Source organism: Emydura macquarii, unplaced genomic scaffold (genome assembly GCF_026122565.2).
Source record: "Emydura macquarii macquarii isolate MOO-44397 ecotype Brisbane River unplaced genomic scaffold, CSIRO-AGI_Emac_v2 contig_2473, whole genome shotgun sequence".
Taxonomy (NCBI): Eukaryota; Metazoa; Chordata; order Testudines; family Chelidae; genus Emydura; species Emydura macquarii.
In genome coordinates, this window is record NW_027132610.1 from 37,500,763 (window position 1) to 37,622,658 (window position 121,896).

The following is a 121,896-nucleotide window of genomic DNA, read 5'->3' on the forward strand; positions in this document are numbered from 1 at the left end:
CACAGACAAGCTTAATTCTGGCATTTCCTAACCGTTGAGTGCTTGACTTAATGTTCTTTTAACATAGATTTTTATGTTTGGTTTTATCTGTTTTACCAATGGGTAAACTGAGAAACTGAGATGTTAAGACAGCAAGGCCAAGTCAGGGTGGAAATAGAATGCAAGAGCACTGTTCTGACCCAGGCCATATTGCCCCTGCTGTGTTCTGTCTAATTTTCCTAATTCTGCATAAAAAGGTGCTACCAGCATTTGTTTGAGTAATCATTTCATGGGTTAAAAAGTGAGACCTTCCCAACCTACTATATTTTTTATTTCATACTGTTTTCAGTCTCTTTATGTGCAAGTATACTTGTCCATCTTAAATCTCATGTACGTATGCCCCATGACTTCTTCATAAAAGGTCTGCTGGAATGTTAAATAATATGTAAATTTTATGTTGTAATGAATTGGGTCCTAAGATCTTTAAAGGTCAGACACCTGATATAATACATCATGTTCTTTAATATCAACTACAAAATAACTGTAATAAATTTTGCCACCACCACATCCTCACACACTGTTACCCACAAGGAAGCACCAAAGGAAATGTGTCATTTGTCAAAACATGTAGGAAAACTGGCATGTGTACAAGTAATTTAAAAAGTATTGCTAAGGTTAGGCAGAGCTATGAAACTGAATATTACAAGGTTAACTTCTGAAAGAAGCAAAGCATTAACAATACACAATTTGAGAGAGAAAAACACCTACCTAGGGCCCATTGCCTTATACAATGCACAAACCTCCCCAAAAAATCCATAATGCTCTATCCTCCTTCAAATCCTTTCTTAAGGTTCACATCTAATGTGATGCTCATGAAACAATACTAGGTAATAATTGTTATTGATGAAGATTAAACAAAACAAAAAACTATTCTCAAAAACCGATTAATTTAGGTCCTGATTCTGAAAAGTGCTTAAACACATTTTTTAAATCCCAAAAGTTAAGCACATGTTTAAGTGCTGTGCTGAATTGGGACCTAAGATTGTAAGCTCTCTGGGAGCAGGGACTATCTTTTACTGTAGGTAAGTCTACAATGCAATCTCCTTGCAATGGCGAGTAGAGTACATACACTACATATCCCCCCTAGCATGGGTATGAGTAGCAGTGTAGACAGCGAGGCATTACTTAGGCAAGTTAAGTCATACCTGAACCCTGTGGGTATGCATTTAGGTATATACCCCACAAGGCCCTCTACTTGCCCAAGCAGTGTCTTCCCCAACTACACTGCTATTTTTAGCAATGTAGTGTCCCACTGCCTCCCTGTTGCTGGAGTCTTTCCTCACTGCAGAGAAAAATTCCAGCAGCAGGGAAAGGCTCTGGCAGAGAGGAGGCAGTGGGGAGCTCCCAGAGCCTTTTCCCGCTGCCTCCCCCTGCCAGGGCCTTTCACTGACACATGTAACTACATGCCATAGTGTGGATGCAGCCTGCTTTTCACTGTGGCATGTAGCTACACAGACCCTGCAGCATGGACATAGCCTGTGTGCCTTTAAAATGCCAGGATCAAAGCTGGTTGAGGTCTCTAGGTACTCCCCTAATGCAAATTATAACTGATAGTAATAATAGTGCACAAACAACACACTAAAAAAAGATGAACAATATATATCAAAATAATAATAATATGACCTCACTCCTATGAGATCCCAAGGGCACCCTGCTATACTGTTCAGCTTCTGCACTCTGTCAAACAGCATGCCAAAAGGAGGTATGACCTTGGTAAAAATAGATATGGCCAGCTGGCAAAGTCTTAAGTTCCTGTAATTTCTCTTTTCCCCACAAATTTTACACCTATAGAAGAAGGCCAGGTACAAGCAATGTATTAAATAAAGCAGATTCTGACTACTTCACCCTCTACACAGATTTGTCCCTACCAATATGGTCATAACAATACAGGGGCAGTGAGCAGGCAACAAGACATGTGAATGGGAGATTCAAAGGAACATACCTTGTATGAGTGATGAAAGATCAGAAGATGCCCTGATCTTCAGGGAGAAGGCGAAAGAGAACTCAGGAAAGGGGGACATAATGTAACTATGATGCAGGCTGTGTTTTAGAATGGCCAGCATTACTGGGTAAGTTGCTGACAAACGACTAAATGAAGCTGCAGAGTTGAGAGAATAAAGGGATTGCTGTGGTACTGCCACCAGCACAGCACCACACATTTCACCTGTCCTCTGTGACCAGTTACAATAACTCCTTGCAGCCTACAAACAGACCTGCCAGTCCATGCACAGATAATCTCCCATTGCACCTTCTCTCTCTTGGGGGAATGGAAATTTGATGTATTGGTTTATCCAAGGCCAGTAACCACAGAGGCTATCACATGTCCTACAATGCCTGAGTCTCCCCACACCATTCATTTGTTCATATTTTGCAGTAGTTTGATAAATATTTATGAGCTTGCTGCACATAAGCAAGGCATTTCTCTTGATGCTTGCACTCAGCATTGTGTGTGCTCCTTTGGGGGGGGGGAGAGGGGGGGGAACGACAAGGAATACACATAGCACCCTTCTGTCTCATGTGATTTGGAGTGTAAGTATTCTCTCTGTGCTATTTGGGAGGATAAGACCCTACCTAAACGAGGACAGGTGATAGAGGGTTTTCAGGAAGGGCTAGATTATGTCTTAAGGAATAGCCCTGAGAGACACCATGCCTCAAGTACAGCCCTCTGAGGCACAATTCCCTCCCCAATTTCACCAATACATTGGTGGGAATAGAGAATCACTGTTGGCCTGTATCAGAACCAAATTATAACACCTTCTGTACCAATCCATCTCCACCCATTCCCTACGCTGAGTATGCTTATTAACATATGCATAGGAAAGATCACAAACCCAGGAAGGGGTAGTCAAACATTTTGCAAGAACACAGAGCACCACAGAGACAGGACACAGAGCAGAGATCAGCAACACACCCACCACTAATGGTTGTTATGTTTCAAATAAAAATCTTTTGTATAAAACAGCATACACTTCATAAAGCAGCAGAACAACCCATTCTCTATTTACTTGCTCTGCGAGAGTAGCAGCAGGAAGGATATTTCCCATTCTCCCATTTTGTTCTTTTCCTTCCCAGGCCCCTCCTTCATTACTGCTGGGAACAGCCCCCGAAGAGCTGACCACCTGCTGAGAATAGGCAGCACACCGTCACTGGGATATGGTTTAGGAATTGCCCAATTCTCAGCTGATAAGATCCAGACGTTTCCGATTCCTTTGCACTGCCAGAGTGGCCCAAAAGGGCCAGAGAATCTTGTCCATGATTAACTACTTCCCACAAAGGTTATATATTCAGTTTTTCTGCTAGAAGAACACAGTCTGTAGGTTCAGGAATATAAAGAATAGATAGAAGAATGGGTTATGCAAAAATTGAGACCTGTCCCAGTTTTGTGGAGTTAAATTTTTTTAATTCAAAAACTTGACTTATTTTTATAGAAGTGTTAGCTAGCGCTAACATTATACTAACATTGGTGCAATGTTGTGATATTACTGGTATGGTTCTAAGAAAATGCAATTTTTGTTAATGTCAAATAAATATGATAGTTGCCCTTGTCCACCCAGCAATAAGAACAGAGAGGCCTGCATAGAATCAGCCTGAGAATCAAGGTGCTGCAACTAGATTTCACAGTCTGTATAATGGGGAAATTATACTTATCTCACAAAAATCTTGTGAAAATTAATTATTTTAATGTTTTCGCACCACTTTTCAGCAGATGAAATGTGCACAGTATTATTTTTATACATCTCTGCTATGACGTTGATTCTCCCCTTGACACAGGCACATGACTAAAATGTATTAAAAGAAGAAGAGTTTCCCCATTAGCGTAAAACAGATGTACAATATAGGGCTAGCATGTGAAGAATATAATTGTAATTTTGCCATTTCATAAAGAAGCATAATTCATAAACATTAATGACACAGGGAAATAACAGGCTTTCCTCCTGAGAAAGATTAGACCCTATACTGAATTGTATATTTGTCAGACACAATCACATTCAGTGTTTATTATCATGCCTGTTTAATGATTTTTAAAGTTGATTTAACTCCTCTTACAACAAATATGGAAACTTGGGATTTTAAGATACATGACACAAGGATAATATTTTAACCATTACATTTCTTACTACCTATTTCCTCTAATGTACCATATTTCACCATCTTTGAGAATGTGTACATATGACAAATATTTTCTCTTCTACAATAGTGACGTTTACCACAATGTGTGACACGTATTCGCCTAAAATATTTTTCAACATTTTAAATTAATTTTAATATAGGTTTATCAGTTCCTTGTTATGCTGCAGAACTTATATTAAATTCTGTGATCCATAAAACCTTTTTTTGAATGACACATAGTTTAGTTTTTCATTTAGAGGCTATAAAAGTGTTCACAAAAGTTATGTAGAAAAAAATGATTGAAAGTGCTAAAACACTGTACAGAATATAAAATCCTTTCATAGACTTTTTATGACACATGAAACATGAGTCTTAAAGGTTTAATGTTACTGACTTTTATACAAGGCTTTTTAATTCTTGATTCCAGTTATGGGTCTGCAAATGAACTGTGACATTAAAAAGAATCAGGCTGGAACTGCCTTAGCTCTTTTTCTAGATGAGTTTCTAGTGGCTATGAAAGGTTCACATAATTTGCCCCACATCTGGATAGCACTAACTTGCTTTAGTAGCACTGAAGTGTAAATCCTGGACTGCGTTAAAACTGCTTAACACATCACATCCTACTCAAACTCATCATTAAGGTTAGGTGGGTAGATACATTATTAAGAAGGATGACGAGTTACTTTATTTCCCTTTCACTTGATGTTCAGTAGTGTTCTGCAACAACTGGGCACATGTTTTAAGGGACTGAATACAGAACCACTACTGATACATGCTCCAGCTAAAGATTTGTTCAGAAAAGAGACAAACTAGTGGCTCTACTATTTGGACTGGAACAAGAAAGTTGATCTGCCCTTGGTACCAAATTGAAAATGGGGGTAGTTACACTAAGCTACAGCTGATGATTCCCCCAGTGTTGGTAATCCCTAGGCTGGAGTAAAGCAAGCGGGATGTGCTGGGCTGTCTGAATTCAATTTTACACCAGTTCTGGGGTTCCCTGCTGGTGGAACAGTCCCTACAGGACTTTACTGGACAGTTTTGGTGCATGTGAAAACATGGCATTTAGCTATAAAGCAGTTACACAATATTTTCTAAAGGGTTATATTGAAAAGTTATTTATTTAGTTTCATACTGTACAATAATAATAAGTAATAGAAATAATAAAATAGCCAGTTCTTTTCATTTTCAAAGCACTTGGCACACACTAATTATTCCTCATCACTCTGCTGAAGGATGTACCATATTAGTCCCATTGACAGCAGGTAAATGAGACACAGAAGGTCTGATTCTGATCTCACTTACATTGATTTCACACCCATATAGTTCTGCTAGCTTCAGTGGAGTTACACATATTTACACAGGTGTAAATGAGATCAGAATCAAGCCTAGGAGGTTTACAAGACCACGCTGCTACTTGGTAGTGAACCAGTGGGATTAGAATGCATGTGTTTCTGGCTTTCAGTCCATTGCTCAGACTACTACTCTGTGCCATCTCTCTCATTTTTTGATAAAGCAAGTAAAAAAAAGAGAGTGGGAGGAGATTCACAACAAAATCATTAAAGTGATTCCCCCCCATTTCTTGGTCAAAATTTCAAATTTTAAATGTTTTAATTTTTTTTTCATTCTACTGTTCAGGCCTGGACAGAAAATCACTATTCTAACAGTTCCAGAGGGGTAGCCGTGTTAGTCTGTTTTTAGCAAAATGGTGAGAGTCCTGTGGCACCTTAAAGACTAACAAATTATTTGGGAATAAGCTTTCGAGGGCAGAAATCCACTTTGTTGGATTCATGAAGTGGAAACTTCAGTTTGGTAGATATATATACACATGCAAGGATAGGTGAGTTATGTCACAGTGAGGAGGGCAAGTGTTAACGAGGTAAATTCAATCAGGGTGGATGAGGCCATTCACAACAGTTGATGAGAAGGTGTGAATGTCAAAAGAGGGAACATTAATTTTTGTAGTGGGCGAGCCACTCCCAGTCTCTATTCAGACCTAGTCTGATAGTGTCAAGAACTATCAGACTAGGACTATAAAACTATCAGGACTATAAGACTATCAGCCAAGAACTATAAGACTATCAGTCTTGACACTATCAAGTATCAAGGTTTACAGTATCATTACTGAAAAGGAAGTGGTTTCTACTGAGAAAATACTGTGCTATACACTAATTTAATGCTAATTGTATTGCATCAGCAATGGAACAGCATTACAGCATCACAGTTCCATGTTCAGTTCCCTTGCAACCTACATGTTATCAGCATCATACCTTCTTTTTGCTATTCGGTGGCTCCTATACAAGTTAGTCCATGTAATTTGTAAAATGACCAACATATGGCATGATGCACTGTGATTAGGCACCAATCAGTTCTTTGCATGATGGGATCACAAAACATTCTTCTGCATTCTGTAAATTCTGATCATCACTCTTATCACTTTGTATTTCTATCACATATCTATTATCTCTGAATCTATGAGCTCTTCACCGTTTTCAGTGCATCCCAGATCTCCAATCCCTTATGTGGGGAACTTCTCTATTCTCAATATTATTATAGTTATTTTAATCAACTGACCGATTCACGAACACACATTTACAGAAAACGTTGATAGTGCAGGACTGTGGAATAACAATACAGGTCACAAGGATTGTGTCTAGCAAATCCAGTGGATCATGTGGATTGAGTTGACAATGAAAGAAAAATCCTTTCTGTTTGTATTCTATATTGGTCCATCCCTTGACAACTCTGGTTTTTGAAAGTTTTCATATTATCCTGGCCTAGGAGATTTGCTGAGCTTACCACTATGTTTTGAGGGAGAAATACAATTTGTACGTCGTATCAGCAATAGTATATCATCTGATTCTGTCCCCTTAATAATTTTACTTTTTGAAGTTTTCCATCTTGCCCTGGTCTAAAGCATGTACTAAGGTTTGTGTTTGTGAGAAGAAACACAAGTATTACATTCTGAAAGAAAAAAATCTGTGGTGTGTCATGAAAAGTTGTCTTCTAGAAGGGCAATTTTTCTCTGTGCATCTCCATGTTCGTTTTTCAAAACCAGTGATTAAACTCAAATGCATTGATCCAGGTATTTCTGTTGCTGCTTTGCTCCACAGATTGATTACAAACGCCATGAAAACACTAAGGTGTTGTAAGTCTTCCAACAAGGAAACGGCACATTGCTTGTTCATGCCTCACATTTAGCAGAAGAGCATTTTGATTTCTCCTTTCTTCCCATCCACCTGCCATTCCCATTTCCAATGACAGGACTCCATGCTTTTTAAAAGTAGCATCTCATTTCTGAGGGCCTGCCAAAACAACCAATTCTCATTATAATTAGCAAAGTTCTCTTTATCAAAGGCCCACAAAACGTGACAAAAACAGAGTTCACAATAACTTGGATTCAACAAGGTCAGAATCTTTCTCTTTACCATCAATTCTTTTACAAAACCCTGGGCCAGATTTATTCTTGGTGTAATTCTTGCAACTCAACTCTTTCACTATTTCATTCAGGATGCACTGAGGTCAGCATACTACATGTCAGCCTATTCATGTTGTTGGGCAGTTCAGTTTCCCCATTTCAAGCTCTCCTATCCCCTTTGACCTCCATTTTGCCGTTCCCTCAGTTTATTCCCTGTGATGGAATGCACCCCTGTATTCACACCTCACATACCACTGTAATAATATTTGTACAACATACGCCTTGTGAGGTATCATTTGAAAACTAATAACTTACTGGTCAAAGATATCATGATGAAATGTGTATAGCAACATTATATGTAAAGTTATGAATTCCCCCTCAATAATGTTGGTAGCACATATTCAAACCCATGGAGCCCTGATTAGGCAGGACTGGTCAGGCAGGTCTTAAACAACGGAATGTGTGTTGACCTCAATTTACATATAGGTTGTGAACAGGGTCCTCAGAGCAAGAGGGGGAAGATAGGAGACAATAAAAATCTGCATTTCAGCAAACAGAGGTGAGAAGAAACAGCATGAAACCTCTTTCACCACCAGACACCATGTCGCCTTCTTTACTGTTTGAATGAACTTTAACTATTGGTATCCTCAAGAAAATGCATTTCAAAGGGTAACATAACTATAAAAGTGGTAGGCAAAACACCCCCAAGTTATCTCTCCCTACCTATCTCTTGCCTTTTCACCTAAGAAGACAAAAGAAACAGCTGTTGGACTTTGGGAACAGCTCCTGGCCTGAAAGTTTGATCAGCAATGTTACTGAAAACATCTGGTAAGGGACTTCACCTTGAACCAAGTCTAATTTGTTAAGTCGTAGTACTAGGAAGTATCTTATCTTTATTTCTCTTGTACCCATTTCTGACTTTAATGTTTTATACTTGTACTCACGTAAAACCTATTTCCTTGTAGTTAAATACACTTGTTTTATTCTTTAATCAAAACTAATCCCATGTTGTGTTTAAACTGAATTGTGTGGATAACTCCATTTAAGGTAGAAAACTGTTGTATATTGATCCACTTCGAGGATTCCCTTAGAGGATCCCCTTAATATATATCTGGACTGTCCAGGGGGCAGCAGAACAGTGCAGAACACATATTTTGGGATGAAAATCCGGGATTGGGAGTGTGTTGGGGTCACCCTGCAAGTAGTAACAACAGCTACTGTAAGCAAGAACATGGCTGGTGTTTGCTGCCAGGCTCCTGGGGTCATAGTTGGTGAACCAGAGCTGTGGCTATACACAGATACTCACGGTCTAACCTGGATACTGTCTGGCTGTTTGTGAAGAGCCCAGGTTTGGAGCTTCAGCAGCAAAGCATTGTAAGGCATCCCAGGTTGCAGGGCAAGTGGTGACATAACCCCTCACTGGTTTGCACCCCGGAATGTCATATCCCTCCTGCACACACACACATACCCCAAAAATCTCCCCTCTGAGCTCTTCACCCATGACCAGAGCAAAGCTCAGGTGATAACTGATCTATACTGTTGTGTGAGAGACGATTGCACAGGTGAAAAAATGGTACTTTCTCAAGCACATTGAGAAAGGGAAGGTTAAAAATTGAGTGTCTTAGACAGTGTCAGGTTTGAGGGAAAATATGGTTATTTACCCTATAGTAACTAGTTTTTCTGGACAGTGAAATCCCACTCCAGGTTTGCATGCATCCCATGCACATGAGACCAGATTTTTTTTAGCTAACAGTGTCTGGCAGAGATGCCCCTGTGCTGTGTGTGTTTCCTTGTGCTTCTGTACCAGGGTCGGCCCGACCCCTCCCTCGATTCCCTCGCACTTCAAATCCCATGGTATCTGGGCATTCTGAAAGTGGGGAAGGAGGGTGGGTTATGAGATTCACACTATCTACAATATCTTGAAAGACTATAGTTACTGTAGGATAAGTAACCGTATTTTCTTCTTCAAGAATGTGTTGGTGTGGATCCCATATTAATAGCGATATCCTCCATAGAAGTGGGAGAGGAGTCAGAGCCATATCAGTCAAATAATGACTGGAACACAGCCCTTCTGAATCTAGCATCTGCTGTGGCCGCTACATCAAGTACATAGTGCTTTATGAAGGTCATTGAGTTATTCCAGGCAGTTGCTGTACAGATCTCAGCAGTTGGTACAGTTTTGAAGCAGGCCATGGATGTTGTATGAGCCCCATTAGTGTGTGCCCTGACATATGTATGAAGGGTTTTACTAGCCAATTGGTAGCAGGTGGAGATACGCTAAGTGATCCACTTTTGACAATCATTAAGAAGACATTGCCTAACTTTGGGTCTACCCAGCAGAGCAATATAGAGCTGGGGAGAAAGTCTGAAAGGTTTTCTCCTGTTCATGTAATAAAGCAGTGTCCTGGAGACATCCAGAGAATGCAACTTCTCTCCCGAGGAGAAGTATGGTTTTGAGAAGAAGACCAGTAAGGCAATCAATTGGTTCAGATGAAACTCCAACACTTTCTTAGGAATAAACTTAGGATGGGGGTCTCATCACCACCACCACCATCATCACTATGCAAAGTGGCATACAGCAGTCCAGCCACCAGGGCTTGGATCTCACTCACTCTCCAAGCTGATCTCATGGCTCCCAGAAAAGCTGCCATGATAGAGAGATGGTACGAAGACCATTCTGAAAGGGGTTCTCTCATAGCGCAACCTTACTAGGACACCCCCATACGACATTGTATAGTACAGCAGCTGCTCATCGTCAGTTTCCCAGCAGATCTTCCATGACTCTGCCCACTCTCCCATGTCTTCTGGGTTGCAGAGACTTAACTAGAGGGTTAAGTCACTTACAGTTCTGCACCTTCTACAGCACTCAAATTCCAAAACAAGTCTGAAGCAACATAAACGTAAACTCTTCTCTTTCCTCTGAGAGATCTGCTGGGCACCAGTCTTCCCCAGTCCCGGGCTGTAGCCAGCCTTATCTCACACAATGGGAGCTTTACATCTGCTCTCTTTGCCTATTCCCCCACAACTAAGCAAAGCTCTTCTTTTTAAACCCCTCCCTGGAAGCCTGTCTCCTGCTCCACGTGTCTTAATTTGAGCTAATTGGGCCTTTGGTAGCCCATTAACCCCTTCCTGCCTTGCATGGAGGCTTGTATACCCCATTACAGGCTCAAATGGTGGTTCCAGGAGCTGTAACAGGACACAGTTGAGGTTCCATAGAGGAGCTGGGTCTCTAATTGAGGGAGGAGGGCCATGAATGTTACAGTCTTTTGAGGAACCTTGTCACTATGGGGCAGATCTAGCACTAGGCATAAGCAGACTAAGCAATTGCTTAGGGTCCCAAGCAGCTCAAGGGGCTGCCCTATTAATTGTTAATATGTTATGGGTGGAGGAGCAAAAATATTCCAGCTTAGGGTTCCCAATGGGCTAGTATTGGCACTGCCGAGGGGCTGTGAGAAGACTTGTTGTGCTTGAACTGGAGCATGATACGCAGAGATGGCAGCCAGGTGGCCTTCCAGGGAGCTGAATATGAGGCTTTTTTCCTTCAAGGATTATATGTTGTCTAGAACCCTTTGGTATTGGAGCTTCAACCGGGTCCATGTTGCCCTGGCCTACCAATATGGAAAATCTTTTCTATTTTGTGGCAAGGATTTTCCTGGTGGAGGCCTTTCTACTTTGAGTTAGGATTTTCCACACCTGTCTAGAGTACAGTCTATCAGTATTGCTCATCCAACCAGCATCAAAGTCATCAGGTGTAATGACTGGGGTCCAGATGCAGTATCTGGCCTTGATTCTGAGGCATTGTGTTGGGGAAGACAGAGAGACGGATGGGAGGATGAGTGGAAAAATGGCAGGAGGTCCAAAAGTCAAAACTGTCTCAACCAGTGTAGGGCTCTCAAAGTCACTATGTCTCTGGCTCATCTGAGCTTTGCTATTGTCCTAGGAATCAGCAGAACTGAGGGAAACATACAGGGGAGACCTCTTGACCATTGAAGGAGAAAGGCATCCAGCTGGGATCAAGCACTCATGCATCCTCAGAAATAGAAATCTATGCATTTGGCATTCCCCACTGATGCTAACAGGTCTATAGTCAGGTATCCCTATGTCTGGAAGATGGGGTGAAATATAGCATTTCAAAATGATCATTTATGTGTAGATGACGTGTTCCTGCTTAGAAAGTCTGCAGCACTGATGTTAATCCTTGGGATGTAAAGGGCCACTGGAGTCATCACATGTTGTTGGCACCATTCCCATAATTTGATAGCCTCCTGGCATAACTGAGACAAGCGTGTGCTACCCTTTTTGTTGATGTAGTGAATTGCTGATGTGTTGTCCATCATGATCTGCATTATTGAGTTCTTAAGAATGGGTTAGAAAGATATGCAAGCTGGCTTTATGGCTTTTAGCTCCAGGACATTCATATGGAGTTTTAAATCACCTGATGACCACATCCTTGCTGTAGGTGTTCCAGATGAGCATGCCAGCCACTTCCTGATGCATCCATCCCCAGTGTTCAGGATTAGGACAAAACTACAAAGGGTACCCTTTTCTGCACCTCTACAGGATTTGTCCATCAGGTGGCTTCCTATAGAACCTGGGAAGGTAATGCTACCCACTTGGTCATCTGGTATTTGGTTGGGGGGTAAACTGATCTCAGCCATTGTTGTAAAAGTCAGAGGTGAAATCTGGCAGGATGTATCATGTAAATACTCACTGAGTATGGAAAGAATAAGGAATACAAAGACTTTTACTGTGGTTTTCAATGGAGAATTAAAATATTCTTGCCCAGCACAGCAGTCTGTGAATCAAATAAATCTATAGTCCATAGGGATCTGAGGCTTTGGAGGAAAGCAATAGTATATGGAAGCTTACTGAAGGAAGAAGGAGAAAGAAATGCAGAAAACGGCATAAATGCAAGAAATTAACTAAATGACTAGATCACAAGTTTATGGAGACAAGGACTCAGGAATGTGGACATTTTCAGGATTTCCCTGGAACTCTTCTGTCCTGGGGTGGGAGAAGGCTTGACCTTCATAGAAGAGGCTGGCCTTGCAGATCGCTGAGATCTGTATGGATCTTGTGTGACCCAGCTAATGGCAACAGAGTTTCCACACTTTGACTTTATACTGTTGCTCACCTCCCTCCCAACATGGGTCCCCATGGACTATACAATTTTGACATACTGATGGTATTATTAAATATGATTGAAGAAATAGGAGTTTCCAGATAACATAGGGTAAGACTCCTGTTGACTTCAACAGACTTTGGAACAGGTCTATGGCACTGATCTACATTGCTTGCACCACCGAACTAAGTAAATGTTAAAGATTTTTTGTTATCCCCTGGTCCCAATATATATCTATATCTATAACATGTGAAACAACAGGGTTATTGTAATATCTGCACTGTACTGACTGAAAAAATATCTTTGGCACTGCTATTATACTAACAAACATAATTGGGGAATTGCCAGAGTCCCTATATTTAATTTTACTGCCTCGGCAAATGATCCTAATAGTCTAATGGCTAGATGCTGCTGTTGCTAATGCTATTCAATTGTCTATGTTTCAAAGTATATCAATGAGTCTTTTAAGTATCCACTAGAGCTGTGAGGTTTCAGATTACAGCTCTTAAACTATATGTGATCTCTAATGAAAAAAGGTGGGGGAAAAGAACTGATAAAGCTAGCTAAAGCAGTGGAGTCAGCAAAAATTATGCAGGTTATCTAACTTCACACTAAACAGGGTGAGCAAATAAATTAAATTTGGTCAGTAAATAACACACCTGGGAAGCTAAGTAACAATGCAAATAATAATCCATTTTCTTAATAATTAAGTCTTAGCTAAACCATCATTTGGTCACAATGATGATTTTTAATAGAACTATAAACATGATCATGGGATTTGTAAAGAAAATTGCCTTATAGCATTTTTATGAAAATTAATGCACATCCAATATTGATCCTGATTTGTGCATGTTAAACTGAGCCTCCTTGGGTAAAATACTCTTGAAGAAGTCAATAATATGCCATAATCTCATGTGACACTAATAAAATAACACAAATGACAATTCATTTTTGTTTACTTGTCTCCTCCTTAATGGATTGATAAATTTTGTTAAAAAAAAAGAAAACAAGAACTTGGTGCATAGTAGGCACATTTATAAAACAATTCTGATTGATTTTTTTGGTCGTTTTTTGAAGAAACAATCAATCTCTGGAATTCTTTCTTGAAATGTGTTTTAATAGCTGTTGATATATGTTGTGCATATCTCCAAGGGCTGAAATGCAGTGTTTGCATTTTCAGTAAAATCTGAAGGCCCAAATCCTGCAAACACCTACATGCATGCTTAGCTCTAAGCATGAGAGACGTCCCCTTGATTTCAGTGAAGCTCAGCTGATTTCTGGGGAACTAGTCTCACGCATAAAGTTAAGCACACATGTGTTTGCATGATCTGACCCCAAAGAAACTATAAAAGTATGCATAGCAATTCTGTTATAATGAGAGCTTAACTGTATGCAGTACTAACTCTGTTTACTTTAAAATGCCCAAAATTAGAAGGACTAAGGCTGTTCTCATTAATTCAGGTGACTACACTTTCTAAATGCTTGCAAGTAGGAAAGATGACAAAATAGTGAGAGAGATGTCACAGCAATACCAGGAGAACCTTACACATGCTGAGGAATAAACAACCTTCAGCCTATTTTTCTGCCGAAACCAATTTTGCATCTCATCAGTTATGAGAGTGAGATTTGAAAATAGTTTAGTTTGTCCACCCTTCGGCATGCAGATTGCAAGGACTAGTTTGAAGCAAGAAGACAGCAAGATACTCAAGACAGTGAAACGCTGCTGTAGTTCACTGTTTAAAATATTTTTGACTGTTCATTTCTTGGTGCCCACACCATAAATATCCCTAGCTCAGTTAGTGTCCTGATTGGTAACCAGGCTAAAGACTGACTGGGCAAAGAAACCAGACTGGGGGTGGGTCCCTGATATTGTTCAGACACATTGTTGGGTCAACATGGAGAAGGGTTACTAATGATATAGGGTTCTTTCTGGGCCTGATCCCAGAAATCCCACTGACATCAATAGGAGCAGACACTGCGAGTATCTATCTTTTAAACCGTAAGCTCGCTGAGAAATGGACTATATTCATTTTATGTCTTGCACTGAAGAAAGTACATGGTCAATACTTAACAAGTAATAAAGAAAATCAAGTAATAACCGTAACCAACAGACCACAAATTTCCAGTGTTGTCACCCTTAGATCCACCACCTTTCATGTATACTGAAATTTTTTTTTTTTAATTTGACAAAAATGTCTCATGAATTTGACAACTCCTGGCAGCACCAAACTCCTTACATCATCCAGGTACATCTTTTATTAGTTTTAAAACAGATGAAATTCTTAACCACTGAGGGTCAAATCCATCACTGGTGTTGCTCTGATGAAATCAATAGTTACCCCAGGAATGGATTTGGTCATATAGTTTTGGATAATTGTAGGTAAGCATTCACTGAAATACCTTTCTATCTTTTAGTATGACACAATTTAAGAAATCTGATCATTTGATTTAACTTTTTTACCTAATGAATTCTTTACATTTCTTTGTTGCCTTAAACATCTAAGCTCTTAATCTCAGGTTTCTACAAATTCCAGTCTGGATCAGAAGTGTTCATTAAAATGCCCACTGTCTATTTTATTATTTGTAGTTCTGACATCTTTCCACTGAAACAAAGGAGTAGATTGTCTGCTACAAGGGACACCTGGAAGGTGCATGAAGTACAAAGGCCAGGATTCAAAAGAGTCCTCAGTGTAGTCAACAAGCAATTACTTTTGCATGTGATAGGAGACTGTCAGCTTCAAACACAAGACATTCTTTGGGAAGATTAGGCCAAATTACATTTTATTACATTGGCCCGCCTGGATGGCCTGAACTTCATCTAGTTCTTATTCTAATGAAATTCAATCAAGGGTATTAATATATTGTTTATGACATGTTTGGAGTTCTTGTGTTATCAGCATGCATTCATGAGAAGGGCTTCAAACAGTATCAGATAACAGTGAGCGGGATGTTGGATGTTGTACAGCACAGGGGATTTTATCATCTTGTTGAACCAGTGGCAGTGATTAAATTAAACTGTCTGAACAAAGCTTTTGCATGTCAGACTGTTGAATGGTAAAATGAAAGAGTGACACACTTCAAAGATCAGAGAACACAAGAGCTGGGAAATCACAGTTATGTAACTCCTTATTTACTGTATTGAATAACCGAAACATTGGTCGCATGGACTGTTACCAACAAATAATCAGAACAAAATGTTTTAATCCATTACAGCTTTAATGAATTACTTTTGAATGCCAAACAACATGCTATGGCCTCAAGTTTTGTTTCCCTCATGCCTACATTAACTTTTCTCTTTGTGGGCATCACTCCGAACCTTATTTATTTTTCTGAATTTCCCCTAAGACAGATTTTGGAGACATCTCCAGAAAACATGGCCTGTGCCAATTTTCCTCACACATTAGTCTTCACATGTTTAAGATTTAAGGGCCTGATCCTTCAACTAGCACTAATGGAAGAAATACTCATGCAAGTCATCTCATGGACGTCAACAGAACTATATGCCTGAGTGAGGTCACTCCTATGAGTAAGGATCACACAGTATCCAGACCCAAACTCATGAAATTCAGAATATAGTATATTTACACTATACTTTAAATGCAAGATATGAAAGTTTTAATAGAAAAGTCTGATTCAATAATGTAGAGAGAAAGCCTTTATATGCGCCAACGTCCTGATGTGTCTGCTTGCTGAAAAGTTAGCAGAAATCTATTAATAACATTTGGTAAATTTTCTTTGAATAGGTAAGAGCTGCTACACTATAAAACTTGTCTGATAGTATAATGTACAGCTTGCTAATACTTCTGGTAGGAATCCAGATATTTTGCTAATACTTTCTGTAGGAATCCATGTATTTTCTTTCCACAGTATCTTAGATAAACAAAATATTGCTGCACTACAATCTACATAAAAATTGTTTTTCTCTTAAATTCAAAACAAACAGTCTATGCAGGAGTGCAATTTCTATAACAAGGCTTAGATGGATCTCAACTGAGGTTGGATTAAAGGCTAGACAATTTTATTTTATTCATGCCTTCAGTGTGTCAAATTTTAAGAAACATTGCTGTTTCAGAAGAGATTTCCTCTTCATCTCTGTTTGCATAGAACTCAGCAGAATAGGTCCTGATCCTGCCTGGGAACTTTGTACATTAGCATAACATAAATTATCATTATTATTATTTATAAAAATCCCTTATTTTATTCTGCATGCTTTTAAAAAAGCACTAACACATTGTCTTTTATGAATTAATTTCTTTTATTTATATTGCAAATTTAATTTGTTTTCATGTTAAAAAATCCTTATTTTTGATCAGCACTGTGACTTATCCTATCTTCTTCATAACTTGCAGTGTTTTACTTCATAATAATATTCTTTTTTATAGAGCAATAGTGCAATGACATCCATTAACATTCAAAATTATAGAATGCGTTCTAATTTAAATCAGCTTGAGATGGTACAGTAGTAGAAATGGAACCTGAGGGGGGAAACATTGAGAATAAACAGTGGATCAATCCACCTGAATACTCCACTGTGCATATTGTTTTATATAATTGGTGATATATGTATATCTACATGCTTGTGTTTCATTGTAATCTTATGAATAAATCAGAATTTGCTTTATAGGACACACAGCATAAAGCTTAGTTTTTCCAGTGCAATACTCTCTTTATACATTTAGTTCAAAAAGCCTAATTCTGTGATCCTACCTATGCATATGTCCATGTGGGTTTATATACAAAATATACAATAGGTTTTGACTTCATATTTATGTTAGTTGTCCCAGGAATTCTGTGACATGCTAGAGATGCAAGCACCTCACATTTTTCCATCTCTTTATGCTTTCATCACCAAAGGGCAGCATATATGGGACTTTTTTGAACCTGTACACCATGGAATGATGTACTTTGTTTAGAAAATGACATTTTTACATATTCCATGGAATACAGAAATTGCATAGGTTTGCTACATAAGAAGCAGATGTAATTTTCCCAGAATAAGGTGACTGTTTCACCGAAATGTATATTTTATTATTTTTCTAAGTTATTTCCTTCTTTCATTTTTAAATTAAATTTAAATTAAATTAATCAAAATAAATACAAAAATAACACATGCAGGATCCTAAAACAAATCTCCTCAAAAACAAACAAACAAACAAAACCTGCAATAGTAAAAATAATGCTGGCGGAAGTCAGGCAGCAGAGTGCAAGGTGTCCAGTTTGTTGCACTGAATGCAGCATGTATGAATACCTGCCTTATGGACAGGTGGCATAGGTGTGCATTTGGTGCAAGCAGCTCATGGCCCTCAGAGACCAACTGTGGGCTCTTGAGACCAAAGTGGATGAACTGGAGGAGCTAAGGGAGACTAAGAAGTACACAGACAAGCCTTTCCTGGATACAGTAGAGTGGTCCCACCCTCCGTCTGACACTGTCCATGCTGATGAGGCGAATGAAAGTCTTGGGGAAGGAGACCATCAAACTGAAGCAGAAAGAAATTATCCTACAGTTGGGACTCTCCTTCCAGATGATATCCTGGTACCTCTTGTATTGAGGATACCTCTCCAGGGGAGGGGACCCTTGTTATTAGGAAGAGACAGGTTACAGAAATGAGAGATTCAATTGTTAGAAATATAGCTAGTTGGAAGAACTGCCTAGTGAATTGCTTGCTGGGTGTGAAGGTTGTGAACCTCTTGAACCTCTCGAACCTCTCGAACTGGCTTATGCGCAGTGCTGGGGAGGAGCCAATATTCGTGGTACACTTAAGTACCAATGACATACGGAAAGGTAGGAGAGAGGACCTGGAGGCCAAATTTAGGCCATTAGGTAAGAGATTAAAGTCCAGGAACTCCATGGTAGCATTCTCTGAAATGCTTCCAGTTCCACACACAGGACCAAATACACAGGCAGAACTGCAGGGCTTCAGTGCATGGATGAGACTATGGTATTCAGTGGAGGGCTTTACATTTATTAGGAACTGGGGTATGGTGTGTCGAAGCAACAGCATCACCGCTGGCCAAGTGGAATGTTGCATCAGAGATCACTTGGTCTGGCAGAACAGTCAGTCAGTTCCTCTCATCCAAGTCCCGCTGGGGTGTGTGGGTCTTCCCCTTATTCCTAGCTGGGTCAGCTGGTCCTGGTGTCCAGGAGCTCTGAAACCCCCTCAGTTCTCAAGTCTCCTATGGAGTTGGTGAGGGAACCTGTAGGCTTTTCAGCCAGTTGGTCTGGTCATCCTTTCTCATGGTGCTGACTCTGGTGGCTTCTCAGCAGTTTGCTGGCTGGAGTTCTCTTCTCCAGCCTGTTGCTCGTCTGGCCACCGTCCCAACCCTGTGCTTCCCAGCTCATTAATTTTCCAGCTGCTGTGAGGATGCCAATCAGCATTGGCCAGCAGTGCCTTCATTCACCCCTTGGTTACTGGGCCAGCACAGTATATATACCCCATGATAGACCTTCCCCCGCCCTTCTTTGGAGAAGAAATCTGCATTCTTATTTTGGTGGCTGGAGCTGTGTTCTTCTGAGAAGGAGTATGGTTGTAGGCTGAATTGCCACCTCATTACTCTTGCATTAGTCTCTTTCATATGGTTCAGACAGTTTAGTGGGATGTGGTCAGTCACCAAAGTAAAGAGGTTGCCTAGTAGATCATATCTTAGTGTCTTGATAGACATTTCACCGCAAGATACTCCTTTTCAATTATTGTATATGCTTTATGCTTTCTTGCAGGAGAGTAATTTATGGAATAAACAGAATACGGGGTGTTCATTACTGTCATATTCTTGGGCTAGTACTGCACCTATGGTGACTTCAGAAATGTATGTCTGGTGTATGAAGGGCCTCTTGAAATCTGTGGTTTGTAGTACTGGTTGGCTTCACAGAACCTCTTTAACCTTTTGGAAGACCTCCTGACATTTGATAGTCCATCACACTTTTCAGGGGCCTGAGGCCCTACTTAGTTCAGTTAGGGATGCTGCCAGTGTTGTGAACATAGGCATAATTTTTTGTAATAGCTTGCTAGGCCCAAAAAGGATCAGACTTGTATTTTGGCCCTAGGGGTTGGATAATCCCTCAAAAAGCTTGTGCTTTGTCAAGTAGTGATTTGATCATCTCAACCCACAGCAGGTACTCCTGGGTCTTGTATATCCTTTTTCCCAATAATGCAGTTAGTGGGGTTTGATAGCAACCCAGCAGCCTTTAAGGAATGTAGTACCGCAATCACATTCTGTATGTGTATCTCCTAGTCCCAACAGAAAATCACCACGTCATCTAAATAAGCGGCCATGTAAACATTATGCAGACGCAAGGTCTTGTCTGTTAGGCATTGAAAGGTGGCCATCACACTATATAAACCAAAGAGCTTGGCTCTGAATTCAAAGTTCCCCCATGGTGTGGAGAAGACGGTCTTTTCCCACAATGCTCTTGTCTGAGGGGTTTGACAATAACCCTTGGTCAGATCTACAGTTGTTATATGCTACGCTTGTCCTAGATGCTCAAGGATGTTGTTGGAGAAAATAAACGGGATTCAATGGGAGACACCTAACCCTCCCACCAACAATTAAAAAGGTAAGTGTCTAGGTCCCCCTTCCTCATCTATCATCGGAGTAGTTAAGTGGATAAATACCAAAGACTCGAAATAAAGTGAAACAAGGGACAATTTATTTAAGGAATAAACAACAAACATGGGTCACTCGGGGATTTAACAAGGTGGAGCTGAACTCCAAGTCCTTTCCCAAATTAAAACCAAAACTACCCAGGCCCAAAGTCAAAATGATGTACTTATGGTCTTTTCTTCACCCTCCTAGGGCACTGTTCACGACTCCCAGGATGACGAGACTGGAGACCAGGATCTGATGATGACAACAGGAACCACTGCAGACAGGTAAGCTGGTCTTCTGTGTGGGGGCTCTCTGTGATGTTATCCTAGAGGCTCCTCTTCTTCTCTCCTTTGCTCCTGCACGCAACGTCACTCTGCTGCCTCTACGATGGACAGCCCCGAGCTGTCCGGCTCACTACAATTTATAGAGTCCTGTTGCCATGCAGATCACACTAATTCCCAACTTTTCTTTCCCACCTTTGCCCAAAAAGGGTGGAAACAACTGGGGAAGAAGATCTCCAAGATGGAGTCTTAGTTGTTCGTTCGCCTTTTCAAATGGCGATTATCTTAAACATTTTACTTAATTAACATAATGATCACCAACAGGGAATTTTTACCCACAAGTAATAAGGAACATAACATAAGGGTATTCTTAACCCAACAACATCATCTATTCAAGGCATTGGGTAGACATAAAACTTTGAGATTTTGTTTACTGTGTGAAAATCTATGCAAAACCTGACTGAGCCATCAGACTTAGGATCCAGGACTATCAGGCTACACCATACACTTTGAGACGCTACAATGACCCCTAGCTTCTGCATCTTCTCTAACTCCTCTTTGACTATTGCTTGCATCTTTTTTGGGAAGGATTGTACAGCCACCACCTTCCTTGGCTTAGTCGCAATAGAATTATAGAAGATTAGGGTTGGAAGGGACTTCAGGAGGTCATCTAGTCCAACCCCTTGCTCAAAGCAGGACCAACCCCAACTAAATCATCCCAGCCAGGGCTTTGTCAAGTCAGGTTTTGTCAAGGCACTTTGCTTGGCTGCCAACTAGTCATCGAGCTGTTGATCACTATCCGTTGAGCCCGATGATCTCGATGCGATCATGGAACATTCTTGAAGACATCCTTGAAGTCATGGAGTAGGCAGTTGGCTCGTCTCTTTTGTCCGGGACTCAACTGTTCCCCCAGCTGTACTTTCAAGTCAGCAACTGACAATCCTATCTGTAGTCCCAATTCTGGTTCTTTGGGGTATAGTGCTATTAGGAGTCCTTCTCTAGCTGTCCATGGTATTAATAAGTAAATGTGATAGATCTGGATTTCTTTTTTCTGATCCAGCTAATGGACTTCATAATTCACTGGTCCAACCCAGCAGATAATCTCATATGAGCCCTGCCATTTGGCCACCAGTTTTGACTCAGAACTTGGTAATAATACTAAGATGCAGTCGCCCGGCCCATACTCTTAGTCTGTCCCCCTTATTGTAGCTCTGCTCCTTGGTTACTTGAATCCTTTGTAGGTTCTGTTTAGTGAACTCTTGCAGAGCCTCCAGGCAATCCATTAACTATAGAACATGCTGCTCTGCGTTGAGCATCATGTTGGCCTGTTCTTCACAGCCCTCCTTCACTAATGCCCCTTGGTTACCATCTGTAGAGGCTTCTCATACCATTAAAAGAAGGGGGGAAATAATATCTTCCAGTGATGGAAGTCAATCTTGATGACACACTTAAGCATCTGTTTTAGGATCTGGTTGAAGTGTTCAACCAACTATCCATTTGAGTGAGGTGCATAAGTTCTTGATCCATAGTAAAAAGCACACTTCCTCCATCAGCTTGGAAATGAAATTTGTACCGTGGTCCGTCAGGATCTCTTTGAATAGTCCTACCCTCACAACTTTTTAACAACCCCATTACTATCATCGGAGCCATACTGGTTTGTAGGAGAAGCAGATTTGGAATAGCAGGTAGAGTAGTTAATGACAACCCATATGTATTGGTAGTACTCTTCTCTATGGGTCCCACAAGTCTACTCTTATCCACTTAAATGGGACTTCCGTCAGTGGAAGGGAAACCTTCCAGTGGGGCTGGTCATGCTCATTTAAAAACTACCAATTGCAAGTCAGGGCAGAAGGCACAATAATCTTTTACCTCTTTGTGAATTCCCAGCCAAAAGAAGCAAGGTAATAGATGGAAGATGGTTTTCTCCTTGCCTAGGTGGCCTGCTATTAGTCCTTCATAGGCTAGCTTGAGTAATTCCCATCTGAATACACAGGGCATAAGGAGTTGGGTATGTTATTCCTCCTCCAGGGTACCTTGTGTCTGATCATAGAGTAGATCTCCCTGCAGCTTGAAACACGGCAGGTGGGTGGCCAGTTCAGCCCTCACCACTTCCCCATCTATGAGAGCTATGCCTTCTTCATAGACCCTTGGAAGGAATCCTCTCTTTGCTGCTTGACACGCAAGTTAGATGATCCCAACAGCTTCCCCACATCTATCAGGTCCTGTTTGGGTTTGTAGCTGTTTGGATTTGGAGCACCTGTTCCAGTGGAGTCATCCAATTTGCCTAGACAACAACCCCAGACTCATTTATGTAAGTCCCAGCCCACAAGTCTGGCAGTTTGTTTCTCACCTCTGGTCCACCAGGCCTTCATCTGGAATAAAAAGAGGTCTCATCCTCAAAGGGAAAGAGGTTGCCTAGGGTCTTTTTGGCTTCTCTAGCTATCGCCATTCAACTTCTCAGCACGGTCTGTAGCAATGTCTTAAAGTGGGGCCAGTCCCATCCCAACAGAACTGGGTATGGCAGTTTATGTGCTAGGCCTACCATGAGGTGGCCTGTTTGTCCACTGCTGTGAGACAGATCTTAACATAGGGGTTGTCCCCCACACTCCTATGGAGGCACGTCAGGAACACCATGCCTTCCAAGTGGTCCTCTGCCTCCCTCAGCAGGTTTTCTCTCACTAAGGTCTATTTGCAACCCGAATCCACTATGGCTTGTACCTCTAGGTTGTCAATGTGCTCCGTGGTGGTCAATTCTGGCTGCCTGGCATTTGATCAAGACTGAGGAAGGTTATTCCGGCCCCCTAATTACTCTCCATGGTCAGGCAATCTTTTCTGATATGCCCTTCCTGTCCAAATTGGAAACAGACCACCTCTCTAGTGAAGCCTGTAATAGCAGGATATTCAGAGCTTCAGCCAGGCATGACCTCCAAGTTCTGAAATTCGGAGATTAGGATAGGGAGTAAACTAGGGTCAACCTTTGTCATGAGGTCTTATCTGTCTGGGGTGAGGCTGGCCTCTATCCTGTGGTCTCAGAAAAGCCATCCCCCTTTGGTCAGTCCTTGTCGACTTTGGAGAGGCAAGTTCTGTCCTCCCAGGCTGGGTTAGTGGAATGTCAGACCTGAAATAGTTTTCTGCTAGCCTCACCACTTCTTCCAGAGCCTCTGCTCAGTACCCATTCATGCCCAGAGGAATTGCTCAAGGACAATCAAGTCAGCTATCTGCCTGCTTGTCCTGGCCTCAGGCTTCATTCACAACCATCCGTTACCCTTGAGTCTCTGTGCAAGTGGGCTGCATGGATGGGCTATATCGGGGTGGCCAAACATACTGACCCCATCCCAAACCTCTCCTCCCTACTGGGCAGAATCCTCTGGCCCCACCACCCTGCCGCAGGGGAGAAGCTCCGAGCTCCCCATCCCAATCTGGTAGGTGGAGAACAGGGGAGGCATAGGGGGCTCCACGAGTCACACTTTAACTCTAAAAGAACTGTATGCGGCTCACAAGCCACAGTTTAGTCATCCCTGGGCTATATCATTGTTCCCTGAAACAGCAATGGGAAATCTCTTCACTTAATTGCATCCAGTCAAATATGGCCACCTTTACCTTTGGATAGTCACGGGCAGACTGTCAGTCAAGGGCCCTATAAGCAGCCTCTGCTTCTCTGGTCAAAATGGGCTATGGTCTCAAGATGGCCCTTGTCTCAGGATCCCAGGAGGCCCAGAGATGAGACATTCAGAGGTCTTCAGAAAGACCATGGGGTCATTGGCTAGTCCCATCTTGGACATTCCGAAATTGCCGGGCCAACACACCCAGTCTACCCTAGCTCCTGCCAGTAGGGGCAGGGCTCTCCCAGTGGGGTGACCTCAGCCAAGTGTCCAGCTGCTGTTGCTGGGTCGCTATCATGTACAACATTCGCTGGATCCACTGCTGAGCCAGAGGCTGGACCTCCTGCTGTTGCCACTTGGTGGCTGCTTGCATCTCATTCTGCCATTGTTGGACCTGTAACAACTGTAGTGTCAAAGCCTGCATCTGTCGTTGCGGCTCCTGTGCCATTGGTTGCTGGTCTAAGGCAGTAGTCTGCTGTTGGGCAAGCAACTGGAGTGCTTCCTGCATCTTATGCCTTATGGGGGGCTTGTGTAACTGTGCTGCAGTTGTGTGGAGGAGGGGCCCAGCGAGATCCCCACTTCTGGTACGACGTGTGGGCTGGTGTGTCAATGTGACAGCGCCCCTTCTGGACAAGCAGAGCATTGCACCAGAGTTCACTTGGTCTGCCAGAGCAGTCAGTCAGTTCCTCTCGCCTGATTCCCACTGGGGTGTGTGGGTCTTCCCCTTATTCCTGGCAGGGTCAGCTGGTCCTGGTCTCTGGAGGGTCTGAAAACCTCCTCAGTTCTTAAGTCTCTCAGGAGATTGGTAGGGGAACCTGCAGGCTTTTCAGTCTGTTAATCTGGTCATCCCTTCTCAGGATGCTGGCTCTGAGCAGCTTCTCAGTTTTCTTCTCCAGCCTCCATGCTCCTCTGGTAGCCAGCCCATCCCTCTGCTTCCCAGCTCTTTTATTCTCCCAGCTGCTGTGAGGCTTCCAATCAGCACTGGCCAGCAGTGCCGTCATTATTCCCTTGGTGCTGGGCTATGACAAGAATCTTTTGGGAAAGGAGGCGCCTGTACAGGAAGGACTGACTCCACCTAAACCAAAACAGAACCAGATTGCTGGCATGTAAAATTAAAAAGGTTGTAGAGGAGTTTTTATGCTAAGGCAGGGGTGAGCAACCTGCGGCACATGTGCCGACTTTGAGCAGCACACAGCGCCCTGGCCAGGGCTGAGCCACTCCCAGCCCCAAGCAGCACCACACGCCCCCTTTTCCACATGGGCCAAGTGGCGCCCTTGGCCAGGAGTGGCGCAGCCCCTGCAGGAACAGGCCCACAGACCGGGAACGGGGCAACAGACCTCCCGCCCCCCGCCACCACCACCACCACCGCCGCTGGGAATGGACTTGCAAACATCGCCCCCCCCCACTGCGGCTGAGGCACTGAGAGCGGGGTGCGGGGGGGGGGTGAGATTTGGCATGGCCCTTGCTAAAGGTTGCCGACCCTTGCGCTAAGGGTTAAGGTTAGAACAATGATAATCTATGAGACACAGTAAAACTAGGGTACAAAATATATAGGGATGACGAAGTAGGTCACATTGGTGAGAGAGTGGCACTGTCTGTACAAAAAAGCATAGAATTAAATATAGTAAAAATCTTAAATGAGTCAAATCGTACTATGGAATCTCTATGGATTGAAATTCCATGCTTGAATACTAAGAGTACAGCAGCAGGAATATACTACTGACCACCTGACCAGGATAGTGAAGGTGATTGTGAAATGGTCAGGGAGATTAGAGAGGCTACAAACATAGAAAACCCAATAAAAACGGGAGATTTCAATTATCTCCATATTGAGTGGGAACATGTCACCTCAAGATGAGATGCAGAGATAAAATTTCTAGACACCATGGATGACTTTTTCTTGGAGCAGCTAGTCCTGGAACCAACAAGGGGAGAGGCAATTATTGATTTAGTCCTAAGTGTCACACACCGAGCTGAAACGCTCAGAAATAGTGACCGAAATGTAATTAAATTTAGCATCCTTATATGGTGAAAATACCAAAAAACTCCACAACAGTGTTCCGACAGGTTGGTGATCCCCCAGAGTCAATAATGAGTCAGTTGGAAATAAATGAGTTTAAAAGGGAAACTACACAAAAATGAGGAGGCTAGTTAAATGGAAATTAAAAGGAACAATCAAAGAATGAACTGCCTCCAAGCTGCATGGAAACTTTAAAAACACCATAATAGATTGTCAAACTATATGCATACCAAAATTTTTTAAAAAGTAAGAGGACCATAAAAATGCCACCATGGTTAAACACAGTAAAAGAGGTGGTTAGAAACAAAACAACATCTTTTAAAAATTGGAAGTCAAATATTACTGAGGAAAATAAAAAGAAACAAACTCTGGCAAGTCAAGTATAAAAGTATAATTAGACAAGTCAAAAAAGAATCTGAAGAGCAACTAGCAAAAGACATAAAAAAACTAACCGCTAATTTTTTTTAAGTATGTCTGAAGCAGGAAGTCAGCCAGTCTGTGGGGCCAATGGACTATCAGGCTGCTAAAGGAGCACTCAAGGAAGACAAGGCTGTTGCAGAGAAGCTAAATGAATTCTTTGCATCAGTCTTCACTGCAGAGGATGTGAGGGAGATTCCCACACCTGCGCCATTCTTTTTACAAGACAAATCTGAGGAACTCTCCCAGACTGAGATGTCAATAGAAGACGTTTTTGAACAAATTGATAAATTAAACAGTAATAAGTCATCAGACCAGATGGTATTCACCCAGGAGTTCTGAAGGAACTCAAACATACATTGCAGAATTACTAACCGTGGTATGTAACCTATCACTTAAATCAGCCTCTGTACCAGATGACTGGTGGATAGCTAATGTAATGCCAATTTTTTTAAAAGGCTCCATAAGTGATCCTGGCAATTACAGACCAGTAAGCCTAACTTCAGTACCAGGCAAATTGCTTAAAACTATGGTAAAGAACAGAATTATCAGACACAGAGATCAATATGACATGTTGGGGAAGAGTCAACACAGCTTTGGAAAAGGGAAATAATGCCTCACCAATCTATTAGAATTCTTTGAGGGGTGTCATCAAACATGGGAACAATAACAGAATATAGTGTACTTGGACTTTCAGAAAGTCTTTGACAAGGTTCCTCACAAAGGGCTCTTAAGCAAAGTGAGCAGTCACTTTGACTATGTCAAAGTGTCTATGAGGGAAAGTCCTCTCATAAATCAGTAACTGGTTAAAAGATAGGAAACAAAGGGTAGGCATAAGTGGTCTATTTTCAAGGTGGGGAGAGGTAAATAGTGGGGATCCCTCAAGGATCTGTATTGGGACCAGTGCTGTTCAACATATTCATAAATTATCTGGGAAAAGGAGTAAATAGTGAGGTGGCAAATTTGCAGATGATACAAAATTATTCAAGATAGTTAAGTCCAATGCTGACTGAAAAAAGTTACAAAGGAATATCACAGGGTGACTGGGCAATAAAGTGGCAGTTGAAATTCAGTGTTGGTAACGCAAAGTAATGCACATTGGAAACATAATCCCAATAGAACATACAAAATGATGATATCTAAATTAGCTGTTACCACTCAAAAAAGAAATCTTGGAGTTATATGAATTGCTTTCTGAAATCATCTGCTCTATGTGCTGCAGCAGTCAAAAAAAGCTAATAAAATGTTAAGAACCATTAGGAAAGGGATAGATAATAAGATAGAAAATATAATAATGCCACTATGTAAATCCACGGTACGCCCACACCTTGAATACTGCATGCAGTTCTGGTCACCCCACCACAATATATATATATATATTAGAATTAGAAAAAGCACTGAAAAGGACAAAAATTCATTAGAGGTATGGAATAGCTTCCATATGAGGGAGAGATTAAAAGGACTGGGACTCTCATCTAAAAAAAAAGACTACTAAGTGGGGATATGACTGATGTCTATACAGTCATGAATGGTGTGGAGAAAGTGAAATAAGGAAATGTTATTTACCCCTTCACATAACACAAGAACCGGTAGTCACCCAATGAAATTAATAGGCAGCAGCTTTAAAACAAACATAAGGTAAAATTTCTTCATACAACACATAGTCAACCTGTGGAACCCATAGCCAAGGAATGTTGTGAAGGCCAAAAGTATAACTGGATTAAAAAAAGAATTAGATAAATTCAAGGAGGATAGGCCCATTGATAACTATTAGTCAAGATGGTCAGGGATACAATGCCCTATCCCCTCAATGTCCCTAAACCTCTGACTGCCAGAAGCTGGGACTGGACAACAGGGGATGGATCACTTGATAATTTGCCATGTTCTGTTCGTTCATTCTTTCTGAAGCATCTGGCACTGGCCACCGTGGGAAGATAAGACACTCGGCTAGATGGACCATTGGTCTGACCCCATAGGACCATTCTTATGTTCATATGTTAAACTGAAATACCTGATTTTCTAGTGAAAGGAGCACAAGACTCAGAGCAAGAAACTCTTAGCCTGAATTCCAGCTCTGTTGCTAGGTAGGGCCCACATCCTCCTCTTCTTATGCATACAGGTATTCATATAAGGCAAGCAGTATTTGGCCCTCATTGGATATTCAAATTACTTAACCTCTCTGTGCTGCAGTTTCTCCTATCTATAACATAGTGAGAAAAATACATGCATAGAGCCCTGCAAATCCATGGATATAAAGCCCCAGGGCCGTTACCAAATAGCTGAGCAGGGGCCAGCCCCAGGGCCTTGGAGCAGGTGATCAATGGCCAGCCCTGGGGTTGTCAAACAGCTGTTGGGGGGTTCCTAGGGCTGGCCACCCCAGAGCAGTTCAATGGCCCCTGGGACTCGCCGCTGATCAGTTGTTCAGCAGTGGCCCCTGGACTGGCCGATCAGCTGTTCAACAGGGTGGGACTGACCAGCTGATCAGCGGGGGGGATGGTTTCCAGACAGCTGATTGGTGGCCCTGCAGCTGCGGATGTGGATACACCTAAAAAAGGTAGAGTGGATTGCGGGTCAGATACGAATTTATTCTGCTGGATGTGGATCAGATGCGGATCCACATTTTTTAATTCATGCAGGGCTCTCTATACATGCATACTTATTGCACTGTGCTGCAAATTTTTTTTAATGTGGGCATTTCTCCACTGGCAAAACTGAAATCCCCAGTCATCAGATGGTAACAACGGTTGTCAGAATTTCAGCTAGTGACATTTTATTACTACATTACCTATAGAGCACACAGAAGTGCACGGCACTTCATACATCAGATAAAGATGGGGACTCCACACTCGAGCACTTACAATCTAAAGTCCTGAGCCTATGAACGCTCACACCTCTGAGTAAGTTTCACTGAATTCAGTGGGGTTACACACATGAGTAAAGTTACTCGTGTCTGTAAGTGTTTGCAGGATCAAGTACTAATATGAGAACCATGGAACTCCATCCTGCACCAGGCAAGTCAATGAGAGTTTTTCCATTGACTTGAATGGGAACAGGAACATGCCCATTAAGAGAAGATGGCAACACAGAGAAGGGAGAGACTACCTACATTCCTGTGTTCATGAATGTGTGAAATAGCCCCTTACCACTCCTCTGACCCATCCAATCCCGCTCATCATAACATTTTTATTAGAGTTTCTTCAAATAACAGTAATTTATAAGTGATTTTCCAAGGAGAACTACTCACCTTATTTTTCCCTTTAAATATACAATTGCAATAGGGGAGTGTCTCATTAGCCATTCTCATGCCTAGCATACACCCAGAAATGAAATCAGGGAGCATACTACCAGATACTCCACTCCCTAGAATGGAGGAATCAAACTGGGAAGAATGGCTTGATAGCATTCTTTCCTATTTACTTTATTCAGGTAAAATCACATGGGCAGGATCACAACTCAAAATGTTACTCAAGATCTAGCTATCTATATTCTATCTAATAATTCATTTATTTAAATAAGCAGATGCATCAAGGGACTTCAAACTAAAATAAAAACTGTAGGGTCCTGTTCACCCAATAAAAATCACTTTAAAAATAATGCTATTTAAATGACATTCTGCATTGAGTGGACACAATACCAGATAGCTCATTAATAAATGTAATATTACTTTAACTAGAATGACCTAATAGACCATTTCCATCCCGAATATTTATGACTGTATTAATTAATTTTAATCACCACTATTAAAGTGTTAACATATCATCTTGAGACTAAGATAAAGGCAACTTAGACTGAAGAAGGGCCAAGATAATATTTTATAGTCTAAACCTTAAGCTTGTGCTAATACTTGTGGTTGGAATCCATCATAATGCATCAGTTCATGCCAGGTCTTATAGGAAGGACGCACTACTCTAACTGGCAGTCATAGCATGGATCAAAAGACCAGAGTGATATGCTAATTTGGTTTAAGATGAATAAGCATGTCAGCTGCAGCATTTTATGTAAAACAGAACTTGTGAAGTTTTACAATCAGGTAGACACCAGAAAGGAATTACAATAATCTACCTTGGAGGTGACAGGAGTACTACATGGATTAGCATTTCAGCTATGGCCTGAGAAAACATTATCCACAGCCCAGCAACAGCTCATGAATGACTAAAAACTGTGGTGATGATGGCAGGTAAATGAGTGTTAAAGAAATCAAAGGGTATGATTACTACAACTGTCTCTGGCAAAAGGTACAGGGGAAAAAAATGTTGCCAGAGACAAAACACACCAAGATTCTAGTCAGGCACTTATATGGCCTCCAACACCATAGTATCAGAAACGCCACTGTACCTTCATTTCGAGGCTTCATTTCAGCAAAGCACAGACTTTGGGATGCATCCAGGAAAGTTGGCAAAGTTTATAGCAGTCCCCTGACTGAGGACATGTAACTGCTATTTGTAAGACATGTGCAGCTTAGGTGTGACATTAGTTCCTGATGTTTAGATAGCAGCTGTAGCCACCCCTGCCCCGCCCCCCCACACACACACACCCCGCCCCCTCTTCCCACTTGTACCTTGCAAGAGCACTGTGACTTTTTCAGCTTGATGTGGACTTTGCCATAGCTATCTTGGCCTTTGTCATCACAGGATTGCATTGCTGTAATGTGTTCTTCATGAGGTGACACACAGACCACTAGGAAGTTAAAGCAAAGGCAGATTGCGGCTCCTTGCTTATTCAGTGGAGTGTCACAGACTCTGCAGACACTGATTCAAAGGTAGGCAGGGTTGGCCTGTGATCTGACCCATCTTCAAGTTAGATAAATGGAGTTCCAAGCAGTTTTCTGCATAGATTTTTCAAACCTGGATTCAAACACTTTGGGCCAGATTCTCAGTTTTACCAATACTTGAAAATAATTTTATAGGACATGTGCACTGCATAATCTACCTAAAGCATACTAAAGAGGAAGTATACTTACCAAGGAAAGCAATATATGTCCATATATAAGGGTTTGCCATTAATTTACAGCAATGAGCCTTTCAATAATTTTATCACTGTGTAACCACCTAATCTGATTCATAGTGTCTCAGTTCTTCCTCTCCTAATTGCTCTCTTGTTATGCTGCTCATTGTGTCATATTCAAAATTAGCTTGTAAACTCCTCAGAATCTGCAATGGGAGCCAAACATTACAGTAGCAATCGAACCTCAGCTCTTTTTTCTCTTCAGCTGACATATATATCCAATTATTACAAAAATCTCTACTTTTCTGTCCAACCCAGGTAAACAAGTAATAGCAGCATTTTTCCTCCTCATATATGGATTTCAGGGACCCTGGAAAAGGAGCTCTGGGCTGCTTGAACTTCTTCCAGTGCTCAGAAAGCCTCAGTTTTCCCAATTAATTGTGAACTCCAGCAAACTCTAGAATCCTAGCCAGTTCTTTTCTTTCAGGCTGCTTCCACACTTAATTTCTGACACCATGCAATGTTTTGTTTGCTTACTGAGTATCAACTATGGGTGGCAGCTGCACCTATAACAAACTATTCAATTTGAGAGCGATTTAGCTATGAGGCAGACTCTACTGGTGATGGGAAAGTAAACATTGCTCTATGGACAATAAGCATTCCTTTCAAGACCTAAAGCCTGTATAGGCTGTGCAATAGAACTAGCAAGATATTTGCAATAGTGCCATCTAGTGATACCCATTCATGTAACACCTGCCAGAAAAATGTATAAACTCCTGGAAGAGAAAAGCTCACTCCTGATGTATTTACAAACCACAGAGGAGAAAGGATCATTGAACTTTCGCCTGTGCAGTTGTAAGACTCCCTTTTGCTAAATTTAAAATCTGCACTCAAGAATAAAAATTTTAATAGAGTCGGTTTCCACATTGAAAACTTTCTTTGAATATTTTGGCTATTTTGCTAATGTTGTGCCACAATTAGTCCCAATGTTATCAAAAGTCACATACAAGAAGCCAAGGTTTTCAATGGCTAAAACTCAGTTCTCTGTTCTGAACATTCCAATTCTGCAATCACACACATACCTTTTTAGCACACAGAAAGCTAATGTAGATGTTTTTCTGTTTTAAACTGTTTTAAAAAATTAATCAAAAGAATAAATTGCATAGATCCTTTATCAAAATTATAATAGATCCTATAATACCATTTATTAAAATCCATGCAAATCAAATGGAAGTGTATTTGCTTAAGCCCAGACAACATTTGCAAATGTTTGTCTGCCATCTAGTGGAGTATTCAATGCAGTTTCCAATTATATTTATATGGTCTCATCTTTTTCATTCTCTCATATTTTTAATTAATCAAAAGGTCTCTTTAAAAATATCAAAAATTTAAAAAAAAATTGAAAACGTCCTCCCAATTTTTAAAAAATGTAATGAAGGATGAATATCAAGTTTTGGTGGGTGTCAATGTCTAATGCCATTGAATGAAATGGTGGGACTACACAGAAATGTAATTTAAATTATATTATATCCGTTAATTTTGTGGGGATAAGGGATAGGAAAGGATGCACATGTTGAAAAATGGGGTAGGGATAACTGCATAAAACTGTTTCTTCTATGTCTGAAATTCTCAAGAAAATAGATCTGTACTTTGATCAATTTAAACCTACAGTAAGACTAAGTATGACTCATACCTAGTGTTTAACTCCCTACTAACAGTGCAATATAATTAAAAGCCAAAGCAATTAAAAACTTGTCAAAAACCAAAGTTAATAGAAACAAGCACATCTCCACTCACTGAATTGCCTCTGGTGTGTCCCTTAATGCAATGAGTCTCAGACACATGCAAATACAATCTCACTCGAACACATGTGGATACTAGTACTGGTCAAAAACTTTACATCAAAACTAATTTTCAATGGAAAATTGGGTTTTCAGCTAAACAGTTTTTTCTGTGAAAAATGTCTGCTTTCCATGGAAAATTTTGAAATTTTGTAGATAAAAGGGACATCCCAAAATTTTTGCCACACCTTCTCCCCTCACCATGAAAAAAGAAAGTGGTGTTATCATGGAAGTTGTAGTCTATCCACGCCAACTACAACTCCCATGAGGCCTGGCAATGTCATTTTGAATGAAAATATTTCAATTTTTGCCCAAAATATTTTATTTGTTTTATATTTTGACAAAAACTCAAAAATGTCCATGGGGAAAACGCCTTATTTACTGACTAGCTCCAGTCAGAGACCCCACATGGTGGGGAAGGGGGGGAAGAGTACACTTTACTGGGGCCTGGAGGCCCTGAGGGGCCCAGCTCAGGCTGCAACACCCATGGGTATGTGTGTGGGAGGGGGCCCGTGTTACAAGTTTGTACGGGGCCCAAAAAAATTATGCTTGGGCCCTGGCTCCAGTGTATATATTTTGGCACTTATAGTAACAATCGCAGGAGCCAATGAACATGGTAAACCAAAGTCACTTGCCTGTGTCCCTCTATATGCCCATATATAAAATGAGCATAAGATTATTTACCAACCTCATTATCTTATTGGGAAGTTTGTTTAATAAATATTTGGAAAGAAAATCCTCAGACGCATGATGCTATGGAAATGTAAAATACCATTTGTGCATCAGGAAGAGAGACATTCGGAAAATCTAGGAAATACTATAAATAGTAGCAATGAAAGCATTAATTTATGACAGCGAATGATCTAGATGTCCAGCCTGCGGACCTCACCATCATACAATAGGAAAAAAATGAAAGTGGATTAATTTAATTGATTTTGCATCATGTAGCACATTGAGAAATGGAAATTATAGAAGCCAGGAGAAAAGGCTAGCACCACTAGCAGCTTCCAAAGTGCCATTTTATGAATATGATGAGTCACAGCAACTTCCTGGGGAAGCTGAAACTGTGTATCCAAAATATCATGCACTGGAACATACTCAGTGCTGATATATGCCCTGTGCTATTTCACTAGCTTTAGTATGGCTGCACAGAGTGTAAATCAATACTGAATTTGGCCCAACATGACTAAAAATACAGTTATAATTGAAAAGTCATCCAAGTAGGGCAACGAGTCAACCAGCCGTTGATGGAAATGGATTGGCAGATTTAATTCTGAAGTTTTTCCAGTAGTGAAGTGCACACTCCATCCTTGGTATCATATTAATATATGGGCCATATTATAGGACTGTGTATGTGCAATGGATATTTGTATGCCCAATCCATGCACACAATTATTGCTGTGGCATGCAGAAATGTCTAGTTACTCATCTAACTTGAGTCATTACTAAACTGTCCCTGCCTTCACTCAGCACCACAAAAGCAAAATGAAGCCAGACAAAATGTCCTACTTGAACTGGAAAAGTACTTGATTTGAAAATTACCTTGGTTTGACTTTACATTTTTTTAACAAATGAATAGGGATTGGCTAGATTATCTTTCTTTTTTATCAATTATCTATTGAAGATTTATCTGGATATATTTGCTCACACCCTTATTCAAAGAATCTGCAAGGCCACAGAATCCTCTTTTAAATCTTTCCTCAAAACCCACCGCTACAAAATACCTGACAATAGTTAGGCAGCTGGTGTGGTGTGACCACTGCTTATTCCACTGTTCATAATTGTTTTACTGTCCCCTCTTGCTCCACCTTCCATCTGTTTGCCATGCTTACTCATTGTCTCTGGTATTAAACTTCGGGTATGTACATACTGCCCTACAGTTCAAACTAGGGACAGTGCAGTGAACAGCAGTGTGCACCGAAGTGCTGTGTTGTAACTCCCCTGTGTGGATACTGTGGGGGTGAACTAAAAGATTTGTAGTTCACATTAAAAACAACGAGAGTCCTGTAGCACACGACTCTCGTTGTTTTCACTGTATACAGACTAACACGGCTACCCTTCTGGAACTATTCACATTAATATAGTTCTGTTTGATGAGGACTATGTTAACGTGTACTTAGGAACCTTTTAATTCATCCCTGCAGCATCCATATGGGGGAGTTACAGCGCATCACTTTGGTGCACACTGCTATTCATCCCTGTGTAGTTTGAACTACAGGGCACTATAGACAAGCCCTTATAGTGTATGGAAAGGAATGTTTTTCTGCTATATTTGTACACTGTCTAGTACAGTGCAGTTCTGGCAGCTTTGCAGTACTGCAATACAAATAATAAATAATAATCATTTGTGCTGCTGCTTTTCATGGTATATTTTGAGTTTGAGTCAGGTTCTCTGGGATGGGCCTTATGAGAGAAGTTAAGAACATAAGAGTGGCCATATTGGGTCAGACCAATGGTCCATCTAGCCCAGTATCCTGTCTTCTGACAGTGGCCAATGCCAGGTGCTTCAGAGGGAATGAATAGAACAGGTAATCATCAAGTGATCCATCCCGTTGCACATTCCCAGCCTCTGGCAAACAGCAATCCCTGCCTATTCTGGCTAATAGTCATTGATGGACCTGTCTTCCATGAACTTGTCTAGTTCTTTTTTGAACCCCAAAGAAAGGTATCAAGGTATCAAGGGATTTGTTGTTTTGTTTTTTTTTAAAAGAAGGAGAGGGGATTTTACAGGCAGGATTTATCCCTGCTAGGCCCTCATTACAAGCTGAAACTGATGCTTGCTTACCTTTGCAAAGTGCTTTGAGAACCATAAAGGTAAAGCGGTAGGGCTGTCTACATAGTGAGTTACTGTGCTGCAAGCCAGAACGTGAATCTACAGCACACTAGCTGGCTGCACACTAACTGCCAAGTGGATACTGCTACAGCACAGTGAAAGTCCTGGAGTGAGGCTTGGGCCAGCCACCTGAGTTCAGTCCCATCCAAAATCCTATGTACATACTCAGGCAGCTAAGCCACAGCTACACTGCTATTTTTAGTGCACTCACTCTATCAAAGCTAATGCACGTACATCTCTGTGAGTTGGAAATTACGCCTCCAGCTGCAGTGTGTAGACATATCCTAAGACACCTTTGCACTCCAGATTTTGGGGCCAGCTGCTGGCTGGTATTGCCCTAGGCATAGTATAGAGCAACCTCAGGTGAAGCTTTACACCCTGAGAATATCTTTATGCCAAGTATATTCCCTGGGAACAGATCCAGCCACTTGATTGCTTAATCAAGCCAGCAACCTTCTGGATTCTACCCCTTAAATTAATTCCTGTGCAACCCCCAAGATGGTTCTCCTCAAAATGAATAATCGGGACGTGAGGCAGGTCTGCGTTGTCTGTCAATGAGTGCAGAAGTGGAATGAGCTGACCCCGGTGCATGCCTCTTCTGCCAAACCACTGGATGCAAACAGCATCAGCCTTGAAGCCCAACTGAGATCCATCTGCTGTCCTGCCCACCCTTTTGGGGACCCAATGCACTGCAGAGTCCCCACAAATCCAAATATTGAGTATGCTGTGAATATGCTCTAAAACAAAAAACACTCTGGGTTAGTTATATTTTACCATTTCCTGTCATTTTTAAGAAGAAGTTAGACAAACACCTGTCAGGAATGGTCTAGAAAATACTTAGTCCTGCCTCAGTGCAAGGGACTGGACTAGATCATCTATCAAGGTCCCTTCCAGTCCTACAGTTCTATGATTTCTGTGATATTTCCCTAGGTATGGACTTAATCTTGTAACACCTTGATATCCAGCATCCTATTGCCTGCACCTTCCATGATCCAAAATCCACTGCAGCTGCTGACATTGCTTTCCAATCCTGAAAGAATAAATACCAAATTTACGCAGATCAAGATTGCAGTAGTGCAAGGTTTCTCTCAGTACCACAGTGAATTGGTACCTCATCAAGATGTTGCCATCACCATGAATGAACAGCAGACCTGGCTATGACCCTGGATTTCTAGTAAGTCTTTTACTGCTTTTATGGGACACAGGCATTCATCTGCACATTCCTTCAACACCACATAAATCCTTCCTTTCTCCTCCACCCCCCTCACTTCCCTTCTGATCCATTTTAAACTATCTTAAGTGCAAGGACACTTTAGGGCAGCATCCATTAAGTTCAATGTTGCTGGGACCTGTTCATGGCTGCCAGAGGCACCAACTCACTCACTAAAAGCGCTGAAGAAGGCAACAATGAATGCTGTCCTAAATAAAATGGCCTCCCTCCCACATTTGTATATCCACAGTAGAGCCTTTAATTATCCTGTCAAGGTTTCCACTGTTTCCATTGTTATGGGTAACCTGTCAACCTGCAACCACCCGTCCCTCTAAGAGCTTCTGTACGACAAAATGCCTGCATGGGTCTGGGAAACCCAGCAGATTACTCCCGTAGGACAGGCCCAATAGCCAGCTAGAGATAGTGGAGGGAATCAACCCACAGTGGGTCAAAGACACTGTAAGTCACACGACCTGGTATGTAGGTATGGGCCATTCATGACAAAGCCCTCCTTGTTCCATACTTTCCATGAACTCTGTAAGGCTGGCTTTATAGGCCCTCAGAATCCTGGGCCAACCAAATCCTTGATTAGTCCCACAGCTATTTGTGGAGACTGAATTGCATAGTGGCGTCTGCAGCACCACATGCACTGCCCCCCCCCACGTGGATAAAGAGGCAGCCTAGGGAGGGTTGACTCAGCAGCATGAGCCACATGTACCTGTCTCCTTATAAGGAAATGAAGTGACCCCACCTGCTGGTGCATGGTCAGTAACTGCCCAGGATAATTGTAATCACCTGGTTGGCTGGTTCATACCTGCCCAGGAAATCAGGAGCACCTGGTTGGCTAAACTCCGAGCCATGACCTTAGAAGGTCATGCAGCAAATAGCAACCAATGGGGCTTAGCCTCTGCTGACCAGGGGAAACTATAAAAGTTCAAACCCAGGTGGCAGAAGGCAGAGAGGAATTGAATCTACTTGGCACCCCTGTAGTTCTTGGTTGTGGCGGCTCAGCGGGCTGATGCATCTTCACTAGCCCGCTTCACTGTGAACTGATCACTCACAGTGGCTCTCTCCTGTCTGCAGTATCTTAAGCAAACGGCAACTGAATTTGGCCAGCATAGTATACCTGTATATAATGTTTGTGAGTATGGATTAACTGTTTTCTGTTGTGTTTGTCTTGTAACTTCTTTGGGGAACTCCAAAACTGGGCACCCTAGTGTCACATGCTGGCAACCATGTGTTGATCCAGGAGAGATCACAAAACGCTAAAGTCTTGGGTGGCACATTTTGTCCTTTCGTGCACGGAGTTCTCCTGCCCTTTGCTATCACTGTTTGCTGTGCAATTGCTTGCTGTGAAACTGTTTATTGTAGAAATAGAACTGTTTTATTATAAGGATAGAATTGTTTATTATAAAATAAAGGGTTTATTGGTTAAGCAAACCCCCAGAATCATCACTGTCTTGCTTAACCCCCGTATCCCAAACCGAACCTATCAGAGAGTTTTTCTCTCCGTTTCCACACTATTATGAGCCAACGTTCCTGAATTGTTGGGGCATCACCCACAAATCCCTACGGGCAAGGGGGGCAAGTCCCCAGAATCTGTTGTCCTGACATTGAGAGAGCGCATCAGCAATAAATTATCCACTCTCAGGATGCACTGCATGAAGAAAGATGTTAAACTGCAGGCAGTGTCAAACAAAGACCTTCACCGGCTTCCTTACCCAAGCAGTCTTAGCTGACTGTATGTTTACAACAGGAACCAGGGATTGGTTGTTGCACCAGAAACTGACTTTTTGGTTCTGAAAGTTTTCTCCCCAAATAGTGACTACCATCAGTATAGGGAGGGAAAAAAAGAATCAAGGAAGGTGATATCCTTTGTAATGCATTGTTTTCTGGCCATCTCTGCACTCACCCCGCACCTTAAAAATAAACCCCAAAACCTATGCCTCCCAAGATGTTGGACTGTACCTGCAACTCAGTCTTGAATGACTAATTCACACTCCATATTCAAGGTCCCTTAAACTACTAAGAGTCTTTCCCACACTTCTGAATCTTCCCTCATTTCCCTCATCATCCTAATAATGTGGTGAGGTTTTTGCACTTCAGAGGAGGCCGATACAAGATGGGCACAGAATGCCCAACCAGGAGCCACCACCTTGCATGCAAAGTTTAGATGTGCCATGGCCATCGGTAGGTCCCTTGGTTTAATTTTCTTTGTCCCTTTGAGTGCCCTGACCAAGTTCCGCTTCTTTGCAGGTAACCTCATCCTGAACTGTGTCCAGTTCAATGCCCAGGTATGTTAAACTTTGCGTAGAGCCTTCTGTCTTCTCCATGGAGAGGGGGTCCCCCATTCAGCTAAGTTCTGGAACGCCTAAAGCAAGTACACACAGTTGCCTGTCCCTAATCTTCCTGCAATAAGTCATCGAGATAGTGCCCCACATGACACAGACCAGGCTTGCACATAATCGTCCATTCCAACATGGAGCTGAATCTTTCATGAGCGGCAAACAACACTGAGCATCCACGGGGATGGCTTTATCAAAATAGTGGTGGCCCTCAAATTGAAACCCCAACAAGTTAAATGTTCCTGATATACACTGGGAGTGACCGGAATGCACACCTGATGTCGCATCTAGCTAACATCGTCCCAGGGCCACACTCCTTAACCATGGCTACCTCAGTATCAAATGAGAAATCTGTCACTGAACACAGTTGGGGATCATTATAGTCATTCACCAATAAGCCCCAAGAATAGGACAAGTGATGGATAAACCTGTATTCCCCCTTCATGTTTTTTGGTATCACACCCAGGGAGTTATATATAATTCTGCATTGGAAGGGATGTAAAGAGAACTATTCATCTCCCTGTTGCCACTTCCATGGTGATCTTTGCCTCACTATATGCTTGAAGCCTTTAATGGACTTTAAGGCACATGAATGGCAGCTCTATCTCTCATCTGGGATTTGAAAATGGGCCAAAAATCCATTCCATAAATAAACTGCATCTTTTTTGTTGGGGTAGTTCAATAACAAATTCCTTAACACCGGTATCTTGGAGCAGGAGCCATCCCATTATTACAGTCTCGTCCTATAGCATCTCCTGAAGCACTGGGTCCTTGCTGTCTCTTTTTACTACTGCCCTGTTGGAACTGTCCTTTACCCCCATAACAGGAGAGGGCACCAGGCTGACCCCTGCACCTCATACAGCGGTGTTTATATTGGCACCGAGAGTGAAAACATTTCGCATTGTTAAATGCAAAACAAACATTCACTTTTATATCCACATTTTGAAGCTGAGGGTTTAGCACAGACAACCCACTATGAATCCCAGCTGAGTGAGGAGGCAAGGAGTCATACACACCAGCTAAAGTTTCTGGTCCATTTTATCCCACAGTAATTCAGAGTCCTCTGCTGCCCTCTGTCTAAAATCTCTGCTATAGCTTAACCATGTTAGCCCACCGTATGTAGCAGAAGTCTCGCTATTAAATCCTGGTACTTGAACAAGGAAATACATCTGTCGGCGTTCCTCACACAAATTATATTTGCATAAATGCAATAGACTGTGGATCCATTCTCAAGAGTTTGAGGCACCTTAGGTCAGCAGAATTTGTTGTTGTCTTTTCTGTTCATTGTGTCCCCCTCCACTGTCTGGTTTTCCCTAAACAGTGAGGTAAATAAATCTATCAACCCCCTTCCAAATTATTCTCTGAACCTCTTTAGACAGATGATTACCGAGGGCTGATTGGATCCTGCATAAGATCCATGGACTTTAGCCTCCAGATCTCTCACCTGTGTCTCGTTAGGAATGCTGCTGCCTGGCAACAGGGTTCCCCCTCCCTAATTGCCCTGTATCCCTTTGCCAGATATCAGTCGTGCTCCAAACCTGTGACAGCATTACCCCTTGTCTGAGGTACCCACTTTTCTCAGGCAAGCTTCCCAGCCTATGTGTCAGGAATAAGCTGCACCTGCTCAGGACTCCTGACACCCTAATGAGTCAATGGGGGTGCCTGATAGACCGCCCTGCCTGATTGGCTGAGGAAGCTAGCAGACTGGTTCTTAAGCCCAGCAGCAGGAGTAGCTCACTGGCTTCCTAACACACATGCCTACGGATTCTATGCCTTCCTGTGCTTGTCTCTTGCCAAGCCCTGCTCCTGCTTTGTTCCCTTATGGCTCCAGCCCAGAACCTGCCCTGCATGCAGTCTTGTTCCAGTTGTCCCGCAGCCTTGCTTCTTCCTTCCCTGACTCCTGGTAATCTGGTTCTAACCCTTGTCTCTGATTTCCGACTCTGACTCTCTTTACCTTGTTGCTGGCATTTGGACTCTGACCACTAGGCATGACTATATAGGCCACCAATGCTGATGAGTTTGCCAGGTTGCCCCACATTCCTTGGGTGGTGGAGGGTATTAGATGGAGGAGGACCTGGGCAGCTGACCTTGCCCCTGAGCACCAAGGCTTGCAATCTTCTTCTTCATTATCTGCAGGCCCAAGGTGACCTACTGGCCTCTTGGTGGTTTATGGGAATGAGGTCTAGGCTCAAGGATGGACACTCACTCCTCATTATCTTCGATCACCTCAATAAGACTTGATCCCTTGCTATCCTCAGGGCTTCTCTATACTAAAAGCACTGCAGCAGCACTACTGTAGCACTTAGTGAAGTTGCTGCCTATGCTGATGGGAGAGCTTCTCTCACTAGTGTAGATACTCCACCTCCCCGACAGGCAGTAACTATGTCAATGGAAGAAGCCCTTCCATTGATATAGCACCACCTACACCAGGAGTTAGGTCAGTATAAGTGTGTTGTTCAGGGGTGTCGATTCTTCTCAGGGGTGTGAAGCAATGGAGTTATACCAACATAAGTTTGCAGTATAGATCAGGGCTAATTGTGGACACTGAGTCCCTCCCAGAGACCTCCTGTACAAAGGGTTCAAGATCCCATTTGGAAAGAATGGACTCCTCTGACTCACCATTCTCCACAAAGCAAACTGTCCTACCCAAGATCCTGGCTTCCACCCATCTGCTTCCCTTGTCCTGTGACTCTTCTTTCACGTCAGTTTCAGGACGTTGATCCTCCCTGATCTCCACTCTGGAGAAGACTGAAGACATTCTTCCCCAAGGAGAAGCAACCCCACACCCATAATTCCTGGGCAAAGCTGCCTGAATGAATTCTCACCCTCCTTTAAGGACACCTCTCTTAGTGCCTCTACTAGACCAATGCCTACTGAAAGGCACCCTAACTACCTATTACTACATACTACCTTACTACTACTAAGAAAGCTTACCTGCAGGAAGGGAAGAGACCAGGCATTCTGTCTGTCTCCTGTAGCCCATAGGGCTAGCTTGCCTTTATTATAGTCACTGTTTTCCATTATGTTCAGCAGTAATGAAAGGAACCTACAGGCCTGTGTATACTGCAAGACATTAGATTCAGCACGTTAGCCTATGATTGAGGTCTATGAACTTTGAACAGAAACTTTGAACAGATAAAGGGCCCAAAGAAACCCCCCAAGTACTGGGGAGTTGAAATAGAGTATTTAAGAAGAATTTCTAAACACAGGTACATGATCCAACCACAAAAGTGTCATGGCAACAAATTGACCTACATAACAGGTACATGAGCTCCATCCACAGATACCTAACCACAAGAGGGCCATGGTAATGAATTGACGTATATGATAATAAGTTGAGATCACTGACATACTAACCTATAGGAGAAGAATGCTGCAACATTAGAAAGGTGAGATAACACAAATAAGAAAAAGGGGAAAATCCCCTACTGAATATACATCAAACATAATGGCATCAGCGTATCATAAAAGTTACATCCCAGCCTTGGGGCAGTAGGAGAAAGAGATGTAGTCCTTGGGAGGTGCCAGAATTATGGCCACTGGTGATGAGGGGGAAGAAGATGGTGATGAGGAAGATGATTGCTAATATTTCAGGTTGTTCTACAAGGGGTGGTGTGAATATGTGGATGTGCAGATGTACATTCTATAGTATCTCTATCTACGTTACTGAGCTGAGGTGTTTGTGACTGTGCTAAATGTATTAATAAACTATTTGTAATTACAGAAGAGTTCCTATAGTGTGAGTGTTGTAACTGTGCACATTTTGGTTTCCAACTTTATAATAATTTGAATAATACTGGACCTGATCTTAGGACAAGAACCTGTCAACCCTCAAAGTGATAACTGGAGATTCTTAAGTAATCAATATAATCTATAAATCAGACTACACTACCTCGGAGAGACTTTTGGTACAGGTCTACTGTTTATATCCTTAACTGAAGGGGAGCCCTTCCCCTCCTGTCTCCTGAAGTGGGATGAGGAGGAGGCATAGTTGGACATAAGGAGCTGTGCACTCCTGTGGCAGCTGCAGCACTTCCATGGCATTCGCTTTCCCAAGTGGGGGTGGGATGGGATGGGGCTGATCGATGCAACCCTAAAAGTCCTGCCTAGAGCCCTTGGCTCATCACGGCTACTGTAGGAACACCGTGTGTCCCCAGCCTCCCCCACCTTGAGCAGGAAGGGTGGGGGGAGGGAGGGAGCCAGCATGGGATCCCTCCCTCAGGGGGCTCTTCCTCCAGTAGTGGGCAGAGCCCCCATGGTGTGGTGTTGGGGTATGATGCCTGCTGGGAGGGGCAGAGACACTCTCTTCCCTCCCCCTGCTGAGGCAGACCTGATACCCCTGAGAAGAGTGGCCCCGGAATCCTTAACTTTAACTTCTCTGCATCCTGACCACAGCTGCTGCTGCTGTGGGGAAGGTAAATAAGCTGTTGGAATGGAGCTGAAAGAGGCTCCACATGGCCCAAGCTCCAGGTTAAATCTCTGGAGCTGGGGGATGTAGAACAATTGGTTCCCTTTCCCCTCCACTGTGTGATTTGTGACAGAGATTCTAAAGGGGTAGGGAGGAGCTACCTGGTATAATTCAGCTAGTGTCGCTCACTATAAGGCATGTTCTCTAATTATCTAATCATTCTGGTGGCTCTTATCTGAACCTTCTCCAATTTTTCAACATCTTTCATGAATTGCAGATAACAGAACTGGACACAGTATTCTAGCAGTGGCAAAATACAGAGGTAAAATAACCTCTCTGTTTCTACTCAAGATTCCCCTGTTTATGTATCCAAGGATTGCATTAGCCCTTTTGTCCACAACATCATATGGGGAGCTCATGTTCAGCTGACATTGGTAAAAATGTTAAATAGCATTGGGCCAAGCATGTGTAGGAGTGTGTGACCGTCCCTCCCTGTCAATCTCAGAGGGAGGCCATGCCTCCTTGCTGTCCTGCACTTATCACAGTGGTCTGTAAAAAGGGGAAAATTAGCTGTCTCTGGAGCTCAGGCCCTCTGGGCATGGCAGAGCTGTAAATAGTCTTAGGGCCCAGGCCCTCAGGCGGGGCAAGGCACCAAACAATCTATGACTTTGACTCTCATGCAGGGAGGAGCAGTAAGAAGTCTATGGGCTCAAGCCCTCAAGCAGGGCAGAGCACCAAATAGTCTAGGGGGCTCTGGCCTTCAAGCAGGGCAGAGCTGATATGTAGGCTTCCAGGGGTGGAGTTGGCAGCAGAGGATAGGGGACCCAGGCCCACCCTACTCCACTGGGTCCCAATCGAGGACTCTGCCAGGACACTGGCAGAGTATGCCGCTACTGGGTCAGCAGAGATCCAACCACAACATGCCGACCTGGATTCAGGCAGCCATACAGACGAACTACAGTCAGCTGCCACTGGGTTACTTCCTCCCTTCGGGGTGTACTTGTCTCCCTGGGTTATACTGTCAGTGGTTACCCCAGCAGCTCTTGAGCATCTAGTGTGTCTGGCAATTCTGGTAGCTCAAGAGGATCCTTGGAACAGCAGAGGTTTCCTTCAAGCTCCTGCTCTGACAGCAGGCAGGAAGTGTCTGTCTCCCTTGAGCTGCAGGGACCACCTTTTGTACTTCCTGTCCCGCCCCTCTGCTTCTGGCAGGGTGGGCCTGGCCTGTGGTCTGTCCCTGTCAATCTCGGAGGGAGGCCATGCATCCTCACTACACACCTTACTTAGAGAAGTCCAAGTATAGTACATCAACTTTACTAGCTTTATCAACTGAATTTGTAATCTCAACAAAATGATGAGATTACAAGATCTATTTTACATACAATAAACCCATGTTGATTGACATTCATTATATTACCCTGTGATGTTCCCCTCTGCAATCTGGACTGGTGTATAGCTGTGTCACCTCCAATCCCTCACTCCTGGAGCCCATCTTGCTCTGTCTCACTGTGTGAACCCCCACTCCTGGGTCAGTCCAAGCACAGCTTCCTGCAAACAAGGGACCCACAGCTTCCTGCAAACAAGTGAGTGAGTGATTCTGACCAGCTACTCATGGGATTATGCAATAGAATGACCCCAGAAAACACCCCCAGTCCCAGAGGCAATCCTAGGAATTTCCGTCTTGCAATGTTCAGTGTTGCCCACTGAATCTTGCAAGCTCATAATTAGTTTGTCCATTTAAGAAAGAAATTGATATGCACCAGCTTTGTCACTTTAAATGAAGTCTCTACACACACTCAAACCACATGCACTGCTTTCAATAAAACAAACAAATTTATTAAGTACAGAAAGATTTTAAGTGATTATAAGTCAGAGGAAAGCAGATCAGATTTGATCATAAGTAAATAAAAGGCAAATCACATTCTAAATTAAGCTTAACACTTTCAGCAATCTTACAGTCTAAGATGATTCTCACCACAGGCTGGTTTGTCCACCTCCAACCGGGCCCTCCCCTCCCCCCGTGACCAACGTTTCAGATGCTTGATGTTGTTTGTAGACAGAGTAGAAGAGAGAGAGAGAGCTAACAGCCAAAATGTCCTCCCTTTTCAACGTGTCCCTTCACCCCACTCTGGGTCCTCACCTCCCCCCACACTTTCAGGGTCAGGTAACAAACAGTATCCATTCATGGTTTTTTCCACATCCTGAGACCCTGTTATTCTTTGTGGATTTGCTTGTTGACATCTGGGCTGGTCTTTTGTTCTTGGAATGCTGAGCTGAATTGTTCTATTCAAGACTTAATGAGGTATGAATGTCTTCTCAGATCTGTAGAGTTTTGCCTAGATCTGCCTCAAGCCATGAGACATGTATTTGGGAATATTACATAGCAAAGCCTCATAACCATACACATGACATTGCAACAAACATACTACTATAACGATAAGGTTCAGTATGCCATGAGCATTCCAAAAACATCTTACATGATATACCTTACATTAAAGAATACACAGTTACACTATAAGTGTGAACATGAATGACAAACTTAAGGATGCACATGGGGAGTGCAGTGTGTCATATACCCTCCTTTAATTCTTCATTAATGGAGTCCTGTATCAACCATTCCATTGTCTTGCCTGAGATCAATGTCAGACTGATAGGCCTATATTTACCCCGGTCATTTCGTTTACCCTTTTTAAATATTGGCACAATATTTTCTTCCAGTCTTCTGGAATTTCCCCAGAGTTCCAAGACTTATTGAAAATCAACTTAATGATCCAGTGAGCTCCTCAGTCAGCTCTTTAAAAGTTCTTGAAAATAAGTTATCCAGACTTGCTGGTTCGATGGACCCAGAACTGAGCTTGGTTTCTCCCACATTAACCCCTCTTTTAATGTTCCTCAGAAATCTTGCATCATTTGCAGAATCCTTATTTAGTGCAAAAGAGACAGAAAAGTGTAACAGAAAAGTTTAATACTTGAGCACTTTATGCAGCAACAGCTTTCTTTATGGCAGGGCATGGATTTACAGCCTCTTGACCAGAAAAACCTATAACCATCCTTCAGTTGTCCCATCAGCAAATATTTTTATCCCAGTACCTGAACAGGCATTTATTTCACCATGAATTATTTCCTCTTGTAACAAAATGAAAGTTCTCTATCAGTTTGAAATATTACCACTAAAATGGTGAAACACTTTGGACAGATGAGATAAGTTATACTAAACAAGATACTCAATGTATGTATCTGAAACTGTAGCATCACAACGTAGCATTGTATTTAGCCATACTTTATCAACACAGACTGGATGCTGCTTATCTTTACAAGAGTCATGTGCAGACAAACACTTGCAATTTAGAAAAGGGCTACAGTGAAAATAAAAATAAAGAGTAAGGGCTTGAGAACCTTATATCTTTCCTTGCTCTGCTATGTTTTTTAACTTATGTGAAATATGAAAAGATATTATAAAATAGTTTCTTAAAACTGGAATTCATTGTGCATTCCGTCTTTTGAAAACGATCACAGTATATAAGTTTGGGTGTGTTTGCTGGGACTCCATCATTTGTGTTCCTTTTTTATATTTAGAATAAAATCCTTGGCAAAGGGATAGAGCATGGAAGCCACCAATCCTTCAGACGCTTAACATGGAAGTCAATTGGACCACTCACTCTGTATAAACTTAAACACATACATAAGACTTTGTAGGCCTAAAACTTCATAACTTACACTAACATCTACAACAAAAATACATATGGAATAACAAAACTCAATTATTGTACTGGGATGTGGTAGAACTTAGCTAAGGCGGAACTCCAGCCCCTTATCTGTGGGGGCTGAAGCCTGCAAGGTGCTGAGCACTGTGGAAGCACAAAAGCAAGGCCTAGTAGGCCTTACACTGAAATGAATGATGGAAATGTAAGTTAGCATGACTATGGATGAAAAAACCCACTGAAGACTGTTAATTGCTCTTTAAGCTGTTTTTGCAACTATCTGCTCTTGTAATTGCTCCTAGCTATTCTTGTAACAGCTAAGGGGAGAGCTGTTAGACTTGTGTAATAGATAAGGAAGTATCTGTCAGACTTGTTTTGCAATGAAAAACTCCACTATGCGATCAGTATGTGAAGAGCTATCTCATATAAGCCACAGGCATTCAAACCTGTACGGGGTCTCCTGATAGCAGCACAGAAAACCCTATGCTGTCCAGGGCTCCCCTATGGCCATAGCTCTGTGTGTGTGTGTCTGTCAGAATAAAGATCTGCTCAATTTGATCCAAAAGAGAAGTTGCGTGATCTTTTCCACGACAGCACTCTCAACTCCCACTGGTTTCAATGGGTGTTAAGGATGAGCAGCACCTAGTATGATTGAACCCTGGCTGCATAGGGTCATAGAATCATAGGTTTAGAAGGGACCACAAGGGTCATCTAGTTTAACCCCCTGCCAAGATGCAGGATTTGTTGTGTCTAAACCATCCAAGACAGATGGCTATCTGGCCTCCTTGTGGAAACCTCCAGTGAAGGAACTTCCACAACCTCCCTAGGCAGTCTGTTCCATTGTCCTACTGTTCTTCAGTTAGGAATTTTTTCCTGAGATTTAATGTAAATCTGCTATGCTGATTTTCCTTTTGTCCTGCCCTCTGTGGCAAAAGAGAACAACTTTTCTCTATCATTTTTTTTGGCAGGCTTTCAAGTATTTGAAGACCGCTTGCATGTCCCCACTCAATTTTCTCTTGTCCAAACTAAACATTCCCATTCCCTCAGCCTTTGCTCATGGCTTGCATTCCATCCCTTTGATCATCTTTGTCACTCACCTCTAGAGCCTTTCCAGTTTCTCTACATCCTTTCTATACATTGGTGACCAAATTTGGACACAGAACTCCAACTGAGGCCTAAGCAGCGCTGAGTAAAGTGGTACTGTCACCTTCTGTGACTTGCATGCTATGCCTATGTTAATGCAACCTAATATTGAATTTTTTTTTTTGGCAACATCATCACTTTGCTGATTCATGTTGAGGTTGCGATCCACCAACTTCCAGATCCTTCTCAGCAGTCCTGCTGCCAAGTCAGTTATCCCTCATTCTGCATTTGTGCATTTGGATTTTCTTCCCTAAGTGTAGCACCTTATATTTGTCTTTGTTGAATTTCTTTTTGTTGTCTATAGCCCAGTTCTCCAATTTATCAAGATCCCACTGAATTTTAGCTCTCTCCTCCAAAGTGTTGGCAATACCCCACCCAGCTTTGTGTGCAAATTTGATCAGTATGCCCTCTATTCTTACATACAGGTCATTAATAAAGATGTTAAACAACACTGGACCCAGAACAGATCTCTGTGGAACCCAACTTGAGACCTCCTTCCAATCTGATATCAGTCCATTAATGGTTACTCTTTGTTTGCAGTTGTTTAACCAATTATGTATCCACTTAATGATGGTTTCGCTGAGCCTGCATTTTTCCAGCTTACTTATCATAATGTCATGTGGGAGTGTGTCAAAAGCCTTGCTGAAGTCCACATATATTATGTCCACCACTTTGCCAGCAGATCGAGGGAAGTGATTATTCTCCTCTATTCGGCATTGGTGAGGCCGCATTTGGAGTATTGTGTCCAGTTTTGGGCCCCCCACTACAAAAAGGATGTGGACAAGTTAGAGAGAGTCCAGTGGAGGGCAATAAAAATGATTAGGGCGCTGGAGCACAGGACTTATGAGGAGAGGCTGAGGGAACTAGGCTTGTTTAGTCTGCAAAAGAGAAGAATGAGGGGGGATTTGATAGCAGCCTTTAACTACCTGAAAGGAGGTTCCAGGGAGGATGGAGCTAGGCTGCTCTCAATGGTAGTAGATGACAGAACTAGGAGCAATGGTCTCAGGTTGCAGTGGGGGAGGTCTAGATTGGATATTAGGAAAAAGTTTTTCACTAGGAGGGTGGGGAAGCACTGGAATGGGTTACCTAGGAAAGTGGTGGAATCTTCATCTTTAGAGGTTTTTAAGCTGCGGCTTGACAAAGCCCTGGCTGGGGTGATTTAGCTGAGGTTAGTCCTGCTTTGAGCAGGGGGTTGGACTAAATGACCTCCTGTGGTCCAACTCTAATCTCCTATGATTCTATCCACCAAACCAGTCACCCTGTCAAAGAAGGAAATCAAGTATGATTTGTTCTTAGTAAAGACATGCTGGCTGCAAGTGGATACCCCTTCATTTTCCAGGTATTTGAATTGTTTATACATTGAATTATAGATTGAATGTTTATACATGGCTCTTGTAGCTTTCCAGGTATCAAAGTCAGGCTGACTAGTTTATAGTTCCCTGACTCCTCCTTTTTCCCCTTTTTAAAGATAGACGCTACATTGGTTAGCCCTTCTCCAGTCTTCCGGGATCATGAGTTTCCAAATATTATTGCCAGTGGCACTGAGATTTCATCAGCTAATTCCTTCAGCACCCTGGGGTGAATAGCATCAGGTCCCGCTGACTTGAATTCATTAAAATTGGTCAGAAAATCTCTGATGTGTTCTTTATTTATTCCAGTCTGCATCCCTTCCCCTTTATTGTCTATAGTAACCTCACAAGTTGTCCGGTCATGTTGTTTTTGTGAAAAGACTGAAGCAAAGTAGGGCCTGGTGGGCAGCTCTGCCTTCCTATCATCTTCCATTACCAGCTCCCCTTCTCCATTGAGCAGCAGACCCACACCATTCCTCATCTTTCTTTTTTGTCTGACAAAGTGTTTTTGAAAAACCCCTTCTTGTTGCTTCTAACATTCCTTGTCAGCTGTAACTCATTCTTTGTTTTGGCTTTTCTGATTTTGTCCCTACACACCAGCGCTATTTCCATGTATACTTCCCTTGGCGAGATGCCCTTCCTTCCATTCCCAGCGTAGAGCAATTTAAAGCAAGGCAATACAAGTCATTAATTTAAACCACTTGATTAAAAAAAATTAAATTAGGTTGAGGTTTGGAAAATTATTCTGAAAATTTGTGCTCTGACAATTGTAGATTAAAATGTATAATTAACTAAATTATAAATTGTGATTTTTAAATTCCGCTACTAGTAGGCATTTTTTTTTAATTTTACAAAATTGCTATGTGCAAAAAAGAAAATATTGAAAATTATGACCCTGATCCTGCAAGCACTTGAGAAGGTATGTAACTTCACTCTCATTAACAGACCCATTGGCTTCAATGGGACTGCTCATGCTTAAAGTTCAGTACGTGTACAACTGTGTGCAGCATCAGACGCTAACATTGTATTTTTATTTAAAGCTTTTCTTTTAGTGGCATAAAATCTTATTTCAAACAAAATTGATTTGGTGCTAAAAATAAAAAGTTGTTTAGACTTTCAAAACATTAACGAAGTAATTCTGAATGTTATTACACACACTGACCAAAATTTCAAAAATAGGAACCTAATCTTAAACACCTAAACATACAGCTGGGGACTTAGTTTAAATTTACAAAAGCATCAAAGTAGTTTAGCAGCACAGATGGAGAAGTGTAGCCTGCCTGAAACACTTTTGACTTGTGAGAGTTCAGTATATTAGGTTTGTATTATTTGGGTTTGTGCTGTGCTGCTAATGAGGTCATGGCCTTTGCTTTTTTAGCACAGATACAGACTTTAAGCGTGAAACTTCTCAGTAGAAAACATGTCTATCTGAAATTCTACTAACAATTAGGAAACTAAGGAAAAACATGGACTTTAGCAAGTTAAGATTAAAGTGAGACATACAAAACTAGCAATGTATAAAATAAAAATCTATTTATTTTTAAAATTAAAATTTTAAGGGATATTTTGGCTTTTTAAAAAATCATGTTTATCTACCTTGGTATACTGACAGTGGAGTGGTCCATTGAACACAGAGGAGTGGGGAGAACAAATGTGTATGTGGGCTACATGGTATATTCTGCAAGGTTGCTTGCATTTCACCAGGCTAGGGAGAGGCAGCGACATACAGAGAGCTATATTATGAGCACACAGGGCTACTTCAATTAAATGGCTTCTCCAGCTAGTTAACCTGCAGATGATCCAGGGGTTTGGGAAAGGATGCCTCTTTCCTGGTCCTAGCCTGAATAACTGGAGCGAGTGCTACATCATAAATATGGTCTTTAATGTCTACAAACGGCTTTGGCAATGTAAAACACTAAGTCTAATTAATTTTGTTCAACTCTGCATAAACAGAGAAAAGCATTTGTAGATGTAAAATAAAAAAATGTACTGCTCAGATTGGGATTTTGAACATCTAACTGACCCTTGTGACTGTCACTCATGCAATGTTGTACTTTTAGTTTTAAGTGAGAACTTTGTACTGTTCATAGAATTTGGCATAATAGAGATGGAGAAAGACAACAATATAACTGCAACTCCCACTGACTGAAATGTCCGAAACTATAGGCATGAACAAAATTGCCTTTAATTCATATTACATTTATAAATGTATTGTTTGTTTTTAAGCATGTAGTTAAAATGTCTCCTTTTTTGTCTAATTCCTTTTGGTAATGGGAATTTTATTTGCAATACATATGTCACAGTTCAAGGAAACTGCACCTCACTTGCATTTCTCACTCTGTAGTTCACCAAGAGCACCCATTCTCGGCTCCTCAGCTGTCACTTCTCTTAAGCAGATATCTTCATCTCTCTCTCCTGACGGGGGTTTTTCCAGGCTACACAGTTCCCTACCAACACTGACATTCCCAGCAAGCCAGTCAACCTGAACAGGCAAGCATCTGCACTTTGTTCATGGATGTCAAAGAGAAAGCAATGTAATTAAATAGCAGTTATGAGTTAACACACAGCTCTTTTTAAGCAAGCACATTTATTCTTAACATGAATGCATTACAGAGAAAACATATTTGAAAGAACATACATGCATTCTCAAGCATACCAGAGATCACCCCACAGTCCACCAGTGGCTCTGGTAGGAGTCAGTCTTTCAAATCTCAGGTGTTTTTCTGTGGTTATAAGTTCATAACAGCATCAGCTCAGACCAACCAACCATGAATAGTCCAGTTTTTCCTTTATACTGTTTAGGCCTTTGATCTGTCTCATGTAACAAATGATCAGCAGACAAAGATCTCCTCTTCAGGGCATAGCTTCAAAAAGCCAGGTTACTACGTAACAGGGGGAAGGAGGAGATTTGCATTCACCTCCCTAGCTATTTCCCAGGAAATCCACTTCATACATATTGTCCCAAAAGACCATTTGTCTGCAACCTTGTTCCACATAGTCCTTTGATCATCCAGACCCTTAATAATACATAATCTTTGCATTTAAACAATGGACTCCAAAGATTCAACTTAATTCAATAATATTTTCTAAGTCTATTGTAAGAAATTGCCATATGTGTCACAATATACACCTGGAATTATAGAAATGCAATGAGACACTTTGAATGAGATACTATTACATGGCTCTGTTGCCCTGTAGGATGAAGTAATCTGGCAGCAAGGTGCTGGAAAGCACCTGTCCTCTCCACTCCTGACTGCAGATCTATTGGAACTGGTGATTTGGTAATGCTGCCATTTTTGTGTGAGAAGTTTGTAAGAGTGTAAGCCACAGGACATCACACTTCTCAAACTCAGTTTTGAAGGAACTATGTGTATTCACTAAATTACACAGGCATATGTTTGCAACCTAATTAGCTCACTAGAGATCAACTTGTCTTCTCATAAAAGTCCAAAAGTTTGGTGGACACCCATTGGGGCTATTTGAAACAAACATCAGTGCTTTTTCTATCAAATGTTGCATAAACCAAAAAATATCCATAAAGAAAAATATATGAAAATCAAATCCAGATAAATATTTTTGAGAATATATTAAATTTAGATAATACTTACAGAAATGCAATTGCATGTTTAGCCCTGAAGGGTTCTGAGTTCTGCCTTTTAATGGGATTAACTATGAATTTGATTGAGAGCACCTCTTTTCCATTGATACCAATATGGAAAAACACATCAGAGTGCTGATTCTAGGCAAGTTCATATTTCAATTGTTTTAGTTTTATTTTAAGTTCACTTGCTTTTTGCTAACAATATCTACCTCTTATATTGCACTTTTCATCAACAGATCTTAAAGTGGTTTATATAGGAGGTCAATATCATACTCGTTTTACAGATAGGGAAAACAGGGACACAGAGAGGTGAAGTGACTTGCCCAAGGTCACTCAGCATTGGGTATTTTGTGCATTGGGTTCTCCTTAGCTATATGTTCACTCTCACTCAGAGAAGGTACAAGAGGGGAAGTGATTCATTGGAGGATTGGGATCAGATTCTGACGTCAATCTCCTAAAGTGGGCAGATAGAAGCTGTTCAGATTAGAGTTGATATTGAGGGAGTGGAAACTTTGATATTTAAATTTAACATATTCTACAGGATCTTCCAATCTAGACATAAATTTCTTCATTTTAGAGACCATCAAGAAAGACCTCAGATGCTAGCTCCCAGAAACTCCATTCCCACAACCTCTCAAGAGATCCCTGCCCACTCCAGCCCCCAGCCAGACAGCAGCTACCCCTCCAGACAGAACCCATTCATCTCTCCCACTCATTCCCTGACAGCAACAGTCACTTCAGCATCCTGAGATACCCTTCAGCACCCACCAGCGCAAGCGCTCTAAACACACAACAGCACTCCTAGATATCCAGCTGCCGCACATGCTCATAGTTGCCAATTGTTGTGCAGCTCCATGTCCAATCCCTACTTCTGCTTGGAGAAGGCTACGTTCGCTGTAAGATGAAGGTTTCCATATGCAGATTAGTTTTATATAATTTTCATAAACTGTCACACATAGGTGTGCAAATCTTGGTGGCCATCAATGAATGACTCCTGACCTTCACGGTGGAACTTGGAAACTGTTTGCCTCTCCCACCCCAAACGTTCAAATGTATTTTTTTACTTTCTTCTTATCACTCATAACCAAAAACATGACAAAAAACCCGACACTAAAAATGTGAAAAAGCAATGTTTTGAAAGTATGGTTTTACCTTGGGAATCTAAAGTACTTCAGAAAATTCAAACATCCACAATTTTCATTATTTTTCTTCAAAAATATCCAAGTCAGAATAGCACTAAGTCTTATTAAAATGAAATTTCTGTGTTAACTTTCACTATGATGCCACTAATGCACCATGATCATTAGCATACTTTACTAGTTAAGTTTTCCAGATTTGGTACTAAAATATTTTATTTTGTTTATGTAAAACAGCAAACCAAAAAGATCATGTTACCAGGTAACAAAATAAAACATAAAATTATGCAAATCACCATTAAAACAAATGCATATTTTACATATTGTCTATAATAGGGATGTCAAACATTTGGCCTGCTTGATTCATTTCTGTGGTTCTCATGTCCTTCAGATTATACAGAATCTAAGTTTCCACTTTAAAAAAAAGTTTTTTCTGTCTCCAGGTTGCAAAGATAGCCTTCCAAATGTAAGTCAATATAGTGTTATCCTCTCAAGTCCGAAGACAACCTGAAACAATAAATCAGAAGTATGATCTCTGCTCCCTATGAACTATGTTGGGGTGACTTTAAACCCAGTAATGATACCTTCTCATCGGCACTAATTATTTCATTGTTGATCATTTCAATAAATAAAATGGGGAAAGAAGTGGGAATTACTGAAGTGGAGAAACAGTGAGAAGGAAGGAAACGAAGAAAGGATGATGGAGAGGGAGAAACAAAGGGGAGAAACAGCAGTTCTTCTGAATGTATTTTTTCCCTTTGAATGATACTGAATGCTAAAAGGTAACCAAATATGTAGTTACTGTATATTCTACTCTATATTCCTATGAAAAACTTTTAGACATCAGTGGATATTCCTCTGTCAATTGAGGGAAATAAGTAGTCTTATACCCAAACTCACGTAATTAAAAATGGAATCTGACCCTCTCCTACTTGGTTTGACATCTCTGGTCTATACGTCAACTAGGATAAAGATTACAAATATTCCATAAGCATTTATGGTCTGTAATGGACAGGATATAAATCTAACTAAAGCACTACTGAAGCCAGTAAGATATTCCATATAATGTATAAAATACGTACAATGGAATTCAAGTGTATATAAATCTTTATGTATGGTAACTGATTGAAGACTTTGGTCAGCTTGTTAGGAAAGTCTTGGGGTTTTTTTTTTTTTAAACAAACATTATCAGTTCTGGGGGAAAAAACCCATCAAAATGATAAATTTCCTTTTGAAATCTTAATCTTTATTGTTTAAGAAGCAAGGAAAATGACACTATTTTCCCCTGCTCTCTAATTAAAAACAAAACCCAGAATGGATTTAAATTATAGCCTGTATATAAAACATTGCATGTGAAGCTGAATGCCAAATTTCAGACCAATGAAAAATAAATTAACCAATCCATTATGCATAAGCTGTTCAAAATTAGAGTGTATAATAAAAATCTCAACCAGTTATCTACCGTATCAGTGTGATTACGTTTCACTAAACTTTCAGGTAGATTCAGTGAACATGCAATATTTGACAGACTATTTATAAAACTAAAGCTCAGATTTATAAAGAATACATATAAAAATCATGCTATTTCCAAAGAACTACAGTCTATTAAAAAACAAGGAAAAAAGTAAAGCAATGAATCATTTCATAATCCCATAAATATGCCTTTTACACTCATACTTTTCTTTTTAAAGATTACAGAAATGTTTTGAAACCTGAACATACAGTAATTTCATTCTATATTTCTGAATAGCAGCAAGTCTTCAAACCTTTTGCAAGCTTAACATTTATCTCATCAAGAGATCTTCTCCAATGAAGTCAGCTTGTCATATTTTCAGCAGCCTAGAAAGAAAAGTACAATTCATTATAATGAAACAACTGAAAATAGACACTGTGGAGATATAGATTAGCTATGACATTTATGGTCATTTCTTGCAACTACTTTTATTTGGTCAACAATATTTTGACTCCCACTATACTTTATTAATTTAGCCATCACTTGACAAAATTTGACACAGGGAAGCCAAGTGCATAATTTTATCAAGGGCTTGTACTCTGGTCTTTTTGAATTTACACATGCAGGTGTTGTTCAGATTAGGCATGTTTTACTACAGAGCACATGTGGTCAAACATACCTGTCACACTGTAAAGAAAAAAAAAAGTGTGTGAAATTTATATGAATCCTTATTCTGACCTCTTCCGTATTTTTATTATATAATATGGAATACATAATGATGTAGCATAAACATTTTATCTACATGAATTTGGGACACTGGCATTATTCATAAGTGACACTACAGTGAGTTATGCAGGTCATTTGATTATTATTATTAGTAGTAATAGTAGCAGAAGTAAATATTTATATAATGGTACCACTAGATACTGTACAAACACAGAAAAGATATCCTTGCCCTGAAAGGCTCTACAGACAAACAGAAAAAAGTCAACAGATGTGGATATGACATACAAGAAAATTAATGTGGTGAAGAACTGATACTGCCTTCTTAATTACACATATTTAACTACATTTATATAGAATTTTTTTTAAATTGGGATTCGAAGAAGAGAGATTATTAGACCAGCTAGAGAGTGTATATGGAGAGCCTTAAAGGTAAAGGATGTGGATGAGAACCGGGAGCCAGTAGAGGAACTCAAGGAGTGGGCTGATGTTGTCAAACCACAAATGGAGAAGATGTTTTTAGCAACAGCATACTGAATACATGAGGAGAGCAAGGCTGCAGTAGTTAGGGCCAGAAAAGATGAGGCTGAAATAGTCATGGCATGAAATGACTGGAGTTGGACAAGCAAAGAGGACACAAGAGTTGTCAAGATGTGAAATGATGAGGACTTGGATAAGAGAGAGAAAATGATTGCTGATTACACCCTTATAGCATACAATCATGTAAATGCCACATGTTACAAAACATTATTTTTATTAGAACAATTCTTTGGATTCCTTCGCCTATAAAGAACTTTTTTGATACATAAACTGTCATCCCATTGTACGTCTAACATAAGGAAACAGAACCCAGTGAAAAAGAATTCCTGACAAGATGAAATTCCACACAAGATGAAAAGTCAACATTTGTCCAAGATTATATTTGGGTTTTCTTTTTTTTTAAATTAGCCTTGAGCTAAACACTTTCCATAAATATATAAAAATTCCATAAATGTGTTAGATTTTGAAATATAATGCACAACAGTGTTCTGCCATTCAAAAATGACATACAAAAATTACACTCCAAAACCTAAAAGGGGTTTGGCGTGTAGACAGCTAAATGGAATAGTGAATGTAAAAGTGCATATTCTCTTTTTAAAAGTGCATTGTTGTGGGTTTACAAGAGTTTATATACTGTCCTTTTTTATATAAAGAACATTCAAGACAATTCTGTTATTTTATTATGCCTTTTAATCATTTTATCTGTAGTATTTTTTTTAAAAGAAATATGATCCTGATCTCTCAAAGCTTATGCATGTAAGTAGTCCTATTGAATTTAAGGAAACTACTCATGTGCATAAAGTTACTTATTTATGGTTTTGCAGAAAAGAAACTTAAGGGGTTCTCTTGATAGAATTTTAAAATCTGATGATCAAATTGTTGGAACCAGAGATTGGACGCTCTATATTATTTATAGCTTTGCAAAACTGTCATTAAAGTGTACCTGTCCAGGAAAAGAACAAAAAGTCTCACTGCCCATTTTTTACCATTGTGATTGATAATAAAGCTGGTAATTTTATTTGTCCATCAAAACATGTTACTCATTCAAAGTAAGGGGAAAAAAGATAGTAAAAGTTTGTAAGGTTTGCTATCTGCAGATTCTATGCTTTGGACCAAATCCTATTAGCAATACCATATGAAGGCAACAAGATTTATTTCCTTGGATTATTATTTTTTATTTTATTTAGAATTCAAGGCAAATGTATAATTGTATATGAGAAACTGAAAGTGCAGAAATCTGAACTTTGATTAGCTTTAATTTTTTAAAACACAAATTCTGCATGGTTTTCACAAACTGCCTTACCTTTAGTGCTTCTGTAGCCTTGCGTAGTTCTTTAATTACAGAGGACAAGGCCTCTGGATTTATCCCTTGTTCACACAACCGCACACAAATAGTCAGGGTTTCCATATCCAAACCAGTGTTTAATATTCTTGAAATCTCAAGCAGAACTGCAACAATTTAAAAAAAAAAATTACAGTTAATTTCATTTAAACTTTAGCTAAGAAAAACTACTAAAATTTCTCATAAAAATAATTTCTTAAGGATGGGATTTTCAAAATCTCAATTTCTGTGGACCGTGACGGTGGAAACACTGCCTATCCTCCCTTCAATTTGAACCCTAGCTGTACAATTCAGAATCACTCTTCCTGTGTGAGTCAGAAGCTACAGCCTCTAAACATAGATCCACATTTATGTTCTCTACTCTAGCGTTCCCCATTTACTGAACCAGGATAGGACATTCCTTGTTTATTGTTGTGGAAGGAAGACTAGTCAACATGTCTATAGAATGTATTAATCTTTTATGTATAGTCAGTGATTTAAAAAAAATTCTAAAGCTAACGATAATTCAAATCTTTGCCCATCAAGTGGAAGGTAGGAAAGAAAACAGGAGCAGTTTTAATTTTAATTATTACAAATTATAATATTATGTATTACTGCATATTTAGTTATAATCTTTACTCAATCTTAAAAGTTTTGTCTGACAATACAGACTTAAACATTAGACTTTATTTGTTCACAAAAGCAAATACTAACAATTTCATTCTGCTTTTAAAAAGTGTCCTGGGCCCTCCATCCTACACCCATATCTGGCTTTTCCTTTGACAAAGACAATGTCATGTGTCTACAAGAATGGCCATCTTTTGATGCAGTGAACCAGGATACCCATTCTAGACATTTACTGGCTGGTTTCTCCCACCCTCATTACTATTTTGCCCAAGACTCTTCTCATCTGCTAATGATCACACACTGACTGCCCCTTCACTACAAGCATCTTCATCCAAGCATGTCTGTGATAAAAGGCACCCTCTGACTAGGTACTATTCACTTCTGAATCCTATGAAAAGATTTCATTATTGTAGAGCAATTCAAGGTTCAGTCTCCACCATGAAGCCAAGTTTCCGGCAAGACTCCCTGACAATAATGATTTATTTTTCTTAAGAAACATTACTCATGTTTCTATAATCACAAAGAAACAAAGCTTTCAAAAATTTGATATAGAAATGCTACTTCATTCCTTCCTCTGTTCCACTAGGACAACAGATGGCTGTTCTGATACTTATTGTGCTAATCTTGACAAGATATATAGTTCACAAATACTGAAAATGTTTTACTGCACTATAAATTTATGGTATACTGAAGTATAGCTTTTAAAAAAATAAGATCACCCACACATATATATATTCCAGCCTAAGGTAAGTTCATTTACACCCATAACTTGTCAATTACTTTGTGAAAGCAGTAGCTTCTTTTTGAAGTGCTTATAGCTGCACCAATACAATCTCTTCTAAGCGCTCTGTTTACTTTTTATGAAGTGAGTCAAATAAGGTACAGTATAATTTAGAATTTCAAAAAAAACTCTTATAAAGTCTGTTGATTTGTTTTATTTGTTTTTCTAGACACTATAATGTGCCATAACCAAAGGGTAGACTCTATATATCTATCTTAGATACTTATATGGCCCCTATTACCATAGTACCCCCTATGTCCCTCACACTCTTAATGTATTTATCCTCAACAGCCCTGTGGGATAAGATGATATTCACCTCATTTTCCATATGGAACTGAGGCACGGAGAAACTAAGGGTAAATTTTTCAAAGGTGGTTAAGTGATTCAGGAGCCTCAAAAGTGACTCCAGTGTTCATGATTGTAATCATGGGGCGTTAGGCACTTATGTACCTAGGTACTTTTGAAAATCCTAGTATCTGCATCTTTAGGTACCAAATGCCTTAAAAAATCTGGCCCAATGGGAGCCAACGTCCCATTGAAAGACAAAGGGAGGCTCCTGAGTGCCTAAGTCACTTTTGAAAATGAAACTTAGGAACTTTTGAAAATTTTACCTGAAATGACTTGCCCAAGGCTAGCACAAGAAGCCTGGTCTCCTAGTACCCTAACCCCAATGCCATTCTCGGTCTCTCTGAACTGAAGAAGTAACACAAAAATATCTTGAACATTTATCCAATTACACAGAATTGGATCAAATAATTTTTTTCACATATTTGCTATAACTATTTTTTAAACTGTCATTAATAATTGCTGTAATTTTACTTTGTTCTTGCCCCCCAAAATTTATTCTTTCTAAATGAAGCTATATAATTTTATTTTCTTCTCTCAGATGCTTCTGGAGAAATTCTAAAAGTCCAAATCAAAGCTAATGTCAAGATAAACTAACTTTCTAAAGCCAGGGTAGTACAAAGTATAGCTATTATTTTGCTAATGAGGCAAGGAACCAATGACTATAAGCAGATAAAAGAGCACTTAAGATCAAAATGGGGTTAATGAATATGCAGATATTTAATGCTTATTTAAAGGCCTTTGAAACATCAAATTTGCAAACAGTGATCTAAATACCTGATATACAGATAGCTAGATGCAATTTTCTAATTTTAAGACAACTTTTGAAGAGCAGACCATTTTTTATTTTTAAAGTAGTGATAGCGGGTGAAATTCACCTGTGAGAAAGGCCAGCATAAGACTTAAGATTTTTTAAGAACTAACACTTGTACAGCACAATAGGCAGAAGCTGAAAACAGTAAGTAAGCAATCTCAGCTGACTGCCACCCACTGTCATGCCACTTCAATATCACTGAGGGTACTCAAATTACTTGTCACTTTCAGCTACTGCACTGTACTGAACTGAACTGTATAAGCTAAAGCACATTACTGAATTTTAGGAATGCAGTACTTTTATCAATTTGAGAGAATTTAAAAAAAAACTTTGCTAGTTATTCTTACAATTTAATTTTAAAAAAATTAATTTGATTGTCCAAAAGTATTCATTCATATTAAGTAGCAGTTGAACCAGACTGCCCATCTGATAAATGCTATATGTCACTTTTCTTTATAACACACTCTCAGGTATAACTGTACTCTTGGTCTTGTGATTTTTTTCTTACATATATTACATACAGGGGAATATGACCAACAATGTTATGTGGATGCTAATCTTCTTTTTAACCATGCATTTTAAATCCATCATTGGGTTTTGTATGTTCCATCATTTAAAAAAAAAAAAAAAAAAGAGGTGGTGGGTGGATTTTGGGTCTACAGGTTGAAGGTCATCAGGGATATAGCAGCAGAGTTAAGCATGTTTGTAGAGCCTTAATTATGCATTTCCTCACTTTCAAATTTTTTTAATAAATTAAGACTGAGTAATTTTAAAAGTCAGACACATTCAACACAGTAATGCCAACTGTGACAATTAATGTTTGACAATGTGTTGTCCATTCATAAATGGGAATGTGAAGTTATTTGACCCCAAATAAATATTCTCATTTTAATAGTAATGAAAAAGCTTGAATTAAAGGGTATTTAGCAATTTTCTATTTTCATATCAACATTTACTGCCTTCCTCCCCCACAAAAGAGTTTATAGATCTATTTGTTTCAAGAAAACTTCTGTTTCATCTATGGACACTACAAACAGGATTACAGTAAATATAGGAAACCATCTTCAATTATTTTCTTGTTTTTCTTACTGCTGCCAGGAAAAAGAGAAGTTTTATTTAAAATGTTAGCCTCAGTGCAACATTAAAGTTTAGTTCTACTTTGAAAAATGACTTTGCAAAAAAGGCATCTTCAGATCCCACATTTATTATATCTCAATTATTTGATTACTTAACTAGACTATTATTAACTAGACTATTAACTCAATCTAGAAGGATACATTTTCTGTCATCCCTAAAAAGTACAGCCTGGGAACAGAAAGCTGAACCATGTTCTGCCCCATGGTGCATCATCACCAAACTACACAACGCTAGTATTCGCAGTTTTAGAGAGTTAAACGTATAATTTGGGCCTGATTGTAAACAATCATGTTGCATATAAAATCCTGCAAAATTCAAGTTAAAAATAATCCTGGTGCATAAAAAGCAACAGAACCCAACTCATTCTCCTTTGAGCTGGCTCTGTAGGGCTAGTGTAGTGAACTGTATTTTTGTCAATAAAGTGAGTAGAGGGAACTGAATACACAAAATGCAAATAACGGACTTGGAAAATGCCATTTTTATTGCCAATTCCCACAACAGAACTGGCCTTTGAAGGCGAGCAATCGGGCTGCCAATATCTGAAAGCTCCCTAGGGTTGGTCCTGCAGAGCCGACTGGAGCAAGTGGCACCAACGTAGTATTGTGCATCACTGCATTTAACAGAGAAAATGGTCGGGACAGGCGTGGGCAGCAGAGCCACTGGAGAACCGGACCTTCCAGCCCCAGTGAAGTCACACGAACACGACTGCGGGCCTTGGAGAGAAGCGGAGGGGAGCCTTGGGTCACTGCCCTGCTTGCTCGGCCGGCTCGGCTCGGCTCACGCCGCGCTGCCCGCGCCCACCCGCCCGCAGCGTGTCCTTCCATCGAGTACAACGCCCCCTGGCACGTCAGGCCCCGCGCTTGACGACGGTAGGTAACACCCCCCTCCCCCATCAGCAACAGCCGGGACTCACCGTCCATCGTCTCTCTCACCGCGTTTAAATTGGCTGCGCTCGCCATAGCGACCGCGAGTCGCGACCCCCTCACAGCGCCACGGCGCGAGCCGTCTCTGACCCGGAAGCAGAAAGCCTCGCCCTGTCAGTCAAACATTCCCGCCCCAACCGAATAATCTCACCACGCGTGCGCCTAAGCCCGTCCTTGCCTGACCCTCCACCCCCGTCACCCTCAAGCCCCGCCCCGCTCCTCCATTCTCACGGCGGTGTTTTGAATTGACTCTGGCCGCTTAACAACGGGGCGGGAGGGGAAGGAGGAACTCGTTCGAATTTGTGAAGCGGCCCGGTGCTGATTGGGCCATTCGAGAGCGAAGGTGAGCGGCGATTGGCCAGACGTGAGAGTCGGCGCGCCGCGATTGGGCCGCTAAGGGGACAGGGGGCGTGGCAGTTAAAGAGCCGCCTGGCCCGGGCTGGGGCCGCGAGCAGGAGGTAGTGCATAGCCGCAGCAGTACCCGCTGGGGATGCAGCCGGAGTGAACGCGGCGAGGGACGCTTGTTGCTGCCCGGCCCAGCTCAACGGTGTGGCTGAGCGGGAACCCAGCTGCGGAAGGAGGCAGGTACCCGGGGTCTCGTGTCTGAGAGCGGCGCTGCTCTGCTCTGCCGCTGTAACCCTCCCTTGGGGGCAGCGACGCGCTGCATCAAACGGGGCGACGCTGAGCCTGGAGCCTGCGGGGAGCGCGGTGCCTCGGGCGGGCTCCCGCCTGGCGGCTGGTTTCACTGGCGACCGAGCTGAGCGGACCAGGGCTGTGAGTTTCCCGCGGCGGCTGCTGCTGCTGCAATAGCCGGGCCTGTCCCCGGGAGGACGGGACGGGGAGTTGCTGGGGGAGGGAGTAGAGACCTTCCCCGCACTAACTGCCCGTGGTAGGTGGGACTTGATGATCTAATGGTCCCTTCTGGCCTTTAACTCTAGGAAACTTCTGCCCCGTTGTATCCCCAAAATGACAATAAATAACCCTGAGGAGCCAGGGGGTGTGAAGAGCGATGGGGGCTCTGAATGTATTAGGTAGGCAAGCTCCTTATAGGATCACATGCCTGCCCTGAACAGGAGTACATCTCTGGTAGGAAGGTCGGCTTCCTACCGCCTTTGTAGTCTGCTGGCTTTTCACTGGAGAAGTACCCTGCGGCCCTCAGTAACCTCTTTCTTGTAGGGGCGCTTGGTGGGTAAGTGGTTTTTTTTTTTTTTTAATGCCTTGTAGTTATTTGGGAAATTGTTCAAGCACTTAATTAACCGTCTATAACATAAGTAGCCAGTTAACTGTCTGTCCTTGATAGGAAGCCTCTGCTACCCAACTGCTGCTGTCTGTCTTACTCTACTTCCCTGCTACTTTTTCCTCTTTGCACTGTGGTAATTATTTTCCTTTTTCTGAAACTCCACACACCAACCAGGCCTCTGTCTCTTTCAGCTGACTTGTCTGTCTCTTTCACTAATCATAAAAAAATTTCACTTAATCTGAAAAGGTACTGCTCAACCTGACACAACCTTTTTAATGGTATTTCCAAATCTTTAATGCCTTTGGAAACACACCTTCAGTAAAATAAGAGCTGTGTTTTAGATACTCAGTCTCTCCTATTTTCTGTCCTTTCTGTGTGCTCATTAATTCCTATCTCATTTTGGTAGGCATTAAGTATTCGCTGTTCATTTTACCTTCCGTGCACTTGCCCGCTTCTCTGTGTATCTGCCTCTCAGCTGAGCCTGGTAACTCAAATCTGAAAATACTTTTCACATTTTTTTCAGCGTGACTAGACTTGAAGGTGTTAGTGCTCCTTCAAAAATGAAATATTTTCTCACCTTTTCATAAAAAAAAAAAAAAGTCAAAGTGTAAAATAAAAAATGTAACTTCCTAAATTGTAATTAAACAAATTATTTTCTTCTAGGTGCAGCTCTGTGCTATGGGAGATAAGAGAGAAACTAAAATGCAAATAACCCCAAAGACTCCAGGACGGGCCACTGTGCTAAACCCTTTTGAAAGTCCAAGTGATTATTATAGTCTGCAGGAGCAGATTGTTTCCAGTCCTTCTGTGTTTAAATCAACAAAATCGTCATCAGTAAGATTTAATGTCTAGTACAATTTCACAGAGGCAATATTAATACTTCCAAATACGAATTTGTCATTTCTTAAATGTGCAGATAGTCTTGCTTAAACTCTAGCAAAAACCAAGTGGCATAGTTCCCTCCAACCATCTTAATATTAAAATAAACATGCTGCTAAAACTCAGATATCACTTATCATTAAGATTTTAAAAATAGTTATAATGCTAGTATTGCATTAACATCTATACTAAATGCCAAAAACTATTTGTATGATACTAATCAAAATCTTGAGAAAGGGAGGAATGAAGCCACCTTGCTTGAGTTAAACTGGTCTAAACAGGTGCTCTGTCTGCAACAACCCTTGATCTAGGCTTGTGACGGCAAGCAAGTTGGATGCAAAATCTTTAGAAATGGTGACATTTTATTCTTTTTTAATTATATAGCACTTTTTCATCTGATGATCTTGAAGTCCTATATAAATTTATATCTAATATACATAGTGTGTGTATATAATGTACATATCTATAGATCCCTTCATTTGTCCATAAATTCCAGAACACTGAAGTTAAAATCAGCACTTTGCAGAAACAGTATAAGTTTGGCAGGCAGTGAAGAAAACTTTGTTCCATCGAAACAACAACAAAAAATGTTTGTAGATGGAATGTAATTTCCCAAACTGGAATTTGACTAGGTCCTTGGATTTATTACACCCACATCCACACAATTGTGGGTATCATGAACTTTGATCCACAAGGGATCAAGATCTCTGTTTTACATATATCTGAAAGATGGCATTGATAGCTGTGTAGAACAGTTAAACATCATACTGAAATTCTGGAAGAAAAGTGCCTTCTGAATCCCTAATTTCACTTCTATAGCAATTTGAAGTCTTCCTTACAAATATTGGCCAGGCTTTATTCTACTATTTAAATCTCCTTATAGGCAGAAGTGATATAACTACAGGTAGGCTTGAGCATTGGGAGACAACTTGATCTAGTGGATTGAACATAGGACTAGAAACTAGGCACTCAGTAGTTTTAATGCTGGCTCGGACACTAACTCTGTGACTTTGGACAAGCGATGTCATGTATATTCTCTTCCTCTTTCCCCCTCTGTAAAAGTGGGGTAATACTTCTCTTATGGAATTTTTGTGATGCTTTAATGTTTGTAAAGTGCTTTGATGATGTAAAGTGCTATAAAATGCTAAATATCATTCTACACTTTATTTCACATTCCATACAATTGTAATATATTTTAATGACCATTAAACAAAAATAGATTACAAGGTAAATTGATCTGATTCCATTACTCATTTTTTTTGTAGTTTAAAGTTTAAGTAGCTCACATAGCTGACTGAAACAACTATTGTTGTTTTAGCTCATGTATATAGGGAGGTTATGGCTTCACTGTTCTTTTTAAAGATTTGTGCACTGTGTTTTTGTTTCTGTCTGTTTAGAATAGTAAGCACTGCATACTTCACTGTGATGTTCATTTCTTTCACAGACTCCAGGAAAATTTAGGTGGTCTATTGATCAACTTGCTCTAATAAATCCTGTGGAAATTGACTCTGATGATATTCGGCGTCAAGCAATGTATTTAAGTCATGCCAGGTAAGTTGCTTTGTTTTATGCAGTGAACTGAATTGATATTTGAATACCAGAAAGCCGTTCTTATATGCATGGCTGTTTTATTCGTGTTCATATAAATATTAAACATTTTGTATCTAACACAACATTATCTTGTATTAAACTATTGTCCATATAAGGTTACTTTCATCTAGAATTTTGTTTTTAAGTTGCTTTTCATGTCTCTATGCTGTAGTATAATACTTAAGCGAGGCTACTTCTTCATTCGTCTGTGTGCAAAGGTCCACAAATCTGTTACAATGATACTTCAGTCAGTTGGCCTCTAAAGGGCAGAACCAGACCTGTCAGTCACTAACAGAAGGGAACACTCCCCACCCCTGCCTCTCCAAAGTTCTTACCATTTTTTTATGTCTCTTGAGCGGCCAGAGGCTTAGCCATACCCTCTGGCAGAGCTTTTGTGAGGAAAATTCCAAATTTAAATTTAAATTTTCATACTAACAATTCAGCTTAATTTCAATTTCTAGCTGTGTCCCAGGGCTGTGTTTGCCTTTTGAGCAGATTGTCCCCTCATTCCACTTCCCCTTCTGAGGCATTTGCAGTGACTGGTGCCCTTAAAGGCTTCAGCGAACCAAGAAAAGGAAGGATCTGTTCCACCTTTAGACTACATCTATACCACCATGCCACTAGTGGTGGCATATAGTGTACATGTCTACACCCTGCAGTGGAAAGCAGTGTGTCAGTGAAAGGCTCTGGCTGAGGGGAAGCAACAGAGAAAGGCTTCAGCAACTCCCTGCTGTAGGAGCCTTTCACTGCGGCAAAGAAAGACTCTGGCGGAGGAGGCAGAGGGGAAATGCTCCAGCAGTGGGGAACTAGTGGATCCTTTCCCTACTGCCACCTCCTGCTTGAGCCTTTTCCTGTTAGGGTAGTATTTTCGTGCAGAGGAGAGAGGCTCCAGCAATGGGGAGGCCCCAAGACACCACTGTTGAAAATAGCAGTGTAGAAGGGGAGGCAGGGAGACATGGGTGAATAGAGTGAGTGTGTAGGGTATGTATTCGAATACATACCACACCCTTCAGATGTGGCTTTATTTTATTTGCCTAAGCTATTCTTCACCACCCACACTTCTATTTGTACCTGGGCTAGGGGGGCTATGCAGGTATGTACTCTGCATGCTGCCAAAAGAAGTGTGTGGCGTAGACATCCTTATTGAGTGTTTTATTGTGGAACTTGGATGGCTCTCTGGGAAGAGTTCATATTCTTTCACAGTCCATGCTGGGTGGGGTTCACCTCAAATCTCTTTCCCTGGGCAGGAGAGGCACCAGAAAGGATTGGATATACCAGCTCTGCAAGGAAAGATGTAGCCCAGGTCAGGTGGGATTAATCATAGATAAAGCCCTGTGAGGATACACAAATGTGGATCTGAATCCGCATCCGCCCCAATCATCTTACCGCTGACCATCATCCGCTCCTGCAGCTCTGGCGCCCCCAAACCTCTCCAGGCAGCTGCCCAACAGCTGATCACCATGCAGGGGAGCCCCGCTGAACAGGTGATTGATTGGCAGCCAGCAGGGCAGCCCTCCCAAGAGCTGTTCCGTGGGGGCTCCCCTGCTGGCTGCGGATCTGGATCTCAAAGGAGGGGAAGCAGCCTCAAAGGCTATGAGCTGCAGAGAGCTGCTTCCCTGCCATTGAAATCTGCATCTGATCCACCATCTACCAAAAATGATCTTCGGATACAGATATCCACAGATATAAAGCGGATATTTGGGGATTTGCAAGGCTCTAATCATAGAATCATAGAAAATTAGGATTGGAAGGGACCTCAGGAGGTCATCTAGTCCAACCTCCTGCTCAAAGTAGGACCCACCCCAACTAGATCATCCCAGCCAGGGCTTTGTGAAGCCGTACCTTAACCTCTAAGGATGGAGATTCTACCACCTCTCTAGGTAACCCATTCCAGTGCTTCACCACTCTCCTAGTGAAAAAGTTTTTCCTAATAGCCAACCTAGACCTTCCCTACTGCAACCTGAGACCATTGCTCCTTATGTCATTTATCGCTGAGAACAGCCTAGCTCTATCCCCCTGGAGTCCCCTTTCAGGTAGTCAAAGGCAGTTATCAAATCCCCCCTCATTCTTCCATTTTGCAGACTAAACAAGCCTAGTTCCCTCAGCCTCTCCTCATAAGTCACATACTCCTGCCCCCCTAATCATTTTTGCTGCCCTCTGCTGAACTCTTTCCAATTTGTCCACATCCTTTCTATAGTGGGGCGCCCAAAACTGGACACACTACTCCAAAGGTGGCCTCACCAGTGCCAAAGAGGGGAATAATCACTTCCCTCAATCTGCTGGCAATGCTCCTATTAATTCAGCCCAATATGCCATTAGCCTTCTTGGCAATAAGAGCACACTGTTGACTCATATCCAACTTCTTGTCCACTGTAACCCCCAGGTCCTTTTCTGCAGAACTGCTGCCTAGCTAGTGGGTCCCCAGTCTTTAGCAGTGCATGGGATTCTTCCATCTTAAGTGCAGGAATCTGCACTTGTCCTTGTTGAACCTTATTAGATATTTTTTTTGGCCTAATCCTCCAATTTGCCTCCAGACTAGAGAAAGGAATACAGGTCATATAGCAAGCTGAATCAGTATAACAAGTACAACAGAAGGAAATACCCTTATCAAGTAGTAGCTAGTGCAGGGTCAGTAGCTGCCCTTTATTGCCTCAGAGCTGCTTTCAGATCTCCCAGCCAACCCTATCAGGAGTTAGACCCTTGACTGGTGCCAGACTCTTGCCTTTTTGCTCCCGAATGGCTACTTACACCTTTAATCAAATGAGGTCACTGGACATTGTCCAGAGGGGATAAGTTGTGGAAGTGCAAGTATTAGAGTTGGTCACCACTGGTGGTGGCGGTCAACGGTAGATACACATACTACGTAACATAGCTTGCATATCTCCCATCCATGTGCTTACGTTTACATAGCATGGTGTCTTCGCTGTGCTGCGTTGACGAGAGACGCTCTCTCCTTGATGCAGCCTTATTCCTTTCGGGGGAAGTGGATTAATGGTGTCAACCGAAGAGCGCTCTCCAATCGACTGAGCGGGTCTACGCAGACCTGCATCGATCCCTGCTGCCATGGCAGTGAAGACATACCCCAAGAATAACTTTGTCTATTCTCAATTTCAGCAACTCATGGAAAAGTCAGAACATGAATGAAATCATTCATCACTTACTTTGGATTGGAGAATTGCAACCTGCTCCCTCTCCTATTTCTAACTTTAGAGAATCAGGGACCAGCAAAGCAGGGCCATGTCTGAAACATCTAAATAAGTTCATAAAGAAGGCTCATCTTCAAAGTATTCCCATTTTACAATCCCCAGACAATTCTTATGGCTTGCAGATGGATGGCAGTCTTTTCTTTTCCTAGTTTCATTACCATTTGATTTTTTTTTTTTGCGTGTGGTCCTAGGGTCTCTTTCCAGGATACTGTTAGGAATAATACTGGCTTTAGGGAAGATGGAAATTCACTTATCTTTTCCTAGACCGTTTTCTGATCAGGGTTCTGTACAAACAAACACAGAGTGATATGGTTCCTAGAGTATCTTGGGTTTAGGACAAACACAGATCACGATGCCAGGAAAATTAGTCATAGGCCTTGGCTGAGGATGAGTACTGTCACAGGTACAAGTATTAATCTTCATCTTCTATTAAAATTGTTCCACAATGGTCATAACAGAGAGCAAGTAGTGTCAAAACAAATATCTAGTATTTACTGGAACTTGTTGGGAATTCTGATCTCGTACACAGGCATCTCAATGATTCAGAGTTCATATACCTATCCAGTAATTCCAGGTATCCCCTCTGCATTTCATATTGTCTCATCCATTGACAGAGCTATATATCATATATTTTCTACTCCCCAAACTGGTAAATGCAGGGAACCTTTTTCATTCTTTCTTTCATTCTTTTTTTAAGGGAACTTCCTGATTGAGTTCAGGGAATGGGTATCAGAAAGGGAGGACGCCATCTGGAATGCAATGGTTCATTAAGGTTTGCTCCTACCATAGCTAAAAAGACCTCATCTGCTTGCAAAAGTCTGTCGGATAGGGTTTTCATAATAACTGGGAAAACACGCTTAGACCTACTCCAGAGTCAACTGAACAGTTCCTATATGCAGAAATATCTCATTATCATAAGTCTGTTTGATGGGCTGGTCCAGGTCAACCTCTTTGCATCTGAAAACAGTAAAAGTGCCCTGTGGTCTCTCTGGGTGTAAGGAATTGGTCTGTGAAGTGGTGAAAGACATCTCAAAGTTGGGCAAGGTTCCTGCTTTACATCTTCCCACCTTTTCCAGAGCTGTCAGGGACAACACAAAATCAGAATGAAGGAGCAGTAAGGTTATTGCTTATGCCTTTCTGGGTGAAAAGGCTATAGGTCTTAGGCTTGATTAACCTAGCAGAGACATCTGAAGATCCAGTATCTCTCAGGAGCTACTGCAAAACCAGTTCTCCATATGGGCCCTGACAGGTTTAAAATGAATACATGGATAAAGTAATTATTGCTCTCATGGACCCCAAAAGAGGAGAAAAAAGGGGGGGGGGAAACCATCTATTTTATTGTCTGGTTCAAACATAACCTTGGATTTCTTTAGATAGGTCTTAATGTGGGTGTATGAGTGTCCATGCAAAAAAATCATGTCTATAGTAAAATGTTTTCCACTTGTTTAAGAAAAAGAAGTTTTGTATAAATCCCAACCTTAAATAGTTCCTTAGGGAATTAACCTTATTTCAGCTCTGTGAGGTCTTAGAACATGATCTTGGGACCTCATTCTGCTTCTAACAGCACTTCCCAAATTGAACCCCTGCAGGAGGTGGTGTTATACTCCCTGTCCATTAGGTAGGCTATTAGCTCTTGTCAGAGAGATTTTTTTATTTTTTTTTTAAATTTGAAATTGGGACCCTTCTCTAATGAGACCCAATATTATACTTTGAATTCAGACAGGTAGCTGAGAGTGATAGTTGTAAGAACTTTCATTTCCTAGAGTAAATTCAAGAACTCTTCCCTCTTAAGTATCAAAGTCCAGTCCTTAGGACCGAGAGTCTCTTGGCAGAGTAGCTTATTGGTCATTCAGTACTAACCATTGCCATTTCCTTTCTTTTGACAACAGTCTTCTCCTTGCCTTTGAGCTGAGGGGAAGGTGGAGGACTGATCCTGCCTCTTACCCTGGAGGCTCACTGCTATGAAAATCCTATTGTAACAGATCTGTGAACCTTAGCATGCAGAATAGGGAACTTATCATGCTTTTTCTTGGAAATTTGCTTTCTTTAAGTAATAAGTCCACAGATTTGGCCCAACCTGGAGACAAATGGATCATTCAGAAGAGAGATGGAAATTGACATTCAAGGATTTGTTTCTTATTAGGTGGAATTTACTATACGCTGTATCAGGAGAAATTGTGCTTTTTCTTCAAAGCCTAGTTAGCACAATCCTCTGCTGCTTGTGACTGACAGGTATGGTTTTGTCTCCAAGCTGCTAGAAGGCTAAAATACCATTTTAACAAATATGTAGATCTTATTACTCAAAGAAAGGAAACTTTCAAGTAAACATGGATACATTTGCCTATTCTGTGCATAGACCGTGACTTATTACAGGTTTCTGAGATCATTGTTTCACGTTGGCTACAAAATCCTATATTGGCTGAGTGTTAGATACCTTAATCCTGGTCTATTCTACAGAATTAGGTTGACATAAGGAAGCTTACATCCACCTCAGTCTGTAAGTGTCTACAATATAATGTTGCTCCTGCTGATGTAAGTTGCCCAGTACGCCACCTAGTAACTCTGCCTCCACGAAATGCGTAGGGCTCAGGTCAATGTAGTTAGGTTGATGCAGTGTCTGTTTAGACTCTGCGTTGCTTACATCACCTATTGTTATCTTTGATGGCTGCTCAGTGCTCCTCAGTGTTCCCACTTAAGGCAGTGGAAGCGATGAGGACGTGCACCGCCAACAGAAGGAGAACAGTGTGGACACAAAGAGCCGAATTAATTAGTATAGTGGTTGTCGGTTAACCTAATTTAAGTTGACTTAATTTTGTACTGTAGAGATGCCCTTAGCAACTTCAATTATTCCGGAGTTCCATTTCAGTATTTGATCAGCTGATGAGTTCTAGCTAAAAAACCCAGAGTCCACTTGTTTGTCTCTTAGAATTCTTAGTGTGCATTTCGTACAAAATGTTTTGCTTAATGTGTCCTAGGCCGTTCTCCTGGCTTTGTTCCTCTTCATTTTCCTCAAGCAGAAGCAGGATGTTTTCCGATTAGATCAGTGGTTCCCAAACTGTGGTGCACGCCTCCCTAGAGGGGCACAGAGGAATGTTTTGGGGGATGCATAGCATGGCATGTCCCTCCCCACCCCAGACCAGCTTTGCTTTGCCCCCTGCTCTGCCTCCAGCCCAGCTCTGCCCTCATTACCTCTCTGCCCCCAGGCCAGCTCCACCTCTAGCCCCAGCTCCTTCCCCTCCTCTACCTTCAACCCAAGCTCCTCTGCTAAATCAACTGTGCAGTAATGGAGTGTGGGGATGGACAGATTCCATTACTGGTAAGGGTGGGCATGTCCGGAAAAGTTTGGCAATGACTGGATTAGATGATGTGATACGAAATATCTGATGTTCAAAAAGCCAAACAGCAACTTGCATACTGTGCCAGGATTGCATTTAGATCATGGCTTAAAGATGCATACAGGATTGATATTTTAGGTGCCAACTACATATGTTACTTTTACCGTTGCACTTTCCAAACTTCGCTGGCCAAAAAAAAGCACTTATTCCTGCACTGCATGTTATCAATCTCTCACTCCTCTTAACTAGATGCTGCCTTTCCAGTCCCCTGTTTCAGTTTTGCAATGTGACCTGCAGTGATATTTGCTTCTGTGATCATTTGTACTTACAAATAAATGATAAGTGAAGATGCTTGTACTGTTCTTTTGGTATGTTATCTTCATTCTGGACTTGTGCACTATAGCCACCTTAGTGGTATCATAAGTTGTGAGGTATAGGTGTCACCTTTTGTATACTGAAGTTTTGCAAGTCTAGTCAGGCATGACTCATCTTTTGAGGCAGAAAAGAGAAGATTACCATAATATATGAATATACTGATTAATTAGTGTCATCAGGACATCTACGTATTTTATACTAATGAATAGTTCTATCAGTTATCCCAAGACTGTACCCAGTGCTCTCTAAATATATAAATTATGTGGTTTGAAAAGGTTATTCACATATATCTACATATAAATATTTGCATGGCTCTGCTGTTCTTCAAAAGTTACGTCATTAGTATTAATTTATTTGGGGTTGTCATTTATAAGCCTCCTAATCACTGACATAGTGAAGTTTTATCAGTTATGGTGACTCAAAAAGGTAACTTGGGGTAGCTGTACAAATTATTTGAATATGGGTGAGAAATGTGATTTGAACTAGGGAAAATATCAGTTAATACAAGCTTACTTTTGGAAGTGCCTTTTTTGTGTTCGAGAACTCAGAAATTTGATGTGATTATTGTGTTGGGCTGTGATAATATGGGTTGACAAACCACTTGAAGAGGGACCCTTTCATTGGGGGAGAAGTAGATAATGTCAAATAAACTTGTACAAGTTCCTTCATTTGTTTTCCATTGTGGTTTTACTTTTTTCTGTTTGAAGAGCTTTCTTCCTCATGGTCCAATTCCTTGTCCTGCTTGATCCTAGAGTGAGTTTCTATTTAAGTCTATTTCATAGTAATTTTAAAAGTTGAATACTTCTGTAAGCAAAATCAGACTTCATTGCAGGGATTTAGGTGGAAAGAGAGGCTGTATAATGAGGGAGACAGATTTCATTCAAATAGAAATATCTTTCATAATAGTAAAAGGGATATACAGAAGATTAGAAAGTAAATCACGTACTGGGTAAAATGTTATTCCAAAATTGCGCAGAGTGGGAGCTCCTTTAAAGTAGCTAATTATCTGAGTACAGTACACAACAATGTTGAATGCAAAGGAATTGCACACAGCATATTAAGAATATTATAGAGTAAATTGTAATTTATTTTAAAAGGCAGCTAATCTTTTATAAAAATGGTATTTTTCATTTACTTGAACCATCAAATGTAGTAATGGCATTGGTAATTTATTGTTTTTCATTTGCATTATTTAGAATAGATAAAGAGATGGAAGACAAAAGACAAAAAGCCATTGAAGAGGTAATTCAAATTGTTATTGATATTTAATCAGATCTTAATGTTGTGTATGTGGGTAAAATGAACAGTGGTAAAAAGTAAATATTTAGTGTTGCACAGCATCTTTGCAAAGCAACTTTACAAAGTATGATAGGTTTTCACCAAGATCATGTGGTATTTTAATGGTTGGTAGAAGATCATGCAGTTTACTGCTTATCTTTTGTAGTTTTAGAATGGGAATAATTATTTGGGGATTTTATTTGATTTCCCCTACCCTACAGTTTTAGGCCAAAGAAACAGACTTTGAGAGACTTATGTGATCTTCAATTATTTGGACCTGAAATGTGGCATAACTCTTGTAGAGCACTTCACAAAAATATCAACTGTGATATAAATTCTCCTCCAAAGGAGTCCTGAATAGATGATACATTTCAAAAACCTAGGAATTGAATCTCCATGTTTGTAAGTCCTGTTCGCCATTATCATTGTTCCTAGTAATCTTTGCTTTTTTTCTCTGAGGGAGGAATCTTATTGGGGAGTTGGGTGTCCCCATTTACCTCTGACCCAAATTGCCCTTTTTTAAAAATAACTTTTATTTAAAACAAAACAAAAATCCATCTGTTCAGCAACTGTTACTACCAGAGTTTCACCTTAGATGTATGGAGGAGAGAGCTGCTTTTTGTGGGGTTGCCTACACTAGTAATCTTCCCACTATTGAACTAGTGCTGGTTGTAGGAATGTGGAAGAGCTAGTGAAGATTATTTTCCCCACCCCACCCTATTGTGTAGCCCTGCTGTACTGCACCAACAGTGGGGAAAAGTATTGCAAGTGTGCAGAGTTAGATATACCCTTTAAGACTCACTTGTTTTGCATCATTCTCTTTTTTTTTTTTAAGTTTGTAAGTGCCTCATAAACCTTACTTTTTTCCTCTGGATATCTGGGAATTAGCTATTCTCATCTACTTTATGTAGGTGTTTGTTTAGTTTGCCAGCCACACTTTTTCATGAAGTGTACTAACCCCTCTTAGTACTTACCTTAGACTATTGACTGGTATCCAAGAAGACACTTCATAAGTAGGGCTGTCAAACGATTAAAACAATTAATTGCGATTAATCATGACATTTAAAAAAAGTAGTGATTTATTGCAGTTTTAATCGCCTTATTAAATAATAATAAATGGTATTTTATTTAAATATTTTTGGTTTGGTGGGTGGGTGTGTGTGTGTGTATTCCTGTTGGCAACACTCACTCCTGAGCCGCAGCAGCAGACAGGCTCCCTCTGTTTCCTCACCCCAGCTCAGCGGTGATGGTGTACATGGGTGGGGGAAGGGGGCACCCCCACATCAGCTCCACCCCTTCTCTGTGCAGCATAGAGGAGGCAGGCTCCTGGTCTGGAGCAGCTTGGCCAGGAGCGGCTTCATGGGGGGGCAGAGGTGGAGGCGGGAGCAGCAGTGGAGCAGAGTGTAGAAGGAGGAGCACCCCTGCCCCGGAAGCATGTAGTGATGCCTCCCTGTGCACGGTGACCTGGGCGTTGGCCCCCTCTCTCACCTATAATGCTGGCCCTGTCCAGCTGGGAGAGAATGGTGCAGGCGGCGGGGGGCTGGGCTTCTCTCTCCACCCTGGAAGATGTTTAATCGGCTCTCCCAAACTGCCTGCAGACTACAGGATAGAGTTATGATCGATTAATGCAGTGAGGGGTGGGGGCAGGGAGACGGCTGGAGTCACTCTGGAGTGGGGTCTTGTGGCAGCAGCTCTGAAGTGCCCTTTCCCTGCTTTGCATCCTCGCCGCCTCCTGCTCACTGCCGCAGCTGGTGCTTCCTTCCCTGCCTGGCCTCTGCCAAGTCCTGCCTCCAGAAATGCGTGATTAATGCAAGTTTAACTCAAAACAAATTAACATTTTTTAATCAAATGCGTTAACTGTGATTAATTGACAGCCCTATTCATAAGATCATGTGTAGTCACAGATAGGATCTAAAAATACATCTCCTCAAGGTAATAAAATTCTGACTGTGTAGGAAGCTTACTTCACGACTTCAACTCTTTCTAGAGCTTACAGTTCTACCTGTGTTGCGCTAGAGGAGTGGGTGTGTGGGGGGGTATTTTTGTTTTGTGTTCTTTAGTTGGTTTTGTTTGTCCCTAAGGGTATCCGCAGTCTGAGATCTATAGTGGTGCACCATCCTGTATCTTAACTGCTCCCTTTGGAATCTTGTAACCAATTCTTTCTCAGGCCTTGTCTACACTTAAGAAATAAATCAACCTAATATAGGTTGACTTACAGCCGCTGCTGTAATTACAGCGGTGGCTGATGTCCACACTGCCCTCCTTGGGTTGGTGGAGTGTGCACTCATCAGGAGCACTTCCACCGACTTACGGGGCAGTATGGGGAGCCGAGAGCCCTGTCTCTGAGACTTCCTGTGCCCCCCATTCCCCGGTCCCAGCCAGGAGCCGGGGGAGGCCACTGGGGACTTCTCCCCTTTCCTTTCCCTGCTGAGAGCTGGGGGAAGCCGCATAGGGATTTCTCCTCTTTCCTTTCCCTGCTGGGGGATTCTCTGTTCTCTGCTCTGGCAGAATGGGTAGCCATGACAATTTCACAGCTCAGCAGTGAAATTGACAAGGCTGCCCCAGTGGGAAGCAGGTTGAGAAGCTCTAGGACTTCTGACCCCGGCTCCCTACTGGGAGCAGGGTGAGAAGTGTCCGGGCTGCTGCAAGCTGGGGCGGCTGGTTCCCGGTCCCGGCTGGGAGAGGGGCGAGACACCCAGTCTGCTGGTCTCTGCTCTTTGCTGGAAGCCCAGGCGAGAAGTGAGGGAGCTTCTTCACCTGCTCCTCCACACTGCAGCCTCGTCAATAACATGGCTGAGCCATTAAATTGACATGGCTGCCCTTTCCAGCCAGAACCAGGAACCAGCCACTTGGGCTTACAGCAACTCATGCTTCTCGCCCTGCTTCCAGCCAAGACCGGGAACTAGCCGCCCCAGCTTACAGCAGCCTGGGCTTCTCACCCCGCTCTCAGCTGAGACCTGGAACCAGCTGCCCAGGCTTTCACTTTCTTGTCAATTTCACTGATCCAGACCCACCACCTGTGTAAGGGGATGCAGTGTCTATGCATTGACCCTGTGTCATCCTAACTATGGCGACAAAAGCCCTATACCTCTTGTTGAGGTGGTTTTATTGTGTCAGAAAAACTGGGCAGTTTTGTCAGTGGGGGGAATGATTGCAGCATGTACACCAGCATTGTTTTGTTGAAAAAAAGTCAGCTTTTTTTCAACAAAACACTCTAGTGTTGACCAGTTCTCACTCACTCACTCTAGTTAGTGAAAGAGCTTCTCATGGGAGCTGGATTTCTCCAACCTGTCCAGCTTCATCCTGCTTTGGGTATTCTTTGTTTTTAATATTTTCTGACTTCCTGCCAAATCTGCTTGTGTGCATATGGTGTGATGAATTTTTGTTTCTTTCTGGCAAGGTCTTCCTTGGCTCAGAATTATCACTAGACTCCAATCTCCTGTTCCTTTCTGGTCCTACAGTTCTTCTGCCTCTCCCAGTGCTTTGCTTTAGTCCGTTTGTGCAATTTGCCTCTGCACCTCAATGCTGCTTAGTTTTTTGTGCTTCATTTCTTCTGTCTTGCGATGCATAACCTTTAAGTATTAACACTTCTGGAAACTGTACCTTCATAGTCTCTTGTATCCAGTAATGGGAATTTTCTGGTCAAGGAGAAGAGCAAGTAATCTATTTTTCTAATAATTTTTTCCATCTTGGGTACCTAAAGTTAAGTGCTTAAACCCTTATATTCCTCCACAAAACACCTTTCTAAGGTGAAGTTAAGGTTGCATCTACCTCAGTAGCTTGTGTATAAGTTTAAGTAATATTCAACTTAAAAAAAAGAAATAAATGAAACATTGGAGAACCAGGAAATGCAGAATTGTTTGTATTTCGCAAAACACTCAAAGTGCCTTAACGCTTACAGATGATCAACAAAGATATCCACATTACCTTAGCTAATACAAATTTAATTTTTTCAGCGACCAAAAAAAACTACAATGCATTGATAATGGCTACTGCTTTACTGTTTTCTTTAGGACCACACATAGTACACATAAATGACTTTTATAAACTGATAAGATAAATAGCATGCTAAAAACAATTCCCTATTCTTCATTAAGTCAGGATCAAACTCTAGTTCCATGAGGCAGCCAGTTGTCCAAGCACAATTAGTATATTTCCACTGTTCCACATATAAACTTCATAGGCCCATAAAATTAAAGCATTTTCATGAAAAGGGAAAAGCTTAGAGTGGTGACCAAAGAAGCACATGTAATAAGTCATGTATGTATAAAACTAGAGTTTGGTGGTGCATGTTATCTAAACTATAAGCAAAGGGGCTCCTGGCAGGGAGCTGAGAGACTGGATTCTGAGCTCCCCACACTGCCCCTCTTAGGTGTTAGATGAACTTATTTTTCTAGTGTAGACAATGCCTTAGTTTGTTGCCTCCAAACAGACAGTGTACGCACCAGCCTGTTAGGTTGGCTGAGGGCTCAGTCTGTTCATCAATATAACAATACTGAGCTAGCTTATAATAAAACGAAGTTTATTGATTAAAAACCCACAGATTTAAGTCATAATAAGCACAAGAAAAAAGACAGGCATGGTTACAAACAAAACACGCTTTCTATTGACTACAGCTTAATTCTAGCAAGTTACAATCTTTGCCTAGCAGTTTTCTCACTTATATCAACTTACCAGCATCTGTAGCCATCCAGACCAAGGGATCTGACTTTCACAGAATCAGTCGGTGTTGTTTCCTAAGTGGGGATAACTAGAATGTCTTTTTTGCTTGTCTTTTTTCCTTGAAGTCCAGTGTCTTTGCCTCAAGAAACAGGAAGCGTTCATGGGGGTGGAGGCTCAGAGCCCGATGTGCTCATTAAGCTGTTAATTTGATTCCTTTGTTTACCTTATATGTAAATATACTTGCTTTGTCCTTTGCCATAAACCTATGCCCAGGAGCACCCCCACACAAGTTGCTTAAAGTGTCTGCCAGAATCCCACCAGAAAGACCTCTGCAAATTTTGCAGAGGACACTGCACTACTCCCAATCCTCAGTGCCCCGTCAGAAACAGAAGAAAATAGATGGGGCGCTCGTCTACACTAAGACCAGTAGGACATAAGGTCTCAATTGGTGTACGACCCATACCAGCCACTCATCCTCCATATTTCCCAGCATGGGACCGTCTACTCCAGCACTACTGAAGGATCTGTCGAGTCGAGTATCACTGGACCCCTCTCTGAGGGGGACCCATGGAGGGACACTGGCGCTACCTTGTAGGCCAGAAACAACTGAGGCGGCTAGGGCGCTGATAATCCTCACGGCATCACCAGGCGGGAGCAGGCGTCAGAGAGCATCGGCACAGACAGACAGGGCAGCCGAACCAGTCACCTCCCTCCCAGTACCACTCCGCCCTGGTCCCCGCACAGCAGTCCTCTCAATCTGCATCTGAGTTGGAGCCCTATACATCAAGAAAAAGCTGGCACTGGTCAGAGTGGCAGCATTCAAGGACCGACGCGAGACAGACCTTCCCTCCCATGTCTTGGCCTGCATGGTGGCTAGTGCCAGCACAATGCCCCTTTTGGACCCTTTGGGCATTCCATCCGGTCCAGGGGTCGAATTTACAAAGATCACTCTTGGTTGCCTCAGAAAGCAGGGCTCCTCCTCTGCTGCCATCTGTTCAAGAACAATATCACGGCAATGAGGTCAAAGACCTGGCACTGTGGGATCCCCTTGGTGCAGAGGGACAAGAACAAGGTCCCATACCTACCTGAGCATCTTCATCCTTGTCCCCCAACGAAGCAGTGGCAAGGACCTTCATGGCACACATCCTTGACAACAGCAGGGCTCATCAAGAACTTTTAAGGAGGGTTGCCCAAAACCTGGGGGTCCAGGTAAAGATGTCTGAGACCACAGATCCCCTGGGTCCTGCAGGTCCATCCCTGCTGATTAAGGCCACTCAGGAGAAAATTAAGATATTGTGGCAGACTCCAGCCTCTTTACACCCTGTAAAAAAGAGGGTGGAAAGAAAATACTTTGTTCCATCAAGGTGTTTGAGTACTTATATGCTCACCTGCCCCTGGGCTCATTAGTGGTAGTGGCTGTGAATAAGCAAGAGAGACAAGGCAGCAAGGGCCCACACCAAAGGTTAAGGATGCTAAAAAGCTGGACCTCTGTGGTAGAAAAATATATTCTGCTGGCAGGCTCCAGCTTCGCATTTCCATCCAAAGTCCTGATTCCAGGCTATATGCTCCTCTATATCATAGAGGGTCTCAGGAGCTACCCCACCACCACGGCACTAAACTGCTTGAAGCTGCTGGGGCATATGGCTGCCTGCATGTATGTCGTACAACATACAGGGTTGCAGTTCAGACCTCTCCAAGCCTGGCTGATCTCAGTGTATTGACCATGCTGAGACTACTTAGAGAGGGTGGTCACACTTCCCCTTTCAGTGATGTAGACCTTCTTTGCTGGCTGAACCTGCAGGCCATCTGTGCAGGAGTGCCCTTTTCGAGGCCTTACCCCTCACTGTCCCTAGTTATGGATGCATCAGTGTTGGGATGGGGAGCTCGTCTAGGGAAGCTCAGGATTCAAGGCTTCTGATCCCAGGTGGAGCTCTTGCTGCATATCAATGTCAGAGAGCTGAGAGCGATGCGCCTGGCCTGCCAGATCTTCCAAGCCCACCTGAAGGGCAAATGCATATCAGTCATAACAGACAATACAGCAGTGATGTTTTCTATAAACAGCATGCTCCTCTCCCCTGAAGCAGGAACCCCTTAAACTGGGTGTTCTGCATAGCCCACTTAATACATCTCGAGGCATCCTACTTTCTGGGATCTTAGAATGAGTTGGCAGATGGTTTCAATAGGTTCTTCTCCAACCACGAGTGATCCATCTGCCCAGACATTGTGAACAGCATCTTCCAACGGTGGGGAGTTCCTCATACAGACTTCTTCACAACAAGACACAACAGGAAGTTTCTGCAGTTCTGCTGTTTCCTGAATCACAGTCCAGGCTCTGTCACAGATGCATTCCTTCTCCATAGGAAGGGCCATCTTTTCTACACATTCCTGCCAATCCCACTCATTCACAAGGTGCTGCTGAAAGTCAGGAAGGAAGAGACTTCCATGATCTTGATACTGCAGCCTGTCCACATCAGCATTGGTATACAACCCTCTTGGACTTCTTGGTTGAGACACCAATCAGTCTTCCCCTCATCCCAGATCTGATCACCATCTGAAGTTCAGCATATGAACGTCGAGTCCCTGCACCTCACTGTATGGAAGCTCCATGGCTATCCCCCATGGAGTTAACATGTTCCGGACCCGTTAATTTTCTGCTGCCCAGGAGGACTTCTCTGTATCTCCACTTCACCAGGTACATGGCCCTAGTAAACAATTCTTCATATGGTCAATGCAGAAAGGCACTTCACCTATGCAGTCATCAGTACCCTTCATCCTGGACTACTTGTTGTACCTAAAACAGCAAGGGCTGTTGGTGTCCTTAATCAATGTCCACTTGGCTGCGATCTCAGCATTTCATTCCTGAGTCATTGGTTGATCAGTCTTCACCAATCCAGTTGTCATCCATTTTCTCCAGGGTCTGGACAGGCTGAACCTTCAAATACATCAACTGATTGCCCTGATCAAGATAGGATACACAAGCTGTGATACTTGGAAAACAGATATAATATTTATTTAGAAGTGACTGGTTACCTTAAAATAGAAATAGAGATAGATTAATAGTGTCAAATATTACATCTAGAATATAGATATATTATTGTTACAGTATTTATTTCTAACAATAATATACTTAACACTCTATATAAACCATAAACAGCTATACTTAAACAGCTATCATCCAGCAAGCATTAGCTAGGCGGTTGCTGGATGGGTAAAGAGGAAGAATCTCACTCAGACCACAGGCATCCAACTGTACTGACCTGCAAACTCAGGTAACCTTTACTTACACAACCTTTAATACACCCCTCTGTTCATCGGGGAAGGTCCTTCTGTTCTGTTCAAAGACTGCTAAGAGAGTTACCTCAGCCGTGAAGACCAATGCAAAGAATTCATTTAGTTTCTCCATAGTCACCTTATGCAGTAATGATGGCTCTTCAAGATGTGTCCCCCTGTGGGTGCTCCACAACCTGCCCTCCTCTCATCTACTTTGGAGTTCTAACAGTTGACTCTGCAGTAGAGAAGGAGCTGAGGAGGGGATGCCCACACATGCTGGCTAGCCTCGTGGCAGGTGGGGAGCAGCACCTGGGTGGGGGGGGACTGCTATCAAAACTTTCCGATCAGCAGTGCAGGAGCGCAGGCACACCTAACAGTGGAGAACCCATAGGGACACATCTTGAAGAACAATCGTTACTGCACAAGGTAAGTAATGTCTTTTGTGAAAGCTAACATGGTATACGTACCAGTGTACTTGTGGATTTAGGAAAAAAGATGGGGCTGTTCAAAATGTGAACCTGTTTAACGATTTGATGGCTTCTTAAAACGTCTTTCCACTATACTAATTAGAACTTAAATTGGGTTGTTTTGGGCTGTGTCTCAGAGAAGGATTTTGAAAATAAGTGGCTGAAGAAGTCTGATAGAAAGCTATCAACTGTTCCAAAGCAAATTTGGATTAATCTTGGCTGTGTTAAACATGCCCATAAGAATCAAAACTCAAGATTTACAACTGGTTGTTTGTGAATACATATGTATAAAATTAAGTAGATACTCCCAAACATTGACTATCTAATTATTATATTTTTCTGCTAGTTTTTCACCAAAAGTCTTATCGTTCCCTCTCCTTGGACTGATCATGAAGGGAAGCAAGTTTCCCAGTTTCATTCCACTAAATGTAAGTTGCTTGTCTCTAAAAGTGCCTATTAATAGCTTTAATTTAGAAATCAGCTGTTTTGAAATGATTAATATGTATATGGTTAACTTTCTAAAAAGTTATAGGCAACATGAATAGATAGGAACATTGACTGAAGTGTGGCCAGGATTTGCCTAATAAGTTAGGCTTCAGGGTTTTTCATTTCCTGTGAACTTATTCCTAGCTCTGATCTCCTGGTGATACTTTGTCTCATTTATAGTCTTATGATCTAAATTCCACTGTAATAACTGGAATTATCTTTTGCGTCTTTCTCCTTTTCACAAAACAATTTAGTGACAGTGATGCAGAATGGTTGCAGAATTTTCCACTCTAGAGGTAGCTGCACTTTTTGTAGTGATTGCTGTCTGGCTGATTCAAATACTAAGGGATAAATAGTGCCTTAGAAATATGGGTACAAAAGCCTTCGTTTTACTCATTTAGGATGAAAACTCATCACTTTGACAAAGCCTGAGAGAAATAGCCTAAGCTACTACACCAGGTGGGAGGGATGGAATCTTCGTTCAGTCTGTGGATCATCTGTGCAGCTGAACTGCAAGGGCTGTATTCCTACTATATAGGTTTTTTGGCCAGTGGATCATGTAGTTCCTGGATTATGACTGGGTCACATGGAAAGGCCCCACCCCTGAACTGGTGTGGGGAGCCTGGTGTGTAGGACCGTATTTTCCCTCTGCTTGGCATGTTCCCTGCACAACAGAAACCACAACTTGTGCTGTATTTTGGGTGTTGCTTGCACTGGGGGAATATGATTTCCTTTCTCTTTATACAGGTTTTTAAATCACTGTACCACCTGAGTATTTCCAGAGTGCAAACCTTTTTGCTCAATAAAGTAGTATCTCCAGGTCTGGGTGCAAATCAGTTTTTAGTGTTTGTTTAAGGAATTCAAACATAAGAATAAGAAAAAGGACATGCTATAGTTGGCTAATGTGTTTAACTGAAAATAAATCTACTTGAAATTTGTAGATGCATCTAGTAACAAACTTAAGTTAATAAAAGGATATTTCACATTACAGCTGACTGAAAAAAGCATATCTATATTGACTAGGAAAATTGAACAGTCTCTTATTTCCTTGAACCCACCAAATTTTCTAGAATTAGATATTTTTAAACAAAACCAAAATGTTTAGTTTTGTTTTTGTTTTTTGTAATAACAATCTAAAATTTCAAAACAGTCATTTTGAAAAGAAAAATGGAAGCTTTTTATTGCCAAAATGAACGGACCTTTTGACACTATCCTAACTTTCCCCTGGTCCCAATTGGCAAAATTGACATAATTTGACAAAGCTTTTAGATTTTCAGTAGAATTGCATTTTCTGATGGAAAACTGCTACAATTGGAGCTGGTAAAAAAAAAACTGATGTAACCTTGCTCTGGCTTCTGTGACACTAATCATCTGTTTGAATTTTTTTTTAAATCTCTCCCAAATTTAATGCAAAATTTATGTACTAGTTTTGTGCTCTGAAAATATTTTTGGTTTGATGTAAACTAATGTATTAAAATATTTTATTATAGCTAAATATTTTTTAGCTAAATATTTTCTCAGTACAACTGTACTAAATATATTTACTGCTATTATGTTTCAGAATGGTAAAACGCTTGAATTTAATTTTTAACCGAATTTATCTATAAATGGTGTTTTACAGGCATAGATTTAAATAACATTTCACCGATTGGAAGACAGCTAACTGTACAACCTGGAAAAAACAATGGTTGGTATAAAACTCTATCAAATGACAAAATGAACATGCATTCAAAGGAATATAAGAAGTTTTTATTCTAAACTAACTGAGACCCTTTTTAAAAACAATTGGCCTCAATTCAGCGAAGGTGCTTGAGCACTTACCTGATTAAAAGCACATGAGCAGTCTCATTCAATGGAATGACTTAGTGCTTAGTTAGGCATGTATTTACAGTACTTGTTACTATTTCTCTAGGAATAACTCTGTCCTTGGACTTTATGTAGTATTGCACGTAATGTCCTTTTTATGCTTTTGAAATTCAGCCGCCGCGCGCACGAAGCTTTGGTATTAGATCACAGAATCTATTTTCTGAAGCCTTGTGCATACGTATGGTCAGAATACAGTGTGGTGGACATAACCTTTTATAGTTAGCTCCACATACAAACTTTGTTTTCAGAGTCCCTTAATATGTTTAGATCACTTTAGATGAGTTGGGAAATTATTTTTTTTCCTTCCTGAATACATACACAAACATACAGCAAAATTTTCAGGCAGTATTTTGAAACAATTTCATTTTACATAAATGCATAATTTTCAGGGTATGCCGTTCATTTTTCTTGCCTGGATTTTTTTTAAGGCCTTTCTCCCAGTTAAGATAAGGTTGGACATGGTGCCTTCTAGAGAGCTTGTAAGTAATAATCCTCTTCACTTATACCTGAGCCTGATTTGTTGCTTACACTGTAGCCAATTCAGGGCCCCAATCATAATAAGCTTTTTTCCTTTTCCTCATGGCAACACATTGTTTCATTAATTTAACTAGGTATGGGTTAAATACAATTTGAAGTTAAACCTTTTACTTGCACGAGTTGCTTAAGTTATTGTAGACTAATTTCATGGTTTTCTTTTCATTGCAGCTGCTTGTCAGACAGTATTGTCTTTGCCTGTGGATTTTAACTTAGAAAAAATATTAGGTATGTCATGTGTTGAACTTTATGCATGAATGTCTAAATTGAAAATCTATTTTGCATCCTGCTTAGGGAGGAAGGTACAATGCACTGGAAACCTAGTGTGAATCAAAATTGAGTATTCATAAAATTGCCCAAAGTACGAATGTTGTTTTAGACAGATAACTCCTTGTCCCATGGAGCTCCTGCTGTAATTTAGACACAGCTCAGCAAGGAAAGATGAGAAACAAGGTGGAGGGATGAGGAATGGTAGGACAACGATGAAAGCATACTGTTACATAAATATTGTATTGTTATATTTAAAAAGATAGTATGTTAAAATACGGGCCAATGTTCATAATGTTAGGCTGGCTTGGAAGTTATCAGTGGAAGACTAATGGTCTCAATTGCTGGATTGGATTTGCATGACTTTTGCAGGAATTTAAAAACTGCATACAGTAATCCTGATGGTTCTCATTGGTATAATAGAAAACCACGTTTTGAGTCAAAAGAAAATATCCTTAACATTTTAGGCTACACAGACTTGGAAGACTCTGCATTCTATCTGCACTGTACACTGTCCTATCTAAAGGAAATGTTAACTGTTTGTGAAAGACTAACGAAGCAGGAGTTATGTAACAGAACTGGGATAGGAAGAGCTCAATAAGCTATTCTAGACCAGTCCATTTTTATCCCTTTACCTCTAGTTGGTGCCACATAGTTTACATGAGTTACCACTTCCTAGTCACATGCACTATGTGACTAATGCAAACAACCTATAGGGGGAAAGGTAAGTGAGAAACAACACAACTAAAAATGCAATTCAGCCTCATCCCAACATGCTGATTTTTACAGATGGGGTGATTTTACCAAGAATAGTTCTTGGGTGTTGCTACAGAGCAAGAGCCAGACACTGCAAAGAGAGCTGTTGCAGGACCCAAGAGAGGGCGGGATGGTGTCAGCTTTCAGGTGTAGAATGTTTCTTTCAGCCTGGCTTATGATGGTGCGGCTTTCAACCCATAGCAACCCAATGGATGAAATATTTAAGATTTACAGCTTACAGACAGGTAATTTATTTTTAGTATCCCTACTGTGGTTTTGTGACTCCTTCCCATCTCCAAACTACATCACTGATGAAGATATTGTTGGATGGGGTGGGATTTACCCTTCTCTTTTGAGAACAAGAGCCTGATAAATCATTTTCTATTCCTGATAGAACTCTACAAAATGGCTCTTAAATTTTATCTGTCTCCACCTGTGCTTTGCATTAGACCATGGTAATAAGGAGGAAAATATTGACTGCATTCCTCAATGATAAATTTGTTAGAACGACTTGATTCAGTCTTCCATTTGGAAGAGTTTCCAGCCTTTTGGCTGGCTACTTCCTGCTGGTACGTCTTCTTGCATGAGGTGGCTAGAACATGCATTCCACTACATCATATAATGTTTTGTCATGACTTGAGGGGAGGGGGAGAATATTGAAGTGGTTTGGACCATGGAAGACCTGAGGGATTCCAGAGGACTGGAAAAAGGCAAATATATACCAATCTATAAAAAGGAATAAGGACAACCTGGAGAATTACAGACCAATCAGCTTAACTTCAGTACCCAGAAAGATAATGGATAATAACTAAGCAATCAATTTGCAAACACCTAGATGATGATAAGGCAATAAGTAACAATCAGCATGGATTTGTCAAGAATAAATAGTGTCAAACCAACCTAATAGTTGTCTTTGATAGGGTAACAAACTTTGTGGATGGGGGGGGAGTGGGAGATGTGGTATATCTTGATGTTAGTAAGGCTTTTGATACCGTCTCACATGACCATCTCATAAACAAACTAGAGAAATACAGCATAGATGGAACTAATATAAGATGGGTGTGTAACTGGTTGGAAAACTGTTCCCAGAGAGTAGTTATTATTGGTTCACAGTCAAGCTGAAAGGGCATATTGAGTGGGGTCCCGCAGGAACTGGTCCTTGGTCCAGTACTATTCAATATCTTCATCAGTGATTTAGATAATGGCAAAGAGAGTACACTTATAAAGTTTGTGAATGATACCAAGCTAGGAAGGGTTGAAGGACAGGATTAAAATTCAAAATGATCTGGACAAACTGAAAAAATGATCTGAAGTAAATAGGATGAAATTCAATAAGGACAAATGCAAAATACTCCACTTAGGAAGAAAAAATCAATCGCATGCGTACAAAATGGGAAATGATTGCCTAGGAAGGAATACTGCAGAAAGGGATCTGGGGGTCATAGTGGATCACAAGCTGAATATGTGTCAACTATGTAACACTTGCAAAAAAACAAATATCATTCTGGGATGTATTAGCAGGAGTGTTGTAAACAAGACATGCAGAATAATTCTTCTGCTCTACTCCACGTTGATTAGGCCTCAACTGGAGTATTGTGTCCAGTTCTGGGTGCCACATTTCAGGAGACTAGTCCAAATATATGGGAAAAATCACATTAAAATGCATTTTAATAAATCCAGTGTTTATGGGGGGAAAAGCATTGATTTTTATATTAACCTTCTTATAATGCTGACTAGCCCAATGCCCATAGCATGGATAAAATTTTATTAACCATTTCACCTGTTACAGAATTTAGTGTCTATTTATGGTCAGGGATCCTAGTTTTCTGTGATTATAAAACCCCAAAATTCTCTGATTAAAAAAACCACAAAAATCTGCGTTTTTCTGCGATTAAAATGAAACAGTGAACTTTAATTTTTGTAGCCACAATATATATAGGTATCAGTTGAACATGGTGTTCTATTAATATACAGTAGAAGCCCATTTATCTGAGCCTCCATTAACTGGCTCTCTTTATTAACTGAACCACTAACTACCCAGGGCTGACAGTGGCAGGACTCAGCCGGTCAGCCCTATGTGGCTGGGGCTCCGCTGCCAGTGCCTCGCGGGCCTGATCGCTTGAGCCTTTCCCTCCCCCCATCTTAAAATAAAGGATAGAAAGGTCTTTGCCAATTCTCCCGATTATTCCAATTTTTGATTATCTGAGCTGATCCCCGTCCCAATTAGATCAGAAAGATGGGGTTCCACTATAAATATAAAGTGCATTCAAAAATCAAACAAAAGGGGGAAGTTGCATTCATTGAGTAAGTGACACTGTACTTTCAGTAAAATTTAGTTAATAATGAATGCTTTTATTTTTTTCACAAAATGTAAAAGCTAAAGATTCCCTGTAAAAACCCAAATTCTGCCTTTTTTCCTGTGAGAAACGGATTTCTAGGATCCCTGCTTATGGCTGTGCAGACAGGCTCCTAGTCTCCTCCTTCCCCCCACACTTTTTCTGTAGACAGAAGAAATAAGACAAGACTGGCTAATTCAACTTGGAAACAAACTTTTTCTTTTTTCTTTAGGTGAATATTTTAGAACAGATGAATTTGCAGACCAGTCTCAGGAAAGTCTAAGCTCCTCATCACTTAGAAGAAAGCTGTTTTTAGATGAGAATGGAAGTGTATCTGAAAGTTTGTCTCTTTCTCCACAAAGTCCTTGTAATAATCCACCAGCGTCAGTTGGAGTGCTGTGTTCAATAGATATCTCTCCAGCCCGATGCAGAAGTCCTCTAGAAACATCTAGTTCAGTAAGAAGCCTGTTCATTTTGTTTGTGTATGTATTGATTTAGCTGATACACATGAAATTCTTAAAGCAGCTGAACCACTTCTGAGTGTGTCTCATCAGATTTCACCAGCTGAAGTGCCACTTTTGAATAGTCTATAAAACTGAAAGTAATTAAAAAATGGTGTTAACGCCAAGTCTCCTGGTCAAATTCCAGTTTGGGAACTAAATTGTGCCTAACTAAAACTTCAATTGTATGCTTTTATTTCATGGCCTATCAAACTGTTGTGTAACACTGATATTCATTTTTAAAGAGCTGCCATTTTCTCTGCCCAATGATAGTTGTGTCTCAGTGATATTGAGATGGGAGAGGGAGAGGGAATGATTCCTGTCTGAGTAGCTTGTGAAGTTTCTGGGATCCTTTAGTATGGGATGCATGTTACAAAGACTTTAATTACTGAGAATATACTGCAGCCATTCCTTTGTAAACTCATGAAGTTTGCATACCAAAAGTATCATGTTAGTCCTTGGCTTGATTAGTACCTAAAACACCATTTGGTGTGAACAACTGCTCTGGTTGCTTTCCCTTAAAGTTGATCTGCAAAGGAGAAAGATTTGTGTTCTTTTTTTCTTCTATGAAAGGCATAAATGACCCAATGTACCTACAAAGGGGGTTGTTTTAAGCTTGTTTTAAAAAAACACTTTGGAAATATTGGGAATGTAAAATTCTTCTTCCCTGGGTTTGCAGAGAACTCCTTGGTCTGAGTGAGGTTGTGAGCTTTTTAACCCTTAATTGAAAGGAGGGTGTTTGCATATGTTAAAGATTCATTCTCCAAACAATTGTTAACAAAAAGTTTAACAATCTGAATAAAAATCACATCCTTTCTCAAACAGGGTTTGCTTGCTTGATGTCATAAACCTACTGTATCTCCAGTAATTCATAGTATTTCAGGAAAAATTAGGCAAAATATGATTTTTAATTTTTCAAAGAAGAAAAGCAGAATGTTTGAGGAAATCATTAGTTATTTAGGGCTATCAAACAATTAAAAATAATCACAATCACAGGATTAAAAAAGTCACAATTAATCAATTTTAATCGCATTGTTAAACAGTAATAGAATACCAATTTAAATTAATTATAAATATTTTGGATGTTTTTCTATATTTTCAAATATATTTATTTCAATTACAACACAATACAAAGTGTACAGTGCTCACTTCTTATTTTTATTACAAATATTTGCATTGTAAAAAAGATAAACAAAAGATACAGCATTTTTCCATTCACCTCATACAAGTATTTTAGTGCCATCTCTTTATCGCTTCTTAATTAAGAATTAAGTAATTTCATTTAATTAATTTACTTAATTTACTTAATTACGGTACTACTTTATCTCTTTATCTTGAAAGTGCAACTTACAAATGTAGAATATTTTTTAGCATAATTCCACTCAAAAGCAAAATAATGTAAAACTTTAGAGCCCACAAGTTGATGCATGAAAGGGCACATGAATGTTTAGCATATCTATCACGTAAATATCTTGCAACGCCTGCTACAACTGCCATGCGAACGCCTGTTCTCACTTTCAGGTGACATTGTAAATGAGAAGCGGGCAGCATTAGCTCTCATAAATGTAAACAAACTTGTTAGTCTTAGCGATAGGCTGAACAAGAAGTTGAATTGAGTGGATTTGTATGAGGTGAATTGAGAAATACTATTTCTTCTGTTTATCTTTTTTACAGTGTGAATATTCATAATCCAAAATAATATAAAGTGAGCACAAATCTTTTTTTCAAAGTCAAGTAAGTACTTTCCTTGAAAGGATGATATTGCACTACAGAACTGCTACATTTACAGTGCCGTTTACTCATCTGTGATCTCAGATCTGGGAATGTAGAACACAGACGCACCTCTGGCATGTTATAATACACAGGTGAATTGGAAGTCCCATAAAGTGAACTATTTTCAGTTTCATGAGCCATCACTTTCCAAACACAAACTCACTTTAAATGAGACATTCAGCCAGCCAGGAGCATATTCTACGAGATGAAGACAAGATGGCTATTTGTGAAAGACTCTGCTACATATGAGATCATAACTAAAGCACAAATGTCAGAATGGTTTTTTTTTCCCCTTAGCTCCAACTGACATTTTCTGGTGATGATGTGCAAATTGCAACTTACTGCTGAGACCAGGTCTACACAACAGACTTCTGCTGGCGTAGCTATGTTGGTCAGAGGTGTGATGAGATGTGATCTCTGACCAATATAGCTGTATCAGCAAAAACGCTGAGTGTAGATGTTGTGCTTTTGCCAGCATAGCTTATTTTGTTAGGTTATTCTAGCTCTCCCCTCCCCCTCTAGCCATGTTGGCAAAATCAGCTTTGCCAGTAAGCCCCTATGTTCACACAAGGACTATTTTGCCAGTACAATATACTGGTTATACCTATGCCATCAAAATGTTCCTTTTGTCAACTTGGCCTGAGATAAGGGCACAGCTTCCTTTGGCTCTTTCAGATGAAAGGTCTCTTTTGGCTGACTTCAGAATTATTCAGATCATGCGGGTTCTATTAAAATATCAGCAGTGGCAGTGTGCAGACTGCTCAGTCTGCCACTACTTTGGGGGCAACATTCCATTCTGATTTAGTGTCTGTCTGCCAGTTGGGAGATGAAACAATGTAGGTGTAACAATAATACAAATAATAAACAATTATTTTGGCTGTTGATTATGAAAATCCTTATTCAGTAGTCTGGCTCCTTAGTCAGTCCTAATATGATAGATAACAGTCTTAATTAGTACTCTTCTTTGGAAGCATTGGATTTCCTATGAGGCATCATACAATCCAATTGGAGAGTTGCAAATGGAATATTCAAGCAGTGAAATGCTTGATTGAGATTGTCAATAAAGCAGGAATAGAATTCTTTTCCCAGTAGCACAGTACTTTCAAGTCTACAAATTTGTACATCAGTCTATAAATTATGTAAAAGCTAACTCTTATTCTTTGTTGTTAAAGGGTCAGTTTTCCTCCAGTCCTATTCAGGGAGGTACAAGGGCATACAGTCTGGGAAGCATAACCAGTCCCACGTTTCCAGAGAGGTCCCCTGCAAATATTGCTTCCCCTACTTTTTCTCCAATTGCTTTTCAGATAAGAAAGACCCCATTGTCAGGTATGGTTTGACTACATACAGTTTCCTTTCATGCTTTCATCTTTGTATTTCTTGTGATGAAAATCTGATCCATCTGGCGGCAAGTACTGGGCTTGATAGACCAGTGATCTCATCTAATATGGCACATGGTATTTTTAGTAGTAAAGTGTCTTCAGTGTAAATGTATAAAATGTTTTCCTCAACAGAATTACTTAAAGTGCAAAAAAATAAATTAGTGGAAAAAGGAATCATGAAAGCTCACACTATAAAATAAAGGGATCAGTATTATCTGAGGAGGGTTTTGTTTGAAGCTATGTATCAAAAATAAAATGAGCAGTCAGAATTATGATCTGATTAAAAGGATTCAGAGGGAAGTAGTAGAAAAAACTATTTTGATAAAGTGTTGGTATCTTAAATTCAAGCCCTGATCTCCAAAGCTAGATTGATTTGAGATTAAATGAATTCGCTGCTTTAGAAACCAAGTGGATGCTTATTCCATCTCCGACTCCATGATTTGTTGTAATTTGGCAATATTGTTAGTTTGTTCTGGAAAAGCTCAAGCTATTTGCATAGCTAATTCAGTCATAACCTATGGGATACTTTGGCAAAGCTGTATAAAGACTGAATAGCTATCTTCTACTCTGTCTGATTGTATAAAGTTCTGATAATGTTCACCCTCAAAAAGCTTTTGTAGAACTAATGAGGTCTGAGAAATCTACAGTAGTTGCCTATTATGAATTTTAGGTTATTGGACTGGAAGCATTTTGAGGTAAGGACTGTTCATTTTGACAGAATTTGGTACTGCCATTTGAAAACCTGGTCTCTGCTGTAGCAGACCCAATCAGAGAGAGCAAATCTTTGGGTAAGTGGGATTAAAATTTTAAAATACGATGGCTAAACAACAATACATTTGACAAGTAGAACCTTTCAAAATACGTTTTCAAATGTCCTTAACACCAGGAGAGGATATTCAAGAGAATCACCACCTAGTGTGGCTATAATTGTTGTAGAGACTTCTAGTCCTAAAGTTCAGACTGCTAGCTTTTCCTCCATTTGATATCTAATTAATTGATTTATTCTGTTTTTACTATGGACAGAACAAAGAAAGTTCACTTTTCGCTCTCCTGATGTTCCTTCTGCACCAGTCTCAAACCGAATGACATCCCCAAGTACTAGAAGTCCTTATATAGATGGCTGTTCTCCAATTAAAAATTACTCTCCTATGAGACTTGGAACATGTAGAGGGACTGCACAGTATCAAACTTCCCTCATTAGGATACCATTTACCCTTGAAAATCACAACGAAGAGGGAGAAGACAAAGAGAATGCCTCACCTGCAGAAGTTCTGTTACCACAGATGGACACTGGGATAAATTTACAGCAGCAGGATGGTGATACTTTTGCACATGGTACACATCTAGTTGTGGCGACTGTATCTATTTCACCAGATCACTCTGAAGCTTGTGAACAAGGACTGGTATCGCTGCAGGATATAGAAGGTTTAAAGGAAAATAATACTGTTGATATGGTTGATCCAGCTGAGGTGTCAAATGAGAACACCTGGGTTAAGGAATGTGTTAGTAATAGCAGTATGCCAATGACCAGCTTCATGACAGGAATTACTTTCAGTATTGAAAGCTCTCGGATGTGCATGTCGCCTCTTGCAGAAAGCAGTGTAATTCCTTGTGACAGCAGTAGTATTCAGGTAAGGGTTTTTATTGTTGTTTAAACAATTTAGTAAATTATACCCTAAATTTAATATTAATCTCTTGATTTTTTCACATTTGTGTCTCTACCATTTTGGATATACTTCCTTTCTATCACCTTACTTAATGGGGTGTAAATACTGAATTGTGAGACTTAAAGCTTTTTTCCATATGACTGAAAATATTTCTTGTGCTATCACAGTAGTAAATTTAGATTAATCCCAAACTACTTTGATTCTGGTTGACCAACTTACCATCTCCTCTTGTTACTAATGAATCTGCTGCAATTAACTAAATTATTACAAAATACAACCTTCTTTTGCTTTTTAAGTCACAAATAGATTTTCAATTTTATTTAAGCCTGCAGTTGTATTATCTTGTAGACCATGCAAACTATGCACATCTAGCCAAATTACCTTGGATAGAAAGTCTCCAAGGAAGTCCTGGTTCTTCTTCGAGTGCTTGCTCATGTCCATTCTGATTTAGGTGTGTGTGTGCGCTACATGCACCGGTGCTGGAAGTTCTTCCCCCTAGTGGTACCTGTAGGGCCAACTCTAGTGCCCTCTGCAGCGGCCCATGTATGTGCTCATATACAGGGCACTGCTGGCCCCACTCCCTTCCAGTTCCTTCTTACTGCCCGCGAGGGTGCTGGAACAACTCTTTTGCTCTCACAAGTCTTCGTTTTCCTAGTGGTTTCTTGCTTTCCTAGTGTATACAGTTTAAAGTTGGTCATTTCGTAGTTATTCCGTTAGTTAGTTAGTAAGTAAGCTCTCAGGGTCGGGGCATGCCCCGTTCTCCAGGGTTTAAGCCCTGTGCTTCGTGTGGGAAGCCTGTGCTACTGAGCGACCTGCATCAGAGCTGTTTAAGGTTCTTGGGAGAAGTGCACCTCTCTGTGAAGTGTGAGATCTGTAGGAGCTTTTGCCCAAGAACTAAGAAGGACCAGGACATTAAGACTTAAGGCCCTTCTGATGGAGGTGGTGCTCAGACCGGTGCCGGAGCCGAGATCAGACTCAGGACCAAATACTGCAGCATCATTAAAAAGCACTCCTCCAGCATTGGAGTCAGCCCGGCACTGCTCACCTGGTGCCAAAGAAGTGCCAAAAGAAGGTGTACCCAGAGAGGGAGGGCTCACCGGCTCCAAAGCCGGCTAAGAAAACTTCAGGGAAGCTGCGCGTCAAACCGGCACTTGTGCTGCCGACTCCACAGAGCCGCCGACGCCCGCACCACCTATTGGTCCCTTCCACACCTGACGTGTTCCAGGTGATGAAGGACCTGTTGGCCATGCTGGTGCCGCCTACATCTCGAGAGGGTAGGCCTACGCCCTGAGGAGTGGACGCCCCAACTGGGGGTTGGTTGAAAGGGTTGCCAACGTCAGCGCAACAGCCTTGTCCCCCATCAACTGGTCACCGTTCGCTGACCTCGAGGCGCCGGAACCACGCTAGGATCAGGTTCGGGCTGACGGTCACCAGGCACTAGGCACCAATCCCCAGAGCATCGGCACCGCTCTACCGAGCATCAGCATCGATCTTTGGAACCCCGAAGTTCGCAGAGCCTGTGTTGTCATGAATTGTCGGCCCATAGCAGGTCACTAGAACCCTGGCACCACTCAAGTCCTTAAAGGAAGCCGAAGGACAAATCACATTCGAGACATGGCCAATGTTCTAGCTCTGGACACTGGTCCCCAACACCGGAAATCCGGTGCAGAGACATGGAGAAACAGGTGTCGTCGGTGCTCCCACCCCCACCCCCCCCCACGGACACCGGGATATATCTCCTTGGACTCCTTGGTTATAGTCCCCCTGAAGGGGCAGGCTGCGAAGCCCCTCTCCATCTTCCTCATGCCATCTCAGATAGGGGAATGGCCGCAAGGACAATGGACTGGACCTTGGGAATGATGGAACTCCTTGGGGCTCCCCCATTCCACAGTGCCCTATCCATTCTTGTGTACAGGAACTTTGGTGCCGTGGTCTTCAAAAGTCCCCGCCTCGGTACCAGCCTTAGACGTTGACTTGGAGCATGGAGAGTTGCTGTTAGGAAGTCCATCGCTGACCACCCTGACTAAGGAAGAGGCACCAGCAGCCCCTCAGCAACCGGCTTTCTTCTTGTCCTCCCCAGATGAGGCAGTAGCAGGCCCCTCGCGTGCAGCCCCGCTGGACATTATAGGTTGCATCAAGACCTACTGAAAAGAGTAGCAGCCTACCTGAGCCTTAAGATAGAGGTGCTTAAAGAACCCGTGGATGAGATCTTTGGCGTCCGCAGCAGCTTCCACGGTGGCCCTCCTGGTGCATGAGGAAGTAGTGAAGCCGGCTATGGCTTTGTGGCAAACCCCAGCATCTCTGCCTCCCACGTCCAAGCAGGCAGACAAAAAGTACTACGTGCTTGCTAAGGGTTTTGAATACCTATTACGTTCCCATCTCCAGGCTTGCTGGTGGTCATGGCGGCTAACGAGCACGACAGGCAGGGGTAAATGAGCTCCACTCCAAAGAATAAAGAGGCAAAGAAAATGGACTTATTTGGCTGGAAGATTTATTCGACAGCTAGCCTACAGCTAAGGCTATCTAACCAGCAGGTGTTGCTGGGGCGATACCACTTTAACATCCGGCACTTGCTGGAGAAGTTTACTGACTCCCACCCCCAGTCCTCCAAATAAGAGTTTGAGGCCATTCTAAAGGAGCGTAAGACTGTGGCCAGGGCTTCCCTGCAGGCGGCTTCAGATGCGGCGGACTCAGCAGCACGGGCAAATGGCCTCCACGGTGTCTATGGGGAAGGCTTCGTGGCTCCAGTTGTCTGGTCTCTCGACATAAGTCTAGCAGTCCATCTAGGATCTTCCATTTGATGGTGCCACTCTGTTCGCAGACCAGACCGATTCCAGATTGCACAGTCTGAAGGACTGTAGGGCCATATTGAGCTCATTGGGCCTCTATACCCCATCCTCATAGAGGAGACACTTCAGGCCCTCACAGCAGCAGCGCTTCGGAGGCCAGTCCAGAGGGGAGCCTTATAGAAAAAGCCGAGGCAATAAACGTCACCGGGGCAATTCACCGGTATCTACCCCAAAAACAGGCCCGAGCCACCATTCCTCTGGTGGAAAGAGGCTTTTGAAGGTGCGCCCATGGGCGATCAACCAGTTTATGCCCGAGATCCATTGTCCTATCCATTCTCCTCTTGCCTTGCTTCTTTTCTCCTGGCCTGGATGGTCATTATGTCAGACTGCTAGGTGTTGAACACAGTGGCTACTGGCTACACCCTTCAGTTCACCTCGATCCCTCCCTCCTTCCCCATCCCTCTTCAGGGACCCCTCTCATGAGCAACTCCTTGTCCAGGAGGTACAAGCCCTCCGGCAGATAGGAGTGGTGGAGGAGGTTCCTCAGAATCTGAGGGGCAAAGGATACTTCTCATTGTATTTCTTGATCCCAAAGGCAAAGGGAGGCCTGAGACCCATACTAGATTTAAGGGCCCTAAACAAGTTCCTCAAAAAGCTAAAGTTTCGCATGGTCTCTCTAGCAGCCATCATTCTTTCTCTGGATCCGGGCGACTGGTTCACTGCCCTCTATTTAAAGGATGCTTATTTTCATATCTCTATCTTCCTGGGCCATAGGAAATTCCTGCGGTTTACAGTGGGCACATGACATTACCAATTCGTGGTCCTGCAATTTGGCTTTTCTACTGCCCCCTGCGTTTTTACCAAATGTATGGCAGTAGTAGCAGCTCATCTCAGGCACAGGGGAGTGCAGATGATTCCTTACCTGGACGATTGGCTCATCAGAAGCCGCTCAAAGGAACAGGTCTGTTGCAACATATGAATCATGAGACACATCAGTCTCTGGGCCTTTTAATAAACGAACAGAAATCATTACTTACGCCTGTTCAGAGAATAGAGTTCGTGTGTGCAGTCCTGGAATCCATCTAACCCAAAGCAGTACTGCCCAACATCAAATTCCAGGCTATGATGGAGCTCATGGCCAGTCTATGGGACCACCCGATTACCACAACGAGGGTATGCCTCAGTCTCCTGGGACATATGGCAGCTTGTACCTATGTGGTCCGCCATGCAAGGCTGCATTTGCAGCCACTCCAAATGTGTCTGGCCACGGTACATTCCCCATCAAAACACTCCATGGACAGGGTTCTCACAATCCCCCCCACATGCTTACCTCCCTGTCATGGTGGTTGAACCCCCGTCAGGTACAAGCAGGAATACCCTTCATGGCCACGAGACCGACGCTGTCCCTGGTCTTGGATGCCTCGGACGTGGGGTGGGGACCTCACCTCGTGGTCCTCAGGAATCAAGGTCTCTGGACCAGGGAGGAGTTAACTGCTCACATAAACGTCAGAGCTCAGGTCCATCTGGCTGGCCTGCGAGGTGTTTCTGCCGCACCTGTCTAACAAGGTGGTGTGGGTCCTCATGGACAACACAGCGGCAAAGTACTATATCAACAAGCAAGAGGGAGTCAGATACTCAGCCCTGTGTCAGGAAATCCTACATCTCTGGAACTTCTGTGTGGAGCACAACATCCTCCTTGAAGCAGTCCATCTGTCGGGGCTAAAGAATACCCTAGCAGATCATTTGAGCAGGTCCTTTTGCTTTCACCATGAGTGGTCGCTCCACCAGGACGTGTCCAACTGCATCTTCCAAAGGTGGGGAGCTCCCTGGGTGGACCTGTTTGCCACCAAGGAAAACAGGAAATGTGTCCTCTTCTCTCTCCTGGGGTCAGAGGACAGCTCCTTGATGGACACTTTCCTCCTCTCGTGGTTGAGGGGTCTCCTGTACGTGTTTTCCCCCAATATCTCTCGTGCACAGAGTTCTGGTGAAAGTCAAGAGAAACAAAGCACGAGTCATTCTGATAGCCCAGAGTGGCCTTACCAGCACTGGTTTGGCATGCTATTGGATTTCTCGGTGGCTTGTCCTTGGTCTCTGCCGCTGCGCCCGGATCTCATTTCCCAGGACAGGGGTTGGTTACTTTACCCAGACGTAGCCTCCCTGCATCTGACGGCGTGATTGCTGCATGGCTGAACAATGCTACCGTTTGACCCAGGGCCAGAGAGTGCTGTTAGAAAGTAGGAAGCCTTCCACCAGGGCATCTTATCTAGCAAAATAGAAGCGCTTTGCCTGGTGGGCGGCCTGTCAGAATGTTTCGCCAACTAAGTCTCCTATACAGGTTCCTGGACTATTTGCTTCATTTAAAGCAGGAAGGTTAGCCTTGTCATCAATAAAAGTTCACCTAGCAGCAATATCGGCATTTCACCCACCGATACAGGGCAGATGGGTTTTCTCCCACGAGATGACAACTAGATTCCTTAAAGAGCTGGAGAGGCTTTTCCCTCCGATTAGAGAGCCTGAACCTTGTCCTGTCCTGACTCACTTCTCTGCCTTTCAAACCATTGGCCTCCTGCTCGCTCACACACTTGTCCTGCAAGGTGGCTTTTTTAGTAGTAATCACTTCTGCATGCAGTGTTTCAGAGATCAAGGCCCTAACCTTGGAGTTGCCTTATACGGTGTTCTTCAAGGACAAGGTCCAGCTCCGCCCTCATCCTGTGTTCCTCCCGAAGGTCGTTTCCCCCTTTCATGTTAATCAGGACATCTTCCTGTCGGTATTCTGCTCTAAGCCTCACAGCTCTAGTGAAGAGAGGTGCCTTCACTCACTCGATGTAAGAAGGGCACTAGCCTTCTACATTGATAGGACCAGACCATTCTGCTGCTCCGCGCAACTTTTGCTGACAGGATGAAGGGCAACCGGTCTCCTCTCAGCAAATATCCTGGATTACAGCCTGCATTTGCACCTGTTATGAACAAGCCAGCATCGCACCTCCAGCATCCATCAGCCCACTCCACAAGGGCCCAGGCGTCTTTAGCGGTTTTCCTGGCGCATGTGCCTATTCAGGATATTTGTCGGGCCGCTACATGATCGTCCATACATATCTTCACGTCCCACTGTGCCATCATGCAGCAAGGTCGGGATGATGTGGGATTCGACAGAATGATACTTCAGTCTTCCCAGCCATGAACTCCTGCCTGCTTCCAGAGACATAGCTGGTGAGTCACCTAAATCAGAATGGACATGAGCAAGCACTCGAAGAAGAAAACTGTTACTTACCTCGTAACTATTGTTCTTCAAGATGTGTTGCTCATGTCCATTCCATGACCCACCCTCCGTTCCCTCTGTTGGAGTTCCGGCAAGAAGGAACTGGAAGGGAGGGGGTCCGACAGCACCTTATATACAAGCGCATAAGCACGTCACTGCAGAGGGTGCTAGAGCTGGCCCTACAAGTACCACTACGGGAAAAACTTCCGGCACCGGTGCATGTGGCACGCACACACACCTAAATCAGGATGAACAGGAGTAACACATCTCAAAGAACAACAGTTACGAGGTAAGTAACCATTCTTTGCTGAAGGTAGTGAAATTGGTAATTCAGTTGTGATGATATTAGTAGAAACTATCCTGCTGAAGATGCTGATATCTTAATATGTGAAAAAGTTCTTAGTTGTGACCATTAAAATTCCAATGGGCATGTACTTTAACACACGGCTATTTCCAGTTTGCTTATTGGACCTCCCTGAAATTTCAATCTGATAATGAATAGTTTAGGACAGGAGTGACTCTGAGCATGCATTGTTAAACAGCTGCCAGATATCACCTTTAGATGTGGCTGTATTTCAATAGTTCATATTTTCATCACTGATATGTGTAGCTTGTATGACAGATTAAGTTTACAAATATTTCATAATCGTTTTATATTGTATATGCTTTACAAATGTAAATTAAATTAAGTAATACACAAGAAATAAGTGATCTTATCTGGAACAAAGTACATAGAATTTTAATTTCTGGCGTTTGTTTCTAGGTGGAAAGTGGCTATAATACACAGACATGTGGAAGTAGCATTATGGAAACAGTTGGGGCTGAGAACAGTTGCAGAGACAATAATGCACATTCTTATGAGGCTCAGAACAAATCTCAGCTTTCCAAAACTAAGGTAGGAAATGCATGGAATGCATAAGATATTTCCATTTCCAATATCCATTCCTTGTTTCCTCCCAGCCTTCTTTCACACCACTCTCTGCTAGTTCAAGAGATTGACAGATTATTTCAGAGAACTTGTAGGAATTTGTAGACAGCAAATTTATTTGGCCTTAGTGTCAAGTATTAGAGTAAAAACATTATCTATAAAATAAGGGAAAATATATGGAAAATCTCTTCATTTTAAAGTTCACACGTTCTGATGATGGCATAAGCACTGGGAACTTGGAGGAGAACTTGGCCCAAGGCTCTTCAGCAAAAGCATTCATGAGAGTACAATTGAACAACATACCATCCCTGGGTATCTTAACAGTCCCATGGTATTGACTTGATTCAGTACATTGAGGAATGTCTTTAAGATAATTTTGGAACTTTGATCCATTTTCCAGCTCTTCCTGACATCTAAGATGTCTGTACTTCCACTTGTGGATCTCATCATACAGAGGAAAGCAACAAATATATAACGCAGTTTCTGAGGATAGTGAAAGGGGATATATTAAACTCAAACAAACGGGAACTCTTCAGTTCTTCAAAATATTTTATGTATTCAACTCTTGGTGTGTCTATGCCCTGTGTGCATGAGATCAGATTATTTTGCGAAGCAGTGTCTGTTGTGGCTGTGTCTGCACTCTGAGTGCCCTCACACATCCCCACCCAAGTCAGAGTAGGCCCAACTGCCCTTCAGTTCTTTCTTACCATCCATAGCTGTGAGATGGAACCCTGCAGTGTTTGCATCCCTATGTACTTTGTGAAGCAAGTAAACCTATCTTTATATCATTAGTTAGGCGTTAAATTAGTTGCTGATGGTATGTATAAGGTTGGTACCTTTGTTGGCAAAAACACCCCCAACCTTCTGTTAGTGTTAGGAATTCTTTATTCTGTGCCTGAACCAAAGGCTACATCTACACTTGGAGCTGGGTGTGTGATTCCCAACTTATGTTGATAGCATGCTAAAGATAGTAGTGGAGCATGGTAAGTGGCAGCATGTGTTAACCGTGCTGCATATGGTTCAGGTGGGTTTGTATTTGGCATGGGTAGCCTGTGCTGCTACTTGCTGCTGCCTGCGCTACTATGGCTACATGCTACTGTGTTTAACGTGTTAGGTTGATAAGAGCTAGCACAAGTATGTCTTTGCAAGCTGGGAATCACACCACCAGCTCATGGTGTAGACATACCGAACGTCTTCTGACTACAAGAACTGCTCTTCATGTGAAGCAGCTGTGCTCTTTAACAATAGTCACTCAAGATGCCTTTTTTGCCTCTGGAATGGGCACATCAGAGAGAAGTGCTCTGTCATTCCTTTTCAAAAAGGACATGGAAGGACTTCTTCTTTCAGACCATTTTATGAAGCCTGCTTCAGATTGATGCAGAAAAGACCTTCCTGGACCTGAACTGACTATGTGCATGAGTGTTCCACTGAGCCTTGGCTTAAATGAGTTCTCAGACTCTAAGTCTAAGATGACCCCCGCTGCAGAGACAGGCAAAGTTACCTCAAAATCTTCTAACGGGTACGGAAGAACACTGCTCCTCCAGGGAGCAGAAGTGCAAATTGCCTTCGTCAGGCCCTAGCAGGAAGAGGCTAAAAACTCCTTACTTAACTCCTTCAAAGGATAGCTCAGCCTGGAATGGGTCCTGATGACACCCAGAAGAACATGGATCATAACCAATGGTACCAGCTGTAGTAGAAAGTGAGCCTGTGACATGAGGCCTAGTTTAACAGGCCGGGTCTGAGGCCCGAGCTAAAGTTGTTGGGCCCTGCTGTTATAAAGCAAGTTAGCAGAAGTCAGGCTGTGAACCTGCTGGCAAGTTCACAGAATCCGGAAAGAACAGAACTGGTATTGCAAAAACACACATTCTTAAAGAAGTACTAAGCACAGGATACTCATGCAAGCACTTTCCAGAAAGGTGTTAGCAGAACAACCGAATACCAGGAGTAGTACAAGCACACCCCCCAAAGATAATGAGAACACGTTGTACAAGGTAAAGTGTGGTATCTCACCACGTCAGAGGGTGGTATCTCACCACCTCAGAGGGGCACTATGTAACTTGTTTTTTATCATATAAAAGAGGGTCTTGGAGGGGCTGTCTTTTATCTGGCTGAGTGCGGAATGGAAAGTCCAGACATTCAGTGAGCTGTGTCCATTGTCACACTAGGACAAGTATGCCTGTAACTCTAGAGTCTGCGGGGAGCTAGCAACATGCTTCGTTGGCAATATACCTGGCCTGGTGCCTTCGCTATTGAAACAGTCTGTGGATTTCTCAGGCAGTTCGATCGGAGTCTACTGTACTAGCTACCTGGCCAGAGCCAGCGCAGCACACAGCTTATACACACATGCAGCCAACACCTGATAACACCAGCTTATGAAAAGATTCAAGCCATGCCCAGTACCAAATCTTTGGTACTGATGTTGACTCACTCAGTATTGATGATCTTTGCATCCAAGACACTTGGAATTGTCCCCAGGGATTCTTGAATTGCCAAGGAAGAGACAAAGATGTCAAAGGTGGAGACTTTTGGGCTCCCTCATTTCTACTTGGAACCCTGTGAACACCTTGAAGCAGTCACTTTGACATTTTGGTGAATAGCAGTTTTGTAGAACATTTGGAGTATCTTTACCCTTCCTCTCTTCTTTTGGGAACTGCCTTGGACATTTTTGACAGGGCTGGAATCTCTTCAGGCTGAGTTTTAAAGATCACAGGTGTGGTATTTCATACACTTTCTGAGCCTTCCTATTCCCCACCCCCCCTTCAGGGACCCTTCTCACAAAATCTGCTACAGCAGGTCTCATTTTTACATCTTGGAACAGTAGAAAAAAGTTCCTCTGCAATACAGGGGGTGGGGGGTTATTCCAGTTATTTTCTAATCCCAAAGGAAAAGGTGATGGTTCTGGACTTGAGATGACTCAGTGCCTTCATCCACCGCTCCAAATTTAGGATGGGAGCACTATACTCTGTAATCCTGTCTTTAGATCGCCAAGACTGATTTGTGGCTCTTGACCTACAGGATGCTTACTTTCATATCACAATCCACTCGACATAATTGAAATTCCCTGCTTGGAATCTCAAGTACTATCAGTACAGCGTTCTGCCCTTTGGATAATTGATGTTGCTAAGTGTCTTTACCAAATGCCAGGCAGTAGTGGCAGCTCACCTGGGGTAGGGGGAGAGGAAAGGGTAAAGAGTATCTTGATGACTCCCTCAGTTGAGGGAGATTGCCACAGCAAGTGGGGAAAACTCCATTCAACTCCATCCTTCAGATAGTCAACCATATTGGGTCTAAGAAGCAACAAAGAAAAATCATCCTGGATGTCAATTCAGAGGCTGGAGTTCATAGGTCCTAGCTATTGTGGCACTGCCCTTATCTTCCTCAAGACAGATTCCACACTATAGTGAATCTCATCAACCAGCCACAAGCTTATCCTCAAACTACAATGAGAATCTGCCTAAGACTGCTCAGTCACCTGGCTTCTAGCATTTATGTCACACAGCATGCCAGACTTCAACTTTGCTCTGTGCCAGAGTGGTTGTAATTTGTATCTTTGAAACAGACCCATCACACAGATGTGAAAGTCCAAGTCCCCTGAGAAGCCCTCTCATCACTGAATTGGTGGAAAGATACCATTCAGGTATGCAAAGGAGAAACATTCTCTTCATCTCTACCCATGTTTGTTATGGCCATTTCCACACTCACTTGTCCATGAAAATGGCCTTTTTAGTGGCAATTATCAGCCAGGAGAATAGAAAAAATATAGGTACTTAATTCTGGTCTATCATACACTATGGTCTGTAAGGAGGTCATCCATAGGCCCTACCCTAAATGTTTACCTAAAGTATTCTCGGATTTACTGTTGAATCAAATGAGTCATTTGCCTGTGTTCTTCCCTAAACTCTGCTCCCACCCTAGGGAACCTAGATTGCATATCCTGGATGTGCTCAAGGCTCTATCATTTTATCTGGATAGAACCAAATCTTTTAATCTTCTTGAGATTGTAGCTTTTGCAGGTAGGATGAAAGGTCAAGCAGTATCTACCCAGAGAGCATCTGGTGTCTCCTTGCATTCAGGTTTGGTATGAGCTAGGCAGATTAGATCCTCAGTGCAGGTTACGGCTCATTGCACCAGAGCTCAGGTAGGTTCTGTGGTGGTGTTAAAAATTGTACCCATCTCTGAAATCTGAAGGGCATCAGTGACCTGAGGAGCTGGTGATATATTTACATGACATTAGTGGAGGCATCAAGATCTGATGCCCATTTTGGCAGAGCTGTCCTGCAGTTGATATCTGAGAAGACGCTGAGCAAGTTAATCCTATACATCCGGTCAAAGCTTGAGAGCAATCAGCAGTGAAAAATATATGGATAATCACATGAAGGAGCAAATGGTAACTTCAGGATGTCCATATGTATTCCATGACCTACCCTCCTTCCCCACTACTACAGAGTCCTGTTACACCTGGAATCTGTATTTGTGCAGGAACTGGGGAGTAGTTGGCTCTGCTCTGCTCTTTATGGCCTTTGGGGAGAAGGGGGGACACACTACAGCAATCAGGACATACTTTTTCCCCCAGAGAATTTTGCTGTCCGAAAGCTTCCAATTCACTCACACAGGGTGCACATGCACCTGAAGTGGAAAACAGCTTTAAGAACTACAGTTACTGTGTGTGTGGGGGAGGGGGGGAAGTAACTGTTTTTGTATTTTTATTTTCAAGAAACAGAAATGGTAAGCTAAGTGATGAAGGTAAAACTGTTTCACACTGGTGGGCTGAAAACTTCCAGGGACTTAACCCCCAAAACGATCCTTTATAACATGGAGGCAAGATGGTTGAGGCAACATCTTTTATTGGACCAACTTCTGATGGTGAAAGAGACAAGCTTTTGAGCTTACACAGAGCTCTTCTTCAGCACTTGTGCAAGCTCGAAAGCTTGTCTCTTTCACCATCAGAAGTCAGTCCAATAAAAAATATTACCTCAACCACCTTGTCTCTCTAATATCCTGAGGCCAAAACTCTTTTATAACGTGGACTGATTCAAATGAAATTAGGTCAAATTGTTAACTGAATTGAAATGAGGATTTTTGAAAGAATATTAAAAGAAATTTGTTTACAAACCTAGGAGTTTCCTGTTTTAAATCATCAAGACAATCAGCTGTTGAGAGAGAAGTCTCCAGAGATTCAACCATGTTTCCATAAAGTAAAAACATACAATACAATATACAATCAAAATGCAACTTGCAACTTTTCTACTTGGAAACATCCCAACGAACATCCGATTCAGGGATTTCACAAAAATGGTATGTGGATTTTTATGGAGAACTTACAATGGTATTGGCTAGTACTTGTTAATAGTTTATCTTGTAGGACCTGAAGAATGACAAGCACAGTAATACTACAACTGACCTCAAAAAGCAGATGAAACTGCTGACCAAACTGCTTGTTTGGTATGTATTGTAGGGAGCTGGGAAGCAGCAATCTGTACTGGTTCTTCTAGCCACATGCACTAGACTTAGGAAAATTGGAGTGGCTGTGAGCTGGACTTGAAACAAAAATTAGTAGCATTTTTTCTTTTGAGCTGTTACTGTGAACGCTAGTGGCAGGTTCCTAGAGGTGGTAAATTGTTCCAAAACTTTCTCTGGAAACTGAAGGTACAGCTAAATACACTTCGCATTTTAGCAACCCATTTTAGCAATGGGTGAATTTTTATCAGTTTCTCGAACTGTTTCCATGTTTGGACACAGGACAACGTTCACATGCAACCAGTTTGAGCTATTGGAAGATATTCAGGGGAGGATATTGTTTATTTACTGTTCTCATAAAACATGAAGTAGATTACAGATTCTGTAACACAGCCATTTGGTATACCATGAAACCTATATATTGCCCATAAGAAGTTTTGCCCTGATCAGTTACGAGCATGTCTAGTTTTCCCCAATATTTCATCTAGATAAGGACATTCAAATGCTTAATTGACGTCTTTTCGGGGAGCGGGGAAGTGCATGTTGCATCAAAGTATCTGCTGTGAAATTTCCAGATGGTGGAGTGAAGCACACAGTATATTTCTGAACCAAATACTAAAGAATTGGTAATCCTTATTCATTCTCTCATTTTATTTATTTATTGTACACTCCACACCTAGCTCACATTTCCCTTATAACGTTTTCCTGAACAGGCAAAAGAAAAACTTTTCTTTCGTATGTGCTCTAGTGGATTTAAGCACAGAAGTAGCAGTAAGGAATTCCTTTGTTCTCTAGGACTTTTCTGATACCTCATTCTTTACCAGAAGCTTTACCTCCTTACCCCCCTGTCCTTGCCTATCATCTGCCCACCCTACTGGACAATTGTCAACCACTCCTTTTACTAGCTCTTGAGAGTATACAGTGACTAATTTTTAATCTTTAGTTTCTCACCTTATTGCTTGACAGAGCAGTCTTTTCTTTAATCACTTTTTCATAGAACAGTTTCAATCCTGGAGTTTCAATATGAAAATATTAGTTTTATTTTTGGCCCTGCACAGAAGCCACTCTCTTCTTCCTAGTTAACTCTATTTATTGCTACTGGTGCTCTCTCCCTCCTTATGCTCCTTGAAATCTGTTTGAGTACAGTAGAACCTCAGGGTTATGAACACCAGAGTTACAAACTGACCAGTCACCACACACCTCATTTGGAACTGTAAGTATACAATTAGGCAGCAGCAGACAAAAAAATGAAAAAAGCAAATACAGTACAGTACTGTGTTGAACATAAACTACTAAAAATAAAGGGAAAGCAGCACTTTTCTTTTGCATAGTAATGTTTCAAAGCTGTCTAAGTCAATGTAAACTTTTGAAAGGGCAACCATGACGTTTTGTTCAGAGTTATGAACGTTTCAGAGTTACGAACAACCTCCATTCCCAAGGTGTTCACAACTCTAAGGTTCTACTGTATTTGAAAATGAACTACCCCATTCTGCTGGACAACTTCAGTAGCTGTGCAGCTATCTAGTTTCATTCTTCCTGGAATCTGATTGATAGTTTTCTGTCCCTATTGCTTTCCCTACACTAAAGCCTCTCCTTTATGGAGTTTCACAAGGATCTTTCCCCATATTCATTCTTGTTTACCAATTTCTTCTTCATCTAATCCATTTTTCTTCACTGTCCTCCACATATAACTTCTGATCTTAATTTTCATCAATGCTTGCTCATGTCCATTCCATGTCAGGTGTGCTCGCATCACGTGCATGGTTGCCAGTGATCTTTTTTTCCTCTTGTGGTAGGGCCAGCTCTAGCACCCTCTGGAGCCACATGCATATTCACCAGTATAAGGGGCATCGCCGGACCTCTGCCCCATCAGTTCCTTCTTACCGCCCATGATGGTTGCTGGAATGTCTTCCTTCTTTTGCTTCAAGCAAGGCTTCTACTAGTAGTTTTGTTTTGTTTTTATATTGTTTAATGTATATAGGTATTGTAAATATTAGTGTAAATAGTTGTTAGTGTTAGGTCCTGTTTGTCAAGGGACTTTGCACCCAGGGACTGGACATGCCCCGGTCTCTGGGCTTCAAACCCTGTGTCTCCTGCGGGAAGCACATGTCTGTGAGCAACCCACACACTGACTGCCTAAAGTGTTTCGGGGAGTCTCACAGAAGAGACAAGTGCCACATCTGGCAGAGATTCAAGCCCTGAATGAGAAAAGAGCAGGACATAAGACTCAGGGCTATCCTGATAGAAGTTGCCCTCAGACTGGCCTCAGAGCCCAGCCGCTCTGATTCGGCTCTTATTAAGTCGATGAGAAGTGCACTGCCAGCACTGAGCTCTTCCTGGCACCATTCTCCATCTCCAGTGCCGAGGAAGAGGCACAAAAAGCAGCGAACTGACAGGGCGGTCGCCTGCACAGTCTAAGGATAAGTGGACAAAGGGAGTGAGACCAGTGTCGGGACACTCTGCTACCCTGGCATCCGCATTGTCACCATTGACTCTGCAAAGAGTGTTGAGTTCAGTACAGGACTCGCTGCCAACTCTGGGTGACTCCAATAATCTCTAATCAAAGCCTGAAGCCTTCCAGACAGCTCAAGCCTTGGTGTGGGAGGAACCCGCAGGGACAGCATCAGGGCTTAGAGCACTCGTGAGTACAAGGGAGCAGGATGCACTGAACACCGTGGCTCTAGGCCCATGTGCATTTTCTAGGAGCAAGCCTTACATGTTACTTGCACCCCTTTCTCTGTCTCACTATCCGTGCCCAAAGTGGCACCAGTTGTTAGGGTGGTATTAGTCATTGGAGTGGCACTGTTCCCTGGCGCAGCACAGGTCCCCAGCTCGGTACCAGTCTCCGCCCCAGTGAGGGTCCCTACCTTGGCAATGGTTCCTGGTGCAGCACTGTTCCCCAATACGTCATCAGTCCCTGAGGCAGTATCAATCTCTGGATTCCTGGCGCCCGGTGGAGGCGGAAGCCGGTGCAGTCCCACACTGGTCATCACAAGAGAGCTCCTTGGGCACTGAGGAAGAGCCAGTGATGCCGTATAGACAGGGGAAGCACCCAGTCTACTCACCTATGGACTCTGGCCTGCAGCCACCACATCAATGACCCATGCGTTGACCATACTGGAACCCAGCGCAAGGACCACCCTCGTGTTGGTCGGACTCTGGCTTCCAAGAGACTGGACACCGTGCCTTCACATTCAGCCCTGGACCTTGACTCCGCTACTGATCCTGATATCGAAATCCGGGAAATGCCCCCAGGGGTCGTAGTGCAGGCGGAGGAGGAGCGAGCTCCTCCCTCAATACAAGCCTCATCGTTATCTTCCCAAGACGAGGCGGTAGCGGGACCTATTAGTCTTTTGCCTCAGGATGACTTTAAGGCCCACCAGGACGTTCTCAAGTGGGTTACGTGACATCCAACCTGGGCCTAGAGATGGAAGAACTCAAGGAGACCTCACACACCTTAATAGATACACTGGCTGCAGTTGCCACGGCCAAAACCACCTTACCTAGTAACAAGGCAGTATTGTTAAGGTCCTTTGGCAACCCCCTTTTCTCTGGCCCCTTCATCAAAGTAGGCTGAGAAGAAATACTATGTGCCCATTAAAGAGTTTGACTATCTTTTTTCTCCCACACTCCTCCGGGGTCTCTGGTGGTGGCCACAGCTAATGAATGGGACAGGCAGGGGCAAGCAAGTGCCACTCCCAAGAATAAGAGTGCAAAAAAACTGGACCTTTTTGGGAGAAAAATTTATTCAACAGGGAGCTTGCAGCTTCGTATTGCTGACCAACAGGCATTTTGGGGGCATGATGATTTTAATCTTTGGGACTCCTTTAACAAGTTCAGAGACTCCCTGCCCCAGGAGTCACAGCAAGAGTTTCCTGCCCTCCTAGAAAAGGGTAAGAGTGTGGTTAAGACCTCTTTGCAGGCAGCTCTGATCTCAGGGTGTATGGGAGAACCATTGGTAGTATCGGATCTTGGGGATGAAATATGAACCGGTTCGATACGGTGCTGTTTGCACGTTCTTTTGCTCGACGGTGCCGAGGTCTCAATCAGCTCCGCTATAATGGTTGATGCCGAGATAGGTGTACAATCATCCACCACCTCTCAATCTTTGCAGCCCAAGCAGCAGTTTTGAGAGTTTGGTCAAGGGTCTGAGAAGCCCTGAATAACATGCAGTGCCAGTTTCAATAAGGGGGAACTTTGAATTTTGCCTAAAACCCTTTTATCCTATATGGTCAACAATAACAGACAAATGGGTTTTAGAAATAATCAAAGTTGGATATACCATCCCATTCCAATCCATCCCCTCCGCCCATTACCCTTCCCCATCCCTTTCCAGGGACCCATCTCACAAGCGTTGCTACAAGAAATAGATCATCTCCTACAGATAGGGGCAATAGAACATGTACCATCTCAACGCGTAGGAAAGGGATTCTGTTCCAATTTTGTGGTACAGAAAAAGAGTGGGGGATGGAGACCTATATTAGACCTCAGGGCATTGAACAAATTTGTAAGAAAGCAAAAATTCAAGACTATCACCTAAACAACGATAATACTGGCACTGCAAAGAGGGGACTGGTTCTCAGCCCTCGACCTCCAGGATGCCTATTTTCATATTACTATCCACCCGGCACACAGGAGCTTTCTAAGGTTCATGGTCTCAGGACACACTACCAATACAGAGTTTTACCATTTGGCCTATCTACGGAACCAAAGGTGTTTTCCAAAGTGCTTGCTGTTGTGGTGGCACATTTAAGGAGGCAGGGAATCTTCATCTTCCCATATTTGGACGATTGCCTCATAAAGGCATCTACTCAAAGCCTAGCCAAACATGCTACCGATCAAACCACGACAATATTTCAGAAGCTCAAACTACGAATAAGTATCGAAAAGTCCACTTTGAATCTGACTCAGCATCTCGAATTCATAGGAGTGAACTTGGACTCAACAATAGCAAGGGCATCATTACCAATGCCAAGATTCAGAGCTATTACACACCTGATGTCCTTAGTAAGGAACGCTCATATTGTGACAGCTCGCGTCCCACTACAGCTCCTAGGCCACATGGCAGCTATGAATATTGTGGTGCGACACGCACAACTGTATCTATGATGCCTCCAGAGATGGCTTGCCTCAGTATACAAACCAAACAAACACAGTCTGGGCAGATGGTTGTCAATACCAAACAAAGTAAAAGCTTCCCTGATATGGTGGACTCAGGAAAAGAACTTGATGATGGGACTTCAATTTTTCCAGGTTCCACCCTCAATCATGGTTACAACAGATGTCACTCCTAGGATGGGGAGCACATATGCAGGAGTACACTGTTTAGGGCCGATGGTCGGAATCAGAAACTTACCTGCACATAACAGTATTAGAACTTTGAGCGGTGTGCAATGCCTGCCAACACTTTTTACCACGCATAAAGAACAAGTCAATAAAAATAATGATGGACAATGTAGCATGTATATTTTACATAAAACACCAGGGGAGAGCCAGATCCTGCTCCCTGTGCAGTGAGTCAATGAAACTTTGGAACTGGTGTATAAAACACAACTTTGGCATATCGGCAGCATACCTACCCGACAAGCAAAACACCATTGCAGACAGTTTGCAGCAGCCACAAGTGGCAGTTGAACAACAAAACTGAAAAAGAAATTTTTCACCTATCCATTGATAGATCTGTTTCCCACAAAACAGAATTGCAAGTGTCATCTTTTCTGCTTGAGAGCAGGAATAGGATCATGCTGGATGAGCGAAGCTTTCCTAATCTAGTGGGACAAAGGACTACTATATGAGTTTCCACCCATATCAATAATACACATGGTCCTACACAAAATCAAGACTGACGGAGCAACCACCATAGTGATAACACCAGCTTGGCTGAGACAAACATGGTTCTCAGATCTCATGAACATGTCAGTACGCAAATTGATAACGCTTCCCATGAGACACAATCTTTCCCAGGACATGGGTTGGATTTACCACTGGGAAATACAAAGACTTCATCTCACAGTGTGGCTAATAAGTGGCTCTGTCCCGAAGAGTTAATGCTCAGAACATGTTAGGCAGATACTAATAAGCAGCATAAAACTGTGAACAAGAAGGACTTACCTGCAGAAATGGCAAAGATTCCAATCCTGGTGTGAAGAAAGATAAATCAAGGCAACATCTTCCTCTATCCCGATAATTCTTGAATACATATTACAACTGAAGAAATCAGGTTTATCAATTAGTTCCTTAAGAGTTCGCCTATCAGCAATCACGGTTCTCCATGAGACAGTAAACAACACGACCATATTCTCTCACCCGATGGTGAAAAAATTCTTAGTCTTCAGAGAGTATTTCCAATCATTCGTACCCCCACACCATGATGGGATCTAAGCCTAGTACTCAGATCCATTATAAGAGCACCAGTCGAGCCTCTAGCAATGTGTTCATTCCTTCATATGTCTATGAAAGTTTCATTTTTAGTTGCTATTACTTCAGCCGGACGAGTAGGCGAGATTAGTGCGTTGATGACTTACCCTCCCTACATGATTTTTCACAAAGATAAAATCACCCTTAGACCACACCCAAAATTTTTGCCAAAGATAGTGTCAGACTTCCATATCAACCAACCAATCTATCTACCTACCTTTTATCCTAAACCGCACAACAGTTTACAAGAAGTGGCACTCCATACTCTGGACGTCAGAAAGGCCTGTAGCCTTTTACCTGGAGAGAACAAAGACATTTAGAAAATCAGACAAACTTTTCATATTGCTAGCAGAGCAATCGAAAGGCAGAGCAATTTCCCGTCAAAGGATTTCAACGTGCATTCAATTATATTATGAACAAAAAGGTTTATAAGTTTCACCAGGGACCATAGCTCATTCTATGAGAGCAATGGCCATGTCTGTAGCATTCCTGAACGATGTTCCTATAATGGACATATGCAAAGCTGCAACATGGGCATCACCACACACTTTATGCTATCGACCAGGCAGGGAGGAATGCAGTCCTTGGCCCTGTGCCAGGAGGCCCTGCGCTTGTGGGACTTCTATGTGGAACACAGTATCCACCTTGAAGTAGCTTACCTCCCAGGAACTCAGAACATGCTGCTGGATTGCCTCAGGAGAACGTTCTCTCTCTTTCTCTCTCTCCAACCGGAGGTTGTCCGGATCATCTTCCAGAGGTGGGGGTTTCCCCAGGTAGACTTATTCGGCACCAGGCAGTACAAGAAGTGCCCTCAGTTCTGCTTGCTGAATGGGCACAGTTGGCTCCCTCTCATATGTCTTCCTGATCTCATGGTCACATTGCCTTCTGTACGCCTTCCCATTGATTCCTCTGGTTCGCAGATTCCTCCTAAAGATCAGACAGGACAAGGCAAAGCCCATCCTCATTGCACTGGTGGGCCATGCTAACCGTGGTTTGGCACGCTGCTGGACCCTTTGGTAGCAGAGCCCCTCGAGCTCCCACTTTTGTCTGGATCTGATTTCATAGAACCAAGGCAACTTGCTTCACTCAAACCTTGCCGTCCTTCACCTGACGGCACACTTGCTGCATGGTTAAATCCTGAGGAGCAAGCTTGCTCCGAACAGGTTTGGCAAGTCTTGCTAGGCAGTAGAAAGTCGTACACCAGAGCAACTTACCTAGCTAAGTGGAAACGCTTCATGTGCTGGGCATTGGATTGAAATCTTTCACCATCCCATTTATTACTACAGACCATAATGGACTATCTGTTCTATCTAAAACAGCAGGGCCTGGTACTCTTGTCCTTGAAGGTCCACTTAATAGCCATTTCAGCCTTCTACCCTTTGGTGAGTGGCAGGTCAGCGTTTTTACATGAAATGACTAAGGTTTCTCAAGTGCCTGGAAAGGCTCTACTCTGAAATTAAGCAGCCCACTCCACTGTGGGACTTGAATCTGGTCCTGTCTAGGCTCACAGGGCCCCCCTTCGAGCTATTAGCTTCATGCTCCCTACTTCTCCTTTCATGGAAGGTCACCTTCCTGGTTGCAATCTCGTCGGCTAGAAGGGTCTTTGAGATCAGGGCCTTCACATTGGAGCTACCCTACACAATTTTCTTCAAAGACCAAATCCAGCTGAGACCCCACCCAGCCTTCCTGCCGAAGGTGGTATCTCAATTTCAAACCAACCAAGATATCATCTTACTGGCTTTGTTTCCAAAACCCCGCAAGTCCACTGGGCGGGTGGAGGCTCTACACTGTGGACTTTAGAAGACCGCTAGCTTTCTATATTGAGAGGACTAAGCCCTTCAAGTCCACGCAGCTCTTTATAGCAATAGCTAAAAGGATGAAAGGCCTACAAGTGTCATCCCAAAGAATCTCATACTGGATAACTGCCTGTGTCAAGGTGAGTTATGAGCAGGCTAACATCATGCCTCTAGCCATCATGGTGGCTCACTCCACAAGAGCTCAAGCGTCGTTTGCAGCATTCCTCGTCAGGTTCCAATCCAGGACATCTGCAGAGCTGCAACCTGGTTGTCAGTCATATCTTTGCGGCCCACTACGCTATCACCCAACAGGCCAGAGACAATGCCAGTTTTGGGAGAGTAGTGTAGCATTCAGCACACCCATGAACTCTGAGCCCACCACCAAAGGTACTGCTTGAGTCACCTGACATGGAATGGACATGAGCAAGCACTCGAAGAAAAAAACAGTTACTAATCTTTTGTAACAGTTGTTCTTCGAGATGTGTTGCTCATGTCCATTCCGTGATCCATCCTCCTACCCCTCTGTTGGAGTGGCCAGCAAGAAAGAACTGAAGGGGTGGGGAGCTGGCGGTGCCCCTTATAGTGGCGCGTCTGCATGTGACTCCAGAGGGTGCTAGAGCCGGCCCTAGAGATACCACTGGGGAAAAATCTCTGGCAACCATGTGATGCACGCACACCTGACATGGAATGGACATGAGCAACACATTTGAAACAACAACAGTTAAGAAAGGTTAGGTTAGTAACCATTTTTTCTTCTTCCCACATTTTCCTAGGTTCATAGGTTGGCTTGTAAATTCCTCTGCAATATTGCTTATGTTCTCAGCTCCATATACACTGACATTCTTACCTAGGACTTCACTTTTTCAGCTTCCTTCTTTGTGGTAATTCCTAAATCCCACCTCTGTGGACTACAGTCTTTGCAGAATAACTTTGTCTACCTAAGAAATAAATCACCTCCATTTCAAGTAACTCAGCTAAGACCTTGTCTACACTAAAAAAAAGTAAGTTGACATAAGATATGTCGACTTACAGTCACTGCTATAATTACAGTGGTGGCTGATGTCCACATGTCTCTCCTTGAGTCAGTGGAGTGCATCCTCATCAGGATCACTTCCACTGACCTAAGGGGCAGTCTGGAGAGTTGAGATTCATCACTCAGCTCCCTGCTGAGAGCACAGGCTCCCAGTCTCCCTGTGGGCTGCCCCTCTTCTCCTCAGTCCCATCTGGGAGCAGCCGCGAGGGGACTTCTCCCCTTCCCAGCTCACAGCTGGGAGCTGGGCTGCAGCAGCATCAATCCCGGCTCGCAGCTTGGAGCCAGGGCTTCTCGCCCCGCTCCCAGCTGGGAGTGGGAACCATCTGTCCTGGCTTTCTTGTCAATTTTACTGCTCTGCTGGAATGGTGAAAATGACAAGAATGACAGCCCCTCCACTGCTGTAAGGGGACACAGTGTCTACACTGACACTGTGTCGGCCTAGCTACACTGCTACAAGCCCTACACCTCTCATCGAGATGGTTTTATTTTGTTGAAAAAACAGGGCAGTTTTGTTGGCGGGGGTGTGGGGTGATTGCAGTGTGTAGACTAGGCCTAACTCTCCATCAATTTCAATATCAAGTGAAGTTTGTTCTTAAAAACTTCCCATGGATTTGCCCTAGGCACTCGAGTATTTTTTTAGACCATCTGCTTGAAACCACTGACCTCTGTCCCTCCATACAATATCTAAATTGCTGGTACCTCCTTTACACCTTCTGCTATTTATAACAGTCTTCCCATATCTGCCTCAATTCTCTTCTATTTTGCCTCTGTGCTTTGTAATTTAATTCTGAAAAACAGTTGTGGATACAGTTTGCATGAAAGCTGCTATACAAAATGGTGCTGTAGTCATACTGTAGCGGGGCTGGAGGGGGGAACAAGAATGACTTAGGATAGTCTGAGGATTAAGGAAAATGGATAGTGCCCATCACTGACTGCATAGTCAAATGAAAGAATGTAGAGGGAGGGACTCAATGAAATAATATTTCTCAAGATAACTTTTTCCTAGCAAAGCTTCCGGAATGATTTTTGTTAAACATTGAAAATGGATATTCAACAGAAGTATTGAACTATATATCATTAATTTTGCAGTTGCTGGATTTCTTTGTTAGTAGTGCAAACTGGCAAAGAAAACATGTCTGATTTGACTAGCCAGGTTTATAAGAACCATTGGACTTAAAAACCTGAAAGAACAATACATTGAATTTCTCTCTAGTCTGACTGTTGGAGCCGAATATACTAGAATTTGGCCTTTTTGGATAACCTAATCTTAGAAGCTGTATAATGCATGTTTGTCCCATTATCGAATTCTTCCAGTTAAACTTTTTTTTTTCTTTTTCATTTATAGTAAGGATAAACAGTCCCAAGATATTGGATGTAAATTCTGCCTGTCACTCCATGCAACAGCCTGCAGAAATGCCTCTATCAAAATCATTAGACCAAGATTGACAAGTAGCCTTTGGTACATATTACTTTTGCAAATGAAATCAGTGGCATTACAGTTTGGAGGGAACTGTCTCAATTACATTTTGAACTACATTTTGAACACTTTTGAAGATAAAATGTGAGAAGAATTTGTATGGCACTTAGAAAAACAAGGCATCTGAATTGATACTTGAAATGCGAAACAGCTTGTGAAATTTTGTCAAATCACAAATCCCTGTATGTTTTTTCTCACCTCAGCAATGACCACTCTGGATAAAATGTACATTGAAATTAACGGAGACTTTGATATTGCCAATAAAATATTATTCATTCTGTTTTACCAAACTTAAAATATTGCAAAAATAATCAAAGTTTGTGATTTGTTTAAAATGTGTAACCAACAAATTAACATACTTTTCTGAGGTGGGTTTTTTTTTAAACTTTTTTAAACTTTGTCCTTTTTTTACCTGTCAGTTTAATGTTCTTGATATAATTAAAGTCCGGTCTCTGCCGTAGTCTTTATGCTAAGGAGGAAAAGTCACACTTCACTATTTAATTGTGATTATAAACCCTTGAAATAGGAGATATAACTATCAACTGCAACTAGGTTTGGCACAGTGTTTCTCTATTAGGTGTTTTAGGTTCACTTGAATAATATAGGGATTGCAAATTTACCATCATCCTGAACTTTATACTTAGGTCTGATTCATAAACCACCAAGACTATAAAAATAACTTTATACTATTAGAAACTGAACATGCTGCTTTCTAATGGTGTGCAAAGCATTCTGTTTTCTGGCATGTCATGAGATCAGAAATCAAACATGGTTTGCTATCCTCCTTTCCCTTTTCTGCTTCCTGCTTCTACTGGCATGATTTTAGCAACCACTATCTCTTAAAACAAATAGTTTAAAGCTTTATGCCATCTGAAAGCAGGGATTTCAGACTTCCAGAAGGTATAAAGAATGTTTGGGATTTTTTTTTATGCTTACCAACATATAATGGATGCTACTATTATGCCACTGTAAGGTGGGGGAAGAGGGGAGAAAGCAAGGTGGTAATCAGAGTTTTATGTAAATGTAAGGTTGAATCCTGTGATCTGATTAAGCTAGAGGCACATTGGTAGACCAGTAAAAGTATTTCTGGGACAGATTTTTTTCTGAAGCATTTGCTCTGTACCAGTAATCAGAATGATCCCTGTAGTATCAGTGGAACTTCGGGACTCTTCTGTATGGTAAAAATGTGAGATTAAGATGATTTATCATTTTAAAACTAAATTTAGTTGGATTTTTTAGAGCTGCATGTTCAATTATCAGAGTTTTCAAATTAGTCACAAATAATAAAGCAATCACTAAAATTGTTTAATTGCTCCCTATGTAAAATTAGGTTTTTCACAGGTAAGGGAAAAGATGAAGAGCACAATTGGATGAATGTGAAAATAGTGAATTGTATAAAAGTTTGTATGTATTGTCTATCCTCTTTTCTTTCTTCAAATAGATTATGCCAAGAAGCAACCAACTATTTATTTTGACTTAAGAAAAACTTAAATATTTTTAATTATGTTTAGAAAACCTACTGTACAAATCAACTCCGGTGCCCTTTTGAGCATCACATTTATCTAGTTTTACTTAATTCATCAGTTGGCACATATTGCACAAAATGGTCATTGTTTACATTAAAAAAAAAAACAATTTAAATTGTTTTAACCAGGGCTTTTTATATTGCAAATTATTGTATGATTTTTAAGCGATTTAACGTAATAAAAACTGATTGTTTCTCTCTCACACCCTAGATTGTTTCGGATAGTTTTGTTTTTAGTATCATGCCAGACTAAGGACATTAAGATACTTCTCTTCTTTCAAGTTGGGCAGTGAACCACTTGGACTTAAGCTGATTGTATTATGACGTAAGTCTGGTGTTGAAGGTACTGTTTTTGATTTTGATGCTTTAACTTACAATGAGCAGTAGATCATGGTGCTGAAGAGTATAATGCCAATTAAAAATTATCTAATACAGCAGACTGTGTACAAGTTGAGATAAATGTTAATGCTCCCTTTGCAGTATTGTGTGAATATTTGAACTAATGGGAAAGCTTTGAAAAAATGAATTGAAAGAGTAGAATACAGAGAGGGAGCTCACTTGTGACTTCAAGTGTGTGGAAAGCAACTGGTTCTAAATGGTAATGGTTTTATGTAAGGCAAAGAAACAGCTTTTTTAAGGCATAAAGAAATCGCTATAGCCATTACTAATAAGGAGAATCATAAGTAGCAAAGAGTAGAGTAGAGCAGAGCCACAGTTTGACCTAGGTAGGTGGCAAAAGCCTTGTATTGCCTTTTCAGAGTATTTGGTCAGAGAAATGCCATAGCCAGCAGCTTTGCTTAGTACAGTAGCAGCAGACCCCTTTTCATCTTTTCCTTGCCTGTTGCTGCTTATCCCTTTTCGGTAGCACTTGCGTTTACAACTTCTGCTTCCCTACTACAGAAGTGTATGCTACTTGCTGTCGCCCCTCTAAATTCTCTTTGCATGGATTCTTGAAGATGGAAGGAAAATATGCTGCATTATCCTACACTAATCTCTTAACTGCCTTTACTTGTTTCTGTATTCAATCAGGAAGTGGAGGAATGGCTACGGAATGAGAAACATCTTACTTGATAACATCCTTTTTGCTAACAGCATCTCCCACAATTCTGTGATGTTATGGGTTTCTGCAGTTTTGGATGTGGTTCAGTATTGCAGCATAGCCTTTTGCTAGCCATGCTCCTTTCTCTCGCTTGCTGCCAGAAGATTAATTCCAAAGCTGTGTAGAAATTTTAAAATGATAACTTTAATGCCAACAAGTGAACTATGTCCAGTAGTCCAACTAGCCCACAAACTGTAGACATAAACAAATTAAATGTCATACCAAGGAGAATAGAATTGTGAGAGATACTGCCAGCAGAAAGGAAACTTGGATACGAAATTTCTTATTCTTTGAGTGCTTCTTATTCTACAGGTGCTTCACTTGACGTGCACATGTGCCCCATATGCCTTCTGCAGCCCTGTCCCCCATAACTTTGTGATGTATGGGAAGTAGTGAGCAGTAAACATTAAGTAAGGAAGGATAAAGAATAGACTGAAACAGAGAAATCTTTCCTTGAAAATAGGTGCCTGAATAGAAAGAATTTTTGG

At 41.8% G+C, this 121,896-nt stretch overlaps 2 protein-coding genes across 5 annotated transcripts; one reads left to right on the forward strand and one right to left on the reverse strand.

Annotated features, from left to right (window-relative positions):
- Positions 1-52,929: 52,929 nt before the first annotated feature.
- Positions 52,930-63,932, reverse strand: MZT1 (mitotic spindle organizing protein 1). Of its 2 annotated transcripts, XM_067563221.1 has the most exons (4): positions 63,753-63,932; positions 59,118-59,263; positions 56,865-56,937; positions 52,930-55,605 (listed from the first exon to the last, which is right to left on the reverse strand). In XM_067563221.1, exons 1-3 carry the CDS (start codon positions 63,796-63,798, stop codon positions 56,914-56,916), a joined length of 216 nt encoding a protein of 71 aa, XP_067419322.1. In that variant the 5' UTR covers positions 63,799-63,932; the 3' UTR covers positions 52,930-55,605; positions 56,865-56,913. The 2 variants fall into 2 exon arrangements, with proteins under 2 accessions (XP_067419322.1, XP_067419320.1); XM_067563219.1 differs by having other exon boundaries at positions 52,930-56,937.
- A 124-nt stretch (positions 63,933-64,056) lies between these two features.
- BORA (BORA aurora kinase A activator) lies at positions 64,057-120,776 on the forward strand. 3 transcript variants are annotated; one of them, XM_067563223.1, is made up of 14 exons: positions 64,057-64,105; positions 65,666-65,836; positions 67,326-67,432; positions 75,584-75,629; positions 84,411-84,492; positions 86,172-86,237; positions 87,122-87,178; positions 90,542-90,765; positions 93,755-93,908; positions 94,985-95,592; positions 102,440-102,571; positions 107,722-107,899; positions 118,653-118,766; positions 120,521-120,776. In XM_067563223.1, the coding sequence occupies exons 2-13, from the start codon at positions 65,681-65,683 to the stop codon at positions 118,751-118,753; spliced, it is 1,911 nt and encodes a 636-aa protein (XP_067419324.1). In that variant the 5' UTR covers positions 64,057-64,105; positions 65,666-65,680; the 3' UTR covers positions 118,754-118,766; positions 120,521-120,776. The 3 variants fall into 3 exon arrangements, with proteins under 3 accessions (XP_067419324.1, XP_067419323.1, XP_067419325.1); XM_067563222.1 differs by lacking the exon at positions 120,521-120,776 and having other exon boundaries at positions 64,059-64,105; positions 118,653-120,512; XM_067563224.1 differs by lacking the exons at positions 64,057-64,105; positions 65,666-65,836; positions 120,521-120,776 and adding an exon at positions 75,095-75,140 and having other exon boundaries at positions 67,351-67,432; positions 118,653-120,512.
- The last annotated feature ends 1,120 nt before the right edge of the window (positions 120,777-121,896 follow it).

Coding starts and splice junctions, on each gene's coding strand:
- MZT1 (XM_067563221.1), bottom strand. CDS start 63,798: ATGGCGAGCGCAGCCAATTTAAACGCGGTGAGAGAGACGATGGACG. Junction 59,264..63,752: donor GGTGAGAGAGACGATGGACG/GTGAGTCCCGGC, acceptor AAATTGTTGCAG/TTCTGCTTGAGATTTCAAGA. Junction 56,938..59,117: donor AGGCTACAGAAGCACTAAAG/GTAAGGCAGTTT, acceptor TTTTCTTTCTAG/GCTGCTGAAAATATGACAAG.
- BORA (XM_067563223.1), top strand. CDS start 65,681: ATGGGAGATAAGAGAGAAACTAAAATGCAAATAACCCCAAAGACTCCA. Junction 90,766..93,754: donor CTCTAGAAACATCTAGTTCA/GTAAGAAGCCTG, acceptor TTGTTGTTAAAG/GGTCAGTTTTCCTCCAGTCC. Junction 102,572..107,721: donor CTCAGCTTTCCAAAACTAAG/GTAGGAAATGCA, acceptor TTACAAACCTAG/GAGTTTCCTGTTTTAAATCA.